Source organism: Paroedura picta, chromosome 9 (assembly GCF_049243985.1).
Source record: "Paroedura picta isolate Pp20150507F chromosome 9, Ppicta_v3.0, whole genome shotgun sequence".
In the NCBI taxonomy this organism is placed as follows: Eukaryota; Metazoa; Chordata; class Lepidosauria; order Squamata; family Gekkonidae; genus Paroedura; species Paroedura picta.
Genome location: NC_135377.1, coordinates 54040893 through 54160765, shown reverse-complemented (window position 1 = coordinate 54160765; position 119873 = coordinate 54040893). Strand labels below are relative to the sequence as shown.

Here is a 119873-nt window from a genome sequence, read left to right as displayed (position 1 = left end):
CAATCTTATAGTACAAGAAAAGGCACTGAAGGAACAAAGACAATTTATACCTAAGAGGCCTTATTCAATAATTCTTCTCAAAACTTGAATAGCTTTACACTAAATTCTACAAAGACACGTTTGCCAAAAATGTCAACTGGGACTTCTTGACTTTAGAAAGAATCACTCATCAACCAGCTGATTAGAATATAATGTTGATAGTCCGAATGGCACTGTTTGCTAGAGAAGTTTTTCTACAACAGCATCAGTAGGACTGCTCATCTCTTCCCTGCAGCAGGATGGATTTCCTTCTGTTCTGGTACATTTCACCGATGGCTAGATGCCAGATAGATTTTTAACAGGACAGTTCGTATTAGCAGACTCTCACTGGGAGCATTAACAGGAAGTAGGGGGAAGCCCCCCCCCCCCGAATCCCTAATAACCAGCTCAAGATGATCAAAAATTACTAAAGACAAGGAAGAAGTATTTCATTTGCCTCAGAGGATTAAGCTAGGTCAGACCTCTCTTAATAACTGCAGAAATCAGCAAATGGTTGCGTATTTGTTTCCACATGTAATGATTTTGTTTGTACCATTTCTTATATTTAAAGGACACATTTAAGAGATGCAGGGTTAAAATAATTCACCCTGCTAATGTCTTTGTGGGCTCCAGGCCTGGGGAAAGAATGATGGGTGCTATGTGGCCTCTGGAAAATCAGCTCAGCATGGGGGTTCAATCCTGCCACAGCAAGGATGAACGGGGTCTGGGGGAATGGTGGGCTGCCCTGGGGGCCAGGTATCCCGCTCCCCTTAACCGCTGCAGGGAACTTGTCCTGTTTGCTCTTCATAGTTTTCCTTCCCATCTTCCCTGAGCTTTAGTTATTATGGAGCTTGTCTCTTGGTTTTTCTGCTTTATAGTCACAGCCAGTTTGGGCGTTGAGATGAATCCGTTTAGTAAAGAGACTGTCCCTGTGTGCCTGCATCCCATATCATGGAGACCTCCTTAAGGGGCCCTGGGGGAGATCCAATTTAGAGCTATGTCCTGCTCAGGGGCCATCAGTGGGGCATCTCCCCCACCTGGCAAAGGATCCACATAGTGGCCAGCACCCATGTGGTTCCCACAAGGGCATGCTACTCTCTGTGTTCACTCTCTGGGCGGGTTAGGAGAGTTGTCAAATAGCAAGCAAGTTACTTGATAAAGGATCTGTCCCCATGCTGCGTCAATGCTCCTTGTGATGTGATTAATAAAGCAGGGACTTTTTCCTTCCAAAAGTAAATTGGTCTGCATTTGACGTCTTGCCTCCACTTCCCTCTATGTTCCTGGGCCCACAATGGGTACCATATGGTTAAAATTAAGTCACAAATCTAAAAGACAAAGACTGAAACATACATTTGTTTCCCTAATAAATCATCCACATTTAAATATATTTGTGCTGGATTGTCTGTCCTGAATATTTTGTCATATGAAGTAGGTAGATATCCCGAAAAGTCACATGTATATATATCTTTTAAAAACCACCCCAAATCATGACATCTTTCCCTAGTTAGCAGCTACTAAAGTACAATGCTTACATGTAAGTACTGCATGAATGATTTTTTTTTATTCATGATGAAATGAAATGACCTTTCTTAAAGTTCAGTCTTACAAGTCATCTTGCTTGTAGCACTAATCTTTTACAGCATACAATTCAAGTACCCAGCTGGAAAGATTAATGTAACATCTAATTTTGCATCATAAAGGCTTATTTAGCAGTAATTTAGTAATTAGAATCATATGGTGTCCTCATGGATCGAGGGTAGCAATAGGAGGGAACTAGTCGTGTTGTTGTGTACTCCAACGCGGGGGGCCGTAGGGAGTCTTTATGTACCCTCTTGCCCAGCTGATAAAGAGGTTTGGACTGGGATGCCATTGGTATGCTGATGACAACCCTAACTCACTCCCAGATGCATTAGCCAGATGTCTGGAAGCAGTGATGGGCTGGCTCAAGAAAAACCATCTGAAGCTTAATCCTTCAAAGACGGAGGCCCCATGGTTTGGTAGGAAAGGGTCAAGTGTGGAAGAGTGACTGCCTGACCTGGGTGGAGCACAACTGCCAATTGCACACTCAGGCCTTTGATCAGGACAAATGAATAAGCCGCCAGCCCCCATCCAAAGTCCAGTGGCCCCTCCCATCATTCACTGCACTAACAGAAGAAAAAATCACAGTGCTGAAAGCTGAGTTGCCAACTGTGGAATATTAATTTACAAATTGCATTACTTGATACAAGTTCCTATAGTTAAGTCAAGACGGTTACTGTATTGCATTGTATTATGAAAGTTCCAATGTAAACTGCCCTGAGCCGAAAGGGAGGGCGGTATATAGCTAACAAAATAAATAATACCAATTCAAAATTTGCACACCTACAATCTGTACACCGCCCGTGGCGCCGCGGGCGCCACGGACTAAATAAAACAGTAAGGGGTTCTGGGGCGGGATGTGTCCGGGATGAGGAAGGGTCCGGATTGGACCCTTCCTCATGACAGACAACCGGAGGGACCAAACGGCAGGCGCGAAGCGCCTGCCGATTGGTCCCTCCGATTCCCAGCCCCAGCAACTGCGAGCCGCGCTCAGCGCGGCTCGCAGTTGCTCCCGGCCTGACGCGGTGAGAGGCGCGAAGCGTCTCTCACCGCGTCAGGCCGGCCCCAAGGAAGCCCCCGCCGCAAACACAACACAAGACTCCAGCCGCCGAGAAGCTGCAGAGAAAAAAGAAACACCCCCGGAGGAGCCTTTCGCCGCTAGCGCGACGAGAGGCAGCAGAAAAAAAAAACCCTGTAGGAGCTCCAAGCCGGCGCGCCGACGAGAGGCAGCATAAAAAAATTAACCCTGTAGGAGCCTTTCGCAGCTCCAAGCAGCAGAAAAAAAAACCCCTGTAGGAGCCTTTCGCAGCTCCACGCAGCAGAAAAAAAAACCCTGCAGGAGCCTTTCGCAGCTCCAAGCAGCAGAAAAAAAAACCCTGTAGGAGCCTTTCGCAGATCCAAGCAGCAGAAAACAAAACCCTGAAGGAGCCTTTCCCAGCTCCAAGCAGCAGAAAAAAAAACCCCTGTAGGAGCTCCAAGCCGGCACGCCCACGAGAGCTAGCAGAAAAAAAAAACCCTGTAGGAGCCTTTCACAGCTCCAAGCAGCAGAAAAAAAAACCCTGTAGGAGCCTTTCCCAGCTCCAAGCAGCAGAAAACAAAACCCTGAAGGAGCCTTTCCCAGCTCCAAGCAGCAGAAAACAAAACCCTGAAGGAGCCTTTCCCAGCTCCAAGCAGCAGAAAAAAAAAAACCCAGTAGGAGCTCCAAGCCAGCACGCCCACGAGAGGCAGCAGAAAAAAAAAACCCTGTAGGAGCCTTTCCCAGCTCCAAGCAGCAGAAAACAAAACCCTGTAGGAGCCTTTCCCAGCTCCAAGCAGCAGAAAAAAAAAACCCTGTAGGAGCTCCAAGCCGGCACGCCCACGAGAGGCAGCAGAAAAAAAAAACCCTGTAGGAGCCTTTCCCAGCTCCAAGCAGCAGAAAACAAAACCCTGTAGGAGCCTTTCCCAGCTCCAAGCAGCAGAAAAAAAAAACCCTGTAGGAGCTCCAAGCCGGCACGCCCACGAGAGGCAGCAGAAAAAAAAAACCCTGTAGGAGCCTTTCACAGCTCCAAGCAGCAGGAAAAAAAACCCTGTAGGAGCCTTTCCCAGCTCCAAGCAGCAGAAAAAAATTAACCCTGTAGGAGCCTTTCGCAGCTCCAAGCCGGCGCGCCCACGAGAGGCAGCAGAAAAAAAAAAACCCTGGAGGAGCCTGTCGCCGCTTCAAGCCGGCGCCCTGGGAGCCCCGGCAGCCGCCCACAGCGCTGCTGCTGGTGGCTCCCTGCCCTCATGGCCCCAGAACACAATGGAGCCGCCGGGAAAGCCGCAGAAGAACAAAAAAATGCAGAGGAGCCGCCGCAGCCCAGCGCACCACACCTGGTGCTCCTCGGCAAAAACTACGAGACGCCGAGGAGCCGCCGCCCGCCTCCTCTTTCAGGTAGCCTGTCCCTCGCTCTGTCCCTCGCCTGCCGCTCGCTCTGGTCCCCACCTGCTAGCGCCCATTGTCTTCTTCATACAATGGGCTTTTTTACTAGTCTTATCATAATCAAGTAATGCCATGAGCAAAAGAAAACAAAGCAGAAACATGTTTTTGAGTGATTGAACCTTGTAGTGCCAGTGTGTCACAATGATTAGCGTAGGATTCAGGAGACCGAGGTTCAGTCAGGCGCCATTTGGACCTTGCTGGATTCTTTTGTCAAATATGACCCTCCGATATTTGTTCCTTCTTCCCAGGATTCACGTCCTGCAATCTGACACCTACAATAATCAAACCATGAGCCTCCCAACATTTAGCATCAAAGTTGGGCATGAGATAGTCTTAACTCTTGGATCTGAAACATTTGCTTTCCCCCTCCCTTTAAAAAAATTACAACATCTACTTGATGAGATGGGTTCTTTAGAACTTGAAGGCTTGCAAAATGTTTTGCATCATTTGCCTCAATAAATAGGACCACCAACTTTGGGCTGGGAATTTCCAGGAGAACCTGGGGAAGGTGGGGTTTCATAAAAGGAGGGAAGGGGTACAACGCCAGAGTGACCATCATTGAAAGCAGCCATTTTTCCCAGGGAAACAATTTCTGAATTCTATTGTTATAATTGCCAAAGATCTCCAGCCACCATCTGTAGACTAGGGCTGAATCTGCACTTACTTTGTTTATTCCATTGTGGATCCTGCAGAATCCAGATCGATTTGAACTCGGGTCTTCCTCTCTCTCCCCTTCCTTCCCATTGAAATAGAAAAGTGTTCTGCACATGCTTAGGGAGGCTCAAAAGGGGAGGGGGAGCCAAGCACAGCAGGAGCCTCTTTTTTTTTTTTCTTGAATGAGGGGAGGGATTGGACACAGCAGAGGAGGGGTGGAAACTAGGCGGCAAACTTCTACCGATAAAAGTTAAGGATTCTACTGAGAAAAAACTGGGGCTTCCTCTTTAATAAAAGCTTGGCAGCCTTGGCCAATCAGGGCTTCTCTACCACGGAGACTGCTTCAAATGCTCAGCAGCTGAAGTTTCTCATAGTTTCTCAATCCAATTCTTAAAATATTGAGGGTTAAAAGCACTCTAAAATATTCCAGGATTAAGGTAGGGTCACTCCGGATCAATCATGCTAATTGCAGAGGGAAAATTTAAATCAGACAAAATCAAAATGGAAATCGCATTCAGTGGAGATGGCAGGGACTGAATCAACCTGGGATTGGAATAAAAGCTCCGTGCAGCTTACACCCAGGACTTCTAATCAATTAAAATTATTCCATCATTCTCTCCCCCGCCCAAGGTTCAGATAGCCTTATTGCAACGGAAAGTTTGCTATGTGACTTTAGGCCAGTCTCTCTCTTGTTCTCAGCCTAACTTATCTCACAGGAATGTTGTGAGGGGGAAAATGTATGAGGAAGAGTCATGTGTGTTACCTTGAGCTCTTTGAAGAAAGCTATGATAAAAATATACTTAATAAATAGCTCTGGCTTAAATTATTGTGATTCCTCTTGGGAATTTGATTGTGCACTGCATTATCTAGAGATCAACCATTGTATGCGCTTGATTATAAGAACAAAATCATACAATGCAGGTTCTCTTGCACTATGCCACAATTACTAGCAGAATGATCTAGGGAGCTGGGCCCTTTCTGGCTCATGGGCAAATAGAGAAGAATGTACTTACATATATACAGGACATGGTCAGTTTTCACTAATGGCATAGATGCTGTCCAGAATGCTATGCAACAAACACATGTCTGTGTGATAGCATTCTGATCAGGCTATCATAATCATTCTTCCCTCAGCTTCCATGTGCTGGAGGAAATACATGTGTAGTAGTCCAGACACATAGGCTCCAAACATTGATTCTGTAACCATATCCCATGTGTATAGGTTTCTTGTACTGGTATTACCTCCAATATGTCAAGGTTAAGAATGAGAGAGCAGGCCAAGGGACACAACCCAACCTTACAGCTCTTTGTAGAATAGCCATCTGTACTGAATTAACAATGCCAAACAACCTTCAGGCTATATTTTTCAGTCCCAATATCTTATTGCTCACCATACTGCTATAAACTTCTTTTCCTCTCTAGAGGAGGAATATATATCCCAGGTACAATTCAGGTGTTCAAAAATAATTTCACATCTGGATTTTGGTAATCTCAGAATCTATTGCTAATCCATTTTGTCAGGTTTTGCATAGAATAATGGACATCCCTCGGTGTGTTTCAGATGTGTCTCTCAGACCTACTAGGTCATAATTGTTGGATGCTAGAACATGGCTTAGTGTTTTTAAGCTTAGAATAAAGACTATCTTTGCTGTAAACTAAAAGCAAATGGATTGATATTTTCTTTCAAACAAGATGCTTATTAGTATGGCTGAAGACCATTGTCACTAGATTATAGCAGCTGGGCCCTATGTTAGAAGAAATTCCCCAGCTGATAAGGGAGATATCCTCAATGTTGTCAAGTATCATCTCACAAAGCTTGATTAATATGGTATAATATGGTAATCAGGATTATTTAACATTTACTACCTGGCAATCCTATACAAGACATTTAACTTTTCTTTATGCTAGGGCATTTATTGTTCACTAAATCTCAAAGGAATGTTTTTCCCAGTCTGATGCTAGACTCTGATCCAAACATAACCTTATCAGTTGTTAAATTCCTATCATATTTTCCTTTAAAAACTAATTGAATACTAACTTAGTTATTGCTCAAGATTTATTGATCAGAGGAGCTCTGAAAAGGAAACTGCTGTTGAGCAAGAACAGAACAATGCAGCCAGTTATTGAGATAATCCAAGATGGACTGACAATTTTAAAGAGGGGTTCAGGAGTTTAGAGAATGAATAACTAATTGAATAAAAGAGTGTATATCTTGTGCAAGTTAGAGACATCAAAGTCATTGGGGACCTCCCCTAAATTTTCTTCTACATGCCTTCCAAGTTGTTGCTTTGGTGAAGTGGAGACATTCTGTTTGGGGATGTATCCATTCATATACCAGCTTGAACCTCCACCAGATGACTCGCCATGAACTTTGCTTCATAAACCTAAAATTTCTCATGAATTTTAGTTAGTGAGTGGGTTCATGCCCAACCCTAGTTGGGAAGACAGAAATCATATTATCTATTACCAAAATCAGAATCTAACATAAGTATTTGAAGCTCACAGTCAGAATAAATTATTGTTTCTGTTCTAGATCTAGGAGGGATGATATTGTAATCAGATATTTTTCCTTGTTCTTTCTATATAAAAATAAAAATTATATATATATATATAAAAGATATCCACTATGTTTATAAAACAGTAGATCAACTCATTGCAGATCACACTCATTATGTAATTAGTTACACCTACCATTTCACTATGACTCATAGGTACATTGTTTAATAAACTGCACCTGTTCTGATACAGATTCCTCTTCAAGGCATTAAAGAGATGTACAGATGGCACTTTCATTTGGCTGTTTTTAGTTGTTCCAAGAGAGTAACATTTTACGATACCCCTGGTTCTGCTAACAGTGGGGTGCTGATATGCTTATAGGCAGCTTGAACAATCTATGTACTAAACAAATTTTGTCTTTAAAATCTCAAGAAATTGACCATCTTGTTCACAAGGCAACAGAACATTTTTTGCCATATAGCTTTCACGCCAGAAGGTGACCAGATTGTCCCACTTTCGGAGGGACATCTGGGGGTACCTGGCAAATTGTAGTAATGTTGAAATGAAAAAAAAATATTGCAATACTATTTTTGCATTCTATGTGATCTATGACACTTTTTGTTGCTCCATATAGACCAAAGTTTTAATCAAGAACCCCCCCCCTCCCCTGGTCAATGGTGTCCCGCTTTACCAATGTTAAAATCTGGTCACCTCACAAGTTCTGAAAAGTCCGTGGGATTCTAGAAAGTTAAAGCATGTTGCATTTTAGCTTCAAAGTGGCTGTCAGCTTCCAAAAGGGATACTGCAACATGCTGTCTGATGTAACATTGTCTTGCAACAACAAACCAAATGCAGGTGAACTTAAACTAGAGATTTAGCCTCCTGTAATCTGTCTCAGAACTAGATGATCAGCTTTTAGGATTAAGGATAAGAAAGTAGGGGGAGCAGAAATCATTCCAGTTTGTATTGTCCCACTTGCTGTAACACCTTCTTTACTCTCTCTTTGTGGTTCTAAGAATCATAATAAATACTGATGGAAGGGGGAAAAACACCCTGGGAAGTAATTTGAGGGTGAGGGAGTATATATAGGGAAAGAGTTCAGTGATCTCCTTCCACCCCGTTATGATGCACTCTAAATCTCCAGTATCTCACTTTACACAAATTTGGTATGACCAGATATAGCAGCCTTTCTCAACATTTTTGCCATGAGAAACTCCTGAAAGATTCTTCAGGCTTCGAGAAACCGCAGTAGTGGCATGATCGTGCAGAAGATGGTTGGGAAGCATAGCTGTGTACATGCCCACCTGGAACCCCTCCCCTTGCCACCTCCTCCAGGCCCATCAATGGGAATGGGGGGGCCGCAGGTCAACATGACCATATAGGGTCATATCACTCGATAAATGTTTAACAATTTAAAAATACACTAAAAATTAACTCTCACCCATACAGGAAACCCTTCCAGAGCTATCAAACCCCAGGATTTCAGAAAACTGTGATTGAGAAAGCCTAAGATATAGACTGTGTGTTACCTACTGAGCATTCCCAATTCTGCATAGGATCACACCATTTAAAGTGCACTCAGGTAGACTCACCAAATTTAATAGGGATACATGATCCACGACAGCCTTTTGGCATGGCAGTTCCAAAACTATTATACAAATACTTTCTCATGAGCACAGACTGCAGATAAGTTCATGCAGACCTGAGTTTCATTTTTGTAGCAAACTGAATGCCGGCTTGCTAGCAATTCATGTCACAGTGGGAGCAAGCATTCCACACCTCAGTTGCCCTTTTGACAGCACTGTCATCTACGGCAACCATCATTCTAAGGGAGGTTCCGCCCAGTTTATATGTATTTAGAGACTCCCTGATTTGCTGCCCAGTTTAGTCCTAAATGCTAGTATGCCGGCTAATAATAATAATTTAGTAACATGTATTGAACAGTTGCCAGTGCTACTAAATAGCAGGTGTGCCAATGCTATTATGGTGGTTGCAACAGCTGTTGTAACCCGCTGCAGTAGTGGTAATGATGTTTATATAAAAAGAAGAGTGGTTATATATGTGGGTGCAGGGGGAACCTAGGAACAGTTTACTGATATAAAAACTCCCAGTCATCAAAAAGTCTTCAACATGAACATTATGAAAACCACGGAAAGGCTTGACTAAAGCTGTTATAAAGAGACTGCAACCAAGAGAAGGCATTAAAGGATGGACTAGGCCCATTTAATTTGCATTAAAATCCTTTATACTTCTATTGATTTGCACTACCGGATGCTGTTTCATATAGCTGCATATTATAATCAAGATGTAGAACCATTTTTTAAAAAAAAATACATTTTTATGCATTGCAGTGAGTTTGATGTGACTTCGACAGCCAAAATGTTTGGGAAGTTTGCTTGCAATCATCACAGCTGTGAAAATTACAACACAATCAAGTTGTACATAAATTGAACTTACTCCCTAAAACCGTCTTAAGAAAAAACCTATACGTTTCTCTAGCACATCTCTTTGGATGTTTTTCAGCTTAGTGGTATAGTCCATTTGTAACTGTTCTGTTGAATGGAGATTCAGTCATTAGCGCACCCAGGCAGCTGAAGTGCCGCAATTGTTAGCAGTTCATATATCACTTCAATACATCTTTAAACACATCTCAGGGATTACTTTTCCTGTAATGGGAATGACTTGACAGTATGCAGAATGTAGCACACTTCAAAAGCTGGAAATAGGCTTTGCAAACAGCTTTAAAATATAATCTGCTTTACAGTCTCTTCACACAGAAATCCTAAGTGCATTTACTTCAAAGATAGTTTATAGAAGAACTAAGGTAACATTGCCAATTTGGGGTATAAAACTGAGGATATAAGAATGGGATTGAAGTCAAAATCAAACTTTGGAAATATCTTCTCGTGGTCCGTGGAATTCACTTCCAGTAGAAAAGTAGTGTTAGCATACTGTAACGACAACAAAAGGTGTCTTGGGACAAGTGGTTAATGAATGTATTGTTGTGTGTGTGTTTGAGCCCAGTTCATCAGCTGCATGAAGAGATGCATCAAGATGTGAATATACGCTAGGGCATTTATAAGAAAAGCAGAAATACCACAAATTAAACACCTTTGTTTAGACCACAATTCCCTCCCTTCCCCTGGAATGTGTACTGAGGTTTCACTTCAAGCATCTGATGAACGGAGACTCAACCCTAATAAAGATTATGCTACAATAAATCTGTCACTCTTCGAAGTGCCACAAGACTCCCCCCTCAAGTTAATAAGCCCAGAATTTCACTGTTTTAGAAGAAAGCTTTCCCTGTGCCCCCACATTATGTTTAAGTGAAAGGTGATTCCAGTTAACAGTTCTTTTAGAATATAGAATTTGGAAATAATCTTTTATATGCTTTTAAAACTTCTGGAAATTCATTGCAAAAGCATACAGAGATAAAAGATTATTCCCCTATCTTCTATTGGGGAAAAAAACCCTTGAACTTCTGGGGAAAAATTTACCTTTGCATTAATACCTGATTGCAGAAAACTCAGTGTGACTAGTAATCAGAGTGTTGGCCTAGGATTGAGGACAGCCAAATGCAAAACTCCAGTTCAACCATAAAACACACAGGCTGATGTCACCACTCTGGCCTAGCTTATCACACAGGGAAGGATAAGGTGGAGGAGAGGGGAATGCTATGTATTCTGCCCTGAAAAAGGCAGGCTAAAACATTGAAGGTAAGGCACTCTGCCCGACCAGATCATTCAGTTTCCTGGCCAAGCAGCACTGCAGCCCCAAAAGGGAGGATGAAAGTCTGTATAGACATAGGGCTGCCAACTGAGGCTTGGGACATTCCTGGAGATTTGGGTCAGATCCTAGCAAGGGTGGAGTTTGGTCAGAGGAGGAAGCTCAGCAGGGATGTGATGCCATGGAGCCCACCTTCTAAAGCTTCCATTTTCTCCAGGGAAACTGTTGTCTATTGCCTAGAAAAACTCCAGCCCCCACCTAAAGTTTAGCAACCCTGCCTAAACACCAAGCTATTGAATCACCCCGATATTCTGCTTCTGGGCATGCCCATTGATGGAGTTACAATATTTGTGATTAAGCCTTGGTACATGGCCAAAGCAAGTTATCAAAGTGATGGTGGGAGGGAAAGCTGCATGGCACAGGCCAGTCCTGTCAGATTTCAGAAGTAACCAGGATTGGCAACAGGATAGGAAACCTCCTTGGAGTTAGTTCTCGTTTTTTCCACTGTTGTTACAAACATAGTTTCTGTGAAGTGGATGATTTTTGTGCTACTGTTCTGGTTGATGCTTCTTGTTCATTGTATCTTCCTTGTCTAAAGAAAGTGCAACCATTAGTGAAACCATTCCCAGTGCAAAAATTCAGACATCAAAAAGGTCTACTGTCAGTGGGACTGATGACAAAATAATAGCAAGGCAATGCTGGGGGGGGGGGGGGTTGGAGCATGTGGGTTTGGAAGGGAAAATATACCCAATTATTACCACAAGATGTCCTTCTAACATTATGAATCAAGAAGCAAAGCAGTGAAACTCGAAGTATAAATTACTATTGATCTTTATTGGCCTTGAGTCTCTGAAAAACATTTTTACAAGCATTTTGTACAGACATTTAACAGAAAAATTTCCTGAGTATGATGTGATAGAAAAGGTCCCCTAATGAGTTTCATGCCTATTATGCTGCTATTTACATTTGCAATATTTCTGAGAAAAAATACTGTCAACCAAAGTTTATATCCGATGTGCCTTAACAACTAAACTAGTTCAACTAAACCAAGTAGCTCAAACAAGTGAGTCAATCATCACATATTAATACATCTTTCCTTGACACATGGTATCCAGTCCACATTAGTGGCCAGACCCCTCTCACTTGGAGGGAAAGTTTGACTGCAAACATCCTTCTCCAAAATCACCTACAAATTGCCTTTACCTTGCTCTGCAATCATAGTGTCCAGTTGAAATGTACAACTGGATGTCAATTTCATCCAAAATGACCAAATTGCAGTCTGCTCCCAAGCAGAAATAAAACTGTACATGCCAGTCCATTGCTATGCTTCCAGGAGCTGCCTGGACTCTGAATCAGATCACTGTGAGCCTGCAGGGGCTGTTAATTGCAGACCACAAGGCTCCTATATGTGTTACTAATTGTATCACCCTTAAATGTGTTTACCTTCCCTTTTACCTGACAATTCAAGTAGGCAAATCACTAACAGCCTGGTACACCTAGTCAGCATTCTGTCCCACAATATAGGGATCATCAAGAAATCATTTCACCTATCAGTCACATCCAGGTAATGAAATCATGACCTTGTATCATTTCTTGGGAAATTCATTAAGAATTCACCCAGTGAAATCATAGGTATTGTTCCTACTTTGGGAAACCTGTAGAGTTCTCAAAGCAGACACATCCATTACATTCTATTTTTTTTATCATACACAGACACCTAAAGTTTATTGTTTTAGGGGTTAAGTGCCTGCCCTTACCCTCAAGATACAAATCGTGGTATTTAAGCAGACATTCTGAACCCCAGTGTGTTTCTTGAACATTTGTTGTGAGGATAAAGTGGAAGAGGAAGGCAGATGCACACCAAATCAAGCTGCTTGGAAAAATATAATAAGTCTGCCTGGGCTGTAGCTAATTTCATCACATGTATGAAATTAAACTTTATTTGACTGATGCTGTCTGTATATGCACTCACAAAAGGGAAAGATTATGAAAATTGGGGTTTTAAATGCCATTTCATGCACAATTTTTTCTCTCTTATCTTTGTACAAAAACTAAAACAAATGTACTGAAGATAAGCAGTTTGACTTCTAAGTAGTTGTCTTTAATGAAAAAAATCATGCATGGTGTAGCAGTCAAGAGCTGCAGACTCTAATCTGGAGAAATGCGTTTCATTCCCCATTTCTCCACATGAAGGCTGCTGGGTGACCTTGGGCCAGTGGCAGCTCTCTCAGATCTCTCCCAGCCCCACCTACCTCACAGGGTAGCTGTTGTTGCGGAAAGGGAAGATTGAAAGGGAAGCCGCTGAGACTCCAAGTTAGAGAAAAGTGGGGTATAAATGTATACTCTTCTTCTTCTGACCCTATGCACGTTGTCCACTTTATCCCACTCTAGTCTTCCTTTTAAGGAAAAGGGGGAAATGTTGAAAACGCGTTTCCAGTCCACTCCCACCACCCATGCTTTCCCCAAAGCGCCGCTCACTGACTTCACCCAGGCCCTCTGACGACACTGCCGCCTCAGCAACTTCCCCACGAGCAAGGAGAGGAAGCTTTTTTACGGCTGACTTTGCAGCCAGTAGGCAGCAAAGGCGCCCAGCTGCTCCCCGCCCACCCGCGGGAGGCAAATGGTCCCAGGGGTCTCCACCGCCAGGGCCTCCCCAACCTCGAAAGAAGTTCCCACCCTGCTGGCCGCCCGAGTGGGGAGCCCCGCTCGCCCCCAGGAGAGAGCCAGGCAGCGACTCTGTCGCTTAGCAACCCTCCTTCCTTTTGGTCTTCACCGGCCGGAGCGCCTGCGCTGCTCGGGGGAGTGGGCGGGACTACAGCGCTGTTTCCCCTTCCGGAGGGTCGCTGGCTGGCGGCGCCGGTTCCCGTCAGTATGGTAGCCACGAAAAGAGAGCGGCGCAGCCTTCTATGGGCGACTGGTATGGGCGGAGAGGGGGCGGGATGGGAGCGGCCGCGGGGGGGGGGGGGGGGCTGGGTTAGCGGGCGGTCGAGGTGGGCGGAAGCCGCTTGGTTTCCGACTTGACCACCGAGGGGGGGGGGGAGTCTTTGGAGGCGTGTCGCTTCGGAGGCGCCTTCCTGAGAACTGGCCCCTTGGGCTTGTCCGCCTGCGGTGGCAGCGCGTTCGCAAGAGAGCCGGTGCGAGGGGCAGCGTGGCGAAGCCCTTCTTAGTCAGTGCCCCCCCCCCCCCCAGTCGCGCATCCTCCACCGGTGAGACTGAGGAGGGCGTCCAAGTGTCCTCGAGGGGTACTGTGGTGGTTGTTAGTTGCGAAGTCGTGCCCAACCTATAAATGCCACTTTCAACTGAGCATTGGGTATGAACCGGTGGTTCTTGGCCATCATTTTTTTTGTGGGGGGGGGTACTCATTTTTTAAAAATATTTTCCTGTTGACAATGCCCTTGCAGGAGAGCAGCTTGGAGGTTATTAAACTGGGGGTTTGTGCCATGTGCAACCTGGGATTAGGCTATATATTATAAGCTCCTCCTACACAGTTTCCTCTGGATGTAATAGTAGGGCAGATCTGCAAACCACATTTCCAGCAGGAACCCATTCGAATTGTCATTAAGGCATTATTTATTAGCCTTGTTACTATTTCTGCCTGTACAATGTGTGAATAGTGGTCTCCCTATCACCCAATCTGCAATATGGGTAAGTAAAGTAGAGACTGTATTTTAATTTTTTGAAAGCTTAGGGGGACAGAGTTTTAACAAGCAATAGTGCATAAACACATATAACAATTTAAGTTCTGGAGAGAAGGCACACAATATCTAAAGTGCAAATAATAACTATCGTTATTAGTCAAAGCCTTTTTAATGTAACAAGCATAGGGCACCGTTTGCTTTTCTTTACCATGTTTTATGATATCCCCCAGTTTTGTTAACATTCATCTGTCCAGTTATGTGCAAATGCCATTCTCACCCTACTTAATAAATTCAATACCAACGCATACAAACCCCTGCAACTGTTTAAAAAATCGGCTCTTAAGGATAAATGATGCTATATTATTCCTACAACATTCCAGAAGACTGGAATATGGAAAATGTACCTCTTGTACCCTTCATGATACAACAATTTTCAATTTTAAACTCCAAACAATTACATTATTATATAATAAAAAGGATTTGTGCCAGAAATGAATGTCTGTATTTGCTTCTGCTTGGGGATGGTATGGAAGTCTATACAACTGCTGAAGTCCTGCTTGCCTTATATAAGAGGAAAAAGCAGTGCCAAAGAAAATACAAATTTCCTTCAGTCAGTGAAAATATTTTTTAACACTCATAGTAAAAGTCATTTTCCAAAAGATTATTTTGGGGGACACATCTTAGATGCCTGAAGAAACAGAGGGGGAAATAATTGATTGTGTGGACTAGGGCTGCAGGAAGTGAGCTTAACAATGAGTTGAAGAAAAGACCAAGTTCTTCCAGTAGAGCTCGGATTCCCAACTAGGGGTTTGTGTCAGCTTCAGAGAGGATCTGCAGCAGTTCCCCTCCCGCCTTAATGGACTTGGCTATTGCCCTCCCCTCACCCAAGCATTAGTTCTCTTGTGGATTCTGTGCCTGGGAGGTGGAGGGCTGCATGCCTACTCACACCTTAAACTGCTTCCTGTCCGTCTCCCTGCTTGCCCTGTCTGTCTGTTAAAGTGGGTGGTGATACAACTTCTGGTTACATGTCACTTCCAGAGGTGTGGGGGCGTGACAGGGAGGAGTGGCCAGATGAAGTAATTTCTGGGGTTCCCCAAAGCGTGCAAGATTATTTTAAGGGCTCCTCCGTGGTCAAAAGTTTGAAAAAGGCTGCAATAGTCTGATGTGTCAAGAGAGCAATAATGTCCTAAAGTTACAGCTGACTGATGGTGACCCTCTAGAGTTTTCATGGCAAGAGACATTCAGTGGTGTCTTGCCATTCTCTGACTCTGTGTTGCAACCCTGCATCACAACCTTGGCCTTTGGTGATCTCCCATATGAATACTAACCACAGCTGATGCTGCTTTTGAAATTTAACGCGATCAGGTAACCTGGGCTATCCAGATCGGGCTTCTGCAGTGTAGAAACATGAAATTTATTTTGAGGTGCATTAGAAGCCACTGAGCTGGAGAGAGCATTTACTTAGCATATACTATGTGGAAACTAATTCGGGGGGGGGGGGTTCCAAGTTTATCAGATAAAGACATCAGATAAGAGATGAACAAGCACTGTATGCTTTGTTTTATATTATAGACCAGGATATCTTTTTTCTTTTTCTTTCTTGTTCCTCCCTTATCCTGGACAGTTGCAACATTTATCCTAGCTGTACATTCCTCTTTTGTGGAAGACTTAGATGACTCGTAAGTATGCATTATATTTGTTATGAATTCTGGCATAAGTTTGTGTGTTCAACCTTTCCAGTTTTGAGTTTTGTTTTTTAATGTCCAGGCAACAGCAAGGCACCTACTGAACTACAAGTACATTATAGGAAGCACATTTGTGACATTCCTGGTAGTAACATATATGAAGCATTGGAGGGTAGGTTAGCTGTGAGGCAGGGGAAGAGAAGGAATGCAGAAAGGAGCCCTGAAACTGTTGGTGCTGCAAATGATTTTTACCACTGAATGATCCTGCTGGTCCTCTGTGTGCGTGCAAAGAGAGGCAGAGGATATGGTGTCTTTGCTTTCTATATATGTGCTCTAGCAGCAGGTCCTTCCACAAATGAGTTTAAAATAGCTTTATAGGACTTTGACTCATTATGGGCTGACAAACACTGGATTAAGTGTTTCTTTGCAATCATCTCAAGGAGAATTGTCTAAATTTTAATTTTAATGAGAGGTGTTTTATATGCAAGTATAAGGTAGTTTCCTAAAGCTGTAGTGCAGATAATTATTTAATTTATTGAGTAAAATAGGGCTTACTTCCAAACCTGCCTAGGATTTCTTCCTAATGCACCTAGCATGGGGCAGAACACATATTTTGCTCACATATTTTGTACATTTGGGCCTTTTGTGCAGTAGTTACTGAAACTCCCAAGAGCATATCTAGGGGATTCTACATATATGATTAATTTGAAAGTATGCAGTCCCTTGAGTAGTCTCAAAAGTCTAAAAATAGTATGAAAATTCCTTTCTCCACTGTCTTGTTTCAGTCTCTAACTTTCTTGATTACATCTATTGAAAAAAAACAGTCACAAACAAATTTCTGTTTATTTTACAAACTCGTACAACAAAATTTGAGTCCAATGGCACCTTTAAGACTAGCAAAGATTTATTCAAGGTGTGAGCTTTTGTGTGCATGTACACTTCCTCAGACAATGGAACAGGAATCATAAGAATACAGATATAAGGAGAAAGTAAATTAGTAGCAAATTAGTAAATAGCATCATCATTTCAAATATGCAGTATGATAATGCTAGAAAAGCAAAGCATTCCTTTGTTGTTCACAAAAACATTGGGTCGATAAAAATGTAAAGTTAGTGATTAATGGCAGACGCTTTTAATTAAAAACCATGTTAGACCCATCCATCTTCATCCCGGCATGGAGGCATCCCCACAAGTGACAAGACATGCTGGGTTTGTTTTCCTGTCATGAGAACAGTGAATTAGATTCTAAATAGCATTACATACTTATAACACATATCTACTTGAATCATAGAATTGACCTTTACTCCATCTTCAAAGAGCCTCTTGTGGCGCAGAGTGGTAAGGCAACCGTCTGAAAACTTTGCCCATGAGGTTGGGAGTTCAATCCCAGCAGCCGGCTCAAGGTCGACTCAGCCTTCCATCCTTCCGAGGTCGGTAAAATGAGTACCCAGCTTGCTGGGGGGTAAACGGTAATGACTGGGGAAGGCACTGGCAAACCACCCCGTATTGAGTCTGCCATGAAAACGCTGGAGGGCGTCACCCCAAGGGTCAGACATGACTCGGTGCTTGCACAGGGGATACCTTTACCTTTACCATCTTCAAAATGCTGGTTAAACTATAAAATAAAAGTTTAAAAGACTTGTATCCAAATTCCTGCAAGTGGAAAAAGTTAGAAGACGTGGGTTTTCCCTGCCTTTCCCTGCTTGAGCAGCCCCGTGGATCATGGGTGCTGCACAAATAAGGGATTATGCTAATAAAGGCCTTGACAAGTTTTCTTTGGACCAAGGAGTCCCAATTCATCCATACCTAATATAGTTTCCTCTCATATTATGCCAGTTTAATGTTGCATGTATGTTACAAATGGAGCTGCCAACTGGTGGAGAAAAATGCCTGTGCCTTTAATAGAGAGATCCTATTAGTGCAGCCTTTTTCAATCTTTTCACCTTTGAGAAACCCCTCAAACATTCTTTAAAGGTAAAGATATCCCCTGTGCAAGCACCGAGTCATGTCTGACCCTTGGGGTGACGGCCTCTAGCGGTTTCATGGCAGACTCAATACGGGGTGGTTTGCCAGTACCTTCCCCAGTCATTAACGTTTACCTCCCAGCAAGCTGGGTACTTATTTTACCAACCTCGGAAGGATGGAAGGCTGAGTCAACCTTGAGCCGGCTGCTGGCGTTGAACTCCTAGCCTCATGGGCAAAGCTTTCAGACAGCTGCATTACCACTCTGCGCCACAAGAGGCTCTTCAAACATTCTTTAGGCTATGAAAAATCCTGGAAGTGATGTCAGCCAGCCACACCTCACTGCCACACCCCTGGAAGTTACATGTCACCAGAAGTGACATCACACAGACACTCCCAACTGATGTGACATCACACTCCATCACCCCCCCCCCTTCCCAACATCAGAAACATCCCAGTGGCCAACTCCACAGGCCCAGGAATAGGGTTGGAACACCCCATGCCACCTGCCCAATGCAGTTAAATTAAAATGAGAGTACTTACCTCTCTGTTCTCCAGTCGGTACCATGTGCAATGAACCTCATCCAGCAAGGGTTTTTATGACTGGTCCCTGACCTGTCCACACACTCTAGACCCATTATTGGCAACCAAAGGCCCTGCAGAATTGTGGTAGCTTGGGCAGGGCTCTGATCTCTTCAGGAAGTTCATTCCACCAGCTCTGGCCCTGGTTGAAATAAAACGTGCTTCTTTGGGGCCAGGGATCACCAGCCAGTTGGAATTGGCGGGGTGTACAGCCCTTTGAAAGAGCCTCTTGTGGCACAGAGTGGCAAGGCAGCAGACATGCAGTCTGAAGTTCTGCTCATGAGGCCGGGAGTTCAATGCCAGCAGCCGGCTCAAGGTTGACTCAGTCTTCCATCCTTCCGAGGTCAGTAAAATGAGTACCCAGCTTCCTGGGAGTTAAACAGTAATGACTGGGGAAGGAACTGGAAAACCACTCCGTATTGAGTCTGCCATGAAAACGCTAGAGGGCATCACCCCAAGGGTCAGACATGACTCGGTGCTTGCACAGGGGATACCTTTACCTTTTAGAGCCCTTTGAATGGAATAGACAGCGAGGCGATCCCTGGCGTATACTGCGCCCAGACTGCATATGTCCTTAAAGGTGATTACCAAGACCTTAAGCCTGGTTAGAAGCTTATTTTGATTTTTCCAAAAAGAAAACTGCTGTTATTGGGTTAAATATCCTGTGTTTGTTAGATGGACCTAAAATGTTTCGGATAAGCGCTGGGTATGTTTGTTGGTAATTTCACTGTGTGAGTTGCAACATTTGAAGGAAAACTCCATGGCTGTGCGGATTCTGAGTACATATGCTCATAGTATATGACTGAAATTGTGGTATATAACACTTGCCTTCTAATAGTACATTATACTGTAGAAATATTAAAGCATAAGTAGAAGGATAAGTCAAAGTATTGCTACAAAATTATAAACCCCTTTTTAAAACCAAGATAATGTGGAGCTTTTAATTCTTCCCATATTCTCCATCTAGGTATATACACATCTGAAGGAAGTGTTTCCATCTCTCTAACCCTTCTTTGAATAATTCTGTACTCTTCAATTTACACCATGTCAAAACAGCAGTTTTGGCATCCTCGAGAAACTCAAATCATGTTCCTTTTAAATGTTCTTTAAGTGTTGGGAACAAAATAAAATCTGAAGGGGAAAGATCAGGGTTATAGGGTGGATGGGGTAAGGTTTCCCAACAAAATGCCATTAGTTGCAGTTACCGTTGCAGAATATGCAGATGCATTGTTGCATCACAACTTTCCTGGCCTTTTTTTCACCAATGCAGTTTTCAGAGGTTTTTTTAAGGCACTCTAACGAGGCTAAGAAAAGATTCAAATGAGTAGCCGTGTTGGTCTGAAGTAGCACAATAAAATCAGAGTCCAGTAGCACCTTTAAGACCAACAAAGATTTATTCAAGGCATGAGTTTTCGAGTGCAAGTCTGAAGAAGGGTGCTTGCCCTCAAAAGCTCGCGCCTTGAATAAATGTTTGTTGGTCTTAAAGGTGCTACTGGACTCTGATTTTATTGAGGCTAAGAAAAGTGTGCCACTGAGAGTGCAGCCATGCACTCATTACAAAGACATGTTTAAGCATGTTTTGCTCAGAATAAAAACATGCATGTATGAACTGGAACTCTGGGGCAATACTTTTTGATTTACGGTTGTACACCTTGTTTCTCTGCACTATTGTAATGAGTTCAGCATACAAATGGTTTTTTGGGGAGTGTTTCTGATTAAGATATTTCTGAATTATCTACAGTTGGAACCACCTTGCATGTTAGTATATGCCATTAGGCATATATGCCATGTGTCTAAGTTGGTGGCAGTGGGCTGACAAGTTTCAGTTCCCCTGTAATTGACATGGCATGCATTGTCATGCTCATACAATCCATTCTTTACATATATAACAACAAAATATGTCTACACTAAAAATGTAGTATACGTAATATTACATATGAATTGGGCCTTAGAATAATTTAAGGACTAGATGAGGTCAGTGTTGAAAGATACATGAACAGAATTTAGTAATATGATAAGACTGTGGTATTGAATTGCTCTCTGATTTGAATTGTATATGGGAAATCAAAAGATATACACTTAAATTATTTTTCTGCTTTAATCATTTTTAATCATTAATATGCTTGGAATGCACTGCCCTTTGAATCTGCTCGGTTACATCTCTTGTAGCCTAAGTCCTCTATATTATTCTGATGTTACTGTTGGGCTGTTTTCCCGCTTAGTATCATCCCCCCTTCCACCCAATATTCGTTAATTAAAAATGGATGCCAATGTTTTAAAGTTATGGTTGTGCCTAAAATGAACACAGTACTGTGCATATATAGCTGTTTTCAATTTAGGCACAATACAATTTTTATGTTGTATTATTGATATCTTTTCAGCTGTGAAATATGAGAGTCATCAACGGTACAGAAACTGTGCTCCATCTTACAGTTTATTAAAATAAACAAAGTCCATCTCTGCTAGAAGCATTCCATTGTTATATTTCATTTGATTTTGTGTGTGTTTTTTTAAGGTTTAAAGAAAACCGTAAAAATGACATTTGGCTTGTGGATGTGAGTATAAAGAGTGTAAAGATCCAAGACATGTTTAAACTACACAATTCATCCATGTTTATCTTAATTCTCTGGGAATGCTTTAAAAATACAGATACAAATTCTTTTTACTGTATGCTAAATATAACGCTAAGTTTTTGGACACTAGAGAAATCTGACATTGTAGGATAGGTGATCTAGAAATTAAGTTGCCAGTCAGTTGAGTATTTGTTGTGCAGATATATTGTAAAAGAAAAAAAATCCCCCAAAACAATGAAAATGGTAGCTGTACCCTGAAATGCTCCTTGAGCATTTATGTATATGAAACAGTATGCATTTATTTTAACGAGTTGTGATTTTTTGTATAAATACTGTTGATTTGTGTATTTATAAGTGTTCTATTCTTACACACACATAAAAGGTTATTCCAACAAATGAGTTTCTCAAGTTTAATGCAAATAAGGCTAATGTGGAGATTCTAAAAACATACTATTAAATGAGACTATCCTCTCATATTTTGAAATAAATCTTTAGCCAAGAAGACAAAAAAATCCCTTTTTACCATCTGGCATCTAATATTTTTGTATGTAGGAGATGGGAAAGATTAAAATGGAGGACATTATCCAGCTATAAAGATACTGAGTTAGGTGCTATTTCAAGAATAATCCTGGAGTGTTTGGGAATAATCCCCTAGAGTATCAATGTGGAGCCCTAAGCCATTAGAGAATCAGAATAGTAGATGTATCTAGATTATAATTACAGTAAACGTTTTTCAATTTTAAAAAGTTGTAGAGCTGGGAAAAGTATGGTGAAGAGCAAAGGGAACCATCAGACTTGTTATATCTGTTCAGTACTATAGAAGTTAGAAGTCTAATATAGAAAAGGGACTGATGGAGTAGATTTCACAATTAGTGGCTTAGAAAAAGAATAGGAAAAACGTCACAATCTTCTTGCACTAGATCATAAGGTACTCCTTTAAATTAATTTGGAAGGCAAAAATGCTTCTGTGCACATCCAGTTATGTGTGCAGAATTCACCAGTGTGATTGCCAGAAGATACAGGCAAATTGTTACAGGAATACCTGGCTATTCTACTTGCAATGAAGAATGCCTGAGGTTTGTTAAACCACAGTGGTAAATTTCCTTAGTCCTGTCTTCTGATGAAACTATTAATAGTGCCATCCTTTGCATTCTACTTTGCTGGGAACCAAGGTTTACACTATTAGTCTCTGTTATTTGTCTTCAGGACTTAAATAGACAAGTTGAAGTTGCAGAGGAATAAAAGAAACAAGTGTATAGAAATTGCAGATACATGTGTGACAGATGGTTTCCAGATTCCCAATCCTGTTAATTATTGGCTTTTTCTCAGTTTTACGCACCTTGGTGTGGTCATTGCAAGAAACTGGAGCCAGTGTGGAATGAAGTTGGTAAAGAGATGAGCAGCATTGGATCTCCAGTTAAAGTTGGAAAGATGGATGCAACTTCATATTCTAGTAAGTGTGCTGTTCAAGTGATGGTCTCTTGCTCTCTTTGCCATCATGCATAATTATTAGACAAGTTAACTCTATCTAAAATATAAACACAATGGAAATGAACTACACCACACAGTAAAGGAACTGGCAAGATCCCTGGTCCATATATATTCCAAATTGAATGTAACAAAATTTAAATTACCTTCTCTGTTGTCGAGTTGTTGTTGTTATTGTTGTTGTTGTTATTATTATTATTACCATTGCCATTATTTCTGTTTGATATAAAAAACAGAGTTTGATATATAGTTCCTTTATGTTTCATATGAACCACCCTGAGGAGGGTAGTATAAAAAGGTAATAAATAAAAATGAATAAATTTAGGCTGCCAATCTTTGGGATAGAATGGTTTTATGTGGAAATTTTATGGGGTTTTTATGTTGTAAGCCGCCGTGAGTCTAGAAAATGGTGGGATAGAAGTCTCATAGATAATAAAAATACATAAAAAATAGGATTATAAAAGTAGCAGTTTTAAAATGTAGGATGTTTGAAGCTGTATATTAGGATTGCACTCAGAAAAGATACTGGTAAAATGTTTTGCATTATTTGAACTGTGGCAGAGAAAGTAACATATCTGTAAATGATAAAGTACACCACTGTTTTCTTTAGGTATTGCATCTGAGTTTGGAGTTCGAGGCTATCCAACAATTAAGCTGTAAGTTTCACTTTCTGGAGTTGTATATTAACATGCTGATGGCTTGTTACCAACTTTCTACATTCTTTCAAATCTCCTCCTGCACTTTTGGGGTTGTAACTGATTCAGGAGGCATTAAAAATTTGTAAAGTCATATCATACTGCTTTGTACTTTGTGTATTCTTGCATGCCAAAGTGATTAATCTTTCTATTTCATTTAAGTCCCCTTTCCTGCTGTTTGCAGAGTTCTTGAGTTAACAATTGTATGTATGCATTTTTAATTTGTGGTTTGGTTAAAAGAATGTGGGAGAAAGACTAATGGGGGAAGATGAAATATTGTATGCTCATGTGCAAACTACAAATGTTAACAGAAGATTAATAGATGTCATTTTAAATAATGGACTACATTTTGTGGGTTCTGGGCTTTTAGTTATTTTGAAGTGAGTAATAAAAGTTCTTTGAATTGCAATATCTTGCTGCAAAACATGCCCTCTGGCTCCTTAAAATGTTACTGTGTTAATGCTATTTTAAAAGACCTTAGCATTATTCTTCTGCAGTGCTACCTGTGTGGCTTTTCTCAGCAAGAAAGTGTAATTTTTTTTCTCCATTCAAGGTGGATAGAAAAAACATGCAGAACTAGCTTTTTGTGTATGTTTTGGAGCAGGAACAATTTTATTTCGATTGGCTATTTTTAACTTGATGTCAAAATCACGCAGCTATGTTATTGCAGAGGGGGAAGAAAGCAGAAGATGAAAAGCTTGGTGGCTGAAATGTCCTCTGCAAGTATTTGTAAAACAGCTTTAGCCCAGCTGGCAAAAAGAAAAGGCAAGGATGAGTTGGGTTCTAGCCAGTTGCTCCTTGCCATGACTTGATAGCTACATGGAACTAAATGTTCTGATCCTCTGCTGTGCTCTGGGTGACATCCAGGGTTCCATTCTGTCCTGCCCTCCCTTCTCACATAACAGATAATTAGTCCTGTGAAAAGCTGCATTGCTTCTTCCTGCCCCTTCATACCAAGCAATTAAGATTTTGAAAAATCTACTTTTTAAAAGTTTTATAAAGCAGCTGATCCCCACTTGTATCTTTAGCCACTGATTATTTTTTGTTTATACGTAATTTCATTCATTGTGCGAAAAACATGGTAATACAGTACTCAGCCAACCTATAATATAATTGAGACATGGTCAACCGGGATGTTTATCTTTTATTTAGGTTGAAGGGTGACTTAGCGTACAACTATAGAGGATCGAGGACCAAAGATGACATTATTGAGTTTGCAAACAGAGTAGCAGGGTACGTATTTATGCCTTTTATCCAGTTTGGAGCTGTGGTGCTGTTCAGTAAATGTAGGGGCAAGAGAAGGAGGAGGGTAAGCCAGCTCTCAGAAATGGTATAGTTCAGTGTACTCATTGATATAAATTGCTATTAGGAAAATACCAAAGAGGAACCATTATAAAGGAAATCCCTCACCTCTGTAGGTCCACACTGTTTGTTCTTTTGCTCCCCCCCCCCATTATTTTATTCTCTTCTCACCCTACTTCTTCCAGTTCATTTTTCTTCCCTTCCCCCTCCCCTGCAGATCAATGGCCCATTATGCACGGCCGCCGAAACGGCGATTTCGGGTCACATGGAAAACGCAGAGGGGGAAGACGCGACGCATACCGGTTATACACGGGGCGGGGCGCGACGGCGGCAAAACCCAGAGTAACCGATTATGCACGCGCCGATCCGGGCGCCGCTTCTGGTTGCGCCCCGCTCACCCGGAAGCTGCGCTTTCTTCCGCGTTTCACTGACGCGGCTTTTTTGGCGGCATGCACCGAAGCTGCAGCCGGTTGCAGCCGGCTCCGTGCGTTATCCGTGATTTTAGTCGCCGCCATTCCACCCCGAATGTGCGCTAAAACCCCCGTGCATAATGGGTCAATGTGACTTCCACCAGCCTGGTAATGGGGGGTGGAATGGAGTTGGAACAGAAGAAATGCCTGATGTAGTTTCTGGGAAAAGCCTCTACTCACCAACCTTCCAAGCAGCTGATAGGGAGGGGCTAAGCTAAGAACAGAAAGTGTGAGGCATGCTTTCATCTTCAAGTCGAGCATTCCTCCATTGTGTATCCAGCAGTGGCAAGAAGGCCAACCTTGGGGTACCCAGGGCACAAGCAAAGTTCTGCTCTAAGCCCCTATTTCCCAGCTGGGCCATTTCCTCTTCCTTTTTCTCTCCCCTCCTCTGCTGCTGCTGTGTCCACTTCCCTACTACCTCATCCCTCCTTTCCTTTCCACTTCATTTTCTTGCACAGGCAGCAACTTGGGAGTTAGGTAAGTTTGTCTCTCGGTTTTTTAACTTTCCAGAATTTTAGCAAACTCGGGAGTTTCCCAGATTTGTAGAAAAATCTTCTTATGTGCATTGACCCATTAGGCAGATATTTTTTCAAATCACTGTGGGAGCCATGTTCATAATTAGACACAAAGGTAAAAGAGATGCTATGAAATAATGCTTTGGCTTTAAAAACGTTATATTATCTTGTCAAACATATTTGAGCCCTTTAGCCCATTGCTGCTGATAGATTGGTTACCTCCACTTCCCTGTTTCAGCCTTATTCTTGTGATGAATTACTCTGCACTCCCCAGTTTCCTATGATATTATGGACTTCTCACATTGCTTAACACTTCAATTCTTTCTTGAAGAGAGTTCTGATTAGGTATATGGATTTATCACTACAAAGCAGCTTGATTCATTAAGCTCTATATTATTATTTCAAGGTTTGTTGTTGTTAGGTGTGAAGTCGTGTCCGACCCATCGCGACCCCATGGACAATGATCCTCCAGGCCTTCCTGTCCTCTACCATTCCCTGGAGTCCATTTAAGTTTGCACCTACTGCTTCAGTTACTCCATCCAGCCACCTCATTCTCTGTCGTCCCCTTCTTCTTTTGCCCTCGATCGCTCCCAGCATTAGGCTCTTCTCCAGGGAGTCCTTCCTTCTCATGAGGTGGCCAAAGTATTTGAGTTTCATCTTCAAGGTTAACCCCTCGTTTATGCTGTCTCCTATTGTAATACTAGCTAGAAGTGGGTTTTAGTAAAACCTGCACATACCGTAATTAATCAACAGTTCTTGATGAACTGTTTACAATATAACATTTCTTCAGACTTTTCCTTCCACAATTTATCTAACTTGCAGCAGCTCACTCTTGTGAGCTATAAAATGAAACCTGATTTAACGTAACTTGAATCTCTAAAAAGTTACTATGATTATGGTTTACTGCAAGGATACCCAGTATGGCACCCGGGGGGGGGGGGGGACATGGCTCCTACTGACCCTTTTTCTGTCACCTGCTGATGTTTGTAGGGTGGGGTTTTTTCCTTGTTGGTTCTCCACTGAGGAACTAGACGTATGTGCAAGAAAATATTTTGGAACAATATGTAAAAGGCATTCTGTTAAACCGAGGTTCTTCCTGAAATGTTGGCAAATCTGTATTAGAATGACACATGATCTCATTCCCTCACATGTAAGATGGAGCTCTTCAACCAGGTGTTTAGTTGAGGCCAGGCTGTGGAGAGGAATGGTAATGACGATCAACCCCCCCCCCTTTACCTCTCCTGAGATATCTAGCTCAACATGGGCACAACACAGGGAAGGAGGGCTTGGATTGATTTGGGGTGTTGAATTGGGAGGGTGGGTGGGAGGGGAATTTTAAACGTAATATTGTTTTATGAATTGTTGTGAGCCACTGTGAGCCAGCTGGCCTGGGAGCGGTGGCCTATAAAACCAATTGATTAATAAATAAAGTAAATAAATTTTGTGGTTGGCTTTGCCTTCTACGTCAACCATTGTGCTAGAAGTCCAAAGAGTTATTAACATGGAATCATCCTGGTGATTATATCAGTTACTTAATTAGTAAGTAAATGATCCTTCCCTGTTATCAATTCCTGCAATTATTCATGGTTTAAAACATAGAAGGAAATATTGAGGCGAATCACTCCTGTGCACATTATGAAATTATCACTTAGCATTCCTAATTAAGTCTTTAAAGTGCTTCTACCTAGACTCCAGTAGTGATGCAACTATAAATATGGTTACTGAAGTGGTAAGAGCAGGTAGGGTGATGTAACATTTTTTAACATCTCCTTGATACTAGTGATTTAGAAAAATACCTATCAACATTTATTTTCTTTAAATTCTTAGTTTTCTAAGTCAACAAAAATACTTCTTTGAAAATCAGAATGCTAGTAGATTTTGATAAAGCCTGCTGGTATTCCCTTGTATTTTCATCTGACACCTGAAGTCTTAAATTTTGAATGAAAACAAAGCTAGTATATATGCAATTTAATTGATGCTTTAAAATTACTGTAGAATCTTTTTGATCCCTTTCATGTTCTGCTTTTAGGGGATCCAACTGAGAGTGATTTTTACCTTAACTTGCCACAGGTCCAAGATAGATTGTTTTGAGGTTGTGTTAGTCCACCTGTTGATGAGAAAACTACAATCTAACAGAAAAATCCTACTTGTACTATAGCAGGAGATAATTTATGGGAGCATATGATCAGTAGTGAGTATGAGCTCAGGAAGGTAAGTCAGAAAACTGTTTTTTTTCCCTTACTTGCTGACATTGCTCTATATCCTTTTGTGTTCTTCAGGCCTGTTATCCGACCTCTCCCTAGCCAGCAGATGTTTGAACATGTACAGAAGAGGCACCGGGTACTTTTTGTGTACGTTGGTGGGGAATCACCATTAAAGGTTGGAAACATTGTTAAATGTATGTATGTATGTATGTATGTATGTATGTATGTATGTATGTATGTATGTATGTATGTATGTATGTATGTGTATATATGTGTATATATGTGTATATATGTGTATATATGTGTGTGTGTATATATATATATATATATTTCCTTTGTGTACTTCCCAAAGATGCCATACTAGTCAGGACCTCAGTCCTAAATACTTTTTGTATTTGTACTTGTAAATAAAATTGCAGCTTCAGAATGACTTCCTTTATAGGCACTGCAGAGGTAGACAGTGGGTGAATGATACTGATGAGATGCAAAAGAAGAGGCAAGTTGCCATTAAGATTTTAGAAAGAAGACTCTGGCAAACAGATGTGAATGATTACGCTGGTAGATTCTGATACAAGATCCCTGCATGCAATCCAAACTCTTAACAAGAAAGAAATCTTGCCTTGGGGATATTTGTAATGATTTGAGAAAGATAGGCTTTTGAGTGGAAATAGGAGACTGGAGAATAATGTTGATAGAGAGATGTAAATGCAATTAGCAAAGTGTAGAGAATCTCTCTCTGTATGTGCGCTGCTTTTTTTAAAAAAAACTCAGACGTTTCCATAAAGCGAATTTCACTGCACATTCAATACATTATAATCAACAGCCAAAACAACAAAATGTCAAGAAACCAACTTCAACCCAAGATCCCCTGAAACAGTTCTGCTGTGCACCTTTTGTCAATTACAAGAGGAAGGAATAGCTCTCACATCATTGGGCAGCCCATTCTGAAGACATAAAGTCTACAGCCAAAAATACCTATGACTGGGCCTTTAATATCTTAAAGATAAAATTGTGGGAATTGTGAGCAAGGAGAGCATGGTAAGATCTGTCTGGGTTCATAGTGAAAACACAGTTCTTCAACTAAGTGGGTTTCAGCCTCTAAGTATCAAAACTGATACCTGAAATTGAACTGAAAACATTGTTAGCTTAACTGTAAATATTACTGTTCTGGTTGACTTCAGCAAATGAGCTGTTTTCTGGGCAGCCAAGCTTGAAACTCATTGAAGTAATGTAGTGTTAAGGTTATTGTACTATGTACCAGTGTGATCAGGTTTCTGTGCCCAAGAAAGGCATGGCTTCCAAGCAAAATATGGTTGAAAAGTTGCTCCATCATTGAATTGCTTTTCTGTCTACGAGGCTGGGTTCAACAATCCCCCCTGGACCCAATTATGTCAAAGACATCACATCCAAAGATTCAGCGTCCTTAATCAATGTTACTTCAATTTCATTTGGATTCAGCTTCAGCTGGTTCTTCCAGGCATTGCTCAAGGACAGAGAGGCAGTTTACTAAAGAGATCCATGAAATAATTGCCGTTAGCATGATGTGTGATCTCAAACGTCTCATACATAGTAAATAGCATAGAGAACAGAACAGTGTCAGCTTTACTCCTATTAAGTCAAAAGAAAACTGAGTTAACAACTTTGCTAATATATATATAACAAAATATTTCTGTATTTAGAGGGTGTATATTGCCTAATTCCACTTCTCACTGAATTGCTTCTTTCCATGTGGTGTTTGTCCATGTTGGTTCTATAGTCTATAGTAAAACCTGTTTTGAGGACTGAAAGAGGTTATAATGAGGAAAGGAAAACAAAGAATGATTTGTTATTTATGTGAATAAAACCTCAGAGAATCCTGCCTTTCTGCTCAGTTTAGCATCTGCAAGGCAGTGAACAACCTAAAAACCTAAAACCTGTTTTTAAATACACATATATAACTGTTAAAAACAACAATTAAACAAACATCTTTGGAGGGGAAATCCATCATTTTGGTACCACATCTGAGAAGGCCCATTCTCGAATTGTCATCCATCTAGCCTCAGATGATAGGAGCACTTAAAGCAGGGCCTAACAATATGACTATAAGGGTTGAGTAGGGGCATATGAGTGTAGGTGATGATTAAGGTTACTTGAACTGGACCCAGAAGTTAGTTAGTACAGGTGAGTTAGAACAGGTGGAACAAGACTAGAATGATAACCAGTCAGGTTCTGATGTACCAATTGTAGCTTATACTCTGTATGGGAAGTCTCACACAGAGCTTATTGTAGTAGTATGGTCTAGTTATTATCAAGGCATGCACCATAGTGCTCATATCCTTTTTTTTTTTTTTTGCTCACTAAAGCTCACTAATGTCACAGCTGCGCGTCAAAGCTAAGGAAAAGTGCTCCTGTTTACCAATAGGAGGGCCTGAGTCCAGCAACACTCCAAAACAGCCTTTCTTAACTTTTAACCATTGAGAAACCCCTGAAATATTCTTAAGGGCTTCGAGAAACCCTAGAAGTGGCATGACTGTGCAGAATATGGTTGGGAAATGTAGCTGTGTACCCCTCCCCTGGGTCCCCTCCCCTTGTGAACCTCTTCAGGCCGATCATTGGCCATTTTGGGGGGGGGGGGTGACATGGCCATATATGGTCATATCACCAATAAATATCACATTTTAAAAATATATTTAAAAATTAATTAACTCCAACCCATTTGGGAAACCCTTCCAGGGCCATCAAGAAACCCAGTGTTTCATGAAACCCTGGTTGAGAAAGCCTGCTCCAAATCTATAAACTTGCTAATTTAGGGGGGATTGTCCTAATAATTTTTTATTGTATAGGCAAACTTCATAGTCATGTTGTTTTTAAAGAAGCAATGTACAAATTATGTGTTCTTCTGGGAATGTTCATGAAGACTGACGGGCTGCTTTAAAATATCTATTTGTATTTCCACAGGAAAAATACATAGAAGTTGCTTCCGAACTAATTGTTTATACATACTTTTTTTCTGCCTCAGAAGAGGTACTACCTGAGGTAAATTTATTTAAGACTATATTTATTGAACACTGAACATTCACATACTACTGGATCAATGTTCTCTAAAAAAATAAACTAAATAGTTATTCTTATTTGTGTCTTATTCTGCAAACTAAGCAAATCATTTATGGGTAGCAGGAGAATTGTGCATTTAGCTATGGTTCAGTGAAACAATCAGAGCTGACAGCATATGCTATTAAAATTTAAAAGTGAGCTACTTTATTGTCCATGGAAGCTGCACTGTATTTGTCCTTTACAACACTCCTAAAACTTTCAGAGTGCATCATTAGTGGTTGAATTCTCAATTTTGGTTTGAATTCTCAATTTTCTGTGGCATGCTTGAAAATATTATATACTTGGTCTTGTGTGCTGGTTGGGCTAGGCTTACATCTGTTGTGAGGATGATATTATTAGGTCTCTGTTGCCAGTGGAAATAGGTTTAATTTACTTACTGGAAAGTCATAGCATGATGAGAATGGATTGGTATACCTAACTGTCCCCCCCATCTGTTATTTGATACAATTATGTTGTTATGGTCTCTGTAAGCTAGCCTACCCACTATGTCACTCTTGGATTCCAACTAAGAAAATGAGGCCTCTCTGTTTTCCTCTCCCCTGGCACTGATTAGCAAAAGAAGCATGGCAGTGTCTCTTCCTTCATAGATCATAGCTCAGTTCACAGTAGATCAGGCTGTTTGGGTTTTAAGAATGTAGAACTGATATTGTGTAAAAGGGCCCAGGAGGGTCTTTCACTGGCATGATAATGGCAAACTTCATACTTCACATAGAAACTGGATTCATCCAGGTTTGTGCTACTGACAGAGATTAGCTGCCATTGTATGAGAGCATTCACAGAGCTTTACCTTGGTGTCCTAATGGGTAGCCTTAGCAGGCATAGGCTAAAGCCTCTTGTCTATATTACTACTGATTAAAGTGAAGAGACTGCTCACTTGTTTAATGCAAGGGCACCCAGTATTGGTTTACAATGCACTTCATTTGAAAAGCTGTACTAAGCAGTTAATATTGATATTCATACACTTAAAATAATCAATGATATCTGGTTTTGACAGATCCTTTATTAAGTATCTTGATTGATGTCAAATTCCATATGCTGGTAGTTGATGCCAATAACAAGCAAAATTGCAGGTACCGTTTGGGATGAATCTCGCCTCAAAAGAGCAGCCCTTGAAGGATGAGGACCATAAATATGGAACACAATAGAGTACTCGTAACAGTTGGGGAATTAGATGCTTTTAAATAGAATGAGCATATGTCAAATTTTTAACACATTTAATAACTATTGTTATAAATTTAAAATAATGTTTTGTCAATCAAAAAACTGCTTTTAACATTCCAGTTGTAGAAATGTTTGTACTGGAATAGCCACCTGTTATGGAATATCGTGATTGCTTCTGTTGTAGCTGCTTAGGTAACAACACATCTTGACTGCTTGTATCCTGGTGCAGCAGCTTAAGAGTCCAGTTATGTCATAAAGATGGCAGCAGTGTGCTTTTCCTCATGTTAAGCACTAAACAAAGGCTTTCAAGGCAAACCTGGCAAGACGACTCATTATATCTTTGTTCTTTGGCAGTGTAGCTGAGTTGTTTCTATGTCATGGATATTTTTAGTGACTTCATTATACCTTCAGGATTTGTGCATTGTATGAATAGTTGCTGTAATTGTAAACTCCAGGAATCACCCAGTCTGTGCCAACTTGAGATATCATTTTCTTTGTGTCACCTTTCTTGTTTTTAAAAATACTTCAAAAATGGAGTCTTTTCTGTTGAGGATAAAACTGCCAATCCTACATTTTTAATTAAAAACAACAGGTTTCTTCTTTCAAGAAAAATGGATCTTAATTGTGTACTGGAATATAATTCCCGTTGCATTTTCTTTAGATGTGTGAACAGCTTTCTAAACACATCTATTGTTTATCTGCAACATATGATCGAAAACCTGTCATTTGCTTATACTAAGCAGCTCCTCATGCAGTATGCAGTGTTTTTTCTTTGCTGAATGCAGCCTTTGAGTTGGAAAATATGAAAAGAAACAATGCTTTGAAATTAGTTGAAATGTAAAAATGTCTGCGTCTTAAAGCTTTTTGGCAACCCACAAACATGGAATCTACATGTGCGTAGAATTCTTGTTTTATATGTCACTAAAACATTCACTTTTCCCCCTCTTTCAGCATGTGACTCTTCCTGAAATGCCAGCTGTTCTAGTTTTTAAAGATGGAACCTATTTTGTATATGATGGTAAGTTGAGAGTTGTACATATTTGTTGAGGGTATGGTTAGGATTGCCAGGCTTCCTGCTATGGTGCCAGCAGTCTTCTTTGCTTGCCATCACTCCAAGAGGCAGTGGAAGGATTGGGGCAGCACAGCCAGTGTTTGCGTCTGGCATCGCTTCAAGGGGAAACATAGAAGTGACATAGGGTAATTCTAGGAATTGATGGAAATTTGGTGGGTTTACTGTAGAGTTTTTTGTAATTGCTAGAGCTACCCTACATCAGTTCCAGGTGTTTCCTGACACAGAGGATTTACTTCTATGCATATAAGGTGTTACAGCTATTTTTTCTGTAAGAAATCTTCACAGTCGTTAAAAGAAGTTACTGGGGTAAGCAGTGGTAAGACATACATTCTCTCTCCTTTTCTGTTTAGAAATGCAAATGTGGTACCATGTTGTCATGCATTTCAATTATGCCTTACAGCTAGGTAGATTATTCTTCAAATACTTTTATCACCAGAGTCTTACAAGTGTTCTAGAAGTCTGAGACCCCCAAGGAAATACTTCCTTGAATAATATGTTGGAGTGTACTTGTCTGTCCTTAAATGAAATATTGAATGCAGTGAACAACTCAGTGCCTCAAATTAAGATCTTTCTTTTAATCCTTTCCATGCCTGCCTGTCCTATTATTAGTCTGGGAATCAACTTCCTACTTTGAAAGAAGTCTGGTGCATAAAATTAATGAAAACCTTTATAGATTGTTTAATATTTCTGAGGTGTGACATGCTTTTGTTATAATACATTCGTTTTTAGAATAAAGAGAGAATTTGTACATAATTTCCATTTTATGAAGATGTGCAGTTCTACAGCTGTGTGAAACTTTGAGGAGGATGTCTTTTTATATTAATGGATAGTCTTACCTTCCTCTTTCTATGCATATAAAAAAAGAATATGAAGATGGTGATTTGTCATCGTGGATAAACAGAGAGAGATTCCAGGGATATCTAAATGTAGATGGATTCACACTCTATGAGCTTGGAGACACAGGTTAGATGTTACTATCATAAAACTATTGCCATGTTTGTGTAATATATTTCTGCCTTTAACACATTTTAAAGGGTTTGGTTTTCTTAATGTTGTGGCTGAGATCCTTAAAAGGCTGTGTGTGAATACAGATAGCTGCCACCCATCAGTCTCCTTTCTGTAGCCTATGAGATGAAAATACTCATATAATTTAAAGTTCTTTAACTAACTTTCTTGGCTTAAACTCCTCTCCAGTTCATGACAGCTTCCTGTAGGCCACTGGTTCTCAACTTTCCTAATGCTGCAACCCTTTAATACAGTTCCTCATGTTGTGGTGACCCCCAACCATAAAATTATGCAAGTGTTCTTTCACAGAAATTAAACCAAAACTGACCAATGGCGTGAAGATCCATTGTTCATGATTGTATATGAATTGGATTGTTTTTTGGGGTTTCCCAGTTCAGTTCTGCCTCTTTCCCCACCATGCTAATTTCGCTCTTTTCTGCTGTTCCAGACAGATGAACTCTCTATCTCGATCTATCCTGCAAGCCCCCCTCCCCGGCCAAGCTGCTTTCCCTGCCACGACCCCTGTGAAAAGGTTGTTTGACCCCCAAAGAGGTCCCGACCCCCAGGTTGATAACCACTGCTGACAATTTCAGCTCTTGTAGTTCTCACCATATTTTGTAATGTTAAGAATGCCAGGGTAGCTGTAACACATTGTTTTTTCTTCTTTTTAAAAAATCATGTATGTTAGACCCTGTGTTACCTCATAAATGTGATAGGTACAGTATGGAAAACTGAAATTATTTCATAACCTGAATTACTTTCCTTCAGTGGTCTGATACAGTTTCAATCTTCTCTCTGTAAGCACTTCCCTGCTATGATTCAGGATCTTTATGTTGCACTCACAACTGAAAAGAGTTTTATGTTTAATTGATTTAATTTTAATTTCATTGTTGCTGACAAGTGCTTCTTGGAGATGAGAGTTGAATACACTAAAAATTGTTATTTAAAGAAATTGTGTTTCTTTTGTTATAGGCAAACTTGTGGCTATTGCAATTATTGATGATAAAAACTATTCTGCTGAACATACAAGGTAAGTTAGTATATCTGTTATAAAAAAGCAACTGGAACACAGCAGAATAATTTTTAGTGAAATATCAAAAAACACTTATGTAGTCAGAACGCTGTCAAAACGATTGTACTGCACCAAATAGCAAAATGCCTACAGTAGATGCAAGATCCAACTGACCTAACTTGTAACACAAAGGACCATGCTAGGGGAAGGAGTCAGCAGCTAGGAAAGCAAAAGAATTTTATGACCTAGCCCATTCTGGGTGGGAGGTTTACTGTGATAGCAAGCAACCGGGCAGCCAGAAATCCAAGCAGACTGCAATCTTAGGGTCTGGGATTCCAAAGGAGAAATCTGAGCAGAAGCCCTTTGTAATACAGAGGTCTCCAACCTTTTTGAATCTGTGGGCACCTTTGGAATTCTGATCCAGGCAGGTGGATGCTGCTGCAGGATGCACAGCCAACCACAAAACGTCAGGGTGTGAGGTTATGTATGACACTTATAGTCAACATTTCAGTTAGAACCTGTGTTTAACTGGATGCTTTCAAAAATAACTGTGTATATATATGCTTGTATATATACATAGAACAGAACTGGAGGCCACACCAAGGCGAAATGAAGAGAAAGAAAACCGTGGTGCAAAAGGGTCTTTAGTGGTTGAATGACTCTTACTTGTTTCATATTCAGCTTCGTCAGGGGAGATTTCCTTTAAATGCTTTTTCCATTCCTTTCCCTATAACATACAATTCAACCATTAGATATCCTTTTCCTTTTGCACCACTTATTTATTTTTCCTTGTTTTATATATATACACAAATGAAACAAGATAGCTAGCCACATTTGGAATCTTGTCATCGTGATACATAGCAACTATTGTTGCTGGACATCTCGTTTGCCAGTTTCCAGGATCAGTCTGATACATCAATGTGCAATACTTAAGAAGTTTCCTGAAAAGTCTTGGAATGTGGAATTTGAAATATTGTTTTGTTTTGTATTTAAAAATTGACAAGGCTTTTTAATTCTTCCTGGTTTTGTAACTTTACCATCAAACTATCCAAATATTAGACCTAGAAGTCTAGTCTTGTATTTTTTTAAGGAAATTCACAGGCTGGTCGGTTCTCAATTAAGCTTTTCTGTTTCAGTTTGTGTGCTTGAACTTTGTTTTTGTTGTGTTCTGTTGGGTACAAAACATGTACCCAACAGAACACAGCAATAGAGTGTTTTCATAAGAATATGGAAAATGAAATTCTGTGGCAACTAGATTTTCTTACAGGAGTCATTGCATTGGTGTTGCTTGGAGAGGTCCATACACAGAACTAATCTTTTTCTGCAGTCCCCCTGTAGTCTCTGAAGTGAAGCTCCTGAGGCCAAGAGAAAGCCTCAGAAATACATGCTGCTGTGGGAGTTGACAATGGGAAGAAATGGCGAAAGCTCCCTTGTGCATGAGTAACTTTAGCTCCAACCAATTATGTTGTTGCACGGAGGTATTGTTCACATTGTAAATCCTGTGAAATCTTTCTTCTACAGGTTGAAGTCTATTATTCAGGAAGTTGCGAAAGATTACAGATATCACTTTCATAGGTACATGTAGATTTTTACTAACTGTGTTCCTTGTTCGTTGGAATGGCAATTTGGAACCTCAAGATTGAAAAGAAAATAGGTCCTTCACAGCTAATGTAGATCAGTCCAATAAGTTATGGTCAAATTGGTAAGAAGGAGATGAGAAAGCTTTTTCCATGTTTATACATTTGTTTATTGCTGCTATTTAATGGTAGGATCCACTTAATTGTAACTCCCCTGTACATTTGTAGGTCATTTAACCATGTTAGTACTAATTTATGTTTCAGTTAACAGGCACTCAAAAACATAAGCATTAGATCTCCAAGGCAGAAATCCTTCCCTTTGCATTTCTGTTATATATTGGAAGACTTCAGTTTCAGTTGCACAAGTACGTTCTGACAGGGCACTTTTGAGAATAGTTTCTGGTCCCAGAGATGCAGAAGAAAGCATGTTGCCTCCCTTGGGCTTCTTTATAACTAAGGCACTCTGTGAGGACATTAAATTACTTGTAAAACAAATAATCACCGGCTTAGTTGAGTGTCGAGCTAGGTTAAACATAATTCCATGTTGGCCTTAGCCTGGACTGCATGTATTCCATATCTAGAAAATCCAAGTTCTAAAAAGCGTAATTTGTATACCTTCTTCCAGTTCCACAATTTGTTTGCAACTTTTTACTATTTAATCTTGACTGAGGGATATAATTACCTTTTATTGCCCTGTACTGAAAAGTGTTATGAAAAGAAATCTCTCTCTTGCTTATGAATTGTCCCCATGAATTACACAGAGAATTGGCAGGGTACCAGGTTGCCACCCACCACTCTGCAAGTACCAGAAATACCATTAATTCCCCCTGGCTTTTGAGGCTCAGGCTACATGGGATGGAGGCAGAGCAGCTTGCTGTAAGTGAAAACAAAGCATGGGGTGGGAGATAAACAGACTTATTTAGGTTCACATAGGAAAGAACGTGGGAAATCAGGAGCAACACTGGAAAACTCCCAAAGGGCTTTATTTTCCCGAACAATATTAAAATTACTCATGATTTGCTGGACCATCCCCATTAGGCGATCTTGTAACCCTCTTAACTGGAAGAAGCAACAGTTCTCTTTATCTTTATTGAATAGACAGCAGCAGAGATGGGGAGAAAACAAGAAGGAAGATTTCTCTTTTCTAGCACCCTAGATACTGTCATTTCTCGTTTGGCTTAACTTAGGGTCTATTTCTCCCTTTCATTTTGACTTTTAGTAATATTAATCACTTTAAGATGTACAAATTTTCTATATTCTGGTAGATATTGGGCAAACAACATGATTTCTTTTTAGAATGTGTGGTTCTTTCACCTAAAGCTATATTCAATTCAACAAATATAATTTTAAATTAAATTGCTTGTGACTTGTCAATATCAATAGAAAACTTTAATACCTTATCTGAATATTCATAAGTGCATTTCAAAGTATTTGTTATGCTTAATTATCATAATTTATTCAGAACTCAGCTTAATTGACAGTTTTCTATTTGACTGTTAACAGGAACTTCCAGTTTGGCCACATGGATGGAAATGAATACATTAATAGTTTACTAATGGAGTAAGTACTTGATTTCTGAAGGATTTGTGCAGACTGTAATTCCAGTTTGAAAAATTGACTAAGATTCAAGAACAGGCTTGGCATAATGCAGGGCCATGAACTGTGCATGGCAATTTCATTTGCTAGGGTAATTTACATCATGAAATGTTTTCCTTAGTCATGTTATATTTGGAAAATGGTCTCATGATTTGACTGCACTCATACTCTGGATTTGTGTATGTATGCATTTGTGGACTTCAATGACACAAATGCCTTTTTTGTACAGGAGCTGCTTTAGTTTTCAGCAGTTTTTGTATAATTTTTCCACCAGATGGCAGCAGTAGAAAGAAAATAGAATAGAAGAATGGTAGCTAGGATGTAAAAATAAAACAATTTACACTGTACTGTGAAATATAAAAATTGTGCACCCTTTGAGGAGAAAAACATATTGCTATTTTTATAACTTCTGTTTTCATGCTTGATAAAACTTGAATTGTTCTGCTGTTTTATAGTCAGACAAGCTACGCTGTGTGGGAGGGAGGGAGGGTACGGAATGAGTACAAGGCCCTCAAATCTGTTCCTTGGAAAGGTCCATTCAGAGCTTTTACATCAGAAGAAATGGTCATTATTTATGAGCCTCAACGGAAGTTATTCTTGACTTTGTGTTCAGGACATAACTGTTTTTACCTCTGGTACCATAGAAAGCCAAGGGATTAGATATTTTCACATGTGTTACCTTTGTGGATAACAAACCAAAATCAATTCTCCCTGATCTAGTCTACTTGAGAAACTGCAGTAATACAAGGATAACTATTTATACCGTTCCCAGTTTGCGGGTTAAGTGATGACTACACCAGATAGATGAAGACTATACTGTGGGATTATGACTTAGTGGTAGAACATCTGCTTTATATGTAAAAGACCCCAGATTCAGTCTCTGGTACCTGCAGTTAAAAAGATCAGGAAACAGGTTACGTGAAATGCCTCTATCTGACAAGAGGAGTGTATAGATAGGTTTAGTCCCACAAACATCTCTCTAGCATCTTATGATCACCTTGTACATGAGAAGAAAGTCTTAGCAGGATCAATAGGCTACAATTTCCATTCTTAATGAAAATAAGTATTTGTATTAACGCACTAAATCTTTTAGAGGAATTTTCTTGTTAGCTTCTATGTTTGGTTTACTTTCAGTGATTTGAAAATTCCCACTGTTGTGGTATTGAACACATCCAATCAACAATATTTCTTACCTCATAAACCCATTGAGAACTCTGAAGATATGGTTCAGTTCATTAATGAGATTTTGGAAGGCACTGTAGAAGTGAGTAGTTTCCTGTGATTCTGCATCTCTTTAACAGTATTTTGCACTCCTGGAAGATACACCTTGATTGTTAAGCTATCTTGGTTCATTTGTCTCCTCTAGTTTGAAGGTTTTGAAATGTACAGAAACAAATGATCTGTCATGGAACTTCCCTAACAGCTATTGCTTTTGTCCCCAGAAACTGCGGTTTGTTGGGGTCAGGGTAGATGTAGGAATGTCCATATGGTAATCCTGATTTCCTCCATCCTCCAACTATTTTAATCCTAAAAAAATCTGTAAGATCCTTAGTCAATATCTCCTGCACATTGTCCAGAAGGAGAATTCAGTACAAGATGTATTCTGGACAGCTGCCATTCCCTGATACGATAGTTAGAGCCTAGCATCTATTATTTCTGAATTTTGTAAACTGACCATTCTTGAAAATACAGCAATGCCAGCTGGGTGCTATAATTGTATTGTGTCTATGTGTGTAGAATGTGTTTCACAGGAAATGGTGAAGGCTCTTGTTTTAGCAACGCATTCGAAATATAGATGAATGTTGAAAAATGTGGCCTTCCTATCTTTAGAAAGTAATTTTCTCTTTCCGTGGGGAAAAAATTTGGTAACAACTAATTTTTTTTTCCTCAGAGAAGGTAGGGTTACAAAGCAAAGAAAGAAAGGAAGCAAGATACAATGTAAACATAATGTGAAATACAAGTTCATGCTGATGCCAATTTCCCCTTTTGAACTCCAGGCACAAGGTGGAGATGGGATTCTTCAGAGAATCAAGAGAATCATTTATGATGCCAAGTCTACTGTAGGAGTAAGTGAAAATTCTGTGCACAGTGAAATTCCATATTTATCAAATTTAAAAGTAATGCCTGGCAAGAGTTGTACTGATCAGAATGAATTGAGCCTCATGTGCTTTCCATTTGAACATGTTCCTCTGGGTTTTGGATCTCATCTAAAATTATTTTATTTCAATATGGAGAACCTTAAAAAACCTCATAACATATAAAACATGTGGTGTCAGGAATAATTGGATCGTCTCTGAATGTATCATCATAAGGCACTGAATATAACTGAAAGCTGGAGCTCAGAACTGCTGCCTAAACCAGTCTTCTCTTGGCAAGACATTCTGTCAGTCTTTTATGTCTAGCAATGCTCATCATATGGGTCGGTGCCATTTCATTATGAATCTCCATTCTGATCCACGTTTGCTTTGACTCAAAACGTCTGCAATCCAGAAGCATTATGAATGGGAATTATTTTAGAGTCCATGTTTATAAAATGGTTCAAGTTCATAAATTAACAAGTACAATGGAGCTACGGTTGATCTTCACTACTTCAATGTGTGGGTTAATTGTTCCTAAATCTTACTGAAATATCAAGGAATATCATTTATTTCAGATCCAGTTCATATATTGCATGATATCCCTGAAAATATGCCATAGAACTGCAAATAGAAATTGTAATATTTTGGAAGGTCCTGAGAACTTTTTGTTAGCTTTAACTTCATTAACCCACCACGTCACTTTATTTTTTTTACATCTAAATGTCTCTGAATAGGAATGAGAGCAGGGTTAGGAAGAAAATAGGAGACCTTGTTCTCACCGGATGTTGCTGGAAATTTTCTCCAGCAACATATGAACTTTGCCTACTGTTACAGGGATATTTTTGCCTTTTCCCTTTCCCTCAAGCTTAATGGTTGGTGGTTTGGGAGCCAGAATTTGGGGGAAGGACAGTCAGGAGCAAACATAGTTTTACTTTTTTTATGAAGACAGAGAGGAGTTGTGAATATAGGTGGAAAGTGCAACAAAAATAGCAAAAAACAAGACTAAAGACTGTTACTTTGTTGCTTCTATCCCCTCTCCTGCATATCTTTTCCTGGTCCCTATTTGCAACATATGAAAGCTTTCATTATTTATTTACTTTAGAGCCTGTCTTTCTCCTTGGGGGGGGGGGGACAAGCCTTTTACATCATTCTCCCATCCTCCTCCTGAATCCTCAGAAACTTGTGAGGTAGGTCAGGTGGCTACAGAATATAAAGAATATACAGAATATCATGTGTAAACATTTTAAAATTTCTAATAAAACAGTTTGATTCCTAGTTTTTAGAAATACAGTAGAATTGTAAATGGGGTTTAGCAATGTTAGTCTATTAAAGAAGTTAATGTTCAGAGGCTTGTGCTGTGGGGAGAGGCGTCATGCAAGTGTCTCTGATGGCTGGTCGTTTTCCAACAGTCTGTTTTCAAGAGTTCCCCACTTCTGGGCTGCTTTCTCTTCGGCCTACCACTGGGTGTCATCAGCATCATGTGCTATGGGATTTGTACTGCTGACACTGATGGAGGTGCAGCGGAAGCAGAGCCTTTGCCAGAGGAAACAGCAGGCAGGGAATTGACTGATGAAGGCACTGAAGGCACCGACGAAGGCACCGAAGAAGAACAAGAGGGGACCAGTGAAGAAGCCGCAGAACTTGCTGGTGGAGAGCCGGAACACAAGACTATATTGGAAAAGAAAAAAGACTAAAACTGATAGCTAAAGAGTTTCTCTGTAGAATTTCAAAATATTTATTGAATTTATTGAATGCAGCCATTTTACCTGCAACCTTCAGAGATAAGACTTTTTTCCCCCTTTTATTTGCATGCTTTCAAATAGCCTGGCTTTGGAATGGGTAGGAGCTAGGAATTCTTAGCTTGTTGGAGGGGAAAAACAGATTTAGGAATGTACACGAGCAATTTTACACAGATGTCATATCTTAATGATGTGTTACTGTTTGCAGCCTGCCACTGGGCAACCGATGCTCCCTTTCTGGTTCTTGTTCTGAGGTTAAACAGTCTGACCAAAGTAAACAAAATTCACCTTTATATATATCTATATACGTGTTTGAAAGCAGGGATGATTTCAGAAACTGAGGGTAAGATCTGTATATAAAACTGAACGTTAGAAACTCTTTATTTGAAGAACATGCACTGAGGATGTTACAAACCCTACTTTTACTTTAGTTATTGTAGATTTTGCAAAGCAGTTCCATTTTGCCCCTTGAAGTAAACATCAATTCTTAATTATCCTGGTACATAATTCTCGTGGCGCTGCTGAAGAGGAGAAGTATGATTGTCTCCTCAGCATGACATTCAATACAAGTTTTAAAAATATTAAATTTGCATCTGCCTAGTCCCTTTTGATACAATAAAAATGTTACAGATTTTTAGAAACATTGATTTCTGTATTTTACTTTAGAAACAAGGTATAGTTTACTTGAAGAGGAAATCTCCTTACATCCCAAGTACTTGACAAGCCTGTAGGTGCCATTTGCTCATCATATCAGTCACTGAATACTCTGCACACTAGGTACATGATTCCATGACAAGTTTTCATTCATTTCATAATATTCCGTCTTGCTAGACTCGTGACATATACCAGTGAAAAAAAATATTTAAACAAATATTAACTTGTTAACATGGATATTTGCACTGATGTCTCTGACTACAGGCTGTTGACTGTAGGAAGAGTTAATTATCTGTAGCATTGTTAACAGTTATAGAGAAGGGAGTATTTGTCACCATAATGCATTTTTATTAGCCACTTAATCATATAAGTCATCTCTAATACCTCCTCGTGACATTGAAAGAGACTAAGCTCTCTTCAGAGTTGGGATCTCCTGGGATAAGCCATAAGATGGTGCTGGGAGTATTGATACCATGGTGATTACCATAGCAACCAAGCCTGTGCTGCTCAGTTTTCAGCACTAAAGCTGTGTCACACTCAGTTGTGAATATATAAAATCTTGTGTTGATCACTGTACAACTTTTCAATATAATGTGGCTATTCTCCATACCAGGCAGCTCTTTATGGTTAGTATATGTGTATAGTATTCTAAAGAAATTTAAGGTTAAATAGATTTTTTTTAAACTAGAGAGACTGGTTAAGTTGCACAACAGACAAAATCTTGCTTTTTCTGTAGAAGCCAAAATCCAGGAAAACAAAGTCCAAATGAACAAGATCTAACAAAAATATTACTAGCATGAGAAATGCTGCCAGTGCACATTAGTTATTATTATTTTTAGCAAGGAACACTTTTTATTTCATTGAGAAGAATTAAAGATTTTGATAGAAGTACATATTGCTTTTCATAAGAAGAAACCATGAGGACTACATTTACTCTATACTCCCAAAAGGGAATTACTGGGTTTTAAAAAATATTTATAGATCATTAAAGAAAAGCTTGTGACAGTTTTGCTGTGTGGTTCTTTTTTGTATCATTTAAATATGAGCCAGTTTGTTTTAGTTGTGAGGATAATAAAGAGCAAGGTCCTTCTATAAATAGTTTTGGTTCCAGAATTCCTGAGATGCCATTCAAGTCTTACCTTATACCTGCGGTGGTCTCTTCTGGCTGCTGTAAGAGCACCTCCATTATTGCTGCAAATACTCCATGACAGACTCAAGAGTTTGATATCTGCTCCCTAGAATCTAGATTCTCTCAGCCTTCAGGTGGTGTTCCTTTGGTTGCTTTGCATATTCTTCAGAGTAGCAGGCTTAAAGAAAAGTGGTATAAGTCTTAATTTTTCTCTTTAAAAATGATATTCTTAATTAGATCTTTATTCCCATAGCTACTGAGTGCAGCTAAATTCTCTTCCAGCTCTAAAGCATATGCATTCCAAGAGAATAGATTCTGCTAGCGCTTCTTCACATTATATAGTATTAAGCAAGTAGATTTTGAGTTTAGCCAGTGTCAATTTAAGAATATTTTTGTTTGCCATTTTGCTTATGGTCAAACTACCTGCTGTTATCCAAACTGAAATATGTTTACCACTTCATTCCATATATGTGACATTATAGTTAACTATATACTTTAGCTGATGCCTCCCTTTATCAGGAGTTCGTGGTATAAAAAATGACTTATCATTTAAAATACTTCATGCAGAGAGGGTAGTTATTTCATTTGCGTGTGTGGAAGTGCTTGGATTTATGAACTTTATTCTACTTTATTGGATTCTTCAATTGTAAATGTGTTTTCTACTATAATAAAATATTAAATATTTGTTTAAATATTAAATATTTGTTTGTAGTTCTACATCAAATCTGGCTAAATTCAGATGTCCTTAACAGTGAAGAAATTTCCTGACTGTTGTTCCCTGCTTGGAGACTTGAAAAATTTCTGACAGAGCCAGATTCCTAATCCTTGGAAAGCTGCTGTTAAAATGTCAGCATTTCTTACCTATCTCTTTATTTTCTGGAAGGGGTGTGTGTGCTCAATATACTTACCTTTTGATACAGTGGTCCTTACTTGGGGGGGGGAGGAGAAAGAATTACAGGCAAGACGAGTAGATTTGTAGACTCAAGAGTGATCTATGTGTGTATCATGATGTCTTGCCATGCAAGCACTACCTGAAGGATCAGCACATATGCCAGCAAGAAACATTTGTGTAATTTTTACCTTGTATCAGGATCACAAGTTGCAACATTTCCAGACAAGATCCAAAAGGGGTTATTCTTAAAATGACTTATTAAAATGAGAACCAGAGTTTTGTCGTGGTTAAGAGGACTCTAATCTGGAGAAATTGGGTTTGATTCCTCATTCCTCCACATAAAACCAATCACAGCTCTCTCAGTTCCACCTACTGCACAAGTTGCTTGTTGTGAGAAGAAGAGAATGCAGCTGTGTAAGCCAGTTTGAGACTCCTTTGGATACAGAAAAGTAGGGTATAAAAGCCAACTCTTCCCTCTGCTACAAATCTAGTGGATTATTGCTTTGACTTTTCTGTGCTCCTCACAAAGAGAATAAGTAATTAGTTTACATTCTGTACTTCTGCAAAATGCTTAGATGTCCTTGTTTTTAAGGATGTTAAAATTAGAGTCCTGGAGCAAAAAAACAACAAAAAACAAAACAAAAAAAAAAACAACAGCTAATCTCACATGTGCTAACTTCAATCAATTTTCTGTAAAGACATTACTCCACTATCCCTGCTGAGGACAATTTCAGACTCTCTTTAATGTGGCACAGGGGCTACCATGCGGGCGAAAAAATGCCTAAAGTAGTTTTCTGAATGCCATATAATGACCACAAACAACCCACACTGATTTGGAGAAGGAGAATTTGAATGTGTAATATTTTCAAAATGCACAATTTATATCATGTGAATGACTTGAAAAATCCCTTTTGGGAATAGAAATGCAAGATATAGGATTTGTTAAAACGAACTTTGTTCATGCCCTGTAAGTTTTATTTACTGATTTTGATTTGATAAAAGATATAACAGGAACTTTTATTTGACCTTCAGAACTAACACTGCAATCTTTGTCATAGCTTAAAATGTAACTTACCTCTTCAGTAATATGAGCAATGAAAGCTGTGATGAACCCTTAGATTAGACGCATCGGTCACTCATGTATGTGTATATGACTTTATCGATCATTGACTTTGGTGCAATTGGCTTAGAAATTTGGAGATTGTGTATATGGGATGATAGTTCTAGAAAAGTCCATTAACTTTAAAAAGGGATATCAGTAATAAAGTGTTCCTATTGGCTCTACTGTAGGGTACATTATCTCTTTTATTCGGCAAATTACATTGGTAGAATTCACAGGTGAAGAGTTTGTCTTGTATAGCTCCAAATACAACATACTGTGAAAATCTTGAATAGTGATTTAGATTATTCCTTTTTATTCCTTGCTATCCAGATGTCAGGAAATCTTTCTGTTCATGTGACGAAAATTGATTATTCTTTAATTTTCTAGATTTGGAGCTTTATTTCTCAGTTTTCTCAATGTTTTCCATTTTGCATTTTGCCTCTAGTGTTCCATCTTCTTTTTATTTGATTTTATGCTTGGTAGGAACTATATCAGTAAAAATGACAATTATATAGATGACTCCTTTTGTAAAGAGTCCTCTCTGTGAATTTCAGTTTATGCACAGTGTAAAGATGTGGAATTGCTTTGGAAATGTCATACAGTTTGAAGTCCTTATATTCATAAGAAAGATGCCAAACATGAGCCCTTCAACTATGTTTGGTAATGGACAGTCTGAGACAGTGTACAGCTGCATGGCACCAGCTTTGTCTTCGTTGAAGTGGCAAAAAACAGTAGATTGGATCCAACTAATATTTCCAGTGGTGAAAACAGAATATTTGGGGTCTTGGATCCGACACATATTAAAGACCCCTGTTTTTTTGGATCCAACTCAATTAGTGCTGAACTTAAGAAAAAGTGTTCTGAGATAATTCAGGTTTGTGTTAGATAATATACTCATAATACTGATCTCTAAACTGCTCGGGGAGCGGTATAAATAATTGGTTAAGGGCTAAGTGGGCGGAGAGTGGGCAGGGCTCTCACCAGGACAGACAAGAGTTCTAGCCAGTCGTGACAGCGTGATTACAGAGGGAGGCCTTCCCCCGGGCCCAGAAGCACATCCAGGGCCTCAAAGAGTGTGGGCTTCTAGTCTCGGCGGGCATGCTAGGCTCGGCAGAAAGGCTGTCCTACTATCTCTATACTTTCCTAAACCTCTCCCATTCCTTCTGCCAAAAAACCTACAATACCCCTGCCACAAACCCACTACCAAGCAAGACACTCTTCCATCCACCCTTTCTTGCACCCGTTGTATCTAAAAGTACAACGGGCTTTAAATCTAGTGTTCTAATAAATCAACAGACGTTCCCATTTATTTATATCAAACATATTTTTCAAATTTGGTGCCTGCAGCTTAACAGTTTTCTACACAAATATATAACAGCAGGAATCAGCTTGGTGTAGTTGTTAGGAATGCGGATTTCTAATCTGGTGATCTGATAAAGCTGTTCTGACCGAGCAATAATATCAGGGCTCTTTCAGCCTCACCTACTTCACAGGGTGGCTGTTGTGGGGAGAGGAAAGGGAAGTCGACTGTAAGCCACTTTGAGACTCCTTCAGGTAGAGAAAAGCGGCATATAAGAACAAACTTCTTCAAAACTTTAAACAGCAGTATAGTAATAGTAAACTAGTTAAAAGACTAAGTGCCATAATCTTGCTTCAGAATAGCTTAGGATAATGACTAGGCCTTACCTTGGCATAATGCTAAGATACCCTGGTGCATTTAAAGATGTGTATATCAGTACAAAAGGGTGGCACTGGGTACCATGGATTGAATAAATGCTGTGGCACATACTTAATATCAGGTAGGACTCTTCCCAGTACTCCACCTCAGAATGCATGAGTCAGAGGGGAACCTCTATTCTTAAAACATGGACAATTTACCCCTACAATTTAAAGCAAGCTAGGGGGATCCAATACATTAATCTGTGGCCCAAGGTTTCCTCAGATGAAAAAGTGCAGATGGTGGTAATGATGCCTCAGACTGCTGGTGCACTGGGTATAGCTGTAAGCATGTGTGGCACATTTCAAGTGATTGGGGCAATCTATAGCTGTGTTTAAAGTTCCATCCTGGACTGTATAGTAGCTCGTTCCATGTTGGGCCTGAACTCCTGTTTGTGTTTTATGTAGAAAAGTCTTCATTCTCATTTGCACTATGGTTTTCCCTGCAGGCTTTCCTACTGTGCTACATATAGTTAATGTTGATTCCAGGATTGTTCCTAGAACATTCCTAATGCTGTTTTGCATTCTTGTGCATTGAGTCTGATGTGTAGGTAGAGATCTGCTAACAAATGCATGTGTGGCTTTGAGTTCTGCTGTTCTTGCTCGGACCAATTCCACATGGAGATGTAAAACTCATGTCGCTTCATGCTTGCAAATGTACGGTTGGAAGGCACGTATTCTTCCGCCGTCTTGTCATGGCTTTTTGTCTCCCAATTAAGTGGCAAGCATGAACAACCTGAACTTCTCCCCCCGCTCCTCAGCTTGTCAACCACCACAAGCCACCAATCCCTTCACAGCTCTTGTTTCTGGGACTCAAACTTCTGTCCCCCTCGAACCCCAAAATTAATTTTTCTTTTTTTAAAAGTGCACTTCTGCATTGCTTTGGGGAAATGTCATAACACCAGAACAGTTTAAAAAAAAAAACTTACACTTCCGCGTTGCTGTGGAATCACACTGCAACAATAAAACATTCTCTCCTTAGATCTCTTTTGGGGATTTTTGGTGTAACGGTCTCTCTGTGTTCTAGTAGATTTCTGATAGGCTGGCCATGGTAACTGTACCCCGATGAGTGATTGTTTGTTCACAGTAAAGTTTTAAACCAAAGAGCACGGACACCAAGCTGATAGGGAGAGGGCTGCTTCATCACAAGTCCTCCCCCTCTTTCCCCGTTCATACCCCACCATCAGAAAACACAAACAGGAATGTGGTCTGGCTGCCCGATCCCACAATTGCCATGCACAATGAGGAGAACATTTTATTTTTACCCAGGGCACATAGCTTTGCAATCCCGCAGCAACATGGACTGCACAATTTAAAAAAAAAATCTTGATCTGGAAAAGGAGAAGGGAAGGTAGGTGAGAGGGTGGGCAGAACGCCACCAAGATTGTTGCACATTTGTCCTTCACATAGGTTTGCTCCTGTTTGCTCCCCAGATCACAGCACAGGAAGAAGAGGGAAATTGGGATTTGGTGATTTCCCTCATCGTGTAGCAAATTTGACTAAAACCTGCACCAGCCACTTGAGAGCTCCTCACAACGTCATGTGGAAGCAGCACTAAAACCTACTAGCAATAACAGGCTATCCTGTGGGCGAATTCCTTGTGCAGAATCAGTCTGGTTCTTGACCGTATCAATAAATCTGACTTCTACTTGTTCTGTGCTGCTGCCAACTAACCTCTTCCTGGGTGTAACGTAAGTTGCGTTCTTATCAGCATACCTCTTAAGCTCTGAATCCAGGGCCATCAATTGCCTCTCCCTTGCAAATTTTTGGGGAGTTGACAGGAATGTGTCTTGCCATTGACTCTTGGCATGCTACCGATGGCATTTCTGAACTCTGTTTCACAATATGGCACCTGCCTCATGTTCCATGAAAGAGGTCAAGTCCATTGCCCAGTAGAACTTGAGGCTGGTGGGACTTGAAGAAAACTCACAAATCACCCTGAGCCATGGGCCTCATGCCAGGACTGGAAGGGCCCAATGTCTTCAAGAACAGCCCACCCTTCTCTGCAGCCTTTATGCCCTCATCTCAGCATCCAAGGCAGACATCCAGGAAGACAGCAAGCTATGTCAACAGTTCATAGGCGATCATGTTATTCTACTTTATTGTTTATGTCAACAAAGGTACTCTGAATCTGAATCTATTTTCTCTGCAGCTAGGTGCCTTTCATCTAAATGTCTTAGCAACTGAGCTCTCTGTCCTCAGCTTTTGGGCCTCCTACTTAGGAGAGTGTGAAAGGGGAGAGAGAATTTTCCTCTACCTAACTCCTCTCCCTTGCCCAATCAGGTTGCATACCCACCTTCTCCCTTCCCTCTTTTAAATCACACACAGAAAATTACCTTTTGTTTAATCTCTGTTGCTGATCATGTTAAGTGGTACCATAATCTGCCCTCATATTTGCTTTTTAGTTGTTCCAACTAATTTGTAGACTTGTAGCTGCTTAAACTTTCATTGGCATGAAATGACTAGCCCTCCTTGTTTTTCCTTTTGGATTATTTGCTGTCCAGATACCCTGGTATCTACATCCATCTCTTCCATTCACTCTACCGCTGGGCCCTTTTGCCTCACATACAGAGTTAGTTAAACTATATAGATATATGCTAACTCACATGCATGGTTTCATTATTGCCCTAACCCCCATTTTTGTTTATTATTTAATTTTTTGACAGCCATTCCCAGGCCAAGCCAGCTCATTAGTAAAACAGTAAACAACCCCTTAGCATAAAATCCTACTACAAGCCCACTCCAAATTCACCAGTCCAGAATAAACCAAAGTGTCCCTCTCCCATACATGTTACCGACAGACCTCAGGACAGGCCCACAACTGGCCCTGATGATTCAGGGGCATTCTGAGGAGGGACCCAAGATCTTCCACAGCCTGGCCTTAGTCAAATGCCTGGTGGAAGAGCTCCATCTTACAGGCCCTGCAGAATTGTGACATCTCTGTCAGGGCCGTCAGCTCTTCTGGGAATTAGGGCTCCTTACACTCTCTTTGGATCTCAGTGTTCCTTCCATGCTTGTTGTGTACTTTGCTAATTAAGAGATGGTTGATACCATTGTTTTCTGACTTGGGTGAACCCAGGCTGGCCTCATTTCATCAGATCTTAAAAGCCCAGGCTAGCCTGATCTCATGTTCTTGAAAGCTAAGCAGGGTTGGCCTTGGTTAGAACTTGGATGAGAAACCACAAAGGAAGTCCAGGGTTTCTATGCAGAGGCAGGTGATAGCAAACCACCTCAGTTTTTCTTTTGCCTTGAAAATCCTATTGGGTCACCATAAATTGGCTGCCGCTTGACACTACTTTCCATCACCACCACAGTTGTAGGAGTTACTGCCTGGATTAGACCGTTTATGCACTGGGAACTTCAATGCCCCAGCTCCCATGTAGGAGCACAAATAGGAGTTGGATGAGGTGCACCAGGCCAAATGCTCCCCCATGTGGGTACAGGAAGAGGTGGGGCAAAGTGCCACGACAAACTCCAGCCTACAGCCTGGCATGAAACCTCCAGTGCATAAACGGTCTTAGAGAGTTTCTCTAGAATGGGAACAGAACAGCAATTTTCAGGAGTTGGGGAGGAGGATTGTGTTCCTTATGCTTAGGCTATTTTAGTGTGGATTTGGACTTCAATTGGAGGGTATGCCAGATGCATATTGACATGTTTCTAAAATATTTCCACACCCAATAAGAGCCTAGAAGTTTGGTTGATGTAAAAACTCTTCCTACAATTGGATTAAGACTATTAGTGCAGTAGAAAGGAACATGATGGAATACTTTTGTGGCAAGAAAAGGAGTTATTCAAGGTTGTTTCAGCTTATCAGGTGAACCTTCGCAAGATATGTATGCCACCCATGTAAGAGCTTTTCTTTTGATCTCTAGCCTCGTGCGTGCATGAGGCAGCATGGGGAATTGTCAGAGTTCACTTTTCCACGTGTAAAAAGCCTATACTTACAGAGGAATTACAGATCTGGCGTTAAGTATTTGTGCTTCAGTTAACAAAGAATTCATTAACACCTCCATTTGCCATACATCAAGGCAGATAAATGCCGACTGAATAATTTTGTCGTGACCTTCACTGATAAACATATTCAAGCAAATTGCTACTTTCCCTCTAGCCAAATGTTAATTTCTGTGATTAAAGTACTGCACACACCAACTTATCATTTTGCCACTAGTGTTGATCATACGTGCTATTGTTAGACAAGTAATTACCAGCTAGTTAATTAGAACATGGGGCATATATTTTTCAGAGTGAAAAATACTATGTTTAAAGAGGGCCTCCCCCCCACCCTGTGGCAGAGTATTTTGCCCTTAATGTACCATCCATTATTAATGAGATCTGGAAATAAAAATCACTCTTCCACTCCCCCAGCCATATTAACAAAGAAGTCTTCAGTAAATGAAGAGCAGTATTTGAAGCAATTTTGGTTTATCCTTCTCTTGATTAAATTCTTCTGACAATGCAACCTCTCCCCACCCCCTCTACAAGTTGCTAAGAACTGTGACTCATGTTTGGTGTGTGCCAGCACCAAAATTTTAAAAAATCTGATTTTCAGAATATCTAGAATAGAAAATAGCCATTTCTCACTAAAATCAAAGCAAGCAATCTTTTAAATGGTTGCAGCCACCCAGCCACCTACTTCCAGTGCCAGTCTCAACCCCAAAGAGCTGAACAAATATGGAGGTGGTTCAAAGGATGATTTGGAGCCAGGGGGCAAAACACTATGAGGAAAGGCTGAGAGCCTTGGGGATGTTCAGCCTGGAGAACAGGAGGTTGAGAGGGGACAGGATTGTTGTCTAAGTAGTTAGAAGGTTGTCATTTAGTGGAAGGTAGGGAGCAGTTCCTGTTGGCAGCAGAGGACAGGACCCTTAGTAATGGGTTTAAAGTAGAACATAAATTGGATATCAGAAAAAAAATCACAGTAGTTCAGCACTGGAATTGGCTGCCTACATAAGTGGTGAGCTTCCCCCTCACTGGCAGTCTTCAAGCAGTAGCTGGATGCTTTAGACTGATCCTGCATTGAGCAGAGGGTTGGACTAGATAGCCTGTATGGCCCCTTCCAAAATTCTATGAGTGCATAGGGACAGATAACATTTCCAGGCAGCAGTGCCTGAGCATTGAGATTCTGGAACGGGGCGACATCCGGGCACCCTAATGGCACAGAGAACAGGTGTTGTAGGAAGTAGACCAGAACAGCTGATGGTGGATGGCTGGGCAGCTGTCCCAGTTTCATTGGACACAACACAGTCCTGGAACAATAGTCATAATAAGGGCAGATGCAGCATGCCTTGCTGTAAGAGTATGAACATATACTGCCTTATACTGAATCAGACTCTTGGACCATCAGAATCAGTATTGTCTGCTCAGACTGGCATTGGTACTCCAGGATCTCTGGCAAAAGTCTTTCACATCACCTGATGCCTGTTTCTTCTTAACACTGGAGATGCCAGTGACTGAACCCAGATCTCCTGCGTGCCCAAGCAGAGGCTCTTTTGCCAATTCACACCCCCTCCCCATACTCAAAAAGCATCTCAAGAATGCCCATCAGTGGGAGGCAGGCATTTAAAAAAGCCAGTTTTCCCTTAGACTTAGGATCCAAGTTTGAGTGGTGTGCATTGACAATGTCCCTACTAAGGAGAACAGCTGCTTGAGGGATTCACTGGGAGTCAAAATAACATTACCAGACGTCCTCAAACAGATCTTTTCTCAATCAGGTGAGATGGGGTCCATCTTCTTTGTTTGGAGTGGGTGCAGGTAATATTTCTACAGGCTTACTTTTGTATCAGTTTCCTCTGTCATGCCCACAATTTCATAATTCTGTTGCTCAGACATGAAATGGGGTGTACAGACAATGCTCCTACAGCAACATTTTGGGTTAGAAAAATGGCAAGAGCCTCCTCTCCACACACCACCCTGGCAATAACCAGAGTAGGTTCCCATTGTGCAGCTAAAAGGAGTTTCTTAATGAAAGGTCACTGCTTCAAAATGGAGGGGTGTTCCTGTGTCATGTATTTCAGCACTAAGGACTAGAGTGGGAGTGAAATGTTGGAGGCATTTGGCAAGTGACATAAAGAGAGCTGTGTCAACAGCAACCAGTCAAGGAATAACAGGCATAAAGTAGCTATGTCCATCTTTTAGCTGAAAAGAACCAAGGCGAGAGTAAGTTCTATAGGCTGTGGCTGCTTTGGGATTCTGTAAGGACAGATAGAGCGCTGACTTTGTTCGTGGGCTTTGTTCTCCCTTCAGTATCCACTCAGCTGACTCTTGCCTCCTGCCCCCACCATCATAGTGGCAATGCTGCTAATATTTATTTATAAACCCCTTTTCTGCTGAAACTCGTTTCTCAATGGGACAAATTGGTATATGAACTATATGGAGCATCTGCAGTTCATAATCTTCACATCTATCAAGAAGCTCAATCTTGGCATGTTCATGACATAATTTTCTGGTACAGATGGTGTTGCACACTTAAGTAGTGGGATGAAGAAGACATAAATTTCACAGCAAAGTGCAAAGGAATCTTTAGTATATGCAAAATTAAATGTGTTGTGGCTATTCTTGACACCTTATATCACCCAGAAACATAGATGCTTTTGAGGGATTAAGGTGATTATTTGGAAGCTCTTATGTGTGTGGCAGATCCTGTGAATGTTCGTGGGACCCTGTGAAATCTGCACTGCTCCTTAATTTCAGTAGGAGAATTGGACCTTTTCCTGATGTGGAAAAAATTCAGTTCTTTTCGTCCACTTGCATCTTTTCCTTTGTATTTACATGGGTGTACACTTGGTATCTTGGTAAAATGCAGTCGAAAATAATCTGATGTGACAGTATAAATGTTTGCATCAGTGTTTTCTTTAAAAATGACCTGTGTCGTATAAGGGTTCCGTTCCAATGGTAAAACACCACACAAAAAGAATCCTAATATAGTTGTATAGTGTCTTCATGCTGGCTGTTTTGCAGGAACTGTAGCAATTTTGCAGCACTAAGTAGGGTAGAAGAGACAACTGAACTGAAAACTGCAAACTGCACATATTCAGTACTTTGTACAACCCCCCCCCCCAAGCCAAACTGATGGAGGAAAAATAAGAAGCAAGATTATTGAAACTCTAAAATCTGGGAAGAGAGTCAGTTGAGATAGCCCTACCCTGTGATGTGTCTTATAAAATGTGCCTTCACTGTGACAAAGCAGCACAATTTCAGATTGTATAAGGTAAAATGAATTCCAGGCTACTTTATGGGTTTTTAAAAACGCTTTCTTGACCCCAGTCTTCAACACTTGTTGAATGTTTTGCCAATGGAATTGGTAACTGTGCTTAACTCTTAAATGATGAGCATCTACATTTCTAATTTGACATCTGCACTTCATCAAGGTCACTGTCAACTCGGAGCCTTTAAGAAAAGGGGGGAAAAAAGAAGAAAGCATAAGTGTAAAACCAGTGCTCTGATTGGGAAGCTTGATTAGCACAAGGGCTAAAAATGTTACTTCCTATTTGTTAAGTGAAAACACTCCCATATCTAGACCGCATGAATAAAACACAAGCTTTGTCATTAAAATGCATTGCTAAGTATGCTCCCTCAGTATTGTCATCTATTCATAAATGCATGAAACTGAAAATCTATTAATATTAATCACACACACCCCATCCAAACTTTGCATCTTTGCAATTCTGCAAATGGATCAAACAGGTAATTTATTTTCCTGAAAGCGTGGAAAGGCAAGAAAGCTCTCAAGTCCTTTACTGAAACTGCTGGTTTCTCAAATGGCCAAGCTGTCCTGGGTAGCAACCATTCATTTAAAGAGTTCCAGAAATCCATAATTACGTGAGAAAAATGAAGGGTTGTGGATCATGGCACTCTAAGAAGACTGTAGTTATAATGGATTGGGTGATGTGTGGGGTTAACTTTCAGATAATGTCTCTGGTATGAGGTGCCATCAGATATATGGTTTCAAAAGAAAGTAGCACAGGATTAAGGACAACAGGAAATTAGGTACTTAATGCTATGCATTTTTAGTCAAATTGTATTTTACTTGTTTAAATGTTTTTATGTTTGCCACCTTGTGGAATTTCATTGAGTGGAAAGGGAGCATTAAAAATAATGAATAAATAATATTAAATTTAACAAAATCATGATTTAAATTCTAAATATTGTACTATTTAAGCTCATTTTAAGAACACTGGTGTAGAAGAATGTAGAAATGGGCCAGTTCCAGGCTGTGGGCCATATGTTTCACACCCCTGATGTAGAATGTGAATACAATTTAGCACTTAAACTAGTATGTTTGGTTCATATGAAGCAAGTTCTATTTCTATAGTAAAGGACGGTATTGGTTTGGTCTTACACTGGGGAAAGTATAATCAGCAATGCACTTAACATTTGGTAGAGCCATGTATTATAGAAATGTTATCCTAAGGCGGTCCAAGGATGAAAATAACACATCTGTTAAGACTAAAAAGCTATGCTGTAATAATAATAATAATAATAATAATAATAATAATAATAATAATAATAATAATAATAATAATAATAATACTGTAGAGTTCTGATAGTTTGTAGATAGAATATGAATGACAATAATTCAGTATTATGAGTTTGCTACCTTTTTAGGAAAACAAGGGAAGTATTCCATTCAGTATTATGAACCACAGATCTAGAACATGGCACCTTTCTCCAAAATCACTACTAATGAGTTTGCACTGGCAGCAAGAGCCGCTCCTGGACTGGAGGCTGATAGTAACAGCCAATGTGCAGTCAAAGCTTTGTGGTACCAGTTTCAGTATACTGTCATGTAAAATGATGCAAGCGAGACTGAGATTTCAGAAATGTAGAAACTGGTGACATTCCAAGAGTATGGTTAGGGATACTTTCTGGCTCTCAACCCTCTTGGTTTCAGTGTACAGTCCTCATTGCCAAACACCTGGTATTACAAGCTTATAAAGCATACCGTCCCTTGAAATCCAAGCTATCATTAACGAAATAGTAAACGTGGCTTCAATCTTTTCAAATATTTGGGGGGAAACCCTGGAATCCATTTTCTAATGCTTTGATGACATATTTGGCTTTGCCACTGGGGTATGCTCTCACTTTTTCTGGGCCTTCTCTTTTGTTCTCTGTCTGCCTTTTTTTTGTATTTGAATACCCCACCTTTTTCTTAAATGTATCTCTGAAGCCAGTTGTGCTTCAACTAAAAGCTAGTGGGGTCTGAACTTGCTGAGACAAGGAGAAGAAAAGATCTTGGGGCTGTTGTGGATAGCTTAGTGAAAGTGTCCATCCAGTGTGCTGCAGAGGTGAAAAAGGCAAATTGTTGTTAGGTATTATCAGAAAACCAACTGAGTTTAAAACAGCCAATATTGCAATGCCCTTGCATAGATATATGGTGTGGCCTTATTTGGAATACTTTGTAACTGCAGGACAGAGCTGGAAAAAGTATGATTAGGAGATTGGAGAACCTTTGCTATGAGAAAAGACTGTAGATTCTGGAATGCTTCAGTACAGAAAAGAGATTACTAAGGGGGAAAAAGATAGACGTTTATAAAATTATACTAGAACTTGAGGGCATCCAATGAAACTGATGGGCTGTTGGTTCAGGATGAACAATAGGAAATACTACTTTACACAGAGAGTGATTAAAAATGTGGGATTTACCAGTGGAAGATGTAGTAATGGCCAGTGGAACAGTTCTAAAGGGAGATCAGATAGATTTCTTGGAAGCCAAGTCACTCAAAGGCTCCTAGCCATGGTAACTGAGGGAGATTTTCGCAATCAGAGATCTTAAGCCTCTGAATCCCAGAAACAGGAGACAATATCAGGGGAAGCACTTAACCACTGTGCCCTGTTCTTGGCTGTCCACAGGAACTGGCTGGCCACTGTGTGAGATAGGATACTGGACTACTGGTCTGATTCAGCAGTGGTTTTCTTATGTTCTTACAGTTGTATGTGTGTGTATGGAACTAGTTCATGGATGTTTATCATGGTAGACCTGTCATGTTCATCCCTAATCTTGATTGCTACTCCAGATAAATTGATAGTAACCCCTAGTACATATTCAGCGTCCACGCTGTTGCACATTTCAGGACAAAATTGACAGTGTTGTGCAGCATGTCTCTAAGAAAGCTTGCTTGTTGTTCCTGAACTTCTTATTTAGAAACCCTAGGGTTCCCAGAAACACAGTCTGAAAACCACTAGTCTAACAAATTACATTTGAATTGCTGCAAATTGAACAGTCATACATTGTCTCCTGGACCAATAAGTAAAAAATTATCTGTACCACAATCTCTTAGAAAAACAACTGTTTTTAAGCTGTTTGGCTGATTTTCTAATATCTCAGTGCTACAGGTGACACAATCACAATCTGGTCACACAAAGTGTATGCATAGTATCTGTCAATACCACTGGTAAGTTTTTCCTCTTGAATGCAGGGATCATTTAGGAAATCCCAGCAGTGGCAGCTTTCTCTATTGAAGGTTTCATCTGTAACTCTTGGGAAAAAAGGTTTGATGCAAGAATGTGTCTACAAAAATGGTTCCTTTCAATAAAGTGTCATGTTAATGGCACAAGTAATAATAAACAGAGGAAAATTATAGTGCAACAACACTTTTGCAGTGTTTGAAAGGAACTGTCAGGAGTGTATTCTAACCTCAGAGTACAAGCTTATAAAAGCAAACTAACTCCCAGCTGTGATTAAGCAACTGTCGCAATCAGAGTGTGCACAAGTCCTGGGACTTTTTTTCCCATGCTAAAATAATGGTCACAGCATCCTACTACCTAGCAATTTCTCATTGTTTGAGTGCTTACAAAATCAAGTTAATGGTGTGCACTAGAATATGCACCAGCATTTGGTACTATACATTCATAGGCCAGGTCATAGGAGGGCTTCTGTAACTTCTTTGCATCTGGTCTAAAGCCATAGTAAGCCATGATGGTAGATTTGCTACAGCTAAGCAAGTCTAGGTTAGAGCTTGAATGTCAGGTTGCAAATGCCAATCCTTCCATGTGTAATAGGGCAGTTGTGTTCAGGCCTTCCATTTCTACTGGGAGAAAATGATGAAGGGAGCCAGCTTGGTGTAGTGGAGAACCAGGTTTGATTCCTCACACCTTCACATGTGGTGACTTCAGGAAGGATGGTGGCGAGATCACGAGCCTATTCTCATTCACCTGAGCGATGCAACAAGAAATTTTCACACGTCTTTTTGCACATGCTATATAATCAGTTGATCACATGAGGGAAAGTCCTATTGACCATTTCCGTGTACCACTGTAATAATGCTAGATGTGATACAGAGATTCCTGTATGCAGCCGAGGTCTGCATTCATGCTGCATACGCAATCCTGAAAAGCAAACGGTCTGCTGTCAGCTCTGACGGTGATTGCATTGTTTATTGAAGTGAGAGAAATCAACAGGCATTGAAAAAATGATTTATAGTCAGTCCTTACACCCTCTCAAAGAACTGACCAAAACAACCATCATTCCCTAGGAGGAGATGTTCATTAACACAACTGAGCAAGGATCACTGGGCATGCAGCCCTGGTTGTTTAACGTTAAAATGGTGAGTGGCATGCTTTTGTATTTGTCAGTGGTACCCAGCTAAGCGATTTCCTAATTGTAGTCTGCTTCTGATCTGTCTCTGCATGAAAGTATGCAGATCTCCCCATTGGACCCCTGTCGAAGAAAATGAAATCAGAGAACTCATTTCCAAACTCCGACATGGCAAGGTGCCTGGCCCTGATGGTCTTCTACCAGAAATCTTTCAAAAATTTGCCAACTACTTGTCCCCTCTCTTTGCTTCTCTTTTTAACAAAATAAATTCCAGCGGTTCCATTCCTGCCTCCTGGAAAGAAGTGGTAGTCCTGATTTTCAAAAAAGATGACCCAAACCTCTCAGCCAACTACAGACCTATCAGTCTCCTTTCTGTCCCTGGAAAAATCTATGCCAGATCCAAATTAGTGGAGTGGTCAGCTACCAAGGTGGGGCCAGAACAGATTGGTTTTATGACGGGAAAGTCCACTCTTGATCATGCTCTGACCCTCTACCATCTAGCGGCAAAATACACCCGTGCCAAACAGAGCAATGTCTACCGTCTTTCTTGATCTGTAAACCGCTTTTGACTCCATTCCCAGAACTCAGTTATGGAAAAAACTATCTGATATGGGAATAGACTCTAGACTTTTGTATCTTATTCGTAACTTTCACACAAATACTGGCTGCCGAATCCGCAATCCTTGGGATGGGAAACCTTCTGACAGAATACCTGCCAATAAATGTGTTAAACAGGGCTGCATTCTAGCCCCACATCTATTCGACCTATATGTATCCGATCTGGCTGAAAATTTTACAGGAATCCATTGCCACGCTCCAGTGCTGGGAAGCTCTCCGGTCTCCTTCCTCTTGTACACAGACAACACAGTCCTCCTCTCTTGTACCAAGGTTGGCCTAAAAACCCTTCTCCAAGTCTTCTCTATCTACTGCAATCAAAATCAACTCCGGATCAACTTCACCAAATCTAAAATAGTTGTATTTTCCAAATCCAGGAAGCTTAACAAGTGGAAAATAAATGAACATTTCATAGACCAAGTGCACCACTTTAAATATTTAGGAGTTCATTTCCACCACTCTCTGAAATGGGCCTTACACTGGAACCAAATATCAACCTGCACAAATTTCAAGGCAACTGCAATAGCGAGTCTATTTTACTAAGGGAGGTCAAAACCTCCCTGCTGCTATTAAGATCTTTCAAACCATGCTGATTTCAAAACTTTTCTATGGTATACCAGTATGGGGCATAGACCTCCCTACAGGAATAGAGAGGCTGCAATCTGCCTTCCTTCGCCATTTATTGGGCCTCCCCAAATGCATCTCTGCCCTCACAATATACTTGGAGACCGGCATTACCCAACTCTAGCCTGGTTCCTTATCTTTAAATACTGGCTCCGCCTGAACTTTAGAGCCCAAGCTGGGAGTCTTGTCTACCTTATGCTGTCTGATAAGTTTATATCACCCTGGTTTGTGAAGATTAACAACAAACTAAAGTCTATAGGCCTGTCTATTGAGATTTTAGAAAAACCTTGAAGAGAACCAAGCTTACAATATCATCAGGCAACAAATCCTGGATATTGACTATCAGAACACTATAGATGGAGCACGTAGAACATGCTCTCCCATCTTTTTTGAAATATATCCCCCAGCAAGAAGGATCCCGGAGAACTTTACATCTTTAAAATCACCTTCCTTGAATTGATTTTTTATGCTAGCAAGGCTGAACCTCTTACCTACAACAGTGACTAAAGGTCAGTACACTAAAATCCAATATGCCAACAATCTGCCCATGTCCTGCAAAGAAACCTGAGTCAGTGGAACACGTTCTCCTCTTTTGTGAGCAACATAACCATCTCAGAGAATGGTACATATTTCCTCTCTTGGGTGCGAGCAAGATTCACAGTCCTGCAACAATATGGGATCATATTTCTTTTATGGGATCATAACCCTCAAATAACCGAAGGCATTGCAAAATTCCTTCACAGGATTTTCTCCAAGTGATCTGGGATCTGAACCACCTTGTCTTTATATAGATGTTTTATTATGATTATATGCCAGTAAGGGTATTTGATTTGATTTTGAGTATGCAGATCACCTTTGCTAGGCAAAGGATCTGAAGCATTTTTCTTAAATGTCCTGCACAGCATTTCCTTCTTACTTAGAATGGAGTGAGTTGATTATACCTACTTTTTAGAAGAAGTTTATAAGTGCTGATTTATGTTAAACAGCAGCCTTCAGACTTAAATATTTACATCTATAAATAGCCTTCTCATAGATTAGTCTCAATGCAATCTTGGTAACGCTAAAATAATTTCAGCATTCTGTTTTCTGTTGACCTTTGAAAATATTTCCCTTGACAACCTATCAAAAGCAAGATAAATTAAGAATGCTTGCATACTTATGGGAGCATTAGTCATTCTACTATGCAAAACCCCTAAACTGACACACCTTTTAGTTCCTTTTCACAGTGCAGTGATAAATGCTGTAAATTACTAGCGTCTGTTGCAGTTCAAAAATAAAATATCAGAACTCTGTACTACACTTCTGTGATGCAGATAGATAAACATATGTGCAAATATGACCAGGGTGAAATGCAGTTATAAAGAACAGCCAGTTAAAATGAAAAAAAAAAGAAATTGAACAGAACAAAGGGGTGTATCCAGCCTTGCATTTTTTCTAGCTGAACAGCGTGTCCTGAAAAAAAGAAGACATTGTTGCCCATTTCTGCTGATTTCTCTTTCCCATTTGCCATTTCTGAGGGTTGTGGGACCTGCGTGATCAAAAGGGAGATTCATTCGGCTACAGCAGAAACAAGAAAATGTGGTTCTATGAAGTGTGTGTGTGGTTGTGCATGTATTTATGTCAAAATTCTATCTGGCCTTTGCAAAACCATGAATCCATTTACAAAACAATAAAACCGCAATCTCTTGTACAATAATCACACCACAATAAAACTTTACCATTTCTCCTTAGTGATGTCCAAACCAATCAAATACTCAGACCCAATAAACCAACTCAAGACCAACAGCAATAATCTAAGACCAGAAATCCAAATTGCAAAAATGTATTACCCTATGGATGAACATCCAAAGGCTTGCTATAACCAGGAAAGCTCACATATTTCCCCCAAACATTACCACCCTTTAATCCATATCTCATTCTCAAAGGTTCACAGAAGCCCTGGAGATTTAACTTATCTCCTCTAGGATGATTCTTCTAGTTCTGCTTCTGCTCATGTGTTCTGTTTATTATTATTATTATTATCATCATCATCATCATCATCATCATCATCATCATCATCATCATCATCATCATCATCATTATTCGATTTTATTTCATGCCACTCCCTACAGGCTTGTGGCGGGTAACAGTATTCTTAAAATCCCCTGTTAAAACCGCCGCTAAAAGACTATAAAAATACACAACACAGCAGAAAATACCACTCTCCCCTACCCAAACAAGGGCATTGGGGGATGGAGGGTAATGATGACTACTTCAAACCCCCCCCCCCCACGATTTCTCCAGTCTCTATTCCTCCATCACATTACCTAGAGTGGAGAGCATCATAATTCATACACTGGCCAACGGTTTCTATGTTTTACACTAGTGTCCTAGGTGGTTTGGGGAAAAGCAGCCAAAGAACAAGTTCCATCTATATTTGTCTTTTAAACTGTCCAGAAATTAAGGCTAACTCCTAAGCCACATCATTTTAGGACTAGTCCCAACTATTTATTTTCTTTAAAAATACACCCATCATCTGACTGAAGAATCAAATAATCCTTGGGCCATATTCTTATTGAATCCTATACTATCAAAATAATACCTAAATATTGCAGCTCTTTAAGATAGGTAACAATTATTTATTTATTTAGATACTTCTGCTCTACTTTTCTATTCAGTGAGCTCCAAAACAGCTTATAATATTTTTCTCTTCTCCATTTTATTTGTGAAATATCCCCGTGGGATAGGTTAGGCTGTGGTAGAGTGACTGGCCCAAAGTCACCCAGCTGACTTGTCCATCAGCAAAAGATGCTACGGTGTAGAGAACTCCTGAAGATGTAAAACTGAAGTTTCTAGATCTGGCAATGTGCCTCTTCACAAGGATAAATAATAGTTGTGTACTACATTTGTTCTAATAGATATTTCTGACGGCATGTTGGACTCACTGAAAAGTAGCCTGCTAGGGTTTGTATGTATGTGATAGATATGCTTTTGTCAATGTGATTGACTAACATTAATGGCAGAGTTGCCAACTCTGAGTTGTGACATTCTTGGATATTGGGGAATGGAATGTAGGGAGGGTTCAGATTGAAGAAAGAAGGAACTTCAGCAGGGTATTATGCCAGAGTTTACCCTTCAAAGTTGCCATTTGCTCCAGGGAAACTGATCTCTGTAGCTTGCAGATCAGTTGTAATCTTAATGTATTGCATCTACCACACACCAATCTAATGAATACATTTTCACTACTTTCTCTGTCTACTTCACACATTTGATGAAACGATTAGAATTGAAAGCTTATGCCACAATAAATAAAACTTTTATTGCAGGCTCAAATGTTTCCATTGCAGATGATCTGACAGTTTGACAATATTTTTTTGACAATGGGCATACAAAATGGAGTAAAGTGCCTTTAGTGGTTAATGAAAATCAAAACAATCTTTTGTCACCCGAAGAACAGCTCAACTTCAATAAAAGCATTTTATATATTGAAAAGTGAAAAATAAATAGAAAAGATAAAAAATGCATTCTCAACAAAACCTCCTAAGGGTCGGAACCTATATAGCTTGTAAAAATATCTAACCTTTTGATATTGTAAGCACAATATTACAGTATAAATGAAAAGCACTGAAGCATAAGATATGAATAGTATTTAAAAATCTGAATTCAGATCATGACGCTTTTTGGTCTATTGCTGAAGATAACATTCAGTTTGTGTATCTTCAGACAGAGAGAAGTATCCCCATTGGGTGATTATTTCTCCACTGTGTACACCAGCCTTCCTCAAATTTTTTACCATTGAGAAGCCTTTGAAACTTTCTTCAGGCTTTGAGAAACCCCAGAAGTGGTGCAATTATGCAGAGTATGGTTGGGAAGCATAGCTGTGAACATGCCTACCCAGGGCCCCTCCCCTTCCCACCCCTTCCAGACCATCACTGACCATTTCGGGAGGAAGGGGGGTAGGTCAACATGACCATAAGTGGTCATATCACCCAATAAATGTTTAACAATTTTTTTAAATATATAAATTCATTAACTTTCACCCATTCAGGAAAACCTTCCAGAATCATCAAGAATCTCCAGGGATTCATCAAACCCTGGTTGAGAAAGTCTGGTCTAAAGTATCCCTTCAGATTTAGGATATTTTCGGCAGCACTGACAAGTATAGCAACTGTGAACAAACAAGTCTTGTTTCCCTCTCCAAGGGATACTGGGGCCCTCACAGGCTCTCAGAAAAACAGTTTTCCCCAGACAGAAGAACACAGAAAAAATGTTTGACTAGAACAGGTGTGCTGCTGCTATCCTTCTGTGGGGCACCCTCAGCCCTCAAATGACCTGGGTGCCTGAAATTTGGTACCTCAAGTTGCCTTGTACCTCTACCATATTGTATTATTTAACTACTTATCAATGGTATATCACATGTGCCCTATCACCTATGTTTTGTTGCCTTCTCTTTGTATCACTATTGTCTAAAGGGCCTATAAATATATATTTATATATATATATATATATATATATATATATATATATATATATATATATATATATATATATATATATATATATATATATATATATATATATATATATATTTGTTGTTGTTAGTTGCGAAGTTGTGTCCGACCTATCGCGACCCCATGGACAATGATCCTCCAGGCCTTCCTGTCCTCTGCCATTCCCCGGAATCCATTTAAGTTTGCACCTACTGCTTCAGTGACTCAATCCAGCCACCTCATTCTCTGTCGTCCCCTTCTTATTTTGCCCTCAATCGCTCCCAGCATTGGGTTCTTCTCCAGGGAGTTCATGAGGTGGGCAAAGTATTTGAGTTTCATCTTCAGGATCTGGCCTTCTAAGGAGCAGTCCAGGCTGATCTCCTCTAGGACTGACTGGTTTGTTCGCCTTGCAGTCCAAGGGACTCGCAAGAGTCTTCTCCAGCACCAGAGTTCAAAAGCCTCAATTCTTTGACACTCGGCCTTCCTTATGGTCCAACTTTCACAGCCATACATTGCAATTGGGAATACCATAGCCTTGACTAGACGTACTTTTATTGGCAGGGTGACGTCTCTGCTCTTTAGGATGCTGTCTAGATTTGCCATAGCTTTCCTCCCCAGGAGCAAGCGTCTTTTAAATTCTTTGCTGCAGTCCCCATCTGCAGTGATCTTGGAACCCAGGAAAATAAAACCTGTCACTACCTCCATTTCTTCCCCATCTATTTGCCAGGAATTGAGAGGACCAGATGCCATGATCTTCGTTTTCTTGATGTTGAGTTTCAAGCCAACTTTTGCACTCTCCTCCTTCACCTGCATCAACAGGCTCTTCAGTTCCTCTTTGCTTTCTGCCATTAGAGTGGTATCATCTGCATATCTGAGGTTGTTGATATTTCTCCCTGCAATCCTGATCCCAATTTTTGACTCATCTAACCCCGCCTTTCTCATGATGTGCTCCGCATACAAGTTAAATAGGCAAGATGAAGTATACAGCCTTGCCAAACTCCTTTCTTTATTTTGAACCACTCTGTGATTCCATGCCCGGTTCTCACTGTTGCTTCTTGACCTGCATATAGGTTTCTCAAGATACAGATAAGATGTTCTGGTATTCCCATCTCTTTAAGGACTTGCCATAATTTGTTGTGCTCCACACAAAGACTTTAGCATAGTCAATGAAGCAGAAGTAGATGTTTTTCTGGAACTCTCTAGCTTTCTCCATGATCCAGCGTATGTTGGCAATTTGATCTCTAGTTCCTCTGCCTCTTCGAAATCCTGCCTGTATTGCTGGAGCCTAGTTTGTAGGATTTTAAGCATAACTTTACTAGCATGAGAAATGAGTGCAATGGTACGGTAGTTTGAACATTCTTTGGCATTGCTCTTCTTTGGGATTGGAATGCAAACTGATCTTTTCCAATCCTGTGGCCACTGTTGAGTTTTCCAAATTTGCTGGCATATTGAGTGTAGCACTTTTATGGCATTGTCTTTTAAGATTTTGAATAGTTCAACTGGAATGCTGTCACCACCACTAGCTTTATTGTTGCTTACACTTCCTAAGGCCTATTTGACTTCACATTCCAGGATGTCTGGCTCCAGGTCAGTAACTACCCCATTGTGGTTATCAGGAGTGTTAAGCTCGCTCTTGTATAGCTCCTTTGTATAATTTTGCCACCTTTTTTTAAATCTCTTCTGCTTCTGTGAGGTCCCTACCATTTTGGTCCTTTATTATACCCATCTTTGCATGAAATGTTCTCTTCATATCTCCCATTTTCTTGAAAAGATCTCTGGTCCTCCCCATTCTATTGTTTTCTTCTATTTGTTTGCACTGTTCATTTAAGAAGGTATTCTTATCTCTTCTAGCTATTCTCTGGAATTCAGCGTTCAGTTGGGTGTATCTTTCTCTTTCTCCCTTGCCTTTCACTTCCCTTCTCTCCTCAGCTATTTGTAAAGCTTTCTCAGACAGCCATTTTGCTTTCTTGCATTTCTTTTTCTTTAGGATGGTTTTAGTTGCTACCTCTTGTACAATGTTGCGAACCTCCGTCCATAGTTCTTCAGGCACTCGGTCTATCAGATCTAATTCCTTAAATCTATTTGTCACTTCTACTGTATATTCGTCAGGGATATGATTTAGTTCATACCTGAGTGGCCTAGTGTTTTCCCCTACTTTCTTCAATTTATATAAATATACGCATATACATACATACATATGCATATACATATACATATAAAAATACTATTTGTGGAGATGTCAAGCAAGAAAGAATAACAGATATATTTCTTTAAAAGTTTATGCTCCAGTCAGGCTTAATTTGTTAATGATAATCATTATAGCAAGCCCATGGCCAATACTTTAAATAGGGCTATACATGAGGGTTAACATCCTTGGTTGGCCAACTGTTCAACTAACAGGAATGTTGTGTCTCTGAGCTTAATTCTCAGTCTGATGTTTCAATCTGGTTAGTATTGTCCCAACCCCAAATACTGCCTAATAACAGTATCACAATTCTGATTCTCTCCTGTGGTTATTGCACAATGCTCTAGTTCTAGAAGCATCAACCTTCTTAAGAAGTATATGAACATTAAGATCTCAGTGGTGCTGTCATTTTCTTTCTTTCCTTCCCTTAAAAAGATTTCATTGTACAATTGATTTTGTTGACTAGTCTATTGTTCCCCAATGGGGAATCATATCACTTTAGCTCTCTGTTATTTTTTACTATAATTATATTTTCTGATCTTCGGCTCTTGTCCTCATTTGATTTGGTTATGTACAAACTGTGGTCATTAGCAGAAGCACCACTTGAAGGATTCAAAAGCTATTATGCAGTCTTAATTAAGTGATACCAAATGATACTTTATCAAAGTCCTAGGATATTAATAAAAAAGTTCTGTGTTTTAAATCAATACAGCAAAGAGCACTTTGTATTTAGTCAGCGAATGAAGTTACCATCTGATCCTATTTAATCATTGCAGTTGGGGGCCTTGAAGTGCACAGGGTCTTATTTTCAGCAAGTGAGAGAGTTCTCACAGCACCTCTTGGGAAACAAAACTCTCAAGTGAAATGATTAACTAAGCATTGCCCTGATGAATCTAAGGACCCCTTTGAAGCTGTGTAAAGAGGCCATCTATGAGCTCTCTCTCCTACAATATTAAGATAGCACATACCCAACAACCACACAAAAATATTGATATGTGAAACAATACTGGATGTGACACACCGAAAACCCATGCAGGTGTAGCATTCCATTGATGCATGTCTGATTATCTTATCACAGTGGTAGGTCAACACAGCTTCAACTGTCATGGCTAACTGTCAAGTTAAGAAGCCCAAAGCCTCATTCTCTAAGAACTAAATTTCTAATCATGTATCCAAGGCTATGTACACTGCAAGATCACAAACAATCTAGATACAATGCAGGCTTGTTCTTCCCGAAGTAGTTTCCCACTGCAAGTCAAAACAAGAAGACATACTCTATATCCCCCTCATTGGGTCACAGCCCTCTCTTACACTCATTTCCCCATTTATGAAATGGGAATAACAGTGACCTTCTCTAAACTTTTCATTTCAAAGGTGAAACAAGAAAAGATTCTCCAGTTCCTTCTGAAATGAAAGTAAAATATAAATAAGTAATGTTGCCTTATGATTGTTTCTACTTTTTTATTTCAGCTCCAAGATGGATTTTCTTGAAGCCTGCAGTAAGTCTATTCCTAGACACACACACACACACATACACCGGCAGTGTTATTTGAACTTTATTAGAAAAAGCAGATAATCCCATCATGCAAATCCTGGTTTAATCATATTTTGTTATGCATGGTTTTAAAACTACTCATAGTGAGTAGTACAACAGTCATCTCCTTCCTTAAACCCCCCCTCAAAAAAAAAAAACAACCAGCTATGTTTTACCATCATAAAAAATGGCAAACTATTACCTATGAGAACTCAGTTAAATACATTTAGTCCTATACTCTAAAATGATAGATGAAGCCATTTTTGAAACAGGGAGAGATTAAAGACTAAAAAAGGATGATGACTTTTATCAAATCTCTGAGGCTTTCTTCTGGGGCTTCCTTTAATTCTTATCAGTGACACCACATAAAATTCAATATATTGCAGTGAAATGCCATTTATTTTTATATATTCCACTATCATGCAGGGAAAAATGAGTTTGGTAATTCAATAAGCCAATGTCTTACTGAGCATTAGTTATACAGGCAAATAAAACTCAATATGCTGTGTCATATTGGAAGATAAAATTAGGGAAACACTGCATCAATTTAACTTGGGATGATAACCAAATGTATGTTGGCCCTTAAAACATAGTCTGAAGTCTTTTTGAAAAAGCAAAAGAAATGATAGAGAAAGAACTGAATAACATGGAAATAAAATTGATGGCCTTTCCACACATCTAAAAAATAGTGTCATGTCAGCGAAATTGTGTGATGCTATAAAAAATTGCGCCCCCACCATTTCTCACTTACTTGCTGTCCCACTTTCTTTTGCTGCTTTTTTGGTGCTTCCTGGCACTCTGCATAGCTGCCTGAAATGGCTAAGCGAGGAACACACCATACATGCGTCTCTCCCTCCACCTGTCAATCATGCCAGGAAGCCAATCACCTTTTCCCCTGATTTAAAGGGACCATGATGCAAGCAATTTTTTTGTGAGTGAAATTTCTCCGTTGTTATGCTTAATCATAGATTCATGATAGATGCATAGACATTGCACGGCTGCCCCATCCCACAGCTGCTGCCATATAGCTAATCCTCCTCCTTAGACTTTCAAAGGTGAGAAAAGAGGGAGGCCCACAACTTCTCTCCTGGTCCCCTCAGACATTTTCTGCTGGAAGTAATCCCTCCTGCAGCAGCTCTTGCTTCCTGGCCAACTCCTCTTGCAGCCGGACATTCCCAAGGAGCTCCCTTATTAGCCAAGCTGCGTTTGCAAGGGTGGGAGGGCTGAGTGGTGCATGGAGAAGGGGGGCAAGGAGAGAAAACTTGTGTGCAGCTGAGCTCTCAATTGCAGGATGGGGTGTCAATGCTGTTCCCTCTCATCATTGTCAGACTGGATGGAAGGCAGAGAGCAACAAACACTGATAGTGGGGGAGAAGGAGATCTATGCATCTAATCATAGATGCATAGTGCTTATTTTAATGCCACCCACCAGCCTTGAAGAGGCAGAAAAGTATTTCTTTTTCCTTTTGGGGGGGGAGGGGGTGGGGTGTCTGAGAGGCATGCTTTGTGCATCAACTGTTGAGAATTTTTTTTTTGCTCTGCCTGGATGAAGCAATGCATATTTGTTGCTCCAGGCAGTTTGCTACTAAAAAAAGGCCCATTCCCAGGAGGAGGGAGACGGAGGCACGTTCAAGGGCAGGCACTGAAGATGGAGTTCACGCTCCTTTGGCTTCTTTGGCTCCTTTGGTTACGCACACTTATTTTGCTTGTGGTTGCTGGTTACTCTCTTCCCACTTGTGCTACGTAGTTGGGGTGTTGCAGTTTTGTGGATTCCCCAACTAGCGCTTTAAAATGGAGGACGTAGCTGCCAGTTTGCTGCTGGGATGCTGGATGCTGACGACGTCATTTGAAAAAAATTGAAAAAACAAGGCGTTTGCAAGAGGTAAGCCTTTCACTTTATTTTCTGGGAGCGGAATGACCCTAAGAGTTGGTAGGACTCATTATTTACAGTGGCTACTTTTATTATAGGAACAATTCAGTCATGTAGAAGAAATAGTCCAGATATCTGGAAGCTCATGCAATTTCTGTTCTAAAAACGGAGTCATGGTCATGTAACTGGATTTCCTGAGATTTCCAGATCCCATTAATTGCCGGTGTTAGGACCATTCTGCTCCCCTTGGGATGGTGAAAGGATCCAGGAGAGTGGTGAAGAATTTTGGGACAGTAAGGGGACAGTGATAAATTTGGGGGAAATAGTGGTGCAGTTAGGAATTTTGAGCCAGTAGGAGGGCAATGGTCTGACTCTTCCTGTTCTGGCTGCATTTTCCTAGCACGATACATTGTAAGATGTCTTGCCTTTGCCTGCCTCTCTGCAGTAGCAACCCTGGACTTCCTTGGTTGGTCTTCCATCCTAGTGCTGACCAGGACCAACCCTGCTTGGCTTCCTGAAGAAAACAACAGCTTCAAAAGGTAGGCTGGGAATCTGGAAAAGTCTTTCCTACTGGTTTCTGGTTACGCAATTTCCCATTGCATCACATGCTTCTCTCTCTCTCTCTCTCTCTCTCTCTCTCTCTCTCTCTTTCTCTCTCTCTCTTTTCTCCCCAGTGAGGACTCAAAGAGGCTTTTACGAATGACGTTAACAAAGAACATATTGTTTCCAGATTAAAATATGGCCACTGCACAACAACAAAAGAAGTGTAGGTAATGTAATGTGTTTTCAATATGCAGTACACCAGGAAAGAGGCATATGTTTATGTGAGAGAGAAGCACTAGGGATGTGGCCTAGAAGCCAAGGGGATGGAAGCCTGAAAAGGTTTGGGAACCACTGAGTTAGATGGTTATTCTTATAGCATCTTATTGATGAACAAAGAATTCTTATGGCTTGAACAAGGGATTCAGCTTTAAAAAGGGTATTTGCTGGCCTAGGATCTTTTAACATTTTAGTAACTAATATTTTTGTCGCCCCCTTATACCATTTGACATTCAAATTAAACATGCTTCACAGTTTCTGCTATTTAGGCATTGGCACCCATTTCCATGATTTAGGATTTGGCATGATCGGGATGGCTATGTTACCAGTTCATCAGACCTGGGATCCATCACTAAGGGACTCATTGACCTAGTTGTATCTTCTGCTAAATTTGGATGGGATCGTGTAAATCCTCAGGCTGTTTCATTTTTGGTGGTCTGATGTGCTGTGTCATGATGTTTCGAGCTGACTTTGATGATTTCCCAGTGCAGTCCTCCTCAATGTTAAAATGCTTTCCTTTTCCTTTTGAAGTTTTGCCAACCTACTCTTTCTTTGCTTTTTTCTCCCTCCTCTTTTTTCTTCTCCCAGATAGAATGTTCAAATTATAATTGCCTGGAAGCTTTTAAATACTGATGCTTCTGAAATTACCACAGCTAGTTTCACTGCTATTTTGGAGTCTATAATAAGAAACGGCATCATGAGTAAGAAATTGATGAGAACCACAGGCCTCATATTTTTATACTTTTATACTTTTGGGTGATCAGATACTTAGAATCATAGAATCATAGAATCATAGAGTTGGAAGGGGCCATACAGGCCATCTAGTCCAACCCCCTGCTCAACGCAGGATTAGCCCTAAGCATCCTAAAGCATCCAAGAAAAGTGTGTATCCAACCTTTGCTTGAAGACTTCCAGTGAGGGGGCACTCACCACCTCCTTAGGCAGCCTATTCCACTGCTGAACGACTCTGACTGAGAAAAACTTTTTCCTGATATCTAGCCTATATCGTTGTACTTGAAGTTTAAACCCATTACTGCGTGTCCTTTCCTCTGCAGCCAGCAGAAACAGCATCCTGCCCTCCTCCAAGTGACAACCTTTCAAATACTTAAAGAGGGCTATCATGTCCCCTCTCAACCTCCTTTTCTCCAGGCTGAACATTCCCAAGTCCCTCAACCTATCTTCATAGGGCTTGGTCCCTTGGCCCCAGATCATCTTCGTCGCTCTCCTCTGTACCCTTTCAATTTTATCGATGTCCTTCTTGAAGTGAGGCCTCCAGAACTGCACACAGTACTCCAGGTGTGGTCTGACCAGTGCCGTATACAATGGGACTATGACATCTTGTGATTTTGATGTGATGCCTCTGTTGATACAGCCCAAAATGGCATTTGCCTTTTTTACCGCTGCATCACACTGCCTGCTCATGTTTAGTTTACAATCCACAAGTACCCCAAGGTCTCGTTCACACACAGTGCTACCTAGAAGCGTATCCCCCATCCAGTAGGCATGCTTTTCATTTTTCTGACCCAGATGCAGAACTTTACACTTATCTTTATTAAATTGCATCTTGTTCTCATTTGCCCATTTTTCCATTGTGTTCAGATCTCGTTGAACTCTGTCTCTATCTTCCGGAGTATTTGCCAGTCCTCCCAATTTGGTGTCATCTGCAAACTTGATGAGTAGTCCCTCCACCCCCTCATCTAGATCATTAATAAATATGTTAAAAAGTACCGGGCCGAGCACCGAACCCTGAGGTACCCCGCTACTCACCTCTCTCCAGTCTGATGAAACACCATTGACAACAACTCTTTGAATGCGGTTCTCTAACCAATTCCCTATCCACCTAACGATCTGAAAATCCAGATTGCAGTCCTTCAACTTATCCATCAGAACATCATGGGGAACCTTGTCAAAAGCTTTACTAAAATCCAAGTAAATGACATCAACCAAATTTCCCCGATCCAGCAAACCTGTTACTTGGTCAAAAAAGGAAACTAGGTTGGTCTGGCAGGACCTGTTGGAGACAAATCCATGCTGACTTCCTTGGATCACCAAATTGTCCTCCAGATGTTTGCAGATCGCTCCCTTTAATATCTGCTCCATTATCTTCCCCACAACAGAGGTCAGACTCACTGGTCTGTAGTTTCCCGGGTCATCCTTCCTCCCTTTTTTGAAGATCGGAATAACGTTTGCTCTTTTCCAGTCCTCCGGGACATCTCCAGTCCTTAAAGAGGTTCCGAAGATGATGGACAAGGGCTGTGCAAGTTCTCTGGAAAGTTCTTTGAGTACTCTCGGGTGCATTTCATCTGGACCAGGGGATTTGAACTCATCCAGTGCAGCTAAATGCCTCTCGACAACCTCTCTATCCATGTTAACCTGCCACCCAGACACTATCCTTTGGCTACAGCCATCTCTAGATGTGCCTAAACACTTAGACCTGTGGGAAAAAACAGATGTAAAATAGGCACTAAGCCTTTCTGCTTTCTCTGCATCTTTCGTTAGAGTTTGTCCATCCGCACCCAACAGCGGGCCTATTGCCTCCTTTACTTTACGTTTGCTCCTCACGTAACTGAAAAATCTTTTCTTGTTACAATGGGCTTCCCTGGCCAATCTTAGCTCACTCTCAGCTTTGGCCTTTCTGATGATTGATCTACAGTGCCTAGTAACCTGTAGGTACTCTTCTTTAGAGCTCTGTCCTTCCCTCCATTTCCTGAACATTTTCCTTTTCTTTCTTAGTTCCTCTTGAAGTTCTCTGTTCATCCAAATAGGCTTCTTAGAGCTCCTGCAGTGTTTTAGTCTTTCTGGAATAGTCATTGATTGAGCATGCAATAGCTCTTGTTTGAGTAGCGCCCACCCTTCACATGCTCCCTTCCCTTCCAGCATTCTCGTCCATGGTATGACACTCATCATGTCTCTGAGTTTATTAAAGTTTGCCCTACGAAAATCCAACATCCGCGTCTGGCTACAAGCTTCCTTGGCTCCCCATCTCAAAAGGAATTCTATGAGGACATGGTCACTTCCCCCTAGGGTCCCCACCTCCTTCACCTCATCCACCAACTCTTGCCTGTTGGTCAGTATTAAGTCCAGTATGGCTGAACCTCTTGTGGGTTCATCTACCATTTGATAAATGAAATTGTCAGCCAGGCAGGTCAGAAACTTGCATGACTGAGGACGCTTCGCAGAGTTTGTTTCCCAGCACACATCTGGGAAATTGAAGTCACCCATGATGACAAGGTCCTGCCGTTTGGATATTTTCTCAAGCTGCTCACAAAGTGCAGCATCCACATCCTCTCGTTGGTCAGGCGGTCGGTAGCAGACACCAACCACCACACTGTTTGTTTTCCCCTCGCTTATTTTCACCCAGATGCTTTCCACTGTAGATATGCTCTCCTTCACTAGAATTTCCTGACAGGTAAGCCCTTTCCTCACATACAGTGCCACTCCTCCACCTCTTCGATCTATTCTGTTTTTTCTGAACAGTTCATATCCATCCACCATTACATTCCAGTCATGGGAATCATTCCACCAAGTTTCTGTGATGCCTACTAGATCATACCTTTCCATCAGCATGAGAAGTTCCAGCTCTTCCTTTTTATTGCCCATGCTTCGGGCGTTAGTATAAAGACATCTGAATCCTTTTACTTTTGGTTCCCTATGAGCTGGCCTTGCCGGTTGGGCTGCCTCCGATAGTTTTCCTTCCATACACTCCCTATGTTGATCGTCTCCTTCCCCTAGTGGCTTTAGTTTAAAGCTCTCCTGATGAATCTCCCCAGGTTCCTGCCAAACACATTCTTCCCCAGTTTTGATAAGTGCAGTCCATCAGGTGCTAGTAGGCCTTCCTCAAGAAAGCCTATCCCATGGTCCCAGAAACCAAATCTCTCCTGCCGGCACCAACTACGCAGCCAGTGATTCACCTCCATTATCTTCCTCTCTCGACGCATTCCTCTTCCCTTGACAGGCAAGATTGAAGAGAATACCACTTGTGCCCCCATTTGCTTGAGCTTCCTCCCCAGATCTTGATAGTCTTTTTTAATAGGAGCGATGGTATTCAGGGACATGTCATTCGTTCCCACATGGACCATCACAAATGGGTAGCGATCCGTAGATTTGAGGAGTTTGGGCAGCCTTTCTGAAACATCTTTAATTTTCGCCCCTGGCAAGCAACACACCTCTCGGGTTAGGGGGTCGGGCCCAGCCACGTGGCGATCCATTCCTCTTAGCAGGGAGTCTCCAATTACCAGTACTCTCCTTTTTTTTTTCTTCTCAACTCCATTTCCTTCTGTCCCCGTGGCCTCTTCCCTTTGTCTTAGAGTTTGTTTTGGGACCTCTTCCCTTGTTGACCCTTGCACCTCCTCTGCAAGGGCCTGAAATCTACTCTGGAGCTCCAAAGGCCCCGAGAACTGTCTCGCCCTTCGCCGTTCAGTCTTTTTCCGAACTGCCTGCAGAGGCTCCCTATTGTGGTCAATCTCCTTGTCCTCTTCAGGACTGGTTGTATTCTCTTTATTCTCTTTATTGCATGTTGCAGAGCTCTGGACTACGAACTCCTCCCCTTTCTTACTTTGGGTCAGAGTAATAATTTTGTTTTCTAATCCCCTAATCTTTTCCTCCAAAAGTTTTACCAGCTTACACTTGGGGCAGCTGTAGTCCATCTTGTCTTCTGGGAGGAAGGCAATCATGTCACACTCACTGCAGATGATGGGATGAGTGTCCTGGAGGTCCATTGTAATGTCTAGGCAGTGCAAGTACTAGGGAAATATAATCTACTGATATAATCTACTGATTCTAATTGTTCGGCCAAGAACCCCAGGCTAAGAGCCACAGGCCAAGAGCCCTTTGTCTCTTGCCAAAGGCTCGCGCCTCTGGAGAGGAGTAGCCCTTTTTAAGCCTCCCAACAATTACCCAGCAATCACCTCACCCAGGCAGAACAATAGCCTCACCTGGTCAGCAGCAACTCTCCCCAGTAGCTCTCTCCACGTGCTCTCAGTTGTCTGAGCTCTGCCTCTGGCGAGGAGCAGCCCTTTTTAATCCTCCCAACAATTACCCAGCAATCACCTCACCCAGGCAGCACAATAGCCTCACCTGGTCAGCAGCAACTCTCCCCAGTAGCTCTCTCCACGTGCTCTCAGTTGTCTGAGAGGATATTTTAGTTGCAAATAATGCCTGTTACAGATCCTTTAAGTGAGTGTCTCTGTCTGAAGGGTTGCAGCAGATGTAACAATAGTCTAAGGCTTGGCTATACATAATGGATTGTTTGATATAGCATGTAGATATGTTTGTCGATCTGTCAGTTTCTGGTATAATGTGGTATGTATGTGTCCCTAATGTATCCATATTGTGGTGTCTAGGAAATTTATTTCTGCTGTAGAGTAATTCATAGTTAGATTGATGGTGGGGTGGAAGTTGTAGAAACCGTGGTGAAATCTCTGAAGGGCTTCTTTGTCTTGGGTCCATACAATAAAAATGTCATCAATGAATGAAGAGAGATACCAGTCAGTAGGAGTTCAGAAAATGCATAAACTGTTGGCATACTGTGTAGCCAGGCAGGTACTTACTGCTTTGTCATTGATTTGGAGCAGCCTTTTGCAACTTTTTTACCAGTGAAACCCCCCTGAAACATTCTTCAGGCTATGGGAAGCCCCAGAAGTGGTGCAATTGGGTAAAATATGGTTGGGAAACATAGTGGTGTACAGACCCACCTGACACCTGGGTCCCCTCCCCTTCCCACTCTCCAGGCCCATCACTGGCAATTTTGGGAGGGGACAGCAAGTTGGCATGGCTATATATGGTCATATCACCCTATAAATGTTTAACAAAATATATATACATATATATATAAACTTGCACCATTTTGGGCCATCAAGAAACCCCTGATTTGGAATTATAAGTTCTCACCAAACCTGAAGCAATTTTGAATGATAACAAAGAAACAGTGTTAGTGCCATCACGGTAGACTCCAGCCTGGAGAACTGGGTTTGATTCCCCACTTCTCCACATGCAGCCAGTTAGGTGACATTGGACTAGTCACAATTCTTGTAGAGATGTAGAAATGCTCCCATACATCTGTTCTGCTAGTGATATCTCAGCCCCACCTACCTCTCTGTGTGGGGAGAGAAAGGGAAAGGTGTTTGTAAATTGCATTGGGACTCTTTTAGGTAGTGAAAAGTAGAGTATAAAAACAGCTTTTCTCCTCGTTAGTGACAAGATCTGCTGTATTGTTATCAGGGATGTTTTTTTTTAATGGCTTGTAGAGACTATGACAACCTAGGATGTCCCACAATCTCAAGCATTGGAATCATCACTGTAGTATTGGGATATATGGACTCCATCCTCAGACCATACATTATTAATGTCCCCAGTTATGTCCATGATACCACAGACTTCCTGAGGAAACTGCAGTTCACTGACCATCTCCCAAAAACACTGAACTCTGCATGTTTGTTCTCACTCATAACTACTTCAGGTTTGGTGAGAACTTGTACCTCCAAATCAATGGCACCGCTGTAATGTGTTTCCATCTCCAGTAACTCTTGCCTCTTTCAACCACTTAGTCCCTACAAATGGCCTCAGTTGTCATAATATCCTCATGCCCAAGTTCTACTTCACTCCTATCAATTTTATTCGGTGTTTGCACAATCATCCTTTTGGACTTGCTTGCCCCAAATTGGAGGACTTCCAGCTCTCTCTCTCTCCCCCCCCCAAGACAGTTTAAAAGCTGCACTGACACTTTGCTGATATTGCCAGCAACCTGCCCTTTTAGTTCAAGTGAAGCCTGTCATTTTTGTACAGGTTTAGCTTGTTCCAGAAAGTCCCCCAGTGCCCAACAAATCTAAATCCTTCTTCCTGCCACCATTTTGTCACCCATGCATTGAGACCCCTGATCTGTGCCTACACATGGCAACACTTCCAGAAATGCTACCTTTGAGGTCCTGGCTTTCAACTTTCTCCTTTTTTATCAACCTATCTAGACAGTGCATGATGTATGAAACCTTTTCATCAGGCAGACAAATCACCATGTGGTCAAAATGCTGAACACAGAGCATGCTCTCTATATTACTAATAACTGTATCACCCACAGCCAGAAGCCCACCTCTCCCCCCCCTCCCCAGCCATCCCAGTTTCTTCTTTACCCTGTCACGTAGCCCATCTGTCAGTTCTCTTCGACTCTCTGGTTGCTGCAATCACTGACAGGTCATTTTCTCAATTTCTACCTGGAGGTTGGCAAGTTTCTTGGGAAAACTTTCACCTTGAGCAGGGAGAATCCGCGTGAGAAACTAGAATTTCTAAACTGAAAGCAACATGGATGTGAAATTTTTGCAGCACTTTATAACGTTATTATTAACACCATGGAAAGAATCAACTTTTTGTCTCACAATGTCAGAGGCTGGGAACAGCCAGTGTCATGTTGTAAAAGTGAATATTAACACTGATGGCAGGAGCTTGCTAAAACGGCACACATTAATAACTTGTTGCTAAGAGTCTATGTGACCAGAATTATTAGTATTTCTGTCAGCAATTATTAAGAAATAAATTGCACCCAATAGGCTGGTAGCATTGTTATTCAGAAAGAGTCATTCTTACTTAATGAAGAGACACAAGGACTGTTTTCTTAAGTAGTAAAATGTTTTGTTTGATTAAATGTTAATGAGATTTAGGCAAATAATGACTGCTAGTTATTTATACACAATTGACCAACTGTTTCATTATTGCAAATTAAGATTCTGATGTCTGAAAAGTTTATAGCACGTTGTGTTTAATGAGATTACCTACAGGGATGGCAGAAACAACCTTGCCACTTGAAGTGTGTGTGTGTAGGGGGTGAAGTCCTAAAAATCCTTCACGTAATCAAACTTACTTAAACCAACTCACTTGGAAGCAGTACATCCCATAGTTTTCAAACTAAGTTTACTTCTAAGAAAGGGTGCTAAAGTTTGCAGTCAACCGCTTTAATTTGGAGAGATCTCTTGCATTCACTGAGGGATTTATTCAAAAGATTACCTCCTTACACATAGAAATTAATACTTGCCTCCCCCATTTAATCTCTTTGCAAGTTACCCATTTGTGCGAACAATCCTGTGTGCAAGGAGAAAGAGCATGTATCATTCATTTCTGATATTTAAAAGCACCTTCCCCACAAAACGTGATTGGCAGTGTTGCATGTATTCCCTCCTCCTAACAGTGCATGAAGAATTACAACTTAGATAAGCTCCTTAATGCATAATTAAGATGTGGAACGTAATATGGGGTTCACGACCCACTGAGGGGTCATTTGGCCTTTCCCAAGGGGTTGCAGCAGCATGGTGTTGGCCTCCTCCGTGCCGCCTTGGAGCACACCAAGGCAACATGGAGGAGGTAGTGCCATGCCACTACTGCCACCGCTGCTCTGGCCACTGCCTCTCCTGTGATGCTGGCCTCCTCAGCACTGCCTTGGTAAGCTCCGAGGTGGGCCGGAGGAGGCCAGTGCCATGCCGCAGCCGCTATGGCCGCCTCCGCTCCGTGACCCCTACAGCGGGAGCAATAGCAGCATGTGTACATGCACGCTAGCACATGAGCATGCATACTGCTGCTGCCACTGCTGCCCCTGCTGTTAGGGTTGAGAGGCGGTGGCGGTTAAGAACCGCTGGTTTACAGGAAAGTAGAGAGTGACACTTTGAGGGAAACTAGGTTTTCCAGTGTCATTAGGATTTGGCTTTGTGGACAACAACAGGAGCTGCAGTTGCTGGCAGTAGGCCTCAGGCTTCAGAAGGGCAGACATCACCAGCCAAGCAACAGAACCCAGTGAAAGCAAAGTCTGGAAATGGGGCTTCAAAAGGGTACAATGCCTCCAAGTCCACCCTCCATTTTTGCCTTTATTTTTAATGGCTGTCCTTTCTCTCCAAAGGATATTAGATTTGATAGGGATGGTTACATTCTGCTCATATTTTGAATTTTCAAAAGCTCATAAAAGTAATTTAGTAAAGTCATTTAAAAGCCCATATTCTGTTGTCTTTACATTGTGGAGTATGAACAGTATACATGGTATATGCACACTGCTCCTAGTTCTATGCACAATAAAGAAAAGTATACATCTACTTTATGGACTCCCTGGAGAAGAACCCAATGCTTGGAGCGATTGAGGGCAAAAGAAGAAGGGGACGACAGAGAATGAGATAGCTGGATGGAGTCACTGAAGCAGTAGGTGCAAACTTAAATGGACTCTGGGGAATGGTAGAGGACAGGAAGGCCTGGAGGATCATTGTCCATGGGGTCACGATGAGTTGGACATGACTTCGCACCTAACAACAACAACAACAACTGAAATCTGGAAATACACCTATAGTGGTAAAGTTTTACTCACTTTCTCTCAATTTTTTTAATATGAGTTTTAACAGCCATTTTTAAAGCAGAAAGTAAACATTACTCTATAACTATATTATTAGCTTCTACTTGTTTTATGTTATAAAAATGTAACATCAAAGGTTTTTCCTGAAAAATGCCCAGACTTGCTGGCTTGGAGGAGCCAATATTCTTCTTCATTTTTATAGTCTCTGTTTTTCAGATGAGATTGGCTTGCAGAGTAGCTTGCTATAATTAAAATTCTAGCACAAAGGTACAGGATATCAGGGATACTTGGACCCATATGTATTACAATCTTTTCTGGATCTTGACACTAATAGTTTGGAGGCTCTTCCTTGCATATAGAGAGGGCTGAAGAAACTACATTGGAACTGAGGTCTTGGGTGATAGTAAAGCTGCCAATCCATATACGCAGCCCTTCCCTCTTGACACCTACACATCTACGATCTGATTTCCAAAGGATAGTACTGGTTTTCTGGTCCACCTTCCCCAATTTACATCCTTATCTTTATACTGCTCCGCGGTATAAATAAAAGCCTAAGGGGGATGGGGGTGGGCTCAGTCCGGGGTCAATGATTGGACCCTGGCCCATAGACTGACAAGCTTTGATGGGCTTTGATGTCTAGTTTTGTACATATTGTGCTTTCAGGAGAGATTATGGGAATACTGATGAAAGTTTTAAATTAACTGCATGAACAGGATAATGTGGGGTGGGAAAATCAGCAATGTACCCATCAAAGATACAATTAACCCATTTGCTTCCTAAATGAGATGAAGAGGAATACCTCATGGATCTCTCTTGGGAGGACATTTAATAATTGGAAAAGCTTCCTGCTTGATGGAGGTAGATGGGTAGAGAGAAGAACAGCTTGCAACTGACAGACAGGTTAATATGGGATCAGGTAATATTTATCTGTCTAGTACATTTTTATCATGTCTTTCTTCTGAAAAGGTCCCCTCTGGGATTATGTCCTTTATTCCCCCATTTTATCCAACCCTTCCAAGTAGGTTAGATTGACAAATGCTGACTCAGGGTCATCCAGCAAGCTGCAGGTTTATCCTGGAATCCAAGTCCCTTAGATCCTAGTGCAATAATCTCAACACTACTTTTACTGGTGCACTAGTTTCAAACCAATTTGAATTTAAAGGTCAAAACTAGCCTATTTTTTAGGGATGTAAACTAGCACCAAAGAACATGGATTCAGATAGTTGAATTGAGGGCCCTACTCATTTGAGATTTAGAATCTAGCAAGCCTAGAACTTCCAAATACCTAGAACTCAATAAGGAAAAATATTTTCCTTAAAAAAAAACTTTAAAAAGGCAAACCAGTTTTTACTAGGTTTCCCTCAACTTTTTCACAGCAGCTTTATACAGGGCACAGTGGAATGAAGAACAGCTGATGCTAGGGAATGCGCAAATGCCCCAGATGCCACTTGCAGGCAGACTGATAGACAGGCAGTGATGGAAGGGTAGGAATCGCATTGTGTCCATCCTAGTTGACAAGGTGAGCACAGTCCCTGGGGAGCAGTTGCAAGTAGGCTGGCCAGGTTCCCCCTGGCAACCGGCAGGGAATGGAGGGGACGTACCAGGAAAAAGGAAAACTCAGGTGACATCATTTCCAGCTTGCAGAGGAAGTGTGACATCACACTATGACATTGCAGCAATTATCTAGTATCTGGGCAAACTGTGGTAAAAATGGCTTCTGTTGGAGTTTTTGCCCAAATACCAGATCATTGCCTGGATGGGGTGATGATATCACTTCCTGTGCACACCAGAAGCGACATTGCCATATCACTAGTGATGCCACTTGGATCATCTTTCTTGCCTGGATCCCGACCTCCACCTGGATGGTGGTGCTGGTGGTGGCGATTGGCAACTCCAGTTGCAAGCAGCGAAGGAGCAGCTAGAGGAGCACACCGAAGCATGGCATACCCTGCACTGTAGACTGGAGTATGCTGTTCTCTTTTACTCAGAGGGCACCTCCGGGAAGCCCAGCAATATTCCTGCAGCCTTCCCCATGTGCCCATTTCCTCTACCGTGCCCATATTTCATACTGCTGGCAGATTGTCTTGCCAAAACCAACACTATCTGATTCTGCTACAACAGAATACAATCCCCCCATGAAAATTGTATATATCTATTAATCTTGTCTGACTGTATCTATGTCTGTCTAACAAATCTTATCTTTATGTCTGCTATACCCCCAAAGGCTCCTAAACTTAATATAAAATTTCCCTATTCATCTGCAGTCCAGTTAATCTATTTTGTTCTTAATATACACCAAGGGATAGTAAGGGAATCAGATGTAGAAAGGGACATATAGAAAACTATTACAGCAGGCAGTGCAAATGATCAGGGAATTTCAGCTGGCTGATCTTTCAGTCAGAAAGGTCCAGTGAGAAAGGACCGTCTGGTGTCTATACCTGCATCAGAATTTCACAGGTGTAGACAAACATCCCCCACAGGCTTCCAGGCTTCTTTCTCCAGATAGGCCAAGTTGTAAGACGAACGCATTTCAGTTTCCTCCTCTTGAAAACAGTTTAGCCTGCTATCCATAGAAATCAATGGAACTCTGAATATTAGGAGCTCTTCTGAGTATCCAGAAGTATAAAATTCAGATACATTTTCACATGGAATGTTGTTGATATTCATTTGTGGGGAACGGAGCCTTCGGTCTTTCATATAAAGTCAGGGAATATCAAGGGATTGATTTTATCAAGTGAATTTTTGCTTCTAGCAGGTAATGGGATGTAAAACATCGCTGAACAGTTTCAGGAAGACTTTAAATATTTTTGAACTAGTGCTTGATGCAAAAATATATAACAAATTGAACCCTGTCCTCTTCTGATGTCTGAAGAATGTATAGTCAAGTTGCAAGTGACCCCATGGGACATTCCAGGCAAGTGAGAAGGAGAAATACTTTGCCATTGCTCTTCTCCACATAGTAGCAACCCTTCTCTTCATTGAAGGTCTCTCATCCAAGTACTGACTGTGGCTGATCCTGCATGGTTGCCAGGCTCTGTTAAACTTGAACTAAGCTGAGCTAGTTGGGCTGTTCTCATAAATGCTGCCAACATATTCTTCAAACGAACAAAATACTTGGGGAACTACAACCTCTTTGGCAAAGAAGCTAGTCGTTTACCTTGACTTTAGCATCAAGGAAGGCACGCAATAATTCCTGGACTTTCAAGTACATTTATAGCATATTTTATGAGAGTCAGTACATACCTGAGTAAAACCTTACTGGGACTGTTTTGACTTTCCTTGTGTGATCCTCTTGTGCCATTTTATTGGAAGTATATAAGGTATTCGGAGTAACTTAATTTGCTGACTCCAACACCAAACAAAACCTTGCGGAAGATTGCCCATGTTACAGCAGAACAACTGAACTCCGTGAGAATTCACTTGCTTCTTGGTCGTTAAAGAATGGAAGGTAAGTCCTTTGAAGGTTTCATGTGAACACCTGATCTTAAGGTGTTGCTTTTCCACATTGGCCTTGCAATACTGGCACATCATTGTATTTATAATGTTAATATGAACACTGCAGTTGTATGCTCAAGAGACACTTGGCAGAGGCATAGGAACAGAATTACTACTAAGAATTAGGCTGATCAGATGCACTTGATACGTGAGAAGAAGGTGGGCAATGACAATATCTCATTTAGATACACTATTTGGGATGCCTCTGAGTGCTGAGCAGTTCCAGGGGTTAATATTGACCTGGACTGGTTCCCTTGGAGGTCAGAACACTGCAGTCTTATACAATGTTGTATTATTTGTTGTAGTATTTTCCTTATTTACAAACATGCAAGTGGAGCACAGGTGGAGGCAAAAACGTACTAGATTTTTGCCTGTGCTCTCTTAAAAGTAAAGAAAGAAAACTGCTATTTTATCAAAGTTCAGTGGCAGTATGCAAGCCCAATTTTTGTATGTAGCCTAAAGTTTAGCATTCATCATAGCATAACTTTTCTGTATTACACATTTTGCAACAAGGAAGACCAACTGGTCGCGGTGAGCTTTTTGATATATTCTGTTTCCTATAAGAAATGCTTTAGTATTTCCAATGGATTCAGTTTCTGTTAGAAATCTGAGATGTAAGAAACCTTAGGAGCTTGGGTGGATGGGTGATTAATGGTATGATGACAATGAAATCAGGAGAAGGTAATGAGAGACAGAGGGCTACAGGAAGCATGAGAACTCAGAGACATACCAGAATGAAAGCTATCACCCTTGGGAAAGCTAAAAGTGGGGTTATCCAACAATGGTTAATAAGCAAACTGAATTGGTAGAATTATGAAGCAGAAGGAACCACTTTAAGACCTGAAATTGGCTTATGACTTGCAGAGCATGACCAATGAGAACATTAGATATGAAAATTTGTCTTTAAGTCTGACATTTAGCCTGCAGTTTAGAAGTGTCATTTTTTTTGTTGCTGCCATTATTTTAAAGTGCAAATACATGCATAGCAAGAATCTACTCTGTTTGTATGTTCAGGAAGAATGGTGAATCTGACATCATAGAATATTAGTATATCAAAGCTTGTTAAGCAGCTCAGTACCTGATTAAGTATAGAGGTATACACCATGGGATACTCATTTTCTTTTCAAGAGTCCTTGACAAGTACACGTGGTAGAGCAAGATCATGTATAAGCTTGAAAGAGCTTGCTGAGACAGTGCAGAAAAGACACACAGGCAAAAATAAGCCCCTCCTTGGAGAATTCACAGCAGTTTTACTGATGACAATAGGCATTTAGTAGGACAATACTATGCTGATGTAAGTTTATATTGTACTCTTTGGGAATCTGCCTTGGGAAGCAGTGGTCCTCCTATTTTTTAAAGCAGAAACCAATGTAGTATTAGATCCCTTCTGACACTTAAGCAACATAATATATATTTGAATATATATATTCAGCAGTGTTTTTAAAATGATTTTAAAGAGCCTTACAAAGGTTGAAAAATGTTTTAGATTTTAAATCTACTGAAATCTCATGGAAAGTTTCAAAATCTGACTACTTCCTGTGAAAACAATATAAAACAGAATGAAAAGCTCCCCACATCCTATGGTAAAATGCATTCCTTGGTGATCAGTATCTTTTAATAGCAATAGCTTATTTTTCCATTATCTCATCTATAAACAACTAAAGGGCCAGCATTGCATAAGAAATGCTACTAAGCCACAAGAACAAAGGGACAGAAACTTAGGGCAATCAAACAATCTCTTTGGCCATTTCATAAGCTGAAACTGCAAGCTGTGTTCCTCCGCAAGGGTACAGGTCATGATTTAAACATAACAATCAAATGTTTCTGGAATGAGCCCTGGAGATGTTCAGCTCAAATGGTCCCTCTTCCCATGATGTGCAGCTCAATAACAAAAGAGTCAGCTTTCACAGGAAAGCGTAGTTTGTGGTTGTAGCCATTCTTCACATTGTGGTTTATTCTCTTCTCCACAAAGATGATTCAAACAAAAATTAAACCAGATTGTAGAATTCTGGTTTGCAATACGCCATGGGATGGATCGAGCAGAACATTCCCATGGATGGGAGGGGCATGCTTTCCTCTGCCCTGCTACAGACCTCTGACTTCCCCTTTGTCCTGTTTCTGGGGTCCCCCACATCTCAGTATTTGGGGCTGCATAAAGGGAAACAAGGAATTCCCCCTCTGCTGACATTTCTCTATGGGCGGCATAGGGTGGCATATGACATTTTCATTTCTAAGCTTTGTGCAAATGAAGGGAGTGGGTAGGAATACAATTCATGATCCCAAAGATCCTCCCCAAATTCTCTCTTGCAAGGAAAAAGAAAACATGGTTTGTTCTGTGTGACCAGTTCCTCAGAGTTCCTTTATGTTGCACCTGTTATATGGAAGATCCATGAGCAGTTGCCCCCCCCCCCGCAACACATTTTGATTAACAATAAAGAGTGTCTGGTAAGGGGCACTTTGAACCAAAGCTGTGGGTGGTCAATCATGACCTTCTACACTATTTTCCTGACAGAAGTCACTAATGGGGGTTTTCTGCATTCTCATTTCTCTCTCTGGTAAATTCCTGTTTCCTTCCCTCCCCCCTTCTGCATGTGTTTTGCTCCCTCTAGTGGCCAATTCTGAATTACATCAGTTTATGTCCAGAATATCTCCCAACCGACTTAAACCACTGGAGGTTTTTGCCAGACTTAAAGTGATACAATACTGTATTCAGAACTTACAAGTGAGGAAAATGATAATGCAGAAATGGCCCTGAGCGGCTATTAACATTAATATGTAGGAGCAGGGAAAGCAAGATTAAAGATTAAAGATCTGTGTTTTTCTGCTCTTTCCATAAAAATTGCTTTGCGGGATGGTTTGTATTGGAGAAAAGTTGTACCGGGGGGGGGGGGGAGTAAGAAAAAATGCTTCCCCATAGTCACAGCCCTTCAAATGTTCACCTTTCTCCCCATGGCTCCTTTTTTAATATTAAAGAAAATGGTAGAAGTTTCAAAGACACTTAACATGTAGTTTGGCCCTGAGGTTTTTTCTTCTTTTTTGAGGATCATTGACTTTGTCAATTCCTTTGCTTTCCCACAGTCCTCGAAGTGAAAAATGTTGATCTAAACTGCCTTCAGAACTGCAAGAGCCATCACACACAGTCTTTTGGTACTAACAGACTCATTGTGAGAAGAGGCCAAGCCTTTGGTTTATATCTGCATTTCCAAAACCGGGACTGGAATGATGACAAGGACAAGATCACATTTACAGTGGAGACAGGTAGTTCCTGTATATGGTGTGAACATGTTCTGTTGAGTAAACAGAGGCATTTGTTCTATTTTAATGGAACCAGGGCCTTTAACTTTTTTCTTATTTTTTTTGCATCACCCCCTTAATATGTATCCTTTTGTTAGTCTGGATTTTATTTACTGAGTAGTATTCAGTTCCTGCCAGTGATCTATATGTGTGATTATTGTAGCATCAGAAGAGGACACTCATGGAAGACCATGAAACATGGGTCCACTTCACCCTGGGTCCCATCCAAAAAGAGGCATAGGAGGTGTACCCACCTGAGGTGCCTACCTCCTCTGAATCCACCCCAAGCCACTTGGCCCTGCGAGCTCCTTGCCTTCCCTCATCAGGTCAGCCCCACTCGCAGTCATCCGCCTCATAAGGAGGCCCAGAACTATGGAGAGTTTGATGCTCCCAACTGAACTCCCCCAAAACAGGCTCCATCCCATGCTGAACCTTCCTGCCCTCAAGCTGTGATGGAATCATACAAGAAAGCCTGCCACCACAGGCCAACATAATTTTTTCTGTTACACAATTCAACTGCAACAATATATAACAGGGTGGGTGGGAAGCTGCTTGGCTCAGCTACTACGGGGGAAAGAGGATGGGCTCACACATGTGGCACCTTTTATAAGGGTGCCTTATAAGTGCGCCCACCTCATGTTCCCTTTTGTATGGCGTGACTCATGCCATGCCCACCTCCTCTGCTGCCAGAGGAGCCCCAGGAGCACGTTTCCCTTGCATCAACTCCTCCGCTTCATCAATGGGCAGGCTGCAGTGAGTCTCCACTGCATTTACCCATAAATGAATGTTTTTCTTTGTTTTAAAAAATAGCAGTCATTTCTATTGTCTAGATTTGCCATGTGTGGTTTAGGATATTTCGGGTGGAGCTTGGGGAAGGCAGAGTTATTGGGGATCTTATCTTTATAGTCTGGTCATCAATTGTAATCCCAGCAGAACTCCAGTCTCTGCTGTATTATTGTCCTATTGTTTTCTTGATATACAACTGTCACCTTATTCTTACACTAGGAATTGTTGCTGGGCTCTTTTTCTCAAACCTCCTATTATAAACAGGATTTATGCAAAACCTGAAAAAATGTTTACTTCTAAGTAATTAAAATAATGTTTTTTTTTTGTATAGGCATGAAACCCTGTGAGTCTCTTGGGACAAAGAGCACCTTTCCTTTAGGTGGGAATACCGATCAAAATCTCTGGAGTGCATGCTACAAACAACTGGATAAAAAATGTCTCAGTGTCAATCTGCTCTCTCCGGTGAATGCTTGTGTGGGCTGCTACCTTTTGAACATGTGCCTGATATCATGTGATCACACACATTCCCAAAAACTTGGAGAATTCTATGTCCTCTTCAATCCTTGGTGCTCTGGTAAGAATCAATTAAAAATCATTATAAGATTCTATAAGCTTAGTGTTTGCACAATAGGGGGGGGGGGTTGGCTAATCTGACCCCCCATGAAATACTTTATTTTGGGGGTATTAATTCAGCTGGATATTTTTGGTGTTTTTGGCAATCTGAAATGGCCATTTTGGGGATTTTTCAGGGCAGCCAGATAGCTGCAGTTAAAGTGCATTGAATGGGCTCTCAGTCCCTTTAAATGTCATTGGAGTGAAAACTTGGAGAAGGCATTTAAAGGGACTGCAAGTCATCTGCCTTCAGAGTTCACATGTGCTGCTGCAGTGGTTTGCAAAAGGCATTTGATTTTTAAAGGGATCATGTTACCTTTAAAGTTGAATGCATGCATCTATTTTTCTGATTCACAGCTGAACTTCTGAAGAGAAATGTTACATTTCAGGAAACATATGTTACATGAAAATTGCCTATGGTCCCTGATCTGTGACAGATACTTCACACATGCAAGGCAACAGTTGATGTTTTAAAAGCTGAATGCTAAATATATATACAGGAATTAACCCTCAGATATTTTTCTTTGCTTTGGAATTTGTAATCAGCCTATATATCCTAATTGCTACATACTTCCATGTGTGTTGGTGCATCTTTGATTTCCAAAGTGAAACAAATATATGTTTATTACATTTTCAGATGACCCTGTATATCTAGACAATGAAGCCTACAGAGAGGAGTATATACTAAATGAACATGGGATTGTATTTCAAGGACTTCCCAAACACATAACATCTCATGCTTGGCATTTTGGACAGGTGAATGCAATCGTTTAGGACTTGTGTCTATTACAGATTACCTTAGTCTGTTATAGTTTACTATTCACTGTACTCTTGATACAAACTGTCCGTGGAAAAAAGAAATACCTAATGTGATTATTACTAAATAGCATAAAACAAAACATTTTGTTTTAGTATTTTCTATATTTTTCAACACATATATTTTGTATTGGAAATAGGTTTGTTTATTTAAAAGAAGAAGAAGAAGAGTTGGTTCTTATATGCCGCTTTTCCCTACCCGAAGGAGGCTCAAAGTGGCTTACAGTCACCTTCCCATTCCTCTCCCCAGAACACACACCCTGTGGGGTGGGTGAGGCTGAGAGAGTGCTGATATCACTGTTCGGTCAGAACAATTTTATCAGTGCCGTGGCGAGCCCAAGGTCACCCAGCTGGTTGCATGTGGGGGAGCGCAGAATCGAACCTGGCATGCCAGATTAGAAGTCCGCACTCCTAACCACTACACCAAACTGGCTTTAAGTATACAATGGTTGGGAGTCTCTAACATTAGCAACAATGTTGCATCGTTTGTAAAGAATTATAGTCTTTTGCAACCAGTATAGACACATATTTTGTTCTACAAAAGCAGGCATTGTAGAAAATGTCCCTGAACTTTGAAGATGCAGCAGGATTGGATCTCTGTTCCTCTCTTTTGTCTCCTGCTGCTGTAAGAAAAGATGTTATTTATGACTGTAACCATACAAACACATAAACATGGAAGAAGCACTGCTGGCCCTATCCTAGGGTTCAAGAACAGAGAAAGCGAACATTTATCTTTTCCTATATTTGTCTCAATGATTCCAAGATCTAACATTTGGGTTGCTTCTTATAATGCATACTCACCAATCTGATCCTATTAATCTTTACTCACAATAAAGTCCCATTGAAGTCAAGAGAATATTTTCCTATGTAATTGTGTTACAAGTCACAACCTCAAAGTTCAACTTATTTTCATGTATAGTGAACATCAGTGAAAGGGCTGTTTTTTTTTCCTTAGCAGAGGAGAATTGCACTTCATGGCACCTAAACTGATCCTTCTAGAAGTTCAGGGCATCGTATGAAAGGCTGCAGAAGCCATTCCCGATCTGTCTGCAAAGGCATGCTTCTACAAGACAGATTGTAGGGCAGAGTGCATTCTGTCAGTATTCACAGATTCTAAACCATTGTCAAAAGCAGAAATTTCTGCTTATATTTACAGTACCCTTTTTGAACTTTTTGACCAAGGAGGAGCCCCTGAAATAGTTTTTCAGAGTTTGAGGGGCCTTGGAAGTGAACTAGCGATGCCTCCTGCCATGCCTGATATCACTACCCTTTTGCTCCCTCTTCCTGCCTCATATAAGTCGTAAAGAAGAGCAGGAGCTGAGACGGTAGCCTGGAACCCCCAGATACCACACCACTTCAGAGCTCCTGCAGACCCCCAGGGATCCACACGCCCCTGGCTGGGAATTCTTGATTTAGAGACTCCTTCTGAAATACTTGGTATCAAAACTTGTGAGGCTCCTCGTGCACCTCTCCCTTATTGGATGATGCATAGTGATGAAAGGACCTGCAAGGCCTCAAGGCTTGCTCCAACTTGTTCTTCCTTGCTCAATTTGACCACTGACCACTTCACTCCTGGGTCAGAGCACTCTCCTCCTTACCAGCCTGCCCAGGCTGTCTTTACAGTCACCCTCCCAGCCTGCTCTATCCCTGCTTGTCCTGACCTAAGGCTTGTCTTGGAGATCAATAGGTCAGGTGGCCTGCTGGGCTGTATTCCTGTTTGTCCCACCTCTGTCCTTGCTGGCTGGGGAAGGACCAACCACTCAGTCTGTCCTGTATTTTGTAGTATCTCCTTAGCCGATGCTGTTGAGTCAGGCTATGGTTGGGCCCTTCCCCATTGCTAAGTGATGTCTCAGGCTTGAGCTGTGCTGGTGTGATTGTCACTTGTGGTGCTGTTGCTACTGCATCTGGCCTCTCACTGTCCCATTGTGTCACTGGCAAATCGGGGGAGGACTGTACCTCTGGAAATCCCCACTCCCTATTTTCTTTGCTGTCATCTTTTTACAGATAATAAGCACCTGCAAGGTCACACACTCCATGCTTCCAATGAAGTGGGGTCTGTCTCATGAAAGCATATCCTGAAATAAAATTTAGCTAGTCTTTAAGGTGCTACCAAGTTCATATTTATTGTTTCAGATACTTCCTCAAACTTTCTTGTCCATTCTGTTCTGTTGAAGATAAATTTATTCATGGTGTTGTTTTCACATTTGATATTTATTGTGGGATTTCTATTCTGCTGTTCAGAAACTTAGTGTGAGTGCTTATTGTTTTGTGTGTTTAGTTCCAGGATGACATTCTGGAGATCTGTCTGAAAATCCTGGACTCAAGTACAAACTTCCTACGTGATCCTGGCATGGACTGTTCCTGTCGTAATGACCCTGCATACATTTGCAGAGTGTTGAACAATATGGTAAAATCTAATTATATTTAAAAACTACTGACAGGTTTTGCTGTTCTTAGCAAAAGGTGGACTCAACTGTATATTTAAATCTGGTGTTTTTAGGGATGTGCATAAGAATTTGATTTAAGCTTGTTTTGTTAATGTTTTTAACCAGATATTCTATAGTAGGTGTTTTTGGTCCCTTGTGTAAAAAGGTGACATTTATAGTGGTTTCAATTGAAATCATATTCCCTCCTGTAACTGTTTTTTCCCCCCAAAATAACTGGAGGAAATTCTTACACATTATACTGTTTTCCCAAGAAATACTTACTTGGTATAGAGGTTAAGAGCGATGGCTTCTAAAGTGGTGAGCCTGGTTTGATTTCCTGCTCCTCCACATGCAGCCAGCTGGGTGACCTTGGGCTAGTCACAGTCCTGAGCAGCTGTTCTCCCAGAGCAGTCCTGGCAGAGCTCTCTCAGACCCACCTACCTCACAGGATATCTATTGTGGGGGAGAGAGACAGGGAAGGCTATTGTAAGCCTCTTTGAGACACCTTAAGGTACTTAAAACTAAGGTATAAAAACCAACTATTCTTACTCCCAGATTTATGACATATAGGAGAATGTGTCCCCATTCTTGAAGAAATTAACAGCTTACAAAGGGTCTAAAGCTTTGTCCACATTACATACCCAGCAACTCACTGACTTGCATCTCACTGCATCCACACTTTCATCCAAGATTCAGAACAGAGTCTGTTCATAACCTTGCCAATAGTGAATGAACATAATTTAAAAGATTGAATGCAATACTAAGGAGTTATACTCTAAGATAAGCCCACTGAAGACAACTGGCTTAAAAGGGCTTAATACTCCTTAGGTTTGCAATGTTAATATACACGGTTAACATTTACATGCATATAATACTTATCACCATAGTGCAGATTTGTTCGTTCGGGTATATACTGGTCACATGCATCCTTTTGCATCAGTGCAATCATTTGTAAACACGCAGGAAGTGAAATATGCAACATTTCACAAGGGTATAGCAATGGTGTATCAGTCTCTTTCTGTTTCCAGATCTGTTGTCATAAGAAGAAGAGTATCCTAAAACTTCCACCCAACAATAATTGTGTGCAGGGAGTCAACCCTTCAATATGGAATGGAAGTATCCCTATTCTTCGGCAGTGGTATCACAACAAATGCAAACCTGTTAAACACGGACACTGCGGGACTCTTGCTGCTGTAATGTGTACAGGTATAGAAACAGTCTCAAATTCACAACATTGCAAGATTGGGGGGGACTATGCATGATGATACTCTGTAATTTCAAATCAAGTAAGAATATGAAATAGCAGACACCATTTGTTTGCGGGGGGAATATGCTGCTTAATCAACCGCTTTTTACAAGAACCAAAAATAAGAATGAGTAAAGAACCAAAAGCAAAAAGGAAGAATTGGATTCAAAGCACTAAATGAATGGAATGTATGTATGTATGTATGTATGTATGTATGTATTTATTTATTTATTTTGGGGCTTGTGTGCTGCCGTTCCCTGGAAGGTCCCACGGCAGTTCACAGTAAAACATTAAAATCACAATAAAACCCCCCACAATTCCCATATCCATTTGCAGTAACAACAATGATGGCATTCTAACTACTCCAACCCCACCTTGCTCAGTCAGAGGCCGTACCGTCGATACCAGGAGAGAGGGAGCTGAACTGATGGATCCTAGGGAGTCTAGAGATGGAACCTGGTCTCTGCCCTGGCCTCAACCATATGCCTAGCGGAAGAGCTCCGTCTTGCAGGCCCTGCTGAAAGCTGGTAGTTCCGGCAGGGCCCTCAGCTCTTTTGGGAGATCATTCCACCAGGTTGGGGCCAGGACCAAAAAGGTCCTGGCCCAGATAGAGGCCAGGCGAACATCCCGGGAGCCCAGGACAACCAGTAGATTCATACCCGCACTTTCCCACCGCTTGCCCACAACTGCAGAAACAATGTCAAAAGCAATGTGGAGTCTTCAGCGGAAGAGGGAATCAGCAAACATTGTCTTCCTTATCTATCAGAGACATGTTGGATCTAACCCAAAGGGTGTAATCCAAAAGCATAGCTAAAAAGGAAGCATAATCTTGATTTAAGATAATAAAAAGATAAAAAGAAGATGTATGGAATACCATATTGGATGTTGACATGATAAGGGCAGTTGTGAAGCTAGTCTTTGAAGCAGAAAACTGGGATCTCCCAGTTCCTGCTATGAAGAAAATTGCTTCTTCAGGTGGCCGACATGGGGGAACTCTTGAAGAATGGCACGTTATCAGCTATCTATTACTATCAGGACTGAACAGAGTTTTAATTGTATTATTTTCATCCTGCATCACAATCTCTTGGGCTGACTCTGTCAGAAATTATCAAAATCAAAAGCCCATTAGGTCACCAACATATATCAGGCTAACTGAAGAATAATGTTCAAATTGTCTAGAAGCCAAATGAATTCTTGCATTTTCTGTACAAGAGAAACCTCTTAAGCTTCCCTTTTCAGCTTTTGACAAAATATAAAACTGCTTCTAAACAGAGGGAGGAAAAATATGCCACCCAAATGAAATGTGAATTAAGCAGATGAATGAAAATTTACATAATTTATTCCCAATCACTGGATTTAAGTTTTCCAATTTCACATCCCCCTGATTATATGAAATGAGTTCCTTTTTTAAAAAAACAGCACATCTGAGAAGCTTTATCACCTGTTCAATGTTTGCAGACTGCATTTGAAAACTTTCTCTGAAATTGTCTGATTAAGAGGAGGTGGGGGAAAGGCTATAGAGAGTGAAAATGTATAATGCAGTATAAAGATGGGTGGATCACTGGTATAATGTGAAAATTACATTTCTGATATATCAAATGTTATTTAGCACAATAGAAAAGGAGAGCAGGCCTTACAGAAATGTTTGATATAAACATTTATTTACAAAAAAACCCACATTAGTAAAGCTACAGTGGCTCATTTATTCTGATATTTTCTGCCCTAATATTATAAATGTTTATTTGAATATATCAAAAAGCCATTTGCTTAGCTTACTTTCCATTGGCATAAGTACCAGTAGGCTGGTAGTTAGTTCTCTTGGTGGAGGTTGGTTTTCCAGATTTCCCTCTTCTCCTGCAGACCCCACCTTCCTATGATATTTGTCCTTGGTCACTGGGAACAGAGCAGGGAGGAAGCCAGTAGGCTACTGTAGAGGCAGAAAACTCTCATGTGGCTTGAAGTACTTTGAATCCAACACATAAAATCTCCAATGTCAAATATTCTAAAGATGTCATTAATTTTGTTATAGTTTTGCGATGTTTGGGAATCCCAAGCCGAGTTGTTACTGGCTTTTATTGCCCTTTGAATGCTGTTGACCCTCTCATCATCCAGGAAGTTTTTGACTTTACAGGAAAATCCTTAAATGGCAAAGAACATATCTGGTAAGTGCAAAAAAGGAAACAATTTTGTTGCCTTTTATTTAAGAAATCAATCAGAACAGTCCAACTGGAGATACCATTTCTAGCAGGAAAGCTCTCATTGGTCATCCCTGGTCCTTGCCCCTGCTTGTAAGAGCAGTGAGAGGAAGAGGGAGAGAAAGTAACATCTTGACCAATTCCACATGGAGGCATAAAACTGGCACCACCTCCTGCTTGTAAATGTGTTGTTGGAAGGTGTGCATTGGCAAGCTTTCTGGTGGGAGACCCCTCTTGTGTTTTCCTGCCACCTTGTTGCGACTTTCTGCCTCCTGACAAGGCAGCAAGGGAGAACCACACAAACTTGTCCAGCCCTGTTCCTTGGCTTGTCAATCACCGCAAGCCACCAATCCCATCACAGCGGTTGTTTTGGGACTCAAACTTCCTTCTCCCTGAGGGTGGTGGTAGAAGGGCAGGCAGAATGCTACAAAGGCTGTTGCACATTTCTCCCTCCTCACAGGCTTGCCCCTGTTTGCTCCCTGGATTGCGGTGCACAGCATGATGAGGGAAGTTGGGATTTGCTAGGAGGTCTTGAAATACAAACTCTTCACATCCCAGTTTAAAACAAAAATATGCGTGTTTATTTCTCTGCTGTTTCATTAACACCTTTATAATGGGGCAACAAAGATAGTATATTTTGATTTTTTCCTACATTGTTGTGAGGCAGCTGGAGTCCTAATACTGACTTAGAATTCCATCATTATTTTTGTCACAAAGGATGATCTAAATTTTGTATTGGCATTCTATATATGACATTCAGATCATAGAATACCATTCCTGATCCACTTTCCTGTGTGACCAGAAGACCAAGGGTGTGACCATGTCTCACTTTCTCAGCCACCATGTATACCTGCTCCCCCCCTCAAAGAGGACTCACCATATGTGAAGAGCAACATATAACCCAATGTGCAGAGGTTCATTTCATCTTCGTTAATTTTGTTTGCATTCAAAAATCAACTGTGCAGTCTCAGCCTCAATTGTATGTAGGTCTACCTTAACCAATCATTACATCTTTTCATTGATCCTGGTATTAGAAGCAGGACAAGCATGCTAGTGGGCAGAGAGGTAAGGAAAATTATTGCACTACCACCCACATGAAAATGACAGGGAGTTTTTTTTTATGAATTCTGGACAAAGTTGTCTATCACAAACCTCTCATGAATTTGCCAGGGATCTCCAGAATATTCTTGTACAAGTTCGTATAAAATAGGTGACTCCTGTTCTGACAGAGCAGTAATATCAGGGCTCTCTCAGCCTCACCTACCTCACAGTATATCTGTTGTGGAGAGAGGAAAGGGAAAGTGACCGTAAGCTGCTTTGTTACTCCTGGTAATGAAAAGCAGAATGTAAAACCCAACTCTTCTTCTTCTTCTTAGTTTGGATTCTAGAAAATGCAGTTTGTGTGTGATCACAGCCTTATGAAGGACCTATACTTTTTATGTCTTACAGGAGATACCATTGCTGGAATGAATCCTGGATTGCCCAAAAAGACATCAATCAGTCTGGGGGTGACTGGCAATACTTGGACCCAACACCTATAGAGACTAGTAAAGGTACATGAATCTTCTACCCCTGATAGTCATATGAGACAAGGAACTATGTGTGATTAGTAATGGGGAAGTAATAAATGCTCTATGGAAGTGCCCAATGTACAGATATAGGTTAGGATTTATCATGGTCTTTGAATTAATCAGTATAATAGCCAAGGTTTGACTTCTGTGTGGATAAGGAAATACATCTAAAAGTCATGGATAGCCTTTAATGAAACTCAAGGTTGCCCTCACTGTGAGTCTTCATAGATCCTCTTCTAGTGCTTATCCCAATTGTTATTGTTCATTAATGGTAGGGATCACATCCACATATTTGCTGCATGTCAGCATATGATCCCTGATGTTTCACATCATTTTCAGTGTATTGGATTGCATTCATGTAGCAGCTTTGGTCCTAACTGGATACTTTAGACTGATTCTGCATTGAGCAGGGGGTTGGATTAGATGGCCTTTATGACCTCTTACAACTCTATGATTCTAAAAAAAAAAAACCTACCACAACCACAGATAACTTTAGAAAGTTCTCTGAAATGAGTGGGGTTCTGAAGAATAAACTGAAAGGAAAGATAAGGAGGTCAAATCCCTTCAGGAAGCTTGGAGACTATTTATAACTACAATACTGGAAGCTCAGATAAAATGTATAAGCAAGTTATGAATAGGCTGCATGAGTAACAAACAACGTAATGGAAGCAGTAAAAGGAAAGAAGGATTTCTTTAAGTGGTGAAAGGCTAGTGAGGTAAATAAAAGGGAGCACAGGCTTTGGCAAATAAAATACATCAGTGATCAGAGAGGTAAAAATGGACTATGAGAAAGACATTGCAAAAAACATAAAGACCGATGATTAAAATGTCTTCAAATACATTGTAAGCAAAAAAAACTAGCTAGAGAGTGTTGTATCATCTGCATAGCGGAGATTATTGATGTTACAACCTCATATTTGACTCCGATCATAGATTCTTCCAGATTAAGCTTCCACATAATTACCTCACCATAAAGGTTAAAAAGAAAGGGTGATAAGATACACCCTTATCTCACTCCTTGGTTGTCGTTAAATCAATCAGTGTTTCCATATATTGTTTAGGCTGTGGCCTCCTGGTTGGTGTATAATGAACTGATGAGGTGGGTTAAGTGGGATGACACTCCCAATTCATGTAAGGCATCCCATGTTGTTAAGATAAATTTGAATCCTTAATGTCGTGGCTATTGTACAGGATGTTGATAAATAGTCTTTTTTTTAAACTTTAGGGTCAGTGTGCAGTGGTCCAATTTGGGTCAAAAGCATTCGAGATGGTGATGTGGATACTGATTCTGATGGACCTCATGTATTTGGATTGTTAAATGCAAGGATTACTGCCTGGGTTTCTCAAGGCAGAGGTAAGAAGATAAAACTTCACTGTGAAACCTGGCCTTGTGGACAATGTATCAGCACCAAGAGTGCTGGGAGTGATCTACGTGAGGACATCTCTAATGCTTACAAATATGAATCAGGTAATAATGAATTAATTTTACTTGAATAATAGAAGTTTAAATGGTTGGTAAAGTAAAATAAGTATTTTTTTTTCATAAAGTTTTATTTCCTCCCCCTACTTCCAGGCTCTCTGCAAGAGAAAAAAGCTCTTTATAAAGCCTATCGAAAAATTAATTCTCGATATCTAAATGCTCCCAATTCTGAAATAGACAAAGATTTAGTGTCTCAAAGAAACAAAAGTCTGAAGGACATTGGGATTGCGATGAAGTTTAAGATGGCTAATTGTCCTGTGTATGGTCAAGATGTTCAAATGCACTGGGTGCTTAAAAACTTGTGTAATGAAGCCAAAGACAGGAAATTTAACCTTTGTGCTCAGACAATGACGTACAATGGATGTTTACTGGACCAGGTCTGGAAAGACAATATTCATATCACACTTGGCCCAAAGGAAGGTAAGACACGTTGGGATCATTTCAATGTAGAAGCTCAGGTGTATGCCGGAGAAGAAATGGTTTATAGATTTTAAATAATTTGACACTGTGATTCTGAACCAGTTTTCTGCTGTTTGTTTTATGAGCTGAAGAAAGCCTCCTTGCCAAATCTCTAGTTAATGGTAGGTGCTTTAGTATCACGTGTGAAAAAATTCTAATAGCTATTGGTTTCCAAAACAATGGCTTTATTGTAATTAAGGTGGATTGGGTCCACAAACTGTTAATGAAATAATTCATGAAATTGATCTCTTCTCTTCTGCAGCCTCAAGCATAAGTTGTTCCTCAAGGGGGGGGGGGGCTACAGCAAGAAGGGGGAATAGACAGAAAATGTTCTTCCTGAGTCTTGTGAAAGCTTTGCAGTTTTCATTGGGGACCTCAGGCAAGTGGGGAAGAGATGATTTCTGTCATTTTCTCCTCAGAATCAAGTTGCTGAACTGCATTGTGTTCAGGATACTCAGGAGTGTCTTTTTCAGGTGAGGGGGAACTACAGGGACGCTCTCATGATAGAGATGTGTTCTGTGAACTCATTCTATTTGTGCTTGGTTGGATTCCTCCCAATATTTATTTTCCAGTGCCTTAATTCTAAATACATTATTTGCTGGTGTATTAGACTACTTTCCCCCCCTGAAAAACATGCTTCCAAGTGGGGGGGGGGGTCATCCTATACGCCAGGTGCACTTCAGTTGGTATAGACATAGCTGCCCATAGTGGCCGATAGTACTGTAATGTAATGTAACAAGCTCTATATTTTGAGTGGAAATGTTGGGAGGTTGTCTTATATACCGGCAAATATAGTACAATGAATTGAGAGGAAGTTTCACTGATTTGTGAAAATTATTTTAAAGCAAATTTGAACAGATTGCATATGGTGAGAAATGTGATGCCTAAAAGATGGCATTCTCGGTGTTCCATGTGCGGATTTCTGAAAACTGATTCCTCTAGATGGTTTAGCAGCACCTACACTGTGATTGCTTACATAAAGGTAAAGGTAAAGGTATCCCCTGTGCAAGCACCGGGTCATGTCTGACCCTTGGGGTGACGCCCTCCAGCGTTTTCATGGCAGACTCAATACAGGGTGGTTTTGCTAGTGCCTTCCCCAGTCATTACCATTTTACCCCCCAGCAAGCTGGGTACTCATTTTACCAACCTCAGAAGGATGGAAGGCTGAGTCAACCTTGAGCCCGGCTGCTGGGATCAAACTCCCAACCTCATGGACAGACAGCTTCAGACAGCATTTTTGCTGCTTACCACTCTGTGCCACAAGAGCCTCCTTGACTGCTTACATACGGTTCCACAAGTAATGATTAACTCCACCAAACATTTAAAAGTTCTATTTAAATCATTGTCTGTTAATGTGATGATGCCGATATATTTATTTCTCACTCAAGATCATTGTCTTACAGTAAAAACAATCCTGATAACCATCCCATATGATGACTATGGGCCTCACCTTTGTGATCATAATATTATGAGGGTGGTAGCTGTCTCGATGCCAGAGCATAAAGGAGAAGTCATGATGGTGGAGAGGGACGTCTTAGTGGACAGCTTGCCTGTTAAAATAAAGGTAAAGATCCTCAAAGAATTTGTAGAGCGTCTGCATCAGCAGCCCAGGTTCACAGAAGTCAAAACCAAAGGCTAATTAAGTTAAATACAAACTGTATCCCCATGAGTGCTTCAGCCTTTAAAAACACTGTGAGAGGGCCCAAGCTGCAGGGGGGGCAATACAAATAAGAGCAGGCTGTCAATCCATAATATATTTCCCAGTTGAAAGTACTTCTCCACCCCACTTTTACTATACTTTTAAGGGTACACTATATGGAAGGAGATACAATCCTGACCTGCCATTATAACATGTAGTTTGGCCCTTTGTCCTTCAGTTAGGCCTGAAGAAGCTATTTCAGGTTTAACAGTACCATAAAAGAGTTCTAAAGGTGTATTATTTCATTTTAGTAAATGTCACCATGCTAAGTGAATGAGTATAGTTTGAATATTAATAACAGAAGAAATGTAATCTCACCCAATTTCTTTCCTCACCCCATGGGTTCTTGTATGTGATCACCCGGTATCCTCCAGCAATACCTCTTCAGAGGTCATAGTGAGGTACTGGGAGAAAAGGAAGGCAGGGAATGATTGAGTACCCTTGGTGGAATGTCAATAACACCTGGAGCTGAGATTTTGCTTTTGTTTGTGCTTCTCTTTATCTATAGTGGTTTTCTTATGAAAAGTGCTTTACTTTGGTACTAGGTACTAGTTAGGTCTTAGAAAAACACTGGCCTTTCATCAATGGACCATTTTAAGGGATCCAAACCCAAGTTTATAATTTAGGATTTGGGAACCATGTAAAAATAAGTGCTTCTTCATGTTGTATTAGATTTTAGACCATCCCCGGATGAATGCACCATGCTCTGCAGAAGTCATTTTCTCTAATCCACTCAAAGAGGACCTGAAGAACTGTATGCTGCATCTGGAAGGCTACAGATTAATTGGTGAACCAACAGCTACTAAGTAAGTTAAACTAGAAATAATGTTTTATACATACGTTAAGGTGACACATGCCTTTCCCCCCCTGTCTCTACTATATCAGGTATGAAATTTCATTCAGATTTAAAAAAAAAGAATTATGCAAGCAATTTCCTTAATGGTATTGACACTTTGCCAGACCACCCAGTTCTGGCGCTACTCCTGGGTCCCTAGTCCAGTAGTTGGACCTCAACCAGCAGCTTCCAATGAAGGCCCCTGGGGTCCAGGGCATGGGGAGGAGAGCAGGTACCCACTGAACTCATGGACTGCAATGTTGTGGGGCAGTCACACCACATCCCACAATGCCACCGAAGCCACAGCAGGAGGTGAATGAGCAGAAGGAGAAGGGGATGGGGCTAGCTGCCAGCTAGCTCACTGAAAACCCATGGCCCCAGGGCAGTTTTCACTGAGTGGTCCTGGGGGGTCTCATGACAGTGAGGCTTCCTAGGGATGTCCCCAAGCAGCAGTGAGGATGGGGTGAGGATGATGCAGATGAGCTTTGGTTGGGGCTACCAATAGTCCACAGATGAAAGTGGCTGCCATTGCTGGAAGCTGAGGCACATGAGCGACCAGAAGAAAGGCACGGGTGAAGAGGATGCAGTTGAAGTAACCTCCCCTGATGAGAAGGAAGGGGAGGCGCTGGAGACCAAAAGAGGGATAAAAGGTGGAAGGACAAGAAGGGTGGAGTGAGTAAGAGAAAGAGAGACAGATGGAATAAGAGTGACAAGTATGACTGGTGGTTGAAAAAGTGGAAAAGATAAGGAAGGAGGCTCAAGCAAGTTCCATACATGACTGAGGTGGTGCTTTACGACTAAGAAATCAGCCTGTCTTGGAGGGGTTGCCCTCGCCCTGAACTGGCTTGAAGCTCACGGGTACTACTGGATCCTGGTCTACAGTTGGATACCTAGATCTTCCGTGTGGCACATAATAGTTTGGAGACTTTCACGTCTTTCAAGGGATCCAACACCCTTTGTTGTTTGGTTTTGCCCCTTTCCCAGACTGCTTGCGGTCTCTAGCTCTAAAGTTCAGTTCTGAACTCTGTTCAGTTCTCTCTCTTCTTCTTACCACTCTTCTCACCTCCAGTGTCCAACCCTGTCTAGCTCTCTTTCCCCTTCCTTTTATCCCTACTTCCTGGCCGTCACTGACACCGTTCTTCCTCCATCTTAGTTGACAAATTCCCCCAGTTGTCATATCCTATTTCTCTACGTGTTACCTGTTGGCTTTGTGGTCAAGGCCTGCTACTCTGCATCCTAGGCTGAGCCTTCTCCTCCTGGATATTAGGCACTGGGTGACCTTGTCCCACCTGTTCTGAGTTGGCCGCCTGCCTTTCCTCCTTCTCTCTCTGGTGAGTTGGGCTAAATCACCCTGCACAGTCCCCGTGCAGCCTGCTTTCTTTTGCCTATCATCTTTACAGGAAAGGTAATTATACTGGACCCTCTTTTCCCACTGTATTCTTCTCTATATGACTGCTTGTTATGTTAGATATATTTATGCTTTTATTATTTCCTTTCTAATAAAGACTATGCTTATTATTTATATAATTTACCAATGTTTCTGCCTTGAGTTCTTAAGGGCATAATTACCCTTGTAAACACAGGCAAAATTGGTCCTTAGATAGTTATCCCCCCCCCCCCAGCTAATTCCCTGTAAGGCTTAATATACTTGTCACAGGACACATGTAAGTCGGGTAACATTTGCCCCAGCTCCACCCAGACTGGAAGAGGTCCTCAGCCAACCATCTTCACCATCCACCCTGTCCCTGCAGCTCTCAGGTGGGCTGGTGTGTCTGTCATGGCATTCTCATCTCTACCTGGCTGGGGCTGTCCCTGTTAACTCTCGCTGGTTAACATTCACATATATTTTTGCCTTTATCTTTTCTGCAGATTGGGAACGCTGTCTGCTAATCACATGGCACAAACTTGTGTGGAGTTTACTCCCCATAATTATGGCAGACACCAGTTTATGGCCAGCATCAGCTGTGACAAGTTTTGTAACTGCAAAGGATATGCCATCATAGACATGGGCAGTCCACCAACAACCTCTGGAGAAGGAGGTGCATAAGCAATGAAAACAGAAGACATTCCAGGAGAGACATTTTACTTGGCAATGTGTTTGCACAACAGTCAATTTTGTTCAGGTATAGATTCTTAAAGAACTTGCATTAGTGAACTCTTCACATCCAATGAAACTACCCATTGATTTGCTTCCTTTATGCCATCCACCGTCAGGGATATTAGCTAAGTGTTTAAAGAACAAAAAATGGAAATGACTATCCTAGATTATGATTTGAGAACACTGAGCAAAAACATTGAGAGTAATATTTATAGGTAGACGCCTCTTCAAAAAGAATTTTGTTTTCACCTGTTGAAATGTTTGAATATTTTTAATTTCATTTAAGAATGTAATTGAATCTGAAATGGTGTGCATGCTCCTTAGCTGTATCTTACTAAGGTGGCAGATCCACCTTTAATATTTTAGAGCCTGGATCCAGCTTGTTCTTGACCTCAGGCTCAGGAACGACTGACAAAGTTCTCATTAATTCTACAATGTCCTCCTGATGGTATTAGTGAATGTTATATAAAATGTAGGGTTGGATCCAAATGATCAATTCTAGTAACAAAGGGACATAAGGAAACTTCCAGAGAAGTAAGGGACTTTGCATAAAAGTCATGTTTTACTTATATTGAAAGAATGTTAGTAGAACCATTTATTTTGATCCAGTTCACAATATTTTAGGCTCTATGGACAAGAATGAGAGGAAAAGACAAGAGACACAGAGAAAATTAGCATGGAGTTCTGTGACCACCTTCTGATTTTCTTTCAATTGTAGTTTTGACACTTCTAGCGCTGAATACGCTGATATTTTAGAATTACTACCTGAATTGAAGAACATCAAACTGCCACTTAATTAAAGTTTGCAACAGCCTTAAAACATGATCCCACCCAATAACACTTATCTGCAGAGTGACCCACATAAACCATAGTATATCACAAGGAGAAAATAAAGGTGCTGTATAGTGGTAGTGGTGGGCAAATAGTAAGACAGTACACTTGCACTGAAACTAATGAAAAAGAAATGAAAAACCCCATTTATTTCTGTCACCTGGATAATGGAAATGAACAGGAACATCAAATAATGAATGAATGATCATGTTTAATTCATTTCTCTGGTGTTTGGACAGCTCAAGCACAGTTTAGTCTGGAAGGGTAGAGATTCAGGAGCATCTACCAGTCACATTCTTATTCTTCAGCTGCCACAATGGTATTCTTACAACTTTGTGAGGTAGATTGGTGTGAGAAATGTAGAGACTCAAGGTACTCATTAAGATTTATGGTTGAGTAGGGAATTATACTGTACTTTGTTTAAGAAACAAGACCACCATCCCTAGGTTTGCCTCAGGGATCCACCTCCATTTTATAGTACCAGAGAAAGCTGTTTAAGAACACAATGGGAGCCTTATTCTATCAGGACAATCATCTTGCATGGAGGAGCTATACTCTTATCCTCTCACGTTGTTTTTCCAACTCAAATGCTCATGTGCCCCCTACTGTTTCAGATCATAAAACAGCTTGGGGATGGGGACAGGAGCCCCTCTCTGGCCAGGATTAGGCCTCTTTGGTGGCTGTAAATGGCTTTGCTGTCACTACAAAATGGAGGTGCATTCTGGGACTGATTCCACAGGGAGGCATTAAACTTGCACTGCCTCCTGCTTGCAAACGCACAGTTGTAAATCATGCATTTGCAAGCTTCCTGACAGGAGACCCCTCCCATGTTTTCCCTCCACCTCATTGCAGCTTTTTGCCTCCCAATGAGGCAGCAAGGGAAAACAACATGAACTTTCCCCCCTGCTCCTTGGCTTGTCAATCACTGGAAGCCACCAATCCCAGCACAACAATCATTTTGGGGAATCAAACATCCGTCATCGTCGTCCCCCCCCCCTTGAGCCCCAAGATTAATATTTTTTAAAGAAAGAACACTTCAACATTCTAGGTGGTAACACCACAACACAAAAGCATTTTTTACAAAATTAACAATTCTGCATTGCTATGGAGAAATGCCACAAAAATAAAGCATTACCTCATCTTTTTGGGATTCTTGGTGTTATGGTCTCTAGGTTTGGGTAGATTTGTGAGAGGCTGGACATGGACCCCGATGAGTGATTGTGTATGAACAGTAATGCTTAAAAACAAAGAACATGGACACCCAGCTGATTGGGAGAGGGCTGCTTCATCACATACCCTCCCTCTTTCCCTGTTAAAACACAAACACCAGAAAACACAAACAGGAATGAGTTGGTTGCTCAATCACAAAACCGTGGAGGACAATTAACAGAACATTTTATTTTAACTTAAGGAATGGTGCTTTGTGGTCCTGCAGCAAAGTAGACTGTGCCATTAAAAAAAAATCTACCACAGGAAATGAAGAGGGAAGGGTGTGTGCCAGGGTGGGCAAAACACTGCAGAGCTTGTCATGCATTTCTCCCTCCACACAGGTTTGATCACTGGTTGTTCCACAATGTGTAGCATTACAAAAAGTGGCAAATCCAGTTTTGGTCATTTCTCTGATCGCGAGGCAAATCCAGCCAAAACTCGCGCCAGTTGTACAGCCTCAGGTTGCTGCCAATGTCATGTGGAAGCAGCACTAAAACCTGCCAGCAATGAGAGGCTGTCCAGGGGCAAATTCCACACGCAGAATCAGTCCCAGTGCAAACATGGGGATGGCTTCTTGTTTACTGTGGTCCTTAGTCAAATGAAAAATAGCTCAACTCACATGTTCCTGATATGGCGAGGAAGAATATGAGTTGATTGCAAGATAAGACATATATGGCTTGGTTAGCAAAGTTGCTTAGAGGTGCTGAGAGAGAAAAAAAGCTTTGGGGATTTCAGGGTGCCACTTTTGCTTTCAAATGATTACTTCCTGCTCTGTACAGGCATTTGTGCATCCTTAATGCCTGCTCTATTGTACAAGTGTTAATAAAACAGATAATTAAAACAATATAAATATCTAGTTCTTTCAGAGAAAACAGTAAGTCGTCCATGGTTTCCCACTGCTCAGGTCAGGGAGAATAAGTAAAAGTATTTTCAGCCAGCAGCTTTATTACTGGTTCATGATTGCCCTTTTATGTCTATTTACCTCATAGTATATCATCTCCACAATTTTGTATTGGTTTCTTATACATCATATTCCTCTCTGTGGTGCACCAGATATAATAGGCCCATGAATAATTTCCTTTCCTTTCTTATCTGATATAATAAATTTACTCACTTTTTCTGCATTACAATTAGAAGTTTTCTGGTAAGAAAAATGCCCCCCTCTCCATTTTTCAGGCAAAACTTGTACTGTACCTATATATGGATGTCCTCATTTAGAAATCAGAAACTAGAAGCTAGGCACACCTGGGGACAATGAAAATCTGAGGAATGTCCATCAGAGTGAGCACAACTCGCTTTTTTCAACCCTGCCAAGATTCTGATTAGGTTGCCCTTTTGTAATCAGTTAAATTTATTGCAGCTTATATTACTTCAGCCAAAATGTTCTTTGCACAAAAGGCAATAGAGGTTCAAAACATATATTGCAAGTCATGTTCTTTTTAGTGCTCTTTTTAGGCTAGCTGTGACTTTGAACTGTGTTCTGTGCTAAAATGTCAATTTTTTTCCTAATTAACAGTCCACATACAACACTCAGAGAAATATATTTATTATGATTATACTGTGTGAGACCACAGCAGCTCAGTTGTAACTATGATTACTCAAAAATAAGATCTACTTGTAAGAGTTACTTTTAAGCAAGTATGCTTAGGATCACAGACTATACATTTTCCAGTGATAATACGTTACCAAATCATATCTCAAAGATGGGGTTTATTTTATAGGTCCATACATTGTGTCCCACTTAAGGTTCCTGCTGTTATTTCTGGCAGGGTATCAAAATTTCTGCCCGTGTATTCAAATATAGTTGCAACATTTTAATCTTTGATTTATATATGTACTAGGTCAAAGCCCACTGTATCCAGAAATACAATGGGCACTAGAGCTTGGTGGGGAGGAGTTATCCAGTCTCTAAGGGCATGGGGTTGAATGTGTGTGTTGTGTGGGAAGTTGTGGTGGCGTGGTGACAAATGAGGGTGTGGGTGTGGAGACATGAATGTGAAAAACCACATGAATGTGGTTTGGAATGTTTGTTGAGTGTGGGAGAGGACTGGCCTTTGGGAATTGTGGAATAGTAGTTACAGATGAGCAACACAGAGAGGTTTGTGGTCATGGGTGTTCTTTTCTTTGGAGGGGGGAAGCTTTCCCCTTCTGCCAACCAGTTGACTGACAGAAAAGCCCCTTCTCATTTAAAATACTGCTCTGGCTGGCCTCACTGGTTGGCCAGTTTGGTGTAGTGGTTAGGAGTGCGTATGTGTATTTCTTTTGTGTGACTCTCTGCAGATTTGAGGCCTACTGCACAGGGTTGTTGTGCAGATGAAACAGGAGACAAAAGAACCTCTGCAACCTCTGCATCTGTTGGGCCAGGAGTTGGGCCGGGAAGCCCTCATGCCGCCTCTGGGCCTAAGGGGGAAAAAAGAAGAAGAGTTGGTTCTTATATGCCACTTTTCTCTACCTGAAGGAGGCTCAAAGCGGCTTACAGTCACCTTCCCTTTCCTCTCCCCACAACAGATACCCTGTGATGTGGGTGAGGCTGAGAGAGCCCTGATAGCACTGCTCGGTCAGAACAGCTTTAACAGTGCTGTGGCGAGCCCAAGGTCACCCAGCTGGCTGCATGTGGGGGCGTGCAGAATTGAACCTGGCATGCCAGATTAGAAGTCTGCACTCCTAACCACTACACCAAACTGGCCAACCCCCCACCCTCACCACTTACTTTGTCCCTATCAGCTGCAAGCTTGCCAGATAGAATGGCAATTTAAAGTTATGGAGGTAGCCAGTTTTGCAAAATTAACCATTAATGTAGAAGACAAATATACCTCAGATTTGACATAGAATGGAAGCAATGGAAAATTTATATTGAAAAAAAAATCAAAACAAGGATATGATTATAAACATTAAGGATGGGTCTATATTTCATAGAATATTTGATATATTTGATATTGTGATACAACATAAGTTTATATATGGAGGGAAAAGGTTAAGAATTTTTTTTCTTTGTAAGTAGAGTCACATAACACTTGTTTTTTTCTATATATATATATAAAACCTGTGGTGCCCAAAAATGAACACAGTACTCCCAAGTGAGGCCAAACCAGAGTGGTAAAGTGGTATCATCACCTCCCATGATCTGGACACAACATTCCGTTTGATATAGCCCAAAGTTCCATTTGCCTTTTTAGCCACTGAGTCACACTGCTGACTCATGTTCAATGTATGGCTCAATGTACTGCCAAGAAAAGTCTCCCTCATCCTATATTGATGTATACATGATGTATACATATTGATGTATATGTTTTTTCCTACTTAAATGCAGAACTTTACATTTGTCCCTATTGAATTTCATTTTATTCAGTATAGCCCACTTCTCGAGCCTGTCAAGATCATCCTATATCCTGATTCTGTCTTCTGTTGTGTTTGCTACCCATCCCAGTCTAATCCCTCATCCAAATCATTTATAAATATGTTGAACAACACAAGCCCCAGGACAGATCCTTGGTGTACTCCAATTGTCACTCTTCTCCAAGAGGATGCTAAAACATTAACAAGCACCCTTTGTGTATGATCTGTCAACATCTGGAGTGTATGATCCATCAACATCTGAGCAATATAGAGGTAATGGCTAGTTTCACCCACAAGCATGCAAAATACGGTCAAGGACCCTTTTCTTAAATCAATGAAGGCCCCCACTTGCTTTAGTGTATTTTTCAGCCAAGTGAGCAAGAGATGCACAAGAATCTACAGTAGAGGCTTGTCTTTTAAAACCAATCTGAAAAGGCATAGTAGGCATGGCTGTCTGAAAAGGCATGGTTGTCTGATATCCAAGTTTGTAAATTTTCAAGCAAGAAAGAATGTAATAATTTACCTAAACAAGGAAGCAAACTAATCAGTCTATAGTTATCAAGAAGAGAATAATTGCCTTTTTTATAATAAATAGAAATAATTATCAAATTGAGATAATTCTAAGAACCATTTTTTTTTAATTTCATGTCTAATAGATTCAATCCAAAAAATACTAAGAAAACATACTGGACACTACTTCTGCAATCACTGTCCTTGCAAGTGTTATGACATTTGCCCTGTTCAGCTGGCAACATACAGCAGATTACTAATGACCAGCGGTTTAGATTTACACTGAGTCACAAATAAAGACCATGAGCTTGAGATTTTCCAAAGCCAGGTGGCTATGTCAAAATGCCAAGAAAAAAGGAAATCGTCATGCAGCTGTACCACATTTGTTTGCCACTCTCAATGCAACTAAGTGATGGTGTATCTTTCACTATACCTGCACCATGAATACGTAGGGCAGAATTCAACAACAGGGGATTCCAATGCTGTCTGTACCCCCCAAGAATTCTGCCTGTAATTCCTCATCCACTTTTCAGATTACATTCTAAGAAAAGTGCTTGGTGACCTTACCTCTTGATAAATACTTGATCCAGGGGATCAAGCTTGTTCCAGATTCTTAAGTTCTTTGTTTGCTTCTCTTCTCAGCAGTTTAAAAATGGTAGCAGAATTGTGTGGTATCCATGTGTCTAACTGAGCAGGTCTTCACAAGTGCATCATTTAATCTCTGACCTGGATAGCCCAGGCAAGTCCAATCTTGTTAGATCCCAGAAGCTAAGCAGGGTTGACCCTGGCTTGTATTTGGATGGGAAACCTCCAAGGAATGCTCGGGTCAAGACTCAAGAGGCAGGCAATGGCAAATCACCTCTGAACATCTCTTGCCTAGCTGCCAGACAATCCTAGGTTCTCCTGGCTACACTACACATGCCATGTGATAAATAATAACAATGCACAACAAAATAAATCAAATCCCCTTGGTTTATGATTAGTCCTTCTTATGTTACCATTAAATGTTTATCAGTTTGAGGAGTATTGGTCTAGAAATATTATCTGTTATTGTCAAGCCTCAACAGCCTTATTTCAAACATCTACTGATTCTCCAGTGATCATTAGCAGATGATGGGCCTTTATAATCCCAAAATGCCCAACTAGTATGTTCAAACTACTTTGATAAGCCAGAAATTTCTCCATCATCAGTGATGAGAATCAGTATTTTATTTTCAATTTAATTCTTTAATGTTATTTTATTATTTTCCTCACTGTTTTTATAGTTTAGTGTTCAATGAATGTAGAATTCTGAATTTGCTCTTCACTGTCCCAAGGGGGTGGTATAAATATCATTTTTTTTAAATCTAGTTTTTTGTTCAGAGTTAGAAGATTCTGGTAGACTGAAGAAGCAGAAAGGGTTTTCTGTTTCTTTTCTGGTAAGGAAATCCCTCTCTTTATGAAACAAGGTACTGACAACGACAGTTATTCAGCAGCAATCTTGTGACTATTCTGTTAGTTTCTTCTTTCAGTAATGTATTGTGTAAATAACTGACAGTAGTGTGCAGATGTTTCTTAAGCACTTCTAACCCATAGCCTCTAGTATCTTATTACCTTGGTAAATGTTTCAGAGGAATGAGATACTTAAAACTGGATGGGAAAAGAGCTCATTGCTGTCCCCAAGGCTTATATGTGTGGGGCTCTAATGAAGGTGCTATAATTCTCCGGAGCCACACTTCTTATCCTGTCTTCTACAGAAAACAAACAGTTGGTTTTAAAAGAGTTGTGAAGTAAGCCTTCCTATCCACCTGAACAAATAAGTTGATAGGTTGCTGCATGAGTGAATATTGTCTTTTGCGGAGGCAGGCGGGCATACCCGCAGTCCAAATGAACACGCATACAAGTTTCTTGGCAAAAATGGGTCACCGTTTATTAAAACACAAACAACAACATCCCCTGAGCGTGGGCACACCCTAAGGTGGAGGGGTGGATCCATGACCTCCCCTTCTTCTCTGCTGCCCTTGTGCAGCCCCCCGGAAGAGAGGGGGAGGCAATCTCCAGCGGGCCCGCCCGCGGAGCCGGCCGACCTGTCGGCCGGACCCCTAACCATCAGGCCCGCTATCCCTTGGGAAGGCAAGACTGGCCGGGCCCCACGGGCGTCAACCTCGTTGGAGCCCGCCCCCAGCCGCCCTGCCATGGAAAGCGGCCGGCTCCTCCAGCGAAGCCGGCCCGCCAGCCACGGCCGCCTCCTTAGGGGAGGCTCCCACAAGTGGGCACCCCCTGGCTCACGGGCGCAGGTAGTGCCCCCCCTGGATCCGCCCCTTAACAAACCGCCACTGCTCGTTAAACTGCAAAGTGACCCCAAACCGCTAAATAGGGTGGGAGGGCGGGAAAGGAAGAGCGGGGTGGCCGTGGAGCGGGCAGCAATGTGCCTGGCCAGGCCGCTAGCGCCTTATAAGCCAGCCGCTGCCCCATCCACGCCCCCCCGGTCTCAGGTGAGCTGCGCGCCTCTTGCAGGGGGCGTGGCCCCTACCTGGGCACGCCGCGGCGAGTTCTTTGTCCTCGCGGGGCCTCCGCCTCCGCAATGGCCGCCGCGCGTTTATGGCGGCGGCGGCTCTTGCGGAGGCAGGCGGGCATACCCGCAGTCCAAATGAACACGCATACAAGTTTCTTGGCAAAAATGGGTCACCGTTTATTAAAACACAAACAACAACATCCCCTGAGCGTGGGCACACCCTAAGGTGGAGGGGTGGATCCATGACCTCCCCTTCTTCTCTGCTGCCCTTGTGCAGCCCCCCGGAAGAGAGGGGGAGGCAATCTCCAGCGGGCCCGCCCGCGGAGCCGGCCGACCTGTCGGCCGGACCCCTAACCATCAGGCCCGCTATCCCTTGGGAAGGCAAGACTGGCCGGGCCCCATGGGCGTCAACCTCGTTGGAGCCCGCCCCCAGCCGCCCTGCCATGGAAAGCGGCCGGCTCCTCCAGTGAAGCCGGCCCGCCAGCCACGGCCGCCTCCTTAGGGGAGGCTCCCACAAGTGGGCACCCCCTGGCTCACGGGCGCAGGTAGTGCCCCCCTGGATCCGCCCCTTAACAAACCGCCACAGAGCGGGAGCCAGCGCCCTGGCTCCCGCTCCCGCCAACGCTCATGGTGAGATGAGCCCTTCCAGAGCTGCCCGAAGATCTGCAAGCCAAAGATCCTGTCCCCACTCCGAGAGGTGTATGCCATCCTGCCGGAAGAGAGGGGGCAAGCCAAACATTATATCGGGGTGCGGTATGACCGCGCAGCGCCGAGTCTCGCAGGACCTCCTGACAGTACGGCAAATTTTGCGCCTTGCCATGTCCACCTTGCGTGGCTCCCGAGCCCCTCTCCATGAGCGCCGCACCAGGAGCTCGCACCACCGCACCAGCGTCCCAGGGCAGAGTTGCTGGATGATAAGCAAGTCCCTCATGATGGATACGGCCAGGTCCAACGCCGGTATAGCAGGTAAGTCATTTTCCCCCAGCTGAATAACGATCACGTCCGGGGGAGGGTAGTCCTTCAGCAGCCGTCGGATGAGCGGAAGAAGGTCGTGCCATCGCATGCCGCGGGATCCGTGCCATGTAATGTCAAAAGACCGTTCGAGGCCCAAATGGGCGCCCCATCCAGATCGTCTTGCGTACACCCCGGCCCAGTAAACGATGCTGTGGCCCACGATCCAAGCTTGACGTCTCCTGAAGCCAGAACCTGTGAGCGGTATTAAAGTAGTGAAAGGTCAGGCCGAATATATGTCTTGAAGGCGGATGACCGCCAACGCCCCAGTGCTTTGATGCCCTCAGTGCTCATGCCGTCCTGAGCGGCTTGGCTGGCCGCCCCGATCCGGAAGGAGTGGGAGCTGAACCCATCAGTAGGTATACCCAGGCCCCTCAGGCAGGCATGCAGGACTGCTGAGAATTGAAAACGCGACAGTGACGTGCCGTCCCTATGCAAGAATAGGATACCAGGGACCTTTGGGCGTAAGGCCAAAAATTTCGAAACCCCTTTTACTGGGCAAAGGGGGTCTCGCTCCCGCGCTGGGAGGACCACCAGAGCCCCTGCCCCCTGCTGGTCCGTCTTAGACCGCCGCAAGCGGATATGCAGACGCCCATCCTTAATCTGCACATCTTCCCTGCCTATGGCACTATTTGAGACTCCCGTGCGAGATGCCGCGGCCACCTCGCTGACGCGGAAGGCCCCAAAATATGCAACCAAGAATGCCGCTCGGAAAAGTACAGCTTCATATGGGGAAAAACACTCTGTGTGCAGTCGCGCAATCAGTTTCCCCAACAACGCCCCAGTGATTGGCCGACGAGCGTCCTGGGCCCTTGGCGCTATTCTGCGCCAACCCTCCAATGCTTTGCGGATCACGAAGGATGACCTGGGATCCCACCATCCCTGCAGCCTGCAAAAGAATGCGAGACCAGACAGTTGAACATTCAGAGTCCTGGCGGAACGCCCGTTGCCCCGCAGATATGCCAAATAGCGTAATATGGACTCCTCGGACGGCGGGAATGGCGTGGTTCCCAGTTGATCCCGTAAGTATGCCTGATAACCCGAAATTGCTGCCGCGTAGGACCGGCGCGTAGATGGAGCCAGTGATGCCCGTAGCCCGTCCTGCACTACCCGACGCCAAGATTCCAGAGGTCCCCGGGGAAGTCTTCTGGGGTCGGGTTCGCTTCCGGCGCAAGAATTTTGAAGCGTTGAATTTGCAGTCGGGATAGAGCATCCGCTATACCGTTGTCCACCCCTGGAACATGCTTGGCGGAAAAAGAAATGTTAAACTTTAAGCAGGTCAACACAAGGCGGCGCACCAAACGCATTACCCGCTCGGAGCGAGAAGACTGCCGATTGACAACCCTGACAACCGCTTGGTTATCGCACCAAAAGGTAACCATATGGTTCTTAAACTCCCTGCTCCATATAACCACCGCGGCCAAGATTGGAAAGAGCTCCAGGAACGTGAGATCCCTAAGGAGGCCCCCGGTTTTCCAACTGGCAGGCCAAGGCTGAGCGCACCATCTGTTATTGAAAAACACGCCGAAACCTAAACTCCCCGCCGCATCAGATTGCACCTGCAGATCATCACCTAGGAGCAGCGGGGACTGCCAGATCGCCACACCATTAAATGATGACAAAAATGATAGCCAGATAGCCATGTCGGCTTTTATCTGCTTTGTGAGGCGAATGTGATGTTGGGGGGCCTGAATCCCGGCCGTTGCCTGAGCCAGTCGCCTGCAAAAGGCTCTCCCAGGTTTTACAGCCTTGCAGGCAAAATTTAAGTGGCCGAGAAGCTGCTGCATCTCCCGTAGGGTACACTTATTGCGGGTCAAGAGTGCACGTAATTGACCTGACAGGGCCCCGAGCTTGTCCGCCGGTAGTCGTGAGCACCCCTCTCTGGAATCGATGGTGATCCCGAGATAGGTGAGCACCTCCGATGGACCTTCCGTCTTCTCCTGCGCCAGCGGTATGCCGAGTTCATCAGCCAGCTCCTGAAATCCCGATAAGCGCCGGGCGCACTCCCCCGTCCCGGCTGGGCCGACCAGAAGGTAGTCGTCTAAATAGTGCGTGATATAAGGCGACCCATCCCTCTCCTTAAATACCCATTCAACGAAGGAGCTGAATGTCTCAAAGGCCGCACATGCCACGGAACAGCCCATGGGCATGGACCTGTCCACGTACCACATGCCCCCAAATTTAAAACCCAGCAGTGAGAAATCCCCGGGGTGCACCGGTAAGAGGCGGAAGGCTGACCTGATGTCACACTTTGCCATGAGGGCCCGCGGACCACAAGCCCTTACCAGGGCAACCGCATGATCGAAAGAGGCATATTTGACTGTACAGAGGGCTGGGTCGATGAAGTCGTTGACCGATGAGCCTTTGGGGTATGACAGGTGATGTATGAGGCGAAACTCACCTGGCGTTCTCTTAGGCACCACCCCCAGCGGCGATACCCGGAGATTCTCCAAGGGCGGGGCTGCATACGGCCCCACCACCCTGCCCGCCTCCAGCTCCTTTCGCAGCTTTGCCTCCACGATCTCCGGCATTAGCTGAGCGGATTTTAAATTAGCGCAAGACGTGGCCACCCGGTCCCCCGTAAAAGGAATGCGGAAGCCATGAGTGAATCCCTCCCTAAGGTAAGTGGCCGCGGCCTGATCCCGATAAGATGCGAGCAAAGGAAGAAGAGTTGATAGCCTGATGGGAGATGGAGCCTTAACGTGCAACAGAGCAGGGCTAGGGGGCAGTAGGCTGCCCTTCCCCGCTGCCTCCTGCGAGTCCCCCTGAGGTGCCGGACCCACCCCCTTTTTTGGAAGTGGGCCGGCTCCTCCGAAAGGGCCGCTTGCTACACTCTGTCTTGGGATGTGAACCCCCACACCCCTCGCATGCATGCGAGTACTTACATTTTTTCCTCTCGCACCCATTCTGGTTGTATTCCCAGCAAACGCCCCTCTGGTCTTTCCTGTATAAAGGGCGATTCCCCTCCGCCCCACCGGTCGACTTCTGCCGAGGACCAAATGCCCGGACCCAAAGGTCGGGGTTCAGCCTATCCCATCTGGCCTCGGGGTTGCTGGATACCCGTCGCCGAAACGCTTCATCATATCCCAACGCTGCTGGCTCACCTCCTAGCATCCTCGCGTCCAACACATTGGACAAGTGCCCAGCCAAGTGCGGGGCCCTCTCGGGGAAAACTGACGTGACCAGCCGGAGGTATTCAGCGAATCCCCTTGTCCAAGCAAGCAAAGAACGTTCGCCGTCATATGCAACAGGCGCCTCGCGAGGGCCCTTCACGCTCGTGCGTGCAGCCCGCTCAAGGGGCCTAATGAACTTAAATAAATCCACATAGCAGCCGCTCAATGCCTTACCCCTCAGCTTGGTGGATAAATGGGTGCCCGGAGGAACATCACGATCCTTATACCCCAGTGGAGGATCCTGCGCGCACCCCGATCCCTGGATCTTGGCCCTGCTGGCCCGGGCCTCCTGGCGGCATTGCAACAGCCAAGATGGGACCCCCGGGACAAATTCCCCCCGCAGCCAGTATTCAGGGTCCCAATGCCCAACCCCATCCTCCTCGTCGGAGGTAGAAGACTCACCGCTCGAAGACCTGGCCCTTCGACGTGTGTTGGTCTTCCTGTGGCGCTTTCCGCCCATCTTTTCGGCTGGCTGCTCCTCGGGCCGAGTTCCCCCCTCCTCATCGGATATCAGCTCTCCAGGGTCAGACTGTTGGGAGGGGCTGTCCACCGATGTAACCTCCTCTGTGTGAAGAGAGGCTGGACGGGGGGCCCGGGAGGTCCCCGCGGCAAGTGGGGGTGGGCGGCTCCGCCCCTTGGCTGCGGACGATCCCGACGCCTTCCCGCGGCCCGACGAATGAGCCGCAGCGGGCCGAGCGGCCGGTGCCCTTGCGGCGGACGGCCGTGGGGGTCCACGACCGGTTGCCCTGCTCCCACCCACCTCTGTGGATGAGCCCTGAAAAGCCCCCCCAGCCGCTTGCCCCGCCAACCCCCCTGGGATCCCCCAGGAAGGAAAACCATAGGGAGAGAAAGGTGGCCATCCCCCCCGAAAACCCCAGGGGGCCCCTGGTGGGGCTGGCGGACTAGCGCCATGATTGCCCCCAGGCATGGCGGGTCCCCACGGAGGAGGACCCCAACCGAAAGCCGGCATGAGCCCTTGCGGGCAGCCCGCGGCCCCGCCCGCTGGTACAGCGGAATGCGGACCTATTCCTGACCCCCCTTCCACGGGATCTTCCGGGCCAGCAACCCTCACCCTCCCCCGTTTTTTCGCCGGGGAGGCCCCCGAGGGCAGTGGCCCAGGACCCCCAGGCGCTGAGAGGGGAGCTTGGCCGTTGGAAAAAACTGAAGCCTCGTGGCCGCTCCCCTCGGAGAAGGAGCTGCTGCATCCGGGCGAGGGGTCCCGCGGCCGAGCAGGTAAACGCGTGCGCCCACGGCGTACCGGCAACTTTTTACCCCCCGCCCCTCCTGCGGCTGTGGCTGAGCGAGCCGCCTGAGTCCCGGACCGACGCGACCCCCGGCTTGCAGCTGAGCGCTCCCCCCCGGCCGAGGCCCGCCGCCCCGCACTGCGCCGAAGGGCTGCTCGTGTCCCGCCGGCCGCTCCCCCGGAGGGGGAAGCAGGGGTGGTCTGCGGGCGCGCTCGCGAGCTGGTGCCCCTGGACGTGGTTTTTTGGGCCGCTGGCGCCATGCCGTATGCTGCCGAAAACCGGGAGAAGCCGGATAGAAGGAATCGCGCCTTGCCGCCCCGACGAGAACAATGAACACCCGAGCTGGAACCCCCGAAGGGAACCCCCCCCACCCCGTTGAGCTCTCCCCCCCCTTTTTTTTTTTTTTTTTATAAATACCCGCTGATAAATGCACAGCCGTGAGTCGAGGAGAACTCTTGCTCTGGTATCGCACGCCGTTGGTCGAGGGAAGAGGAGAGGAAAGGAAGAGCGGGGTGGCCGTGGAGCGGGCAGCAATGTGCCTGGCCAGGCCGCTAGCGCCTTATAAGCCAGCCGCTGCCCCATCCACGCCCCCCCCGGTCTCAGGTGAGCGGCGCGCCTCTTGCAGGGGGCGTGGCCCCTACCTGGGCACGCCGCGGCGAGTTCTTTGTCCTCGCGGGGCCTCCGCCTCCGCAATGGCCGCCGCGCGTTTATGGCGGCGGCGGCTCTTCTGCTCAAGGAAGTAGTGGCTCCTAGAAATCAGTAGCTTTGAGTTCATGGGGCTCATTCACACCACCCAAGGGGCTTTGATTGCACTTTTGATTGCAAATAAGTGTATCTCTATTCTCTCTAACTCATACTGCTTCTTAACTTGTTCTAGTCACTAGAAAAGAGCAGGGGCTTTTCCACACTCAGTAAATATAGTGAAATGCTTACCTAATGTAGTCATTATATTTTGGCTACTCCGCATGACATAGTCCACATCCAGCATCTGGGAAGTGAACTGCTCGCTACATCCTCCATTTCAATGTGCAAGTTCAAGAATCGCATAAAGTGGATTCACCAACCTTAAAAGTGTTAACTACCAGACAGCAACCAGCAGGCAACCAGCAAAAGGGAGGTATGGAGGCTCAAATGCACAAAAGTCACCTGCTTTGTCCCTCCCTCTCACCCACTCCCCTCTCTCTTGTTCCTGAGGATGGGAATTTCTTATTTATATTTATTTAGTTATGTTTGGATTTATATAACTGCTGCTCTCAGAGAACTGGCTTGTGGCGGTTTAAAATTATATGAATATATATCCAAAACAACATTTTGTTGTTGTTGTTATGTGCGAAGTCGTGTCCGACCCATCGCGACCCCATGGACAATGATCCTCCAGGCCTTCCTGTCCTCTACCATTCCCCGGAGTCCATTCAAGTTTGCACCTACTGCTTCAGTGACTCCATCCAGCCACCTCATTCTCTGTCGTCCCCTTCTTCTTTTGCCCTCGATCGCTCCCAGCATTAGGCTCTTCTCCAGGGAGTCCTTCCTTCTCATGAGGTGGCCAAAGTATTTGAGTTTCATCTTCAGGATCTGGCCTTCTAAAGAGCAGTCAGGGTTGATCTCCTCTAGGACTGACCGGTTTGTTCGCCTTGCAGTCCAAGGGACTCGCAAGAGTCTTCTCCAGCACCAGAGTTCAAAAGCCTCAATTCTTTGACGCTCGGCCTTCCTTATGGTCCAACTCTCGCAGCCATACATTGCAACTGGGAAGACCATAGCCTTGACTAAACGCACTTTTGTTGGCAGGGTGATGTCTCTGCTTTTTAGGATGCTGTCTAGATTTGCCATAGCTTTCCTCCCCAGGAGCAAGCGTCTTTTAATTTCTTTGCTGCAGTCCCCATCTGCAGTGATCTTGGAGCCCAGGAAAATAAAATCTGTCACTATCTCCATTTCTTCCCCATCTATTTGCCAGGAATTGAGAGGGCCGGATGCCATGATCTTTGTTTTCTTGATGTTGAGTTTCAAGCCAACTTTTGCACTCTCCTCCTTCACCCGCATCAACAGGCTCTTTAGTTCCTCTTCACTTTCTGCCATTAGAGTGGTATCATCTGCATATCTGAGGTTGTTGATATTTATCCCTGCAATCTTGATCCCAATTTGTGACTCCTCTAATCCCGCATTTCTCATGATGTGCTCTGCATACAAGTTAAATAGGCAAGGCGACAGTATACAGCCTTGCCGAA

General features: G+C 42.0%; 2 protein-coding genes across 4 annotated transcripts; both read left to right on the top strand.

Annotated features, from left to right (window-relative positions):
- The first annotated feature begins 13689 nt into the window (after positions 1–13689).
- TMX3 (thioredoxin related transmembrane protein 3) lies at positions 13690–44859 on the top strand. The gene is made up of 16 exons (XM_077352861.1): positions 13690–13847; positions 16193–16247; positions 21313–21352; positions 22700–22823; positions 23469–23514; positions 24706–24786; positions 28120–28219; positions 30982–31059; positions 33250–33316; positions 34235–34333; positions 35348–35405; positions 36909–36962; positions 38468–38524; positions 39695–39824; positions 40558–40626; positions 42048–44859. Exons 1-16 carry the CDS (start codon positions 13802–13804, stop codon positions 42330–42332), a joined length of 1389 nt encoding a protein of 462 aa, XP_077208976.1. The 5' UTR covers positions 13690–13801; the 3' UTR covers positions 42333–44859.
- A 25543-nt stretch (positions 44860–70402) lies between these two features.
- On the top strand, positions 70403–106692 carry LOC143844966 (protein-glutamine gamma-glutamyltransferase 5-like). Of its 3 annotated transcripts, none has more exons than XM_077352858.1 (15): positions 70403–71235; positions 71371–71462; positions 83587–84279; positions 87405–87584; positions 88738–88980; positions 89656–89774; positions 92113–92241; positions 93289–93466; positions 95536–95668; positions 97151–97254; positions 98498–98740; positions 98846–99172; positions 100615–100775; positions 101583–101716; positions 103615–106692. In XM_077352858.1, exons 3-15 carry the CDS (start codon positions 84273–84275, stop codon positions 103790–103792), a joined length of 2136 nt encoding a protein of 711 aa, XP_077208973.1. In that variant the 5' UTR covers positions 70403–71235; positions 71371–71462; positions 83587–84272; the 3' UTR covers positions 103793–106692. The 3 variants fall into 3 exon arrangements, with proteins under 3 accessions (XP_077208973.1, XP_077208974.1, XP_077208975.1); XM_077352859.1 differs by having other exon boundaries at positions 71371–71466; XM_077352860.1 differs by lacking the exon at positions 70403–71235 and having other exon boundaries at positions 71356–71466.
- The last annotated feature ends 13181 nt before the right edge of the window (positions 106693–119873 follow it).

Excerpts from the sequence above, each read along its gene's own strand:
- LOC143844966 (XM_077352858.1), top strand. Across the intron at positions 95,669-97,150 it reads AATGGCAAAGAACATATCTG|GAGATACCATTGCTGGAATG; the intron begins GTAAGTGCAAAA and ends TATGTCTTACAG. Across the intron at positions 99,173-100,614 it reads CACACTTGGCCCAAAGGAAG|TAAAAACAATCCTGATAACC; the intron begins GTAAGACACGTT and ends ATTGTCTTACAG.
- TMX3 (XM_077352861.1), top strand. The coding sequence starts at position 13,802 with ATGGTAGCCACGAAAAGAGAGCGGCGCAGCCTTCTATGGGCGACTG. Across the intron at positions 13,848-16,192 it reads CAGCCTTCTATGGGCGACTG|TTGCAACATTTATCCTAGCT; the intron begins GTATGGGCGGAG and ends TATCCTGGACAG. Across the intron at positions 36,963-38,467 it reads TACAGATATCACTTTCATAG|GAACTTCCAGTTTGGCCACA; the intron begins GTACATGTAGAT and ends GACTGTTAACAG.